At 38.0% G+C, this 118,383-nt stretch overlaps 4 protein-coding genes across 6 annotated transcripts; 2 read left to right on the forward strand and 2 right to left on the reverse strand.

Moving 5' to 3' along the window:
* Positions 1–628: 628 nt before the first annotated feature.
* LOC105436856 lies at positions 629–4,728 on the reverse strand. Of its 2 annotated transcripts, XM_030974227.1 has the most exons (5): positions 4,615–4,728; positions 3,507–3,775; positions 2,602–2,853; positions 2,081–2,210; positions 629–1,604 (listed from the first exon to the last, which is right to left on the reverse strand). In XM_030974227.1, the coding sequence occupies exons 2-5, from the start codon at positions 3,737–3,739 to the stop codon at positions 1,401–1,403; spliced, it is 819 nt and encodes a 272-aa protein (XP_030830087.1). In that variant the 5' UTR covers positions 3,740–3,775; positions 4,615–4,728; the 3' UTR covers positions 629–1,400. The 2 variants fall into 2 exon arrangements, with proteins under 2 accessions (XP_030830087.1, XP_011661170.1); XM_011662868.2 differs by lacking the exon at positions 4,615–4,728 and having other exon boundaries at positions 3,507–4,008.
* LOC115919828 (vacuolar protein-sorting-associated protein 25-like) lies at positions 4,122–9,427 on the reverse strand. The gene is made up of 6 exons (XM_030974228.1): positions 9,296–9,427; positions 8,005–8,150; positions 7,554–7,607; positions 6,687–6,775; positions 5,258–5,333; positions 4,122–4,940 (listed from the first exon to the last, which is right to left on the reverse strand). The coding sequence occupies exons 1-6, from the start codon at positions 9,343–9,345 to the stop codon at positions 4,828–4,830; spliced, it is 528 nt and encodes a 175-aa protein (XP_030830088.1). The 5' UTR covers positions 9,346–9,427; the 3' UTR covers positions 4,122–4,827.
* Positions 9,428–23,398: 13,971 nt separating this feature from the next.
* Positions 23,399–49,090, forward strand: LOC592026 (cholesterol 24-hydroxylase). Its single transcript, XM_030974994.1, has 13 exons — positions 23,399–23,739; positions 28,606–28,680; positions 29,281–29,362; positions 32,238–32,398; positions 33,031–33,169; positions 33,888–34,001; positions 37,284–37,518; positions 40,635–40,707; positions 41,258–41,342; positions 41,782–41,892; positions 45,440–45,528; positions 46,646–46,712; positions 47,145–49,090. The coding sequence occupies exons 1-13, from the start codon at positions 23,606–23,608 to the stop codon at positions 47,289–47,291; spliced, it is 1,512 nt and encodes a 503-aa protein (XP_030830854.1). The 5' UTR covers positions 23,399–23,605; the 3' UTR covers positions 47,292–49,090.
* Positions 49,091–51,398: 2,308 nt separating this feature from the next.
* Positions 51,399–96,985, forward strand: LOC588073. Of its 2 annotated transcripts, none has more exons than XM_030973726.1 (5): positions 51,399–52,111; positions 68,435–70,386; positions 71,444–71,544; positions 91,229–91,397; positions 95,975–96,985. In XM_030973726.1, exons 2-5 carry the CDS (start codon positions 68,457–68,459, stop codon positions 96,295–96,297), a joined length of 2,523 nt encoding a protein of 840 aa, XP_030829586.1. In that variant the 5' UTR covers positions 51,399–52,111; positions 68,435–68,456; the 3' UTR covers positions 96,298–96,985. The 2 variants fall into 2 exon arrangements, with proteins under 2 accessions (XP_030829586.1, XP_030829585.1); XM_030973725.1 differs by lacking the exon at positions 51,399–52,111 and adding an exon at positions 67,085–68,031.
* The last annotated feature ends 21,398 nt before the right edge of the window (positions 96,986–118,383 follow it).

Genomic DNA, 118,383 nt, shown 5'->3' on the forward strand with positions numbered 1-118,383 from the left:
GAGAGACAGGAGAGAGAGAGAGAGAGGGAGAGATGGGGGAGGGGAGAGGAGAGAGAGAGAGAGAGAGAGAGAGGGGGGGGGGGAGAGAAGAGAGAGAGAGAGAGAGAGGGAAAGATGGGGGAGGGGAGAGGAGAGAGAGAGAGAGAGAGAGAGAGATGGGGGAGGGGAGAGGAGAGAGAGATGGGGGAGGGGAGAGAGGGGGAGAGAAGAGAGACAGGAGAAAGAGAGATGGGGGGGGGGAGAGAGAGAGAAAGAGAGAGAGAGAGGGAGAGATGGGGGGAGGGGAGAGAGGAGAGAGAGAGAGAGAGGGGAGAGAAGAGAGAGAGGTGGAGGAGGGGGAGAGAAGAGAGAGAGGTGGAGGAGGGATGCTCCAGGTGATCTATGCATGTTAAAGACAAATCCAGAGACACACATTAGACAAATTTCATCCTTTTCATCTTGAGGTTTACCCCGTCATATTTTCCACTAGTATTGGAAGTAATGGCATACATTGAACCATAACTTAACATTGTGTACTGTACTGTAAATAAACTATGTGACATGAAACAAAATTTTAATGAATTTCATGATTATCTGCAACTTAATATGAACAACTACACTCGTACACAACAGACAAATATCAGCAAGATGCAATATCAATTATGCTACTTTATTTTGGGTTTCTGTGTCATATTTACTGAGCAAGTATTGAGAAAAACAGCTTTGTGCATGCACATAAATTTCCACAAATTGGAGCAACTATAATTTCTAAGTAGAGTTGCATTTTAAGAGATATTCTTTTATGGGAACAGATTGAAGAAACTGTTTTCAATGATTCAAGGTATTTTCACAAAGAAAATGTCTGTACTAAACCCCCATCACAGAATCATTTTGTCACTAACAAATTCCCTATTTTAAAAAAAAAATTATTCTCTACTTAAGCAAAAACATTGTTCTAATTGTATTCATGTAATATAAATACAAGGAACTTACATTATTCTGGAAGTTTGGTTTTCATGAGTGGCCATCAAATTTTAGCATTTCTAATATTTCAGAGAAGAATATCAAGAGCACAGAGTGTTCCAATGATGTGAAAACTGTCTCAGAGATAAGTATTTTGGCTGAGTCCAAATTCTGAAATTAAAATCACTATGTGAATACAAATCAGTCTTCCTATCATCATCTTTGAGAATTAATTTGGTGCAGTATTATTTTACAATACATATGTAGTAATTCGAACTATTAGCGCTAAATGTCCAGTCCTAATAGCTCTTGGTATTGTTCTGTAATCAGCTGCAATGATGTTGCCTTTATGGTTGACATCCAGTCGTATTGATTCACAATCCTTTTGTGCTTGGAGCTTGGTGCAGGAAAACACACCATCATTGATCTTGATAGAGGAAGGGTTCCAGGGGCTTGTACTATGACTGGGCAGTGATCTCTGCCAGTGGCTGCTGCTGCACAGTCTTTACTCCATCACTCGCATGCTTCTTGTGGATTTTAATCTTCGGTAGAGTCCAGGGGTCACAGGTCGATGCGATAGAATTCCAAGGGACGATGGGGACGTCTTCCCTGTTCTCTGATTGGATGATGGATGGGAGACTGGTCGCCATTTTTTGCCGCTCCTATATATGGCAAATTGAAAATAGAAGGGAAATGTAAACACAGATGCACTATAAAGTTGATTACCTTTATATAAGAAGACTTTTAAGACTTTTAAACAATCAACTCAAGGGCGATTTTAGTACCCTCGTGTATTTCCTCTCAAAATAGTGTTCAGATTACATGTGTAATATGAAAGAACACAATTTAATATCATTCTGGCTCTCAGCACATGACCAGAAAATTGTTCTCTTATCTTTGTCATAATTTTGTAGCAATGCTTTTCTCAAAGAAAAAAGTAATCTTACATTTGTTATCAGTGTTGTAGAAATTTGTATCAATGTTAATCACAATTTATTTTCGTAAAAGTGGAATCAAATTAATTTAAAACTTCTTCTTTTGCTTTATCTCTTCCCTTCCTGTCTCTCTATCTCTCCCTCTCATCAAGTCATCACCATGCAAAGAATATAATGTAGACACCCTTGTTTTAGCCTCTCACCTGATCACACATACGACATGGCTTCTTTGGCTCCTCAACTTGTCTCTCTGTGGGTTTAAATGAAACCATAGGCAGCGGTGTCTCCCACTGAAACACATTACCTTTCTTGGTTGGGTGAGGTTCACTCAGTCTACAAAAATGAGATGGTATAAAACAGACCATAATTCTTTGCCAGAAATCTCCTGTCTTGATCTGAACGGTGTTCTTCATATGCTCAAAGATACCAGACTCGATTTAATAGAATTCATGCCATTTTCTGGTTCCTTTTATCCTTTTATGTTATTGTATGCTCTCACCATTCACTGGCATTGGTCTCTCAAGGGACTTTATCATAGTCACAAATCTACAGAATTGACATTTGTTGATAATTCATTATTGAAGGAAAAAATATTATCTAAAGATCATAAGGGTGAGAGCAAACAGTGGCATGAACAGCCTGACATAGGTAAGTCGAACTTAAAGTAGATCTTAGTCTTTGTGAAACACTCCCCAAGTGTCATAGAACCAACAACCAATCTCACCTTCTTTTGACGAAATCTATCTCCTGGAGAGCGAAAAGTGATGGATAGAGCATTTGTGTTCTCAGCCAGATCTTCTTGTTTGCTTCATATTTTGTCCAATCCTTTCCTTTTCTCTGTGCCGTCCCCAGAGACAAGTCACGCCTCCTGCTTCCCATGGTTACACAGTGCCCCTCCTGTGTTTGGGCAGTGTATCGTGGAACCATGTTTGACCAAGTCATCTGTAATGCACCATAGCCTGTCACACCTTGCTTTCTAAACAGGATGGAAAGATGAAAAGGAAGTTTGGGAGAAAAAAGAGAGAGAAATGGAGATGTTTCTTGAGTAAGGAAGAGATGCTAGAAAGTATTAACTTTAAAATGTCTTTACAGAACTGTCTTTATCTCACTCTAACCTTTGTCTTCGAAACATGTTTTCAAACAGACTGAAATGAATTTCTACAGTAACACATAATTTTTTGATAAAGAATCTACCTGGAGATTCCCCATAGAATTGATTCTTACTCTCTCTCTCTCTCTCTAAGTGCCATATCGATTCACTTTGGCGATCATGCTGTTCCACAACCCTTGGCTCCTAGCCTTCTCTATTAGTGCCACTCCCAGTTCTTTCACTCCTCTCTCTTCCAACAATTTCTGCAGACTGTCCATCCAAGGTATCCTCCTTCTTCCCACAATTTTTCCTGTCAAAGCAAGATTCTCTAGGCTTTCTTTACGAGTAATGTGACCCATGAACTCTAAATGCCTAATCAACATCTCACGTATCATTTTCCTTTGCACTCCAGCTCCTCTAAGAACTTCCTCATTACTAACTTTGTCAGTCCAAGGAATTTTCATCGTTCTTCTTAAAAATTACATTTTGTACTATTACCGCCAATGCACACGACAGTGCACAAACTCAGTATCACTTACCCCAAGGGTGGGACCTGAGGGATGTCTCCCCGTTCTCCAATGCTTCGACCTTTGCCCTTTGACCCAAGCGAAATGTCACAGAGTATCCTCTGGTTGCTACTGCCAGGTGTTAGAGCTACTCCTGATGGAACACCCGTGATCTTCATTGGTTTCTTAGGTGCCTCTACACCAGCTCTGTAGCCACCTCGAAGACTACGAAGCGCTTCATGATGCTTTCGCTTTTCCTGGATCATAGGCAGGAGGAAGAAGTCGTGCCAGTTTTCTTTGGGCTGAGGGAAAAGGAAAGATAACACTGATATCTGACCAAGATAAAGACTAACTAAACTTAACACATCATAATCATTCATCAACAGATTGTAGGTGATGTGATTACTTCGTTTGGCAATGCAATTATGACAAATCAAAATATGAGAGAAAAGTATGTTAAAAAACTGCAGCATTCCATGTTTCTTCTCTCATGCTAAGTATTTGTCAATCCCTCTCTATTATCATCAATTGTCTTCATATCTATAGTGTGTTAAAGCATATTATATCTTGAGCTGGAGTGCAAGGGAAAGTATCAATAGATGAATTACATATCAATGGAAAGCTTATAAGCCAAAGATAACAATAAGATCAGTTATATGCTATTTTATGGTTTGTCAGAGCAATGACAGCCCTTTAAAAAAAATCTGAAGCTTTGGAAAATCAGAAGTTGTTCACCATAAAAAAAAAACATTGACCTGATGACATCGTGGAGTATGCATATTCACAATGACTTTGCATTAATTAAGCATGGCTCATGGCCTCAGCTATATAGGCGAGCCGATCGGGTGGACGTGTTATGTCGTCACCGTAACTGCGTCAAACCCATATTAACCTGTAATTTGAAGGCTTTTATTTGCTTTAGTGCAACACTGAAAGGGAAAATATTTGTTACTCCTTTATATTTGTATTCTAGGTTCATTCAGCTTTCTATGGATATAAAGTTGCATTTTCATAGGATAAGGTCTTTAAAGCAGGACTACACTACTTGTAGCTACTTGCTTCCTCTATACAGACAACCCATTGATCCTCCATGGTCCCCTTTTCTTATGTTAGTTGAGAGCTGAGTTGATGAGATAACCACCTGCCAGTGACCACGCAGAGAGGTCTAATCCCTTCTGGTCAAACCAGTGTAGATAGGCTTAAAGCAAATCATCACTTCCAGTCCATAAATGCCCACTGAGATTTTTTTCCAGCTGAGAACTAGAAGGGCATTAACTCATAAACAGTTAAATGGCATTAATGCCCTTCTAGCTATTCATGAGTGACTTCACATAGCTTTATAAGAAATCAATGTTCAGAAGAATTTAACTCCTTCATTCCCATCAAAGGCCATTAGTTCTGCCTTCCTTCCTCTTTCTAGACATTTCAATGATCTCTTCAGCAGCCAGTCTTCTAGTCCATGGAACTCTGGAAGATAAAATCAAAGGTAAATTATATTTTATTCATGCACTATAAATAGTAAATATACATATAAAACTAATAACTTAATCAAACCAAAGTCTGGTTGGTAAATTTCAAATTTCAAAAATTAAATCGAGTGAAATGTTCTAACAATCTGGGAGGGGGAGTGGGATGGGGTGTTGGATGGGGAGGGGGAGGGGAGATATGCTTGAAGACAAGATGTTATATGCTTCAGTGTAGGTCAGCATATTTCATTTCATTTCATTTCATTTTTTCCCCCATTTTTTTTAAACTCTTGTTTATTCATTCAAAGTCATACATACCTTCATTTGTGGTGTCTTCTCCCTGTGCAATCTCGTACAGTGTACATACAGTGTTGGTCATTCCACTATTGCCGGCCTGAACAAAATTGAAATAAGACAAAAATGTCTAAGATTCAATTACATGATCTGAATATTTATCAAATGGTTTTACAGAAACAATTTAAAACAACTTAAAGTAGTTCTAGCCCTTACAGCATACATGCCAACATTTGAAAATCAGAAATCTGTACACTATGTGCGCGAAGCGCACATCACGAGCGCGAAGTCCTTTTAGCCGGGGTCCAGGGCCCGCTTTAGGGCCCTGGAAGCTCTGGGTTTCCAGATGCTCTCTGGTTCAATCTGAGCCTATTTTAGGGACCATTTCCCCTAAAATTCAACCCAAGTTTGTGGGTAATTTTTGTGTCATACCAAACAAAAAAGTGATTGAAGTGAATTCCACATTTTAATTTATCCTTGGCAGAGGCAGAGCAGATAATAGACATAGATTTAATTAGCCACTCATGCAGAGTGATGCATTTAAGTCTAGTTACTTTTTAAATAATTATACATGACATAGATCTATGCATAAAATGAGACTGGCAATAATGGTATTCAACTTTCCAGACAACAGTCAACAATCCAAAATTATTGTAACTCATTGAGCTACATGTAAATGAGGTTGTCAAAATCAATGTCAGCAGAACAAGACATCTTGCCGACAATAAAAGCAGTATGCATATTCCTCCCCTTTTGTGCTTGCTCTAATAAAGGGAAATCGTTCCTTGTATTCCTGTTTGTACTTCTGAATTCGTCTTGCTGCTGTTCCTCTCATTTTGACAGATTTTCTTCCGAGACAAATCACAGATCACAAAGTATACGGTACCTCGAAAGTCGAAACACGTACTTTGCATGGGGACCCTATGCATATACGGTGCGCTAGCCGCGATAGCGAATGCATGCATGCTGATATGCGCATGCAAACGTATAGAAATTATACTTATGAGATTTGCCAGCGCAAGTATTTACGTACGGACATGTTACGTACGGAAACACATATCAGAGTGCACGTGGCGCGCAGCAACACGCTGCCACTGCACTGTACGTACATATCAGTGCACGCTGCATGCACCTTGCGCAATGCAATCCGTTCAGCACTCGATCGGATCAATGCTATGCATGGAAAGCCAAATTCCCCAAAATCGGAACGTTCTGTTTTTAGGGCTATAAAAACTTCAAAAACGGAACAGTTCCGTTAAAATCGGAACGGTTGGCATGTATGTTACAGTGCTGTAGGCAGATTCAACTGTCAATAATCTAACAATGTGTATCAACATTTCCTTCTCATATTAGCTAAGTTTTCTCCTTGAAATTCAAAATGGGATCAGGCATTGTTAAGTTTGATACCACAAAACACTGTCTTTTTGTTCATGATCAAAGATAGAATACTAACCCATTTATAAATGAGGTTTCCCCATTCTTCAGGTGTCCTCCACATTACCAGACATCTGGTCTTGGCTTTATCTGTCCATTCAATGTTTCCTGCAGGTAGAAATAGTCATATGAAATTTTAAAAAATATTGGCTTTGATTGTAAACTGCCTTTCACCACATAAAATACTCCCAAGGTGCTCAAACACTACCCTGACTATCAATTTGCATGCTCTCAGCATTCTTGGAAATTGTTCCTACCAGGTAGCCAAGACGATCCATCTCTTGTCAAGTTATTGTCATATTTTACGCATTACGAATCAATAAAGATGCTTTCAGATATGATGCAATGAACTTCCTTAAGATTTTGAAATAATGCATCAAATAAAATCCACTTTACTCCTAACAGTAAATGGCAAAAATAAATATTAAATGATATAGGTTACCTTGTGAATTACGCTGTAGTGTGTCAATTGAAGTATTTAATAAACATCTCAAAACACACCTTTTTACATTGTAATTAATTGCATTAAATTTTTTATCATATTTTTGTTTAGTTTTAATTCATTGATGTATTTGTTTTGTAAAGCACTTTGATCAGTTGATAATTTCATAAAGTGCTATAAAAGAAACAATTTAATATCATTATTATTATTAAAAACCTAGGCTCTTTTAATAACAATAATTGCCCTTACACATACCAACTAATGATACAGACAAATCAAGTGCAGGACAGTTACAAATCTCATTATAAATAAATAAATATATATATATATATATATTTACGAATCAATAATATATATATATATATACTGCACCACATGATGCTTATCTGTCATGTTTGAAATTCTGAATGTGCCTTAAGAACGTTCTATCTCATCAGTACTTACCCTTCTGCCTTAATTCTTCCAAGACTAACAATATTCCTTCTCCTGACAACTTCCCTGAAGTCAAAAGGTTAAGGAATGAAACAAACAAACAAAACAACAACAACAAAACAGCTTAGCCAGCTCAAAAATGGCTCAAAATAAACATGATACAAAGATACATTTTTCATCAGCTACCTGGTCAAGCATGGAGCCTGTTCTACCAATCTGTTCAAATAATAACAAGAACGATGATGACAATAATAATAATAATAATCATCATAATAATATCAATAATGATAATAATGATAATATTAAAGCACAGGGAAATAAAGGAAGAAAAAAAAGTAGAAATACAAACTGCACAGTGCACATAAGTTTTTTTTTTAATCTAGAAACATATACTTATTCTAAAGATCATTGAAAAGATTCAATATTTTGTTCTACAATCATTTTAAATTTTTTGAAAGGATACTGTTGAGCTTTGTATTGTTAAATAATTCACTGCTTGCTGCTTCCTTCAGATCTACTGTGTATATTCTATGGTGTTTGTGAAATGCTAAAAAGAGATCACACCAAGCTAGTAGCTGCTTTTTCCTCGTTTCCAAATTTGGTTGCAATCTGAAGAAGAAAAAAAATAGGTAATAAATTACCATAGAACAGGCATGACGGGCAGGTGTTTGAAATATTCAAATTAACAAGACTTAAAATACCCAATAAGCCAATAAGAAGGGCCCTTGTCGGCGCCAATTTAGTAAAATGAGGTTGCAATTCGCTGAGATCGGATGAACGTTCTGCGCATGCGCTGAATGTAAGCTAAAGTTCTATGTGCGCTGGCTTCCATTCACTCAATGTTATAAGATAATTGTGCGATTTTTCGCTTTATTAGTTTATTCGATACCAAAATTATGATATTCCAGTCAAACCCTCTATTTGTTACAGTTTTTTTCAGCATCCTTAAAAGGTTAAGTATTTCACTTTAAGTTTAAGTCTTACGTAACTATTTTTCAAGTTTTAACAATTCTCATTTTCGTTTTCGGTTTAAACTGGAAATTTATTATGAAATGTTCGTTGATTTTTCCATTTCATGTGTGTGCAATTTCATGTGTGCGTCAGTCATGTGTGAAGTGCGTCACCCGTTTAAAGCATGACATGTCAAAATCTCTGTGGTGTGACGTAATTAGTGACATTGCCATTGAACTTAAGTTGCGCTTAAGTTAAGAAGGCCCTCTCTCACCTAAATTAGTAGCCACTCAACCGGATCGGCCCTACAGCGCCCAATGCGCAAAGTTCTTTGTGCACTAATGCACGCACTACGTGTTAAAAGGCAGCATTTGAATACATGAATAGTCAATACACTCATAAAATTCAGATGTATCATGCCGATACGGCCTGCGGCTGATCAGCAAGTTTGACAGTGGACTCACAATTTGATTTAGAAAGTTGAACAAAATTATATTTTACTGCTATTTAGGTGTCATCAATCGTCACTAACGTACCGATTTTAAGTGAAATCAGCTTTTAATACACAGCCAGAGAGTAAAGCAGCTATGTGTGATTCAGGCTAGCTTGAATACAACCAAAATATAGGCCTAGAGTCTAGACGACACAAAGCTAAACACATGGGACCCTTAACAGTTTCACCGCCCAAATACACGAATCCTTCACCTATCTCACTATTCGTTCTTCGCACAATCTGAACCATAGAAGCATGATTAGAATTCACTACGAATTTGAGAAAGACATAATACAAGAATCAATCTTACGAGAAAAATGGTGGAAATTCATACTGCCATGGCCACTCAAAGTTCCCCATTGCGCCAAACTCAAATGCGAATCACTAGCTGATCATGTCAGTGCACCCAGGCGAGGCCGGTGTGACCGATGTGACCGGTGTGACCGCGCCGTTTGTCCTACCAGTTTCGTTTGTCCGTCGGACATAATATGCGGGTTTTCTGCTCGCACGGATCGTCCGTGACTCGCACGGATTGCTATCCGCGCAGTCTGTCCCCCCATTGTTTTACTGTATTGATAAAAGGAAGAAACTCGGCAAATCAATGTATTTAGACTCATTGTAAATCATGTGGTTGGCATTTTTTCTAGAAATTACATAATAATAACTCTCTACAATTTTTTAAAGCAAATGGGCCAGTCCTTTTGAAAGTAGAAGTGAATATTTTCTTTAAAACATTTATTCTATGAAGGCATACTCGTGATATTGGCCCCACAATTACTGTTGTAATCGATTGTACGTGGCTTCGTACTTACGGTCAGATGAGCATATTTTAATACCATATTCATGACACCGGCAGGTCACTAATTGGCGTATGGACCAAGGGGCGAAGCCCCCGAAAGCGCAGGGGTTTTAGGCATTACAATTAAGGTCAGATTAGCATCCAGGGGCCAGCCTTAGGGCCCAAGATGGGGTCCAGGGGGCAGAGCCCCCGGAAATAGCTCAGGGGTATGGGCATTTAATTACGGTTACATGAGCATACTTTCTTTTCTATTTCTTTCTATTTAATTCTCTTTAATATACTTTTTCAAAAGTGTGGGGGTGGGAGGGGGGGGGGGGGGGGGGCTTGAGCCCCCAAGCCCGCCGTTCTGCGGGACCTGACATGTCGGCCTCTGAATAGTAATTAAGCACTGCCTGACTGTAAATTGTGATATATGTCATTCTCCAACAAACGCATAAAAAGTATAATTTACTAAAAAGCGAGGAAAAATCCCGGAAAATTAGGTTATTTCAGCAACATCTGTATATCACTGGTATCAAATTAGAAAAAAAATAGAAAAATACTTACACCTATGGTGTCGAGGGGCTCTTTCTTCAGTTTTTTGTTCGGTAATAAATAAGGTTAGTTGTGTGGGTGTCACTCAGGCGCGGATATACGGGGGGCGATGGACCCGCCCCCCCCCCCCCCCCCTCTTTGAAAAATAAGAAAGGAAAGGAAAAAGTAAAGAAAGGAGGGCTAAAAACACGAGTTAGAAGTAGACCCATCAGGGCACTCACTTATCCGTATCAGGAGGAAAAATACACGGGGGCTCGGGGTGAATTAGCCCCCGAAATGCCAAAAAGAGCCCCCGAAAGTCATAAAAGTAACCCCGAAATGTTTAAAGTATTTTTTCTCTGATCCGTATATAGGAAAAGGCCCTGGGGCAGCTAGCCATACTCCGATATTTGGGTCGTTATCCGATCAGAACTAGCCCTAACTATCATTCCAGGATTTTTTTGTTTCAGAACCTAAAACAAAGTTACCCAATCCCTTTAAGTTTAAAAAAATAGACTTCATTGAACTGTAATTAGGCTTAGGAACCGGGGGGAGGGGGATTGGGGGCGCAGCCCCCCCCCCCCCAAAAAAAAAATATTGGAGGGGATCAGAGATCATTGAGCCCCCCCCCCCCCCCCCCAATATTTTTGGCGGGGCTTATAGATATCATTAATTGATGGTGGGGCTTACATATCATTGAGTCCTTAGGGGCTAAGATACAATTGAGCCCCCAATATTTTAAGTGGGGCTCAGATATCATTGAGCCGCCCCCGAGACTTATTGCGGGGCTCGGATATCATGAACCCCCCTCCTCCCCAATGATTATATTCTAGGCATGAAACTCATGTATACCTATAATCTACAGACGTACCATTCAAATATAAACATTTTATAAATATTTATTTAGGGAGGAGAGAGGGGGGCTCAGACATCGGATATCGCATATCATTGACCCAAAAAATATATTTGGTAGATCTCGGATATCATTTAACCCCCCCCCCCCCCATATGTTGGTGGGGCTCAGATATCATAAGCCCCCCCCCCCCCCCTCAAGTGTTTTTGATGGGGCTCGGATAACATCACGGAGCCCCCCTGATATTTTTGAGGGGCCCGGATATCATTGAGCCACCCCCCAAAAAAAAAAAAATTCGGCCGGGCTCGGTTATCATGAGCCCCCTCCCCAATATTTTGTTCGTGCTTATGAGTTGAGGGAAGTGTATGCCGGAGATATTGTAGCATTAACTCGGCAGCTAACAAGCCTCCAAGACGTGTGCGACGATGAGAGTAAACCTATCAAATATACATTAAAACAATCTGTGAGATTTTCAACAACAGTCCAATCTATAAGAGATCATTCTCAGAGGTGCACATCCTTCTTCTCATTTACCTTACAATCCCGGTTACAACGGCAACTTGCGAGAGAACATTCTCTGTCTTGAAAACTTCTCTGATAAGTACAATGACCCAAAGAAATCTCAACCAAAGCTTAATATTACACATAATAAATCTCGTAAAGATAAACTGAACTTGAAAACTATTGCCCAAACTTTGTTTCCAGGAACACAAGAAGACAAAACTTCTTTGGCACATTTGTCTGAGGCTGCATGAAAAGAAGAAAAGTCTGAAATTTTTCGCCGCGATGACATAGACGAGGAACAAAGAATTTATTTTCAGGTGCAAATTAAAGACAAAGAAGGATCTCAGAATTATATTTGTGGGTGGTGCCACATTTCCGTTTTTAAATATGTCCGATTATAGGCATGTGTGACAATAAAAGTTTTGTTTTTCACGTTCCTGGGGTATTATTTTTTCCAAAGGTGTTAAATGTGTGTTTTGTCATACTTAATAAAATAAACTGAATATCTTATAATTCAACGATTTCTTCAAGTAGGCCTACTTTTATTAATTTCTTCAACTGCTTAAAAGTAAGGCTACAAATGCTTTGTTGTTGTAGAGCTGTAGTGTGAACAGGCTACTTAGTAATTCACATTTATAGAGTGGTGCACATCATTATGCTTGATCATCCTCTCCTGTCTGTTTGTTTTCATTCCTCTGTTAGTCATCCTTTATTTGCTACCTATGATATTTGAATATTCATTATTTCCTTATATTATATACATGATCATGTAAATCCCTATATAATTATGCAAAATAAACCCTGGAGGTTTAAAGTTGTAAAGCCCATATGGCAGTTCACCACACGCAATCATGAAATAAAGGTGTCTTCATCGAAGTGTCTCTGTAAGTTTAGAACCACGCCCTGTACCTACCCGCTCAGGCCACTCTACATTCAGGGGCGTCGCTAAATGGGGGGGGGGGGGTGTGGGGTTGAAGTCGGTGGTATTTTTTATGTCGGTCGGCCAGCAATTTGTTCCCCTTAGAACTGTGACTTTTTATCGGACAAAGAAACATTTTTGAAAATTCAGACAATGATTTAGAGTCGGTTCAATGAATCGTCTTCTTATTCTAATAATTTAATGAAACGTCGAAGCTCCCGCGCTTCGCGCGAGAGGGGGAGAAACTGAATTCAGACAATTAGGGTTAAGAGTAGAGAACGGTATACAACAAATTGTCTTCTTTCTATAATAATTTAATGAAACGTCTAAGCCTCCGCGCTTCGTGTGAGATTGGGAAACTGAATTCAGACAAGGATTAAGAGTCGAGAACGGTACAACAAATCGTCTTTTTTTCATAATAATTTAATGGAACATCTAAGCTACTGCGCTTCGCGCGGGATGCCTTTCACCCATCCCCTCCCCCACCTAGGGAGCGCTTTGCGCACTCTTTAAGTGATTCGCTTGCTCAATACCGCCCCTCCCTGAAATAAGATCCTAGCTACGCGCCTGCATTAAAATATATAGCTATGATGCTTACTAAGTTGACGTAATAATTTGTATATTGATGTCGTCGACGACAATGACCATTTGTGCATAACAATTTAGCCTTTGGCCCCGGGTTTATAGGGTTAAATTTGTAGATATTGGAACATTTAATTTTGTCGGTAATTAATTGGTGGCTTGTTTTGTCGGGAATCGTTGACCTCTATCCCCCCCCCCCCCCCCCCCCCACTGAAAAAGGACTAGCGACGCCACTGACGACACATCAGGCCTATACTTGCGTTTTGTGAGAGGCTCAAGTATCCGGGCCAGCTATTTATAGTTGAGTAAGTTTTGAAGAAAAACAAAAACGAGTACTCGCTCTCCAATCGTATTGGTTATTGGGGAATTTCGAATGTCATCAAATATTTTTTTTTTTTTTAAATAGTAATTGTTTTGCGACTCAATTCAGGCCTGACTAAATATAAACTTTTTCGTAAGGCAACAGACAAGTAATTTAGTCATATACCTGATTAACATTTGAAGATTTCCTACACTAGTGCCTGGCCGTGCGTGTTCCATATTTAATTGTGAACACTAAGTTGCACCTGAAATTGCAACATGTGCATTATAAGCTCCAAACGCTTTCTTTCATACAAATACACCAACAAAAAATCCCCAAAGCTTGAATGCATACTATTTCACAAGATGTAATTAAACAATATGAATTATATTAATGATACACTGACATGTACATGCAAATGCATGATAATTTTTGCGCTTCTTGCTCCCAGCAAGATAGTTTCCTCCTACATTTAATTTTGTTGCTGTTATGAGTTTATGAGTTTATATATTCATATTTTTGTTATCAAACAGGAATAAATAAATGAAAATATAAATACATTTGTACAATGATAATTGTAAAATGATGATAGAAGAACCAATGAAAATCGCAACTGATCTTCCCTAATTCCTTGTCTTTTCTTCCTCTTTGTTTTCTGTCCCTTTCTCTCCTCTTTCCCTTTCACTTCTCTTACTTCTCTCTCTCTCTCTCTCTTTCTCTCTCTCTCTCTCTCTCTCTCTCTCTCATTTAAGTTTGCTGAGGGTGGCAGGGGCCCTTCGCCCCCTCCCCCCGATCCACGCGATTTTGGTGGGATTAATCGCAACTGATCTCTGCTTCTTTTCACCCTTTTCTTTTCTTCTTCCTCTTTTGTGTTTCATTTTAGTTCTCCTCTTTCCCTTTCCCTTCTTTCTCTCTTTTTTTTTTGGCGGGGAGGGGGTGGGGTGGTCGGGGAGGGGAGGGGGCAGAGACAAAGGCCTTTCTCCGCGATCCACATCTTGTTTGCAGAAAAATTGCAACTGATATTCCTTCTTTTCTTTTCCTCTTTTATTTCTTTCCCTTTCCTTCCTTCTCTCTTGTTTTGCGCGGGGGGGGGGGGGGACAACAGCATGGGCGGCAAGGCCCTTCCGGCCCCCAATCTCCTTCTTTTCGCTTTTTCTTTTCTTCTTCTTTTTCTCTTATTTCCCTTTCCCTTCTTTTCCTTCCTTCTCTCTCTCTCTTTGCTAAGGGGGGGGGGGAGGGGTATAAATCGGGACAAATTGCAACTGATCTCCTCTACCTTTCTTCTTCCTCTTTTTTCCCCCTTTCCCTTCCCTTACTTCTCTCTCTCTCTCTCACACATTTTAGTTTGCTGAGGGAGGCAGGGGCCTTTCGCCCCCTCCCCCCGATCCACACGAATTTGGTGGGATTAATCGCAACTGATCTTTGCTTCTTTTCACCCTTTTCTTTTCTTCTTCCTCTTTTGTGTTCCATTTTAGCTCTCCTCTTTCCCAACTGATATCCCTTCTTTTCTTTTCTTCTTTTGTTTCTTACCCTTTCCTTCCTTCTCTCTTGTTTTGCGGGGGGGGGGGGGTGAGGCAACAGCATGGGCGGCAAGGCCCTTCCGCCCTCCCCCCCCCCCCCGATCTCCTTCTTTTCCCCTTTTTCTTTTCTTCTTCCTTTCCTCTTCTCTCTTCTTTCCCTTTCCCTTCTTTTCCTTCCTTCTCTCTCTCTCTCTCTTTGTTTGCCAGGGGAGGGCAGGCGAAGGCCTTTCGCCCCCGATCCACACCGCGTGATGGGAAAAACCACAATTGATCTCCCGTACCTTTCTTTTCTTTCCCTTTCCCTTCTCTTCCTTTCTCTCTCTTTTAAGTATGCTGCAGAAGGGGGGGGGGGGAACAAGGGCCATTTGCCCTCCCCCCGATCCCCAACTTGTTGGCGGGAAAACTGTAACTGATATCCCCTTCTTTTCTTTCTTTCCCTTTATCTCCTCTTTTCCCTTTTTTCTTTCCCTTCTCTTCCTTCTTTCTTTCTTTTTGCTTGGGGGGGGGGGGGGCAACAACCTGGGAAGCAAAGCCCTTTCGGCGGCTCCCCGATCTCCTTCTTTCCCCTTTTCTTTTCTTCTTCCTTTCCCTTTGTCTCTTCTTTCCCTTTCCTTTATTTTTCCTTCCTTCTTTCTCTCTCTTTCTCTCTCTCTCTCTCTCTCTCTCTCTCTCTCTCTCTCTTTTGCCGAGGGGAGGGGGGAGGGGGTGGCAAAGGCCTTTCGCCCCCGATCTCCTTCTTTTCCCCCTTTTCTTTTCTTCTTCCTCTTCTTCCTTTCCCTTACTCTCCGCTTTACCTTCTCTCTCTCTCTGACTCTCTCTCTCTCTCTCTCTCTCTTCATTTTTTTGTTGGCGGTTTGGGGTCAAGACCCTCTCGCCCCGCGCCCCCCCCCCCCCCTCCCCCATGGACCCGCGCCGGGAAGACCTGTAGTGTAGTCCCTAGCTAGCTGGCAAAGCTGAATATCGGTTATCCAGTCGTTTCATTCATTAAGTATAATTATACTTGTATTAGTGGGGGCTGTTAGGGATATTTTGGTGCAGATTCTTCTAAAAGCACCAAATTTGCCCCAGAGGTAGATTATACCATACTATTACGATTTCTGCCGGACGCCAAGAAGGGCGCTCTCTGGGACTGCCATCTTGGGCAAATCCAAAATGGCCACTATCTGAGTTAAAGGTCAAGCGTAGTTCCAAAAGGAAAAGCGCTTGTATGATTATAGTTTATATATTTATAGGGTTTTGGGGGTCAGAGAATCTGATTTTGATGTTCTTTCATTGATTTGAGGTCTCCTTAGGGCTGCCTTACTCGTCATATTGGTCAAATCCAAAATGGCCGCCATCTGAGTTACAGGTCAAGTATAGTTATGAAAGGAAATGGGCTAGTATGATAAAAGTTGATGAATTCATTGGGTTTTCGGGGTCGGATAATCTGATTATGATGTTCTTTTATCCATTAGCGAGTTCGTAATTGCACACTCCGCATGCGCCAAAATCGGGAACGAACTTTTACAAAGATTACATGGACATAAAGAGAGCTGAGAGAGGAACTGTAATTTGTTTTTGTGTGCTGGCCTTTCCTTTGTGAATGATCACATCTGACACATCAGTCACCGAAAATCATTTCTGAATGTCGGAATTGGTTCTTTATGGTAAACTTTACTTGGAATCTGGTCATCGGTAAAGTATTATCGGCATTATCGTGATCCAAGTCCCCAGGGACTCGACCTTTATGTCTAGACGTTGCATAATGCAATTCTTATTGGTATTTTATTCCATCTCAGAGTGATTATAGACGTTATTTTTTAAGGATAATAAAGATAAAGCTGTCTGGGTTTTTAAATTGATATTTAAATTGCACTGCTCCTACTTCGTGCTTTGTTCACACTCTCCCTGTTCTATAAAGGGTGTTTTCTCTATTTGATCATCAACAGAAGCAAAATGCTAGGCCACGAACTTTTCGAAGCGTGACCAGATTATAAGTATGCTTAAATGGGGTATTGATGTATGTAGAAAAAACAGGATTAAGATCCCATGCAACGCTTCGAAATTTAAAAGAAGAATAAGAAAAATAAAGTTGAGATTTCACCTTTATGTCTAGACGTTGCACAATGCAATTCGTTTTGGTATTTTAATTCCATCTCAGAGTGATTATTTCTTAAATGAAGTGAAAGGACTCTTGAAAATAAAATAGCCCTTTCAGTTTCATTTCGCACCAGAAAGCACGATCACATCACTCCAGTCATCCACACCCTACATTGGCTCTTAATTCCCCAACGTATCCAATTCAAGATTCTTCTCCTCACGTTCCACATCATCCATCAACACGCACCATCATACCTGATTGAACTGATCTCACCCAAACAGACTACCGGCATGAACCTTAGATCATCATCCAGACCCCAGCTCGCACTTGGTCCTCGCACCCACAACCGCTATGGTAACAGGGCCTTCTCAGTCTGTGCCCCCACTCTTTGGAACATTCTCCCCGCCCATATCCAGGACTCACCCACCATTGACATTTTCAAAAAGAATCTAAAAACTCATCTATTCCAAAAGCAACCCAAATAACTCTAAAATAAGTTCGAATAAATATTACCATGCCTTTATTATGTCTTTTCAAATAATTACTATTACTGATATAATGTGTTAATTTCCAAGGAATTTACATGTTTTGTTAATTTCTTTAGTAATGTTAGTAATGTTTGATCTTCTTGGTAATTTGAGTAATGTCAATTTGTTAAGTTATGATAGAAATATTTGATTTTCTTGTTAATATAAGTAATGATAATTAGTTAAGTTATGTAGGTAATATTTTGTTTTCTTGGTAATTTGAGTAATGTTAATTCCATTAGTAATATCGATTTTGTTTGAAGTAATTTTGATTTGTGTACATGTACAGCGCTTTGAAACTTTTGTCACAAGCGCTATTTAAATTTGTCATATTATTATTATTATTCTTATTTCATTTTAGACATAAACTCTAATCCATCCTTTGATATTTAAACTGCACTACTCCCACTGTGTGCTTTTTCACACTCTCCCTGATCTATAAAGACTGCTTTCTTTATTTGATCATCAACAGAAGCGAAAGGCTAGGCCACGAACTTTTCGAAGCGTGACCAGATTATAAGCAGCTTAAATGGGGTATTGATGTATGTAGAAAAAACAGGATTAAGATCCCATGCAACGCTTCGAAATTTAAAAGAAGAATAAGAAAAATAAAGTTGAGATTCAACCTTTATGTCTAGACGTTGCATAATGCAATTCGTTTTGGTATTTTATTCCATCTCAGAGTGATTATAGAAGTTATTTTTTAAGGATAATAAAGATAAAGCTGTCCGGGTTTTTAAAGATAATGCGTCAAAACAAATCGAACAAGCTGTTTATTTCTTTATTCATGGTCTGTTTCTACTGTTTATCTATTTTCATTGCCAACCCTCGAAAACGAATTTAGTATGCATTTCACAGAGGAAGTTTGCATAGGAGAACTATATATATATATATATATATACAAATTATTTATTGGGCTTATTTTGCTTTCTAATGGATCCGTACAATATGGCACAGCTTTAGGGGCCTGGAAGATCCCCTACCAGGGGTTCCAGGGCGGAGCCCTAGGATGCTCTCGAGTTTATTTGACTTTCAAGAGAAAGTGTCTCTAAGATATAAAGAGAGGTTATTTCTTCAATGAAGTGAAAGGACTCATGAAAATAAAATAGCCCTTTCATTTCATTTTAGAAATAAACTCTAATCCATCCCTTGATATTTAAATTGCACTGCTCCTACTTCGTGCTTTGTTCAAACTCCCCTTGATCTATAAAGGGTGCTTTCTCTATTTGATCATCAACAGAAGCAAAATGCTAGGCCACGAACTTTTCGAAGCGTGACCAGATTCAAAGCATGCTTAAATTAAGATTAAGGATTAAGATCCCATGTAACGCTTCGAAATGTAAAGAAGAATGAGAAAACTAAAGTTGAGATTCGACCGTTATGTCTAGACGTTGCTTAATGCATTTCGTATTGGTATTATCTCCCGTCTGACAGTGATTAGAGACGTTATTTATATGGATAATAAAGATAAAGCTGTCCGGCGGGTCTTTGAACATAATGCTTCAAAACAAATCAAACAAGCTGTTTATTTCTTTATTCATGGTCTGTTTTTACTGTTTATCTTTGCCAATCCTCGAAAACGAATGTATTATGCATTTCACAGAGGAAAGTTTGCATATTGATGAAACATATGGGCGCAGGCCAAGATTTAAACCCACTCAAGTGTGAATTTGGCGCATCTTCACTCATCTTCTTCAACTAGGAAATGGACTTCATTGTAGCCTTAGGACAGGATGGTGAAATAAAATTGATAAAAGAACATCATAATCAGATTATCCGACCCCGGAAACCCCATGAATTCATCAACTTTTATCATACTGGTCCTTTTCCTTTTGAAACTACGCTTGACCTTTAACTCGGATGGCGGCCATTTTTTATTTGGCCAATATGGCCAGCATGACAGCCCCAAGGAGACCTGCAATAGTGATACAAGCAACATCAAAATCAGATTCTCTGACCCAGAAAACCCCCTTACTATATAATTTTTTTTTATCATTTTAGCTCTTTTCCTTTTGGAACTACTATTGATCTGGAACTATCAAATGGCGGCCATTTTGGATTTGACCAATATTACCAGTATGACCCGAGGAGATCTCAAATCGATGAAAGAATATCATAATCAGATTCTCTGACCCCGAAAACCCCATAAATATATAAACTTTTATCATACTAGCCCATTTTCTTTCGTAACTACACTTGACCTGTAGGTGACACGACATTTGCTCCTGCGACAATTGCTCCGGGCTTTATTTCGTCTAAGATGTAGGGTTAGGGTTACGGTTTCAATAGGGTTTTATGTTAGGTTTAGGGTTAGGTTTAGGGTAGGGTATAGTGTTGAATCCAGGGTTGAAGTTAGCCATTCGATTAGTGTATGCAATTTACAGCGGAGCAATTGTCGCCGGAGCAAATGTCATGGAATCGACCTGTAACTATCAGATGGCGGCCATTTTGGATTTGACCAATATGACCAGTATGGCAGCCCCAAGGAGATCTTAAATTGATGAAAGAATATCATAATCAGATTCTCTGACCCCCAAAACCCCATAAATATATAAACTATTATCATACAACCGCTTTTCCTTTTGGAACTACGCTTGACCTTTAACTCAGATGGCGGCCATTTTGAATTTGCCCAATATGGCATACCCAGAGGGTACCCTTCTTGGCGTCCGGAAGAAATCGTAAAAGTATGGTATAATCTACCTCTGGGCCAAATTTGGTGCTTTTAGAAGAATCTGCACCAAACAACCCCTATTTAGCCCTAACAGCCTCCACTATATTGACTATGTATATGTGTGGACTAGAGTACGGACATTCGGTGCGGCAGGCGGACTATTGGTGCGAGACCTCTTCCGCATGGATTGTCCGTCAGACATTTGAGGCGCGCACGGAATGTCCGACACGGACATTCTGCGCGAATAAAATCCGCACCGATCGTCCGCTCTCGATCGATCTCTAATAGTCGGACGATCGGTGCGGATTACATTCTACGCGGTCACACCGGCCATACGTAAATGGCAGTGACGGTAACGACGAATTAGGAGGAAGGGGTGCATACGTGAACTACAAGCGTATTGGGGATGATCATACTATCATTTTAGAGTGTGCAATCTGGGTCAGAATCCAGCATAATATATTTATAAAAAAAGAGGTTCACATAAAAGCACTCATGATAAAGCCGCGCCCGGCCCCTACAACATCATTTTGGATTTTCAGATGATGGGGCGGGTGGCAGGGGTAGGGGGCAAAGTTCGCCCCACTCTTCCCAAAAGGGCCACTTTTACTATGTAAAGAAGTGCCCCTTCCCCTTTTTAACTCGGATAAGCGCACATTTCATCAACACATGTGCCCCCTTTCCTATCTGATAAGGGCTATTTAGAAAAATGAGGCCCTTCATAAATAAAAAGTGTCCCTTTTCATCTCTGGTAAATGACCATTTTCATATATATGAAGTTAATTCGTTTCACTTCAGTGCGCTCTTCACCTCCGATAATGGCCCATATTCGAATCTGAGAGATGCTCATTTTACCTTGAAAAGTACCCCTTCCCCTCCTGATAAGTACTCTTTTCATCTATGATGGGTGCCCATTTTCACCTTTACTAACTGCCCTTTAATTTTGAATCGTGCCCCTTTTCCTTTCTATATAGGGACCTATCCCCTTTTCATAAATACCCCTTTTCACCTCTGATAAATCAATTTCTGATGGATGCCCCTTTTCCGTCGACAAATGCCCATTTCCCATACTCATAAGTGCCCTATCTCATTTCTGGTGAGTGCCTCCTTTCAGGTGTAAGAAGTGCCCAGTTTGAACCTTTGATAATTACTCTTTGTACCTTGACACATGCTCCTTTTCTTTTCTAATAAGTGTCTTTAACCCTTTCGATATGTGTCCCCTTAACCTCTCATCATCGGGGGGGGGGGGCACGTGCCCCCCTAACCTGCTCATCATTAGTCTTGCACCAAATTTAAAGCGACTAAGAGTAATTTCCCCTAAAGCTCGCTCGCTCGCTCGCATTTAGATGATACAATTATATGTCACTTTAAAACAAATGTTTTTTTAGTCTTCCGTGATGCTTATAACCCCATCATGATTTTTTTTTTCTTCCTCTTTATAAGATGTAATTTTTTTACTCTACGACCTCACAGATCTTACATTTTTTCTCGCTCGCTTTGCTCGCTCGCAAATGAATATTCAGACAATCACACTTAGCCGAAAGTGTGATGCTTAAGCAATAACTTGTATGATATATAAAGAAAAACAAATATTGAAATCGTCCCTGATAATGGGATCACAATGAAAGGGTATATACCAATGTCTAAAAAAATGTATATTTTCGCTTTGAGATTTCGCTTTGTAGGTGCCCTTTTTTGTTGGTGCTTTCCACTTTGGAAATAGCTCCTCCGCCCCTGCTTACGCATTAGCGCCAGCGTTAATTTCACGCTGGCGCGCACAGGGTGTGTGTGTGTGTGGGGGGGGGGGGGGTTCCTCTCTAGCTCTGAAGCTGATTTTTTTTTTTATACCTAGATTCGTGCGATTCGGTTAATACTTTTAGAGGGAGTCTGATGGGTGATGTGCCCCCCTCTGAAGCTGACATTTTTTTGGATTTTTGAAACTGGATTCGTGCGTTTTGGTTAACAATTTTTTGGGGAGTCTGATTTGATTTCAAAACACCTGCAGTTAATGCGTGATGGTGTTGCAGCCTCTCTTTCCCCGAAAATTTAAAAATTACCAATATGCATTTGTTATATCTTATCTCGTATATTTTTGTGACAATTAACACTTTTCACAACATACATAAGCTCAAATTTCCGCTCACTCGCTTCGCTCACTCGCCAAATTATTAAACCAGGAAATAGATATTGGGGCAAGAGGCTTCAGCCCCCACTGACGGAAATGTCAAAAAAAAATTGCGCGCGAGCATAACTTGAAAACGGGGAATGTTGATATCGGACAAGAGATGTGACGTGAGCATGTCCCCTTTCCAAAATAATTGTGCCCGTTTGTAGGTACCAATACACTATTAAAGTACAGTGCTTCTAATATGACCTTGTCAGTATTGGTAAGTTTATATAACGGTCTGCACGAATTTCGAATTTCCGGCCCCCCCCCCCCCCCCCTATTGGAAAATCCTGGATCCGCGCCTGAAGGGTGCTTTCTCTATTTGATCATCAACAGAAGCAAAATGCTAGGCCACGAACTTTTCGAAGCGTGACCAGATTTAAAGTATGCTTAAATGGGGGCATTGATGTATGTTTTTGAACTCTCTCTCTTTTCTTTACTTTTTGTTCTCTTTTCTTTTATCTTCTCCTTTTCCCCCCTTTTTTTTCCCTTCTTTTTTTCTTCCTCTTTTTTCCTTCTCAATTTTTTTGCTTCGCCAATAGGGGGGGCCGCGGCCGTTTCGGCCCACCCCTGGATCCGCCACTGATTATATGTAGTTTGCTCCTCTCTTGTGTAGTTACTTCAATGTTATCTTTCCTGTAGTTTTCCTTTTTCTTTGTGTAGTCTGCTTCTCTTTTCTATAATTTCTTCATCTGCATCTTTCTTGTAGCTTTTATTTTCTTCTGATAAACATCATTCAAGATTTAGATTCCAGGATCGAACCACATTCCAATAACTATGACTCATACTAGGCCCAAACCCCAGTCACTTACACTCTCCATAGCCACTCCCCATAATACCATGACAACCCTAACCATTGACCAATGATAAGCATGAATATGTCACCCCTCCCGACATTGGTTTTCTCCCCAAACTTTCCTGAATGTAAAGTTGGATAATGATAGGAACTTTGGTTTTAGCGATCACCCGCTGAACAAGGGTTTTGAGATAGACTAGCTACAGGCAAAGGGAGAGATAATATTGTGTATCTCGGATTCTAGAGTCGTCTACAAGAGTCATTGTGTTATGTATAAGCGCTAGCAAGAGGATTGAATAAATGCTGCTGAAACTGTAAACAAGCTCCTCGCCTCATCCTTTTATGCTCCTCGCCTACAATCACCGATCCGTACACGACAGTAGTAATGGAGGGAAATTTGATTGTATTTGGTTTATGTCTTCTTGTAACGGCATTTTCCTTCATTTTCCTGGGAATTTTCTTCTACGTTTCGTACAACCGGAACATTTACAGTCACATTCCTCATCCGAAACCTCTTCAGTAAGTCATAACGGGAATTTTATGTTAGCCTACCCGGCCCGCACCCTGGCGCGGACGGGCGGCCTTGGCCTTCGTGCGGCCGGTAGTTTAGCCTCTGCTAGCGCTAGCTCTAGCCTCCAGCCTGGCTGTGTATTAAAAGCTGTGCTATTGATTCTTAACATTTCCAAACACCACTGTACAAAACTCAACTAATTTTACTCGAAATCGGTACTTTAGTGACGATTGATGACACCTAAATAGCAGTAAAATACAACTTTTCAACTTTCCGATGTTAGGTACTGTAACAAATCAGGGTTTTAGTATTGGACGAAGGTTAAGCATTTTCTGTTGTACGAGCATGCGCTATAGCAATATGGTGCATCGTTGATTTAGCAATTACCAAACTGAAGGAAAATGAGCATAAATTACATATTTTGATCATGTTGGTGCAATTATCATGTTTCTTTTGGGGATATTACTTGTATAGTAGTGATCTAATCAGGAATAAGGGGTTATACTGAAGATTATATGTGAAGATTTTATGGGATTAGCAGAAATATTGTGTTGAAGTGTTGTTTTACTAACGAGGACATAATTGTTGTTTTACACGTTTATGTATAGGGAAATTGTTATGATGGTCAGGGTTGTGCATCTAGGGCTTTCCACTGCACTGTATCCGATACAGGCCAGCCTCACCGAGGCTGGCCTGATAGTTGGCCTGATAGTTGGCCTGGCCTAAGCCTCTAAGCTAAGTCTCACATAGTTTGCACTGTACTTGTACTGAGTTTACCCGATTGTTGAATGGATCGCAATAAAGACTTTCAACCTACACATCATGATTGGTTTGATTTCTTGGAGCAGTGAAACCAAGGGACGAGAACCTGTGACAAGTGTTGACAAGGGAAATTGATTGTTCGAAGGATGCTCAATTGATTGATGCTGTGAACGAGACGTTTAGGTGACCGATTGTAGTCGATGGACGAATGATTGTTGAGATACGTGTGAGCAGTTAATAACTCCAGCCATTAAGCTACGGGCATATATTTTGTCCAAACGGACGGAGAGCGCCTGGCCAGATACGGGGCATCCTGACAAATATTCCGTGTCAAGCCAATTAGGTGGCGAACCGTGTCCGCTACACATGGTGTCAGAAGTGGGATTGCTGATGGCGTGGAGTGGTCGAGCTGACGGAGCTGGGGGACGACGACAGTAGCACTGACGGAGCTGGGGGACGACAGGCAGTAAGTCTGACGGCGTCACAAGCTGGTAGAGCTGACGGAGCTGGGGGGCGACGAAGGGCAGTAGGTCGGACGGCGTCACAGCTGTGGTCGAGCTGAAGGAGCTTGGGGACGACGGGCAGTAAGACTGACTGCGTCACAGCTGGTCGAGCTGACGGAGCTTGGAACGACGGGAGGTAGCATTGACGGTGTTGCAGCTGGTCGAGCTGACGGAATTGCGGAACGACAATGGAGTCGTATAATGAACCAAACATGCTGCCAGACTGGTTTGACGGGGAAATTCCCATACTGGACTACTTGGAGCATTTCGAAGCATGCGCAATCATCAACAATTGGACGGAGAGGAAGGCAACGCATTATCTAGCAGCCAGTCTACGTGGGCCAGCGTTGAGGCTCCTGGGGAAGAATGGTGAGGCAGAACTGACGTACAGTGCATTGACCAGCAGGCTCAAACATCACTTCGGACCTTCAGGAAAAGCTGATGTATTCTTGGCAGAACTACGTTCCCGACGAAGGAAGCCGAACGAGACCCTTCGGGAATTGGGCCAAAGTATCAGATACATGGCAGCAATGGCTTACCAGGAGTTTGGTGCCGATGGACAGGATGAGCTGGCTCGGGGTCACTTTCTTGACGCAATAATGAATCCAGCCATCCGAGAAGGTTTGTTTCGGGCTCAGCCACATACCCTGGATGAGGCTATTGAAGCAGCTCTGAACATGGAGGCTTTTCTTCAGATGGAAGCAGAGAGGGGAGAGTTGTGGTACTCTCACCGTCACAGCCACAGCCGTGCTCTGACAGGTATCGGTCGACCTCAGCACCCTGATAGCCCTTATACATCAGAAATGGTGAAGAAGATGGAGAAGGCGCTAACTGATCTTACAGCCAGATTGGAAGCACTGACCCGCCAAGTAGGAAGTACGTCGCAGTATGGCAATACAGGGCCACACTCCCGGGGAAGACGTCAGGACGGGCCTTGTGATGATTGTGGCCAACAAGGACATTTTTCTTGGAATTGTCCTCATCCAAAGATGCTGTACGCACATGACTGTCCAGAAATGAAGGAAGCAGAGACCAGACGTTGTCACCAGTGCAATGAAGCTGGGCATTTCTTTCAGAACTGTCCTCATAATCCAGCTGGAGGCGGTGGGGTGGCGACTAAGCACCCTGAACAAGACGTTGGTGGTTCAGTTACCATTTCTGTCTCTTTCGTTTCGTTAGCCTCCTATTTGGGTAGGTAGGTAGGGTCGGCTCCTCTCTTTAGAGACAGGAGCCAACCATAGGGTCTCCTGTGCAAGCTTTGCAAACGTTGTTGCCATTTTTGGCCACTAGAATCTAGTTCTCTACTAAAGACTCTACCATATTTTAGCGGATTCGTATTATAGTAAGATATACAGTGCGTCCCAGAAAAAATGAAACCGAGAAGTATCGATGTTCTATCATAACTTAATCACAACTATAATTAATGAATGATACATATTTGGAAAGCTTAGAGTCTCCTCTTTCATGTGATGCTACTCAGATTTAAAAGCAATTTGAAGGAAGGAATCCAAAAAGACATTTGGCGGGCGGTATCTGAATTTTGAAGAAAAATTCACATTTCTAAAAAGATGAGTTTCTGCCCTTTCATATGACACCTCAATCAGGAAAAATGAGCAAGGAATGACAAAGTTCTGTTTGTTTAAAGTAGTGCTTGCATTTCCATAATTTTATTAAACGAATTCGTTTTCACTGGCTGCCCGCCGTATCAATAAACGAAATAACAAAAGACTTAACTCCGTTTCGTTGACAATCAGCCGTAGACGAGAGTCTTCATGCATGGCTGATTGTCAACGAAACGGAGTTAAGTCTTTTGTCAAATCTGCTTTTTGCAGGCACCCAGTGAAAACGAATTCGTTTGTTAAAATTATGAAAATGTAAGGGCTACTTTAAACAAACAGAACTTTGTTATTCCTCGCTCATTTTTCCTGATTGAGGTGTCATATGAAAGGGCACAAACTCAACTTTTTAGAAATGTGAATTTTTCTTCAAAATTCAGATACCGCCCGCCAAATGTCTTTTTGGATTCCTTCCTTCAAATTGCTTTTAATCACTCATGCGTGAAATATGCATCATCTGAGAAGCATCAACTGAAAGAGGAGACTCTAAGCTTTCCAAATATGTATCATTCATTAATTATGGTTGTGATTAAGTTATGATAAAACATCGATACTTCTCGGTTTCGTTTTTTCTGGGACGCACTGTATAATAAAATGCAAGACGGATATATATCGGCTCACCTTCTTTCCAAGAACCATACGGGCCTGGAATTTACTTCCCCCCAGCATCTTCGCCTTCGACGCAGTTGAAACCTTCAAAGCCAGACTCTGGGAAGCAATCCAAGGGGGTAATATAATCATAGTCCCTCCCCACAACTGCAATGTGATGGGACTCAATTCTAAAATGTTCTAGAAAGAAGCAACAAACACTCTCTCTCGAACGATAACGTTCTTATTGGTCATCTTTATATCCCTCTTGAGGATCAGGACCAGGATCAGAACAAATACAGATACAGATAAGATGCATTTATTTTTGAAAATTAGGCCTAGGCTAATATACATCGGTTCCACTTACCAGATTGACTGTATGATGCGAATATAAAATAAGTTTTTTTTTCCGGATTTTCTTCGTCGAAATAGAGCTCCGTGTTGAAATTCTTGCAGCAGTATTTTAAACTATTAAGCTCCTTTCACACCGGGCCATGCGTAGAGATGGGTAGTGTACCGACTACGCCGAGCGTACGCTGCCCTACGCTAGCCTATACGCTGAGGAACGCAAAGGGGTACGCGAGATGGACGCAAAACATTAAACATGTTTAATTTGTTGGTGTACTTTCGGCGTAGACACTAGACGCAGAAAGTATGCAAGTCTACGCAACTCTACAGTACGCCAAGCCTACGCAATAGTATGCATAATGCTACCCTACGCCAGTCCGATGAAGCAGTAGAAGCTTGCGCACACAGTAAGCAACTGTACGCAACTGTAAGCAAACCTGTACGTCAGGCATACGTAAACGTACGCAACCCTACGCTTGCAAGGCTGTCAACCCTCCCGCATTTGGAGGGAGTCTCACGCCACCACGCTTATTTTCCCGCCGCCCCAACAGCTCGTAGCGGGATATTCCTGCCACCACGCCTTCCTCCCGTTCTCCCGCCAACGATGTAAAATCTCACGGTTTATGAAAAAACCTCCCACCAAACCGTACCGTATACCAACCCCTCCCTTTGTTTAGATGTAGCAAAAATCTGACTTGGACGACGAGCGCACAAATCGTAGGCATAGAAGCCTTATGCCCAGGTATTAGCCTCCCTACTCAAGGGCTAGGTGATAAACAGACAGAAATAATTGTATGGTGTTTGGAATTCTATTATAAATAACTAAGGGTAACAACATATGAGACCTTGCCTCCCTCCCTTCCCCTTCCCCTCCCCACCCCTCCCCCACCCTCCCTCACCCTCCCCCACCCCTCCCCGGACACCACCAGCTCTTTATTCCCTATCTTGACTAGCATTTATCCCAAGACTTCTAAAGAGAAATAGAAAAGTCAAATAGAAGAAAAGAAAACAAATGAATCAATGGCATAATAGTTTCAATTATCTTATTTATGCACAGCTTCTTGCTTGGACATCTACCCCTCTTCAAAGAGGTTGCCAAAAATGGACCAGTGTCGAAAAAAATGGTTGAGTGGTAAGAAATACTCTTCTACCTTTCAATGGGGGTTTTGGATTAAGCATTGCAGTAATAATTACTACTATCACATGACTTTGCCATGGCAAACAAAGTAAATCATAAAACTGGACTACCTACATGATTATAATTGAAGCAGTGTAGAAATTATGGTTTTGTTCCTCGTTCCTATGTATTGGCAAACTGAATGGATACAAAGATTGTTTAAATTTCTCATAATTTATTTGCAATTCAATAAACTGACTGGCAGCTTTATACAGGGCTGTCAACCCTCCCGCGTTTTGGAGGGAGTCTCACGCCACCACACTCATTCTCCAGCCGTCCCAATAGCTTGTAGCGGGAGATTCCCGCTTCGATGTAGAATCTCACGGAAAAACCGCCCGCCGAACATTAAAAAAAAAAAAAAAAAACCTCCCCCGAACATTCAACAACAACAAAAAATGTCCTCTTACCCCCCAAAAAATTTGCCTCCCTCGAAGCATTTCCCCAAAGTTAACAGCCCTGTTTATATACAGGCAGTGCTATAAAGTACTAACCAGAATACCAGATTTTAAAAAAAATTGATGTGTCTCCCCTTTACTTTATATTGATAATATTTAGGAGCAAAGAACTGGGTCCAGTGTACTGTCTCCACATTGTTTTCAGAACTCTCATCATGTGTAATGACTCAACAGTTATCAAGGTAACTTCAGTTTAGAATTAATGACATTTTATGCCATTTTGTTTCTTCATTTGTTGAAGAAAAAAATATGGGAGGACTTGTAATTTTATGTGAAAGTTGTGAGGCATATATGTATACATGGACAAAATTTCTGATTGACTTATTATTGAATTAAGAGATTTTGTTTGTTTTTATTACCCATAAATAGTGCTCCGTCATTTTGCTATCAGTCTCAATTTCGAATGCATATTGATATTTGATTTATACCTCAAATAGGACAATGGTTGTGTTTGCAACTGTGGATAGAATTGTTTCTCGATTGTATAGCTTCCTGAATTTATTGTTAAAATCTTGTCATGATTTATTGAGCCATTTGCTTTACTAATCACTTCATAATATGGATGGAGAAATCCCTGAGTGTCTAAGTGTATAACTTAGTTTTGCCCCCCCCCCCCATATCCTCTAGTACTACTAGCCTTTCTGAAAAGAGAGAGGAGATATATGTATGGCAAGGTTTGAGGTTAAGTTTATACCTGATACTAAAAGATTAGAAATGTGATTTGTCAAAGTTCATGTCAGGAAGGGAAAATTCACATATTATCAGCATTTATAAACCTTCATTGTATTAGAAATTTAGACTAGAAACAAATAACACAGTCGCACATGTATTTCTGACACCAGTTATGACCAGTTTCCCAACATCGATGTACTTAATGAAGTCTGGTCATGTGATTAGATAGAAAATTGAAACCATTTGGGCAGTGGTGATTATGTAGTACTTAAGAATTGATGTATACTGTGAGGTTTTGGTCTGATCGCAATATGATATAAATTGACTCAGTATTGCTGAGAATCACATGCCCTGCACACGGAAATGTGTATTATAAGGCTGCATACACATGACATGAAAGTTTGGTCCAAACGTTAAAGCTACATTTATTTCTCATCATATTTTGAATGTGAGGGCATTTTTTAGCAAATTTCTACCAGGGTTGGCATATTTCCCTCTGCGGAGGCTTATTTCCCGGACGCCGGGAAATAAGCGGTATTTACCGGTATTTACCTCTTTTTACCGGTATTTACCACTTTTTACCGGGAAATATATTTTTCCACTCACTTGTTCATAGGGATTGTCTAATTTTTAACATAATAACGATGGTGGTGAGTATGGTTGCTCTTGTGTGTACTATTTGTGTGTGTGTGTTTGTTCGTGTGTTTGTCTATGTCTGTAATTACATGTATGTAATGCTGGAAAAAAATACAGGAAAAAGATACCAAATATACACCTAATCTAGATATGATGTTCTTCATTAAAGGGAACCAAAACCTTCATACTAAGTTACTTTTATTGTAAAGTTTAAGATATTTGAATAAAATCAGTGAAAAAATTGAACAAAATCGGGCAAGGAATAAGGAAGTTGAAGCTTTTTAAAATGACTTGTCACTAGAGGGCGATATTCAATTTGATGACATCATTTGTGGACAACTCTCCATGCCTTTTGAACATCAAATTTCACAAGTCTTTCGTTTTTTTCCTATTTATTTGTGTTCTTGATCGGATTTCATAACATGTGAAGTAGAAAATCATTTTGCATTCTATTATCTCAATCACAAGAAAGAAGAAAAAACATGAAATTTGATGTACAAAAGGCATGGAGAGTTGTCCACAAATGATGTCATCAAATTGAATATCGCCCTCTACTGACTAGTCATTTCAAAAAGCTTTAACTTCCTTATTCCTTGCCCGATTTTGTTCAAATTTTCACTGATTTTATTCAAATATCTTTAACTTTACAATAAAAGTAACTTGTATGAAGGTTTTGGTTCCCAGTTGCTAATTACCATATTCATGAATACCTATTAATTAGCATATGCACAAAATGCCATTTGTTTGGGTGTGTACAATTTTGTATGCAGTGAGGATTTTATAAATCTGTTTGTGTGTTCCTACTATGAGTATTGTGCTGCTAATTATTTCAGAACAATATTTTCAGTTACGAGGCTAAAAACAAGTAAAATTATTGATAAACAGAGAATTAAAATCATATTTCCCGCTTTTTACATATTTACCGGACGCGCATCTTATTTACCGGACGGTATTTACGGGTATTTACGGGTATTTACCGCCGGTAATTACCGCCACCGGTATTTACCGCCCAACCCTGCTTTCTACAATAATACACTTCGAAACTAACATTAAAAGAACAAGAAAGCTCACAAATTATTTGTCATGTTTTAAAGGTATTATGTCCCATCTGCAGGTCAAAAAAATAAAAAGGTTAAATTCCAATGGCATTTGAAAGACAATACTTATTTAGAACTTCCCTCAAAACGAAAGGGTTTAAAAATGGCTTTTTGTAGGAAAATAACGATTAGTTGTCGAATCAACATAAGTGATTGCAATCAAAGTAATAGTCTGATTTCCAGACCCTTGTACTGAATAGTTGAACGTTTTGTGCTGCACAAAAATTCAATCAGTTTAATTTTGGCCATTACAAGTAGTGGTTTATTGATGTGGACAAATGCTCATGTACCTGTTACAGCTCATTTTATGTTATTACCAAAGAAAAAAAGATGTCAGTCAGTCACTCAATAGTGTCTGACAGGGAAGTCTAAAAAGTAAACAGATTTCCTTGCATAATTTGAATACAAATACACTGATGTTTAAATTTCACAGATACATGTAGGACATACATGACATATTCATAATTATTGTTTTACAGAATTTGATGTTGGCTGCAGAAGGGACATATTATCTTTAACTAACCTATTTAATAACCTTCTATTTAAGCAGAAAAATGAGATGAACATTTCTTGTACAAATGGCACCTTGTGATTTGTAATTACTTTCAATCATGATACAATCTGAGTACGGTAATTATTTTCTCTTGTGAAGGAACTTCTGACACGAAGCAAATACTTGAAGTCGCCTGATAATTACCGTGGCTTGAAGTCTGTGTATGGAGCCATGACCCTAGGTAATGGTCTGCTCAGTGAGATGAATCATGAGGTCTGGATGAAGAAACGTGCTCTCTTTAATCCTGCTTTCCATCGCAAGTAAGAATCCCACATATGCTGGCCTTGCCTCATAAGACGAAAGGGGGGAGGGGGGAACAGTCATTTTATAATTTTTGCCACATTTTACTTTCTGCTTTTTTAACAAGTCTCAACCACAATTCCAACAATGCATATGAACCTGACAACTAGAAATCAAACACAGTTTAATTTCATCCATTGTTAATCAAATGAGAAGGCCTTTTTTGTTTAATTTGTCAAAAGTGAACATGTTGTCTTATGATGAATAGCAAAAGATCTTTTGATTATTGAACAGTTATCATCAATCTGTCCATGCCATTTTCCTGTAATTTGTTTTGATCTGTAGAAACATTGGCAGCATATTAATAGCAATGACTTCTTGATAAAAGGCTTTGTTCTGTCCTGTGATGAGGAATACAAAGTAAAATCATTCTTTGAACATTTTCAAACTCTTCTGTCAAGATAACAAATATGTACAATGTACACCTTCAAAATGTAATGTAAATTACATGTACAATGCAAATGGGGAGTAGAGTGCAAATAGATAAAGTTTATGAAGAAATCAATTTTAATTATATTCTAAATGCATGTTTTTTAAGTTTTTGTGCCACTACATTTTGCTAAAGAATTGATTTGTGATGCCTTTTCTGCAGATATTTAATGGGCCTGATGAATGAGTTCAATAGCTGTTCAGCTAAACTGGTCAATCATTTGATCCCGTTAAGTGATGGTCAGACGGAGGTCGTCATGTTGAAAGAATTTGAAAGGTTGACCTTGGAAATCATTGGAAAGGTCAGTGCACTAAAAGTCCTCATATTAACCTGGGGCTGTTATTTTTCATGTTATTGAGAAATATTTTTTTATGGCAATTGGCAAACTGAAATTGCATGGAATAGACTCTTTAGTGTTGGTGCTTGCACAGATGTTTTTCTTAACTGTACATTTAAACAGCCAGCTTTGTGCACAAATTAACCAATGACTTTTTCTAATTTCAGTTTGTTATGACAGTTGAAATATTTTTTGCTAACATAATAACATAATTTTCAGAATGCTATTCCTTTTTAAAAATGGCTTTAGTTTAATTTCGTTTATTCCTGCATTGTCTGGGCTTTCTTCTCAATATGATAATGTTATCTCAAAATTGCTTAATGACTTCATTTGTGGTATTATGATTACGGAAGCTACATGTATCTAAACCATTGGCTAAGCTTTCTTGGACTTCTTGATCTAGAGCATACTTTGGTGTACTTTGAATCACAGCTACTGAAAAAATCAAATGCTTTTTTTGGTCTCTTTTACACATTTTATTCATATTTTCTTTCATACTTTTAAATCTGCCTTTTATAGGGTACCTGAGTAGAAATACATGTAGTACATGACTTGTGTGAATCAACTGGGACCATTGTCCCCCCATTGCGGTTACAATGGTGATACATGTAGCTTTAAAGTACATATTTTGTGTTGTAATATGATTTTTGTATTGATTTCAAAGTATTTGTGTATTTTTTAGGTTGGATTTGGAATGGAGGATGATATCATTGGGAACCCAGATTCCCCTCTTTGCCAGCTCCTTCCAAAGGTTTTGTCTGGCGTGAATTCTGTTTACAGACGTCCACTATTAAAGGTATGTCAATCACAGACCACGTGTCATATAGGGGTCAGAATCCCAAATGATCCCACCCCCCCCCCCCCCCCCTCCATACGTTTGTTTCCTGGGATGATATTTGTAGTTGATATTTCACAATATTAGATGATGATGATAATAGTGGCTTGTTGTATAGCGCCAGTGCCAACTTCTGCTGGTTGCTCATAGCGCTTACTCTACAATATTTCACTATTTCAATCTTCTTGGTCAGTGTTATTTAGTCTTTGTTAGCATTACAGTTTTATTCAGTTTGGCCAATTATGTAAATGTAGTTGTGAGTGAAGTAAATTCATCTGCCTTCTAGAATGATGTTTCCTATATTTAGTTGAATGCCTTTCCAAATACCCTCCTATTAGGCTCACATCCAACTGTTTCTTTTAGAGTTATCTACTGCTGCAAACAGAATTAGTAAATATCTAAGTTATGATGGGGATAGGGATTCATGTATGACAATGTGATACATTAAAAATGTATCTTTACTCATTAAGGAACAAGAAATTATAGGGTGATATTTAATACAGTGTATGTGTCTCTTTTCAAGGTATTTGGATAAAACAATGGGTTAGCTGTATATTAATAATGTATGTTGCTGCTTGTAAGTGTCGGCTTGCATGGTGATGTAGACAGGGCTCAAATTAATTTTTTGTCCACGGGGGCTCTTCCCCCGAAAAAACAGCCCCCGTGAGCCTTCTCACGGGGGCTCTTTTATTACTGACGGGGGCTCTTTTTTATACAAATATCCATTGAATTGGTACCTATGATACTCCTCAATTATTTGCTATTTCATCATTATCATTTCAATCAGCATTTTCCCTCTTACAAATTTACAAGCTACATAGCTGTTACTGGCCTGTGTATATAATATATACGCATACAACACTAATCTTTATGATGTCTTTAACGTGACATATCTTCTTCTCCCCTTGCAAACGAAAAAGAAAACATGTTCATTAAAAGGGATTAAGCGACAAATAATGATTGTGATTCAAATCGATGCGAATATTTGTTTGAATAAGCACTGCTATTCACCCGAATCTTCTTTGTAAAAATAACTTTTACAAATCTCAGCCATGCTTACTGAGTTAAGACGTTCCATTCAATTTAAAATACCCATTACATAATACACTTCTCCTAATCTCAAAGTGATCTTACAGCACAGTGGCAGAATTGCATGGCTGAGATTTGTAAAAGTCGTTTTTACAAAGAAGATTCTGGTGAAAAGCATTGCTTATTCAAAAAAATCCTTGCATCAATTTGAATCACAATGATTATTTGTCGCATGGTCCTTTTATTGAATAACCTTGTTTTCTGTTTTGTTTGCAGAGGGAAAAGAAGCTATGTCACGTTAAGAAATCATAAAGATGATACCAGAACAAATGTTGATTATCAGAATGTCATTTTGGAATACCTCTATACAAATACCACATTGTCTTTAGCCCGTATCAGTATTAGTATGATCCAATATAAAGCTATTATTCTTTATTTAATTCAGTATAATGCTTTTCCTCAAAAATAGTTTTGCTATTTTTTAGGCTAAGAAATGGTTTCAAATGTACATTACATTACAGTACATTACATTACGAACCCTGAACCATTGCAAAATGATGGTGGTTCTCTCTCTCTCTTTATTTTAATCATGCATTATCAACTACATATAAAGCAGCATCCAAAAACTTAGGGTTATCTGAGATAGGTGAGGTAAGAGTTAAAAAGAAAGTCATGCTAAAATGGCGTTTCACTTCCCCCCGCCCCCTGAACAAAATAAAATAGATTAGTAGTCCTCCTCTCCAGAATCCCCTCCCCCCCCCCCCCCCCCCCCCCCCCCCGCCGTAGATCTGCCCATGTTACCATATCATTCCACGACATTTTGGTCTTCCTCTTCTCCTCAAAAGGGACTTTTAGATTTGCGTGGACGTGGACGTGGACGTGTTACGTCCTTTTAAGGCACTGGCAATCACATGTGACGTCCTTTTAAGCACTGTCAGTGCCTTAAAAGGAGGTCACACGTTGCAGTCCACGTTCTCATCGTGCAAATCTAAAAGTCCCTAATATTGATTTACTGGTCGAGGTTCATTATTTGCTAACAACGAAAAACTTCTCCAGGCCATGACCATGTTTCTGCCCTTGCCCGATCGCCTCCAGCTCCAGCAGACATGGCGCGGCAGCGTGCACACGCACCGCTACTAACGGCGCAGTAGGCCTATAACCACTGCTCACGGGGGCGAATCGCCCACCGCCCCCGTGTATTTTGAGCGCTGGATGTAGATATACAGTAGGCTTGCAGGTGCACCATGTGAGAGAGAGAGAGAAAGGGTTGAGGAGTCCTGAAAAGGACTCTGACTCAGTAATCTTTCTTGGGGGTGTGTAGTCCTGAAAAGGACTGTTTTGTTATCTTTCTTAGCTTATAGTTATAGAACAGGTTGACTATCCGTCATCAGGAGTGGAGAATAGCTGGCGTGCGTGAGCTTAAGTCACCGGGGTGCGGACGTCAGGGGAAAATAGGTAACTGTGTGGGCTTGAGTCATCGGGGGATGGACAAGGATGGTCGGCTTGTTCGTCTGACTGTCCGTCTTGGCTGGAGTCTCCGGGTTGCGGACTTCGGAGAGTTTTCAATCTATGAGTGGGATTTGTTGTCGGCGAGACGCTGTGTGTGTCCCTGACGTAGGCGGCGTTGTAGTCTGTTGTCGTCTGCTTTCGTTGTAGCAGTGAGGCTGGCGGCTGCTTTGAGGGTTCGACGGGTAGCCAACAAGCCCGCAGCCAACACCACCCCGGAAGAGGACCAACCCGCAGCTACACCACCGAAGCAAATTGTTGTTCTTCCCTATACCGGTCAAGCCTCTCACTAGATTCAACGTATCCTTCAAGCAGCAGACATCCAAGTTCGACACAGTTCCTCCAACAAACTCCATTCGATACTCCACTCCCACAAAGATAAGCATCCAAACCACAAGAAAGCTGGTGTCTACAAAATACCATGCGAAAGTGGAAAAATCTACATTGGTGAAACAGGGAGAAATCTGGAAACAAGACTCAAGGAGCACAGAACCAGCTTCAGACTCAGCGATTGGGATATTTCTCCTTAGAGCTATAAGCTAAGAAAGATAACAAAACAGTCCTTTTCAGGATTACACACCTCCAAGAAAGATTACAGAGTCTGAGTCTTTTCAGGACTCCTCAACCCTCTCTCTCTCTCCCATGGTGCACCCGCAAGCCTACTGTATGAATAATGTATGTGTTTATTAATGTATTCTTACTTTACAGTACAGCATCCTTCCCAAAGACATCAAATACAAACATGAGGTTCGAGCTGCAGCTAATGAGATCCGAGCGGTGGGTCGGCGTTGCATCTTGGCTCGTATAGATGCTCTTAGACGGGGTGACCAAGTTCCTCAAGACATTCTAACTTACATCCTCCAGGAGTCAAACAACTTGGAAGGAATCAAAGACTTTGACTTAGAAGATATGGTCGATGAGTTCGTTACCTTTTTCGGAGCTGGTAAGTTTTTTTGTGCACCATCTTGCTTTTCTTATTCTTATAATAAACTGATTTAGTGGTCAGCTGTCTGTCGCCATGCACCCTTAATCCAATTCTGATAACTCAAAACTCAAGTTCATCTTTCAGATGACGACTTTAAAGGTTGGTATCCAGACGTGGATGGGATCTGATTGACAATATACAGTATCTATAAAAACCTGATTACACATTTTACGTTTAACACACTTCCACAAATCACCGTTATAGTACTATGCCTACTAAGGATGCATCGGTACTGATTTTCCAAAAGAGATGGTTGACCGCTTTGCATATTATAGGCTATTTCTGAAGTTTATTTCCAAAGTTTATGAGGTAAATCTGCTTTTACAGTATGAAAGGTTAGCAAGGAAGTTGATATAAATGTCAGTGTGAGAAAAATTGTGTTTATGTGAAATAATTCCTACAATACATGCTATCTTAGAACAGACTGCAAATGTAATCCAACTGTTTATATTTTACTTTTTATGCTTCCGCTACAAAGGTAAGGTTCATAAGATAAGGTTCATCTTTATTGTCCATTTAACAATGGAAATTCATTGTGTTACATGGTATTGCGATACACATATATTTAACATAATACGCTCATACAAAAATCAAATGAATGAATTTTTGAGTTGACAGTAAACAAAAATAAACAATTAACAATAAATAAAAAAATATATAGTCATGCATCGAAAATAATATAAATGTATATCAAGTTAGGTGGAATGACTATAGGAGTTTACAAGTATCGATAATGTATAGCATTATTATCATTGCTTTATAGTCTTATTATTATTATGATTAATACTATTATTATTAACAATGGAAATTTGTTGTGTTGCATGGTATATACATATATATATAAATTTTACAAGTATCGAAAATGTATTGCATTATTATCATTGCTATTATAGTCTTATTATTATTATTATTATTAACAAGGGAAATTTATTGTGTTACATGGTATTGCGGTACACATTATATACATATGTATATAACATTTAACCAGTATCGATAATTTGAACTTGAACTTGAGCTTGATTATAATTGTTATTATTATAAATTTTATGATTATTATTATGATTATTATTATTGTTATTATTATTATGGTTATAATTACAATTGTAACTAACATCATTATTATATTATTATTATTATCTTTATTAATTATAATATTATTATTATGAAAAGGTATCGTTACTACGTTATTATGTTTTCGGGTTGTCCGTCCGTCCGTCCGTACGTCCCGTTCTTGTGATCGCGTTATCTCAAGAACCGATTGATTAATTCACGCCAAACTTGAATCATGTATGTATCTTGCAGAGCCAATGAACTGATTAGATTTTGGGGTCACGAGATCTAAGGTCAAAGGTCACAGGGCTCATTATGTATGCAAAAATAGCTTGTGATCGCGTTATTTCAAGAACCCATTGATGGATTCCCACCAAACTTGGATCATGTATGTAACTTGCAGAGCCAATGAACTGATTAGATTTTGAGGTCACAAGATCCAAGGTCAAAGGTCACAGGGCTCAATATGTATGCAAAAAAAGCTTGTGATCGCGTTATCTCAAGAACCCATTGATGGATTCCCGCCAAACTTGGGTCATGTATGTATCTTGCAGAGCCAATGAATTGATTAGATTTTGGGTTCATGAGGTCAAAGATTAAGGGTCAAACATGTATATGAAGCGTAGCTTTCAATCACAATATTCTGAGAACCTTTTAATGGATTGCAATCAAACTTGAATTTTAAAAATTGCTTCTGTTTTGGTTTGTAAAATTGCTCCATGGCGCAGTCCCCCTTTTTATAGAACGACAGCAAACATTCTATTTTAATATTTTAAACAATTTATTTAATTTAATTATTTACGGTATGTGTATAATCAGTCATTTGTCACCATTCATAATCCAAGTTTCTTATGTTTTATAACTGCTGTTGTGTGCAATTTATACTTATAGAGTGTGCAAATGTTATGTATTGTTCCTTTATTATGCCAGGCCCTCGGATAGCACTTTGTTGACGAAGGCGCAACCCTGCTGTAATAAAACTGAATATTGACTGAAATTAAAGAAATCAGACAGTAGATTTTAAGGGGCCTCAAAACAAGACTATAAAGTGCGACCCAGAAACAACAAAACCGAGAATTATCGATGTTTTATCATAACTTAATCACAATTATAATTAATAAATGACACATATTTGTAAAGCTTAGATCCTCTTTCATTTGATGCAACTCATATGATGCATATTTCACGCATGAGTGATTAAAAGCAATTTGAAGGAAGGAAACCAAAAAGTCATTTGGCAGGCGGTATCTGAATTTCAAAGAAAAATTCACATTTCTAGAAAGTTCTGTTTGCTTAAAGTGATGCTTGCATTTCCATAAAGTGATTACACAAATTTGTTTTCACTGGCTGCCTTCCGTAGCAACAAACGGAATTGATAAAGACTTAACTCCATTTCGTTGACGATCAGACATAGACGAAAGACTTCATGCGTGGCTGATTGTCAATGAAATGGAGTTAAGTCTTTTGTCGATCCTGCTTGTTGCTACGGCAGGCAGCCAGTGAAAACAAACTTTTTTAATTGAATCATGGAAATGAAAGCATCACTTTGAACAAACAGAACTTTGTTATTCCTTGCTCATTTTTCCTGATTGAGGTGTCATATGAAAGGGCAGAAACTGAACTTTCTAGAAATGTGAATATTTCTTCGAAATTCAGATACCGCCCGCCAAATGACTTTTTGGTTTCCTTCCTTCAAATTGCTTTTAATCACTCATGCATGAAATGTGCATCATATGAGTTGCATCAAATGAAAGAGGAGGATCTAAGCTTTAAAAATATGTGTCATTTATTAATTATAATTGAGATTAAGTTATGATAAAACATCATTAACTCTCGATTTTGTTTTTTTCTGGGTCGCACTTTATATATGAACAGAATTTGTGTAAATATAACATGACAGGGATGTTTTTGGAAGTCAGGTTGATCTCTTTGTAATTTGTAGATTGGTGTTTATATCTACCATCTATTGTTGAATGCTACAATGTTGAAAGATAATACATTTCAATGATATTTGTACCCACCAGGTCAGGAAACAACAGCCAATCTTCTCTCCTTCACTCTTCTTCATCTTGGTAGAAATCCTCAAGTCATGAAAAAGTAAGTATGGTATCTTCAAATAGATGTACCTCCCCTATAAATCTAATGGTACCATATCCTTACATACTATGTACCTCCCTTATAATTTTTTTTTATACCACAAAATTATTGTATATAAGTGCGATCAGGATTATTTTTAGGGATTGAAACAATAATGGTTCAGATTTTTTCTCCTTATCAGACCTCATGTTTTTTAATTTTTTTTGTTAATTGCAATAGCTGATGAAGTTATAAATGATGAATTTTTTGTAGGGGTATCAGAGATTTATATTGACAAATAGAATTGCTTCTTTCGGGCACCTTTGCTGTTTTATTTTCTGATCCAAGTCAAAATTACCTTTATTACAATTTTCTGATATACTACTAAACTCACGTTTAGAAACTTTTTCTGGTATTCATCAATTTGCTTAATTTACCTTCTCAGTTAACAATTATTGTGATTTTTTTTGTTCAGTAGAAATATTACTGATACCTGCTGATCCTAAAGAAATCAATTTATTAAAACTAAAGGATATTTATAAATCCTTTTGATCTTTTTATTTTTACACAGACTCCGTGATGAAATTGATACTGTATTGAAAGGGAGAAACTATGTTGAATATTCAGATGTCGGCAAGATGAAGTATCTAACCTTGGTAAGACTGTAATTCTTTTCTTTTTACATCAAGAGGTTAAACTTTTTGTTATGAACTGTAGGACTAAAGTTTCATTCACAAAAACAATGTCCGATGAAGACCCAATACTATGTTGTTGTTTTTTACAATTTAAAAAAAAGTGGTATCTTACTTATGGCAACCGTTTGTGAAGGCCTTGCTGTAGCATCAATGTTTATAATTTGTTACTGATTAAACTTCTGGATTTCCTAGTTCATAAATATACTTCTCAAACATGCATACTCAGGAGCTTTGAACCTTATTTCATATGCCTGTTACCTTACAGGGCATTTATTTACAGGATATGTATGTATGATTTTTAAGTTTCCCTTCATCTTTGAGGAAATCCATTTTTAATCTACAACGATAGAATGCTGAAAGTTCTTAGCAAATGTATATTATTGACTGTCTTCTTTTTCAGGTTTTGAAAGAGACTCTTAGAATCAACCCTCCTGTTGGTCATTTGCATAGACTTTTACCTCATGAGATGGATATATGTGGATACAAAGTACCTAAAGGCAGTGTTGTAATGGTAAGTATGTATATCCACAGTCAATGATGACGATTCACATCATTTGTATGGCGCCATATATCTGTTTTTAAAAAACTTTCAAAGGCGCGATCGAGCTCCTCCAATAAAGTTAACATTTAAATGTCTGAAGGAAGATCCGAGTCTTGAGCGAAGCTTTGAAGTGGTCCTGGTTGTCAATTTCGCAGAGAAATGATGGGAGGGAGTTCTACGGGCGAGGAGTAATAGAGGAAAATGCCCGGTCTCCATATCCCTTGGGATGAGTAATGGGCATCTGGAGAGTAAGGCTAGATCAGCGAAGTCCAGGGCGAAGGTGACGCCGCTCAATTAAAGAGGACACATACAGTATCCTGGGATCTGATAATGAATCGCCTAAGGAGCAGCAGGACCTTGAATTCAATTCTGCTCTTGACAGGAAGCCAATGCAGCTCAGCCAGGACAGGAGAGATGAGATCATGCTTCCTCAGCCCAATAGCTGCTGCATTCTGTACTGCTTGAAGTCTGTTCAAGATTGCAGAAGGAAGGCCAGCTAGAAGACTGTTACAGAAATCAAGTCTTGAGGAAATTAGTGAATGGATAAGGCTTTTTGCTGCCGTCCTCGTAAGCAATGGTCTAATAGATGCAATGTTACGAAGCTGGAAGCAAACAGTCTGACATACCTGTGAAATATGCCTGTCCATTTCCATGGACTGATCGAAGTAGAGCCAAGGTTACAGGTGCTTACCATAGGAGAGACGGACACATTGCCAACTTGGAGGTCCATGAAGCTGATCTTGTTCCTCATGTTTGCTGAAGAGATGATGAGATATTCGGTCTTGTCTTCATAGAGTTTCATGAAATTCTTCACGATCCATTGACGGATATCGGCAAGGCAGGCGGTCATCCAGGCAGCTATGGCCTTTTCATCAGTTGCCACTCTTAGATCAAACAGCTGAGTGTCATCTGCATAGAAGTGGACTAGTAGACCATGTTGACGGGCTACGGAAGTGTGCAACATGAAGATTATAGGTCCAAGGAAGGAACCCTGCAGAACACCATAGGTCAAGGAAGCTTCATCCGACACAGTTCCATTGATTTTCACAGCCTGTCATCTGCAGTGAAGATACGACCTGAACCATTCAGGGGCATCTGCATAGAAGTGGACTTGTAGACCATGTTGACGGGCTACGTAAGTGTGCAACATGAAGATTATAGGTCCAAGGAAGGAACCCTGCAGAACACCATAGGTCAAGGAAGCTTCATCCGATACAGTTCCATTGATTTTCACAGCCTGTCATCTGCAGTGAAGATACGACCTGAACCATTCAGGGGCAGCGTCATCGAGCTTGAAGTCCCGTTGCAGCCTCTGGGGAAGGACTTTGTGATCAATCGTATCGAATGCAGTAGATAAGTCCAAAAAGAATTACTATAGCTGCTTTCTTCTTGTCGACTGCCCTCAAGATGTCATAAGATATTTTCAAAGGAGCAGTCTCCACGCTGTGAAGCCCTTGTACGGAGACTGCATGGTCTCTCAAGGTGTGATGTCAGTCTTTTGGCTACTACTTTCTTCAAGGACTTTGGCGAGGAAAGGCAGGTTAGATATAGGTCGATAGCTGCTCATCTCATCACGATCTAGGGATGACTTCCTCAGTACAGGAGTAACATGAGCAAGTTGCAGTTCAACAAATTACTTATGGCCAAAGAAATTACATTCTTGTATCCATTCGCCTGCGTAGTAAAAAGCGAGACATAGGCGCCGCTTTTCCGGTGGCGGCGGCGGCCTCAACATCAAAAACCTAACTTAAGGTTAAGTTTTTGAATCTTTAATATAATTTTAGAAGTATACCAGTAAGTTTTTATGCCTCCGCTACAAAGTAGCCGGAGGCATTGTTTTCTGGTTGTCCGTACGTACGTCCCGTTCTCATGATCGCGTTATCTCAAGAACCGATTGATGGATTACCGCCAAACTTGGATCAAGCATGTATCATGCAGAGCTAATGAAGTGATTAGATTTTAGGGTCACAAGGTCAAAGGTCACAGGACTCATTATGTATGCAAAATAGCTCGCTATCGCGTTTTTTCTAGAACCGATTGATGGATTACTGCCAAACTTGAATCATGCATCTTGCAGAGCTAATGAACTGATTAGATTTTGGGGTCAAAGTTCAAATGTCACAGGGCTCATTATGTATGCAAAATAGCTTGTGATTGCGTTATCTCAAGAACCGAATTATGGATTACCGCCAAACTCAGGTCATGTATGTATCTTGCATAGCCAATGAGCTGATTAAATTTTGGAGTCACAAAGTCAAAGGTCACAGGGCTCATTATGCATGCAAAATAGCTCTCAATAGATCTCAAGAACCGATTGATGGATTCCTGCCAAACGTGGGTCCATCAATCAGTTCTAGAGATAACGTCGTGTATGTATCTTGCAGAGCCAATAAACTGATTAGATTTTGGGGTCACAAGGTCAAAGTTCAAAGGTCATAGGGCTCATTATGTAGCACAAATAGCTTGTGATCACGTTATCATGAGAACCAAAAGACAGATTACTATCAAACTCAAGACATGTATATGTATCTTGCAGAGCCAATGAACTGATTAGATTTTAGGGTCATCAGGTCAAATGTCATGGGGCTCATAAAGAATGCCTATATATAGCTTGTGAATGCATTATTAAAGATGACAGATGGATTACAATCAAACTTGAATTTTAAAAGTTGCTTCCGTTTTGGTTTGTAAAATTGCTCTATGGCGGAGGCATCATTTTTTACTGCGCGCAGTCAAAGTTCCATCTAGTTATTCAATGAAACTTAGACTAAAAGGTTATCCCCAAGTATCCCCAATCATGTGAGTAGAATTTCAGATCAACAAACTTAGACTATGTTGTGGCATCAACATCAAGACTTAACATAAGGTTACGATTTTGAATTGTTATCATAATTTTGAAAGTATACATTCCTATTCCATGAAACTTGAACATAGGGGTTATCAAGTATCACAAATCATATGATGCAAAGTCCAGGTCAAAGGCCATTTGAGGTCAGTAGACTTGGATTATGTTTTCACAACTTAATATGAGAATTAATAAATCACTTTTTATTATTTGTTCATATGCCATTAAAGTTATCAATCTTGGTACAAATTCTAGTAAATAATTTTCCTGATGATTCTTAGCCGATATTCAGTTCAAAATGCTGATTATATTCAGAGGATTTCATTTTTTTTTTTGTGGGGGGGGGGGGGCCTGCTAATGGGCCACCCTGCCTATAAATAATTTCCCAACCTCAATTTTTCATCATATCGAATTGCGTAATTCAGGCGAGACCGCCGAGAGCATTTCCCTTGTTTTAAATCTGGGATGAAAAAGAACAGAATACAAATAAATGGGACCAGCAAAATTAACTGATATAACTAGAGGTTGTCATAAGCAGTGTTCATGATAACTTCCTCTGTATTTCCTTTCTGTATTGCTTACCATAATTTTGTATTATAATGTGTAGGATTATGAAAGTAATAAAGATATGGTAGCCTATTAATCAAAGCATGTTTTACAATTTCTATTCAGGTGCCGATATATGGAATGGGTAGGAATGAGAAGCATTTCAAGAATCCAGAGAAGTTTGATCCGGAAAGATTCACAAGGGATGAAGACAGGTAGGAATAAAATCAATCATAATGTGAAAGAAAAACCTGATATGTTCAGGGATATTTATTAGTGTTAGTTGGAGAAGAAAAAAAAAACAATCAGGGAAATTTATTAATATATTTCATAACCATTTCTTTGCTTTGTTTTGATGATCTCTGACCTTCTAAAATTAAATTTAATGAAAAACATATAAATAGAATGGTACTTATATATGTGACCCGGCAACACCAAACCCCAAAACAGTCACATGGTGTGATTTTCAGTTTGGGTTAAATATATATGTATTCCTGCAGGATAGTCAAATTGTACTCTACTTACATTTTGTGAAAGAATGTACTCTTTATCTTATTTCAAAAAGGTATTTTGGCAGTGTGTTGTTGACCTATATTATGTTTGTTTGATTTTGAGTCTGTCTAGTGTTGTAATTTTCATTTCTTTACAACCCTGGCCCACTGGTCTCACTTATATCTCCTATAACTTTGAAATAGAGTAAGCTGTTGTATTGATACATAGACAAAATAGAGAACGGGATGTGCCTAACTGATCTGTTACAAGATTTAGGACAATCCATTATCCCTTTTCAGAAATTTGTATCGAGTTTTAATCCTCTTGTTGTCATCTCACACAATATGCTTTCTCCAAGTAATATTGTTTCAGAACAGACATTTTTCTCTTTTTTAGTTGGGTTAGGGAATTTGATGAATAATAAATATTTGATTTTAAAGCCGAGAATCTTGGCTTAGAATCAGACCTAAAGTATCAAAATAATTTTTTTTTAATCTGGCAACTTTTTGATGGTTTGTTGGTGCTAGGTCACATTATTGACACACACTTGAAAAATGACGTCTCAATAATCGTATTATAAACATGTTAATAAATCTCAAGTCAGACTAAAGGTAAAATTTTGATTTAAAAAAAAAATTCTGGTGATTGGAATGACCCCAACCTATGTTGTACTAATATCTTTCAAAGCCAATAGGAGGAATCTAACCGTAAATATAGTCCTAGTGCAAGAGGATAAACAAGAAAAAAACCAATTTTGTTTTCTCTCCACGAAACCTGTGGCCTTGACCAACTGTCTGTATTATTATCTTATATTATGAACTTTCTTTTTTGATCATGCAGCCCCTTATTTGCGTACATGCCATTTTCTCTGGGTGCTCGATCCTGCATTGGCCAGACGTTTGCTATGGTGAGTAAATCAGTCAAAGTAGTTCAATCTACAAGCCGGACCCCCCCCCCCCCCCCCCCCTCCCTCATGGACAATATAAATCCCATAGCAGTGAATAGTTGTAAAACATGATTTTTTTAAGGAACTTGCATATCCCATACCTCTTTTTTGCATTATGGAATTGTGAACATAACTTGACATTAAATTATCATATTATTTGCGTTTCATATGAATCATGCTTTATGAGGGCTGTCGGCTGGAAACAGTCATCAGATGAACAGAAATGTTTGATGTGTTCATAATCTATATTTGTTTTCCTCTCATCTCTTGTAATGGTATTGAATGAAAAACGAAACAAACATATTTTCAATTGTTTTTTGTATCCATCAACTAGGATATATTTTCAACCATTGATGAAGATTCCTTTTGTAATTTTGATTGTATTCCTATTAGATTGAATCCAAGGTGGTCATATGTAAGCTCATTCAGCAACTGGAATTCCAACTTGTACCCAACCAGAGCTTTGAGTTTGTAGAAGAGACGCTCACTTTCAAGCCCAAAGATGGCTGCAAAAGTTACATCACAATGAGAAACATTTGACATCACAATGAAAAACCTGTGACATCACAATAACAAAACCTGTGACATCAGGATGAGAAACCTGTGACATCACAATGATAAACCTGTGACATCACAATGATATTAGGGCACATTGTGTGAGGACAGATAATATTGTTTTATATTGGGGATTTGATGTATTATTTTTAACTACACTCGCTAATGCCTATGTCACAAATAAACCGGGCCCTGTACGATTTTCCCTATCCGGCGGCTTGCCGTGGATTTAGAGACCGTACAGGAACCTTCCGATTTACATTCTACAGCATGTGTGGTCACATATTCTGCAGTGCCCGTGAGGTGCCCGGTGAAAAATGGTAGAGTGAAATGCAAGGCACCTCGGCAGGGTGCCGGCCGGTAAGCTTACGGGCTGAATTTGTTGAATTTGTTGAATTTACCCAACAAAGTCATGGGGGGCCCGTCCGGGCACCGTCCGGAGCCCGCACGGAACCTGTGAGGTGCCCTACGGACCCTTTGCAGGCTTTCTACGGCCTAACGGTCAGATAAAAACGCTGGGAGAATTGGGAGCAGCCAACTCAGCACCACGGCGCCTGTACAGCTTTAAAAACTGTCCCGGCCCCCGTAGGAACTTTGCGGCTGGTTTTACTCGCCGTACGGGCCCCGGAGTGTATATGTGAAAGCCCCATTAGGAGCACTCTAACCACTAATCATTGTGCAGTTGTGCACATACTAACTCAAGGTACCATGATATTTGGATCACTCGGGATATGGTACCCTTTATGCACCTTAAAGGAGAAGTAATGTAGATGAAGATGCTTTTTCATGACAACACAAGTATAGTGCCAGAATAGTGCCAGAACTCAAACCTGTGGAGCGCCAGGAGGGTCAAATCTGACTCACATGAGCGCTATACAAGAACCCATTATTATTTTTATTATATGGATCTCTAGTCAAGTATCGCAAAAACTCTCCTGCAATACCTATACACAATGTAAAGGGGGGAGAGAGGGATAGTATGATACCGCAGGCCTCTTTAAGGGTTACTCTAACCCAACTATTGTGGTATAGTGAGAAAACTTGATTTTATCTTTAAGGTCATCTTAGACTAGACAGAGAGGGGCCTGTGTACTTTGCCTCATTATACGCATATTCAAAATCCACAAACTAAATAGTTCAAATTGAGAGAGTTGTAATAATACTGAATCTGGATTGCTTATGGAGATGTAGGTTATTGATGGTATGTTTTATTAAACATATCTTTGTTTAGAAATATTCAGGTTGCAGAAAGACTAAATAATTGATTTAGGCGGAAGGATATTAAGAGAGTGATTAGGCAGTTTGGGAAGAAAGTTTAGGGCATTGTTCAACCAACTCAGTGAGGAGAGGTGATTGACAATCAGAGTTTTACCGTAGAGTATCCAAAACATTTCGTAATTCGGTCGAGGTATGTTAATTGATTTTTATGCCTCCGTTACGAAGTAGCCGGAGGCATTATGTTTTCGGGTTGTCCGTCCGTCCGTCCGTACGTACGTACGTCCCATTCTCGTGATCGCGTTATCTCTATAACCGACTGATGGATTCCTACCAAACTTTGGTCATGTATGTAACGTGCAGAGCCAATGAATTGAATAGATTTTGGGGTCATGAGGTCAAAGGTCACAGGGGGTCTGTCATTATGTATGCAAAAATAGCTTGTGATTGCGTTATGTCAAGAACCGACTGATGGATTCCTACCAAACTTTGGTCATGTATGTAACTTGCAGAGCCAATGAATAGATTAGATGTTGGAGTCATGAGGTCATAGGTCAAAGGGCTCATTATGTATGCAAAAATAGCTTGTGATCACATTATCATTAGAACAGATGGATAAAGGAAAGTGAAGGGATCGCATCACTGTTTAGAGGTCATGAACACATACAGTGTGTGGCCTAGTACATAATACACAATGTACATACATGTAGATTGTGTGCATTGATGACCATGTGTCTTTTCGTTGTAGTGACTTGTAAACTATGTAAGGCAGAGTGTCTCAGGCGCGGATCAAGGATTTCTTAAGGGAGGGGGCCCAACTTTTTTTTTTTTTGCTCCCAAAAATTTGAAAATCGCACCGGCCGAAAAGTCGCTCAGTGGGGGGGGGGGGGGGTAGTGAGCACATTTTTTTTTTTTTTTTTGGTCCTGGGAAATTTAAAAATTTGCACCCACCCCTACACCCCCCCCCCCCCTTGAGTGCCAAGGGGGGCCCAACCCCCCAAAAAGGTAAAAATCACGTGTTTTAACATTTTTTTTCTCAAGGGGCCGGCCCCCCCCCCCCCTGGATCCGTCACTGGAGTGTCTTGTGTTTATTTTAATGTTGATGAGTGTATATACATATTTAAATGTACTTTTGTTATTTAGTTATGGTATTGAATACTGTAGCTGGAGTATAATGCACTGAGGGAAGTTTGGAGGGATTTGATTATAGATAGATATGTTTGGGTAAAAGTCAGTCAAGACTGTGTTGTGCTGTGTAAGAGGGGATACTCCATTGTAAACAAATAAGATGACAGCCTCCATGGGAAGGGTTTGATTGACCAGGTTTCGGATTGAGAAATAGTTCTTGTGCTTGTTGGAGGTATGACAAATTAAAGCATTTGTTTACATTTCTATATCTGTTATCTTGATTCCTTTTAATGTCAGAAGTTGAAGTAATATTGTAATTTTACTTAACGTTTGATTCATTTATTTCATTGGTTTGAGTCTTTGATTTAATTGGTTCAGTTATTCTATAATGAAGAGTGACAATTTTAGTTAAGTATAGATACAACATTATTCATCTGTGTATTGATATACTTCATGCATTTTTACGATCATAAATAGGATTTAAATTGTTATGATTAGATTATCGCATTATAATGTTTTGATAATAACAATTTGATGGTATAGTTAACTAGTTATTCATGCGTTGTATATGTAATAAACTCTGGAAAGTAGTTGGTATTTTATTCAAATTAAAACATTTCCCTTATAAGATTTTATTAATGATATACAATGCATTGTTTTTATCACAATTAAATTATTGCAATATTGTTTGGGCAAATTCAAATGATTATTGTATGAATAGATTTTATAAATGACAAAAGAAGGCAAAATAGAGCTACCAAGTGTTCCAAGCAATGTTATGTGTAAAATAATATTCCATAAATCCCTTGTGATATTCTTGTAGAAATTCATAATTTTTTTTTTTTTTGATTATGAGACAAAATAATTTTGTTTACTTTAATGTATAACATTTTGTGTGTGAATTATAATCAGGTCTTTTATTTGTGTGACCTAAGGTATGTTGATTTTTATTAAAAGTGTTTTTATTTTAGGGAGAAGCCTGTACTATTGCCCTTTTCTTGTTTTGCTTGTCAGAGAAACTTGTAGCCAAAGTGGCACACATGAAACTTTATGAATTCTAAAAAAAAAAAAAAAGGGGGGGGGGGGGGGTCCTGACCAATGAGGCACCGGAGCTTGATATGATCATTCCTAGATCTGCCAGTGTTAATTGTGCAGCTATATCAGCTGGTGTTTAAAGCCCCACTGTCCTACTTAATTGTAGCTACTTGCTCCCTCTATGTAGGAAACTTCCCCAATCGGCATCTGTTGGTCCCCCATGATCCTCTTTTTCTTATGTTAGTTGAGAGCTGAGTTAATGAGATAGCCCCCCCCCCCCAAAGTTTTGTTTTTAAAGACGGGCCCCCACCCCTGGCAACAACAAAAAGCAAAACGATAGATTTACCCTTTCCTCTTTTTTTTTGCTCAAGGGGGAGGGGTGTTGAGTTTTTTTTAATAGTGCTCACTACCCTAGATCCGCCACTGATGATGACAATAATGATGATGGTGGTGGTGATGATGGTGGTGGTGATGATGGTGGTGGTGATGATGATGATGGTGATGATGATGATGGTTACGATGATGACGATGATGATACTGCAATGATAAGGGGTGATGACGATGGTGGTGGTATGGTGATGATGATGATGATGATGATGATGACGATGATGATGCATGATGACGATGATGATAATTGTGATGATGGTTATGATGATGGATATGATGGTGATGACGGATGGTCACTGGTGATGGTGATGATGATAGTTATGACGATGATGTAGATGATGATGATGATGGTGAAGATGGTTATGACATCATGGTATCATGCAGTTTGATGATTTTTTTTCCCTCAAATTTAAGGGTTTTTGAAGTGCAGTTCTTGTGTGACTATTTTTAGGGTACCGGTACTCTTTCTCCCAGGCCAGGCGAAACTGAAAACTAATCAGTCTTTTGCCGCAGATGACGCTGTTGTCGTACGCTGAGTGCCCTGTCAGTTATTATTTTGCATAGTGGCACTCGATTCACGTATAAAACACGGTAGTCCAGCGAAATCAAAATGCGGAAGTGGATGGACATGCGCATAGTATGGGAATTTACATTGACTGCATTTTGTACACAAATGATCAGACAGAACATGACCGACAACATCCACGGTCGACCATGGACTAGATCTACATGAGAACTGTATTTGGCCAAACGGTAGCCAGATAATTATTAACGGAAGTCTATGCCTAGAATGTCTTGGGCTGACCGGCCCTGGTGTCTGAGAACCTTATTTGTCATTGATGAATTCATTTGAGCATACAAGGCGACGTCGACTGATGTTTTTGAGGAAATAATCTGCTCCAAACGAAGTCAAATCTGGGCTGGCATTGATTGGCACGTTTGTTTGGAAAGACTGGAACTGTGCTAAAAATAAATTTGTCAGTTCAGTTATTATTATGCAGCGGAACATTGATACATGATACTGAGAAGGGTAACAAGAGGTGAGATCCTTTTCTATTTGATCATGTTGATGATACGTCTCCTACATTATATTATATAGCCTAGCCCTAGACCCTAGGCCTAACGTATTATAAAGAGTCTAGATCTATCATCTAACTTAGTAGTAGTACTACGCCCTACGGTTGGCTGTCAGTGCAGTGTCAGTCTAGATCTACTGTCTATTTTAATATTTAACTCTTAATTTTTATAAAAATAAAAAATGGGTCTAGAATTAGAATCTAGATGAATAACTCAGACTAGACCTCTGGGTCTGGCTCTAGATCATATCATCATACTTAAAGCTAAACTTTAGTACTGGTAATGCGATTGCATTGTGAAAGAAAAGGTGTGAAAGGATCAGAAACAGTTGATCATGTAGCATGTAAGTATTGGTGTGCACTGCAAGGTTCTGGAGTCATCAAAATCATAATAAATTTGACCGAGTCTTGGTAAAGTAACAAACACTCACATAGAAAGCTATATATGGGACAACACACATTGTGTCGGGGATGGTACTACCTTGGTTTCCTTGTCTTTCTATGCTCATTACTCAGCCAGTATACATTTTCTTCCAAAATTGTTTGGCACATGTCATTTATTTGTAATCTTGAACATTCAGTGTAAGTTTCGTTTGATTCTGTGAGAATTAATTTTTTTTTTTTACCAGTAGGCCTACTGGAGTTTATCTTTAACTTAGATCTAGATGTAACTCCAGGACTTCAGCGGGTGCACATAGTGCATAGCCTAGGGTCTTGGAAAACATTTGGCGCTTGTTCAGAAACGTATCCAAAATTTGGATACTTTGAGATACCTAGATCTAGACCGAATAGAGGTCTAACGAACGAAAGAGACGGGAAATTCGGTCTAGGAGATACCTAGTCTAGACCAAATTTTCTGTCTCTTTCGTTCGTTAGCCTCTTATTGGGGTAGGGTCGGCCGGCTCTCTCTTTAGAGACGGAAACTGTCTACATGTAGATCTATACACATTCCCTTGATAACGCCACGGCCATTTCAGGTCGTAGCGTTTTGCCCCCAAAATCCCCCAAAATATCATTTTACCTCGTGTATATCCAAATGTAAATTAGGCCTAGGCTATAATACATCGGTTCCACTTACTAACTTGATTGAAATAATCCGTTTAATGCCTGGTCCCTTTTAAGGAAATTATGGGTCAAAATCGACATCCATGTTGAAAATCTTGCAAGCCGTGTTAAACTCTCGCTGCCGGAGTCATCTAAATCAATCTCATCCCTTCTAGTCTACCCCGAAGGCAAAAATGATTATGAGGGAAAACCTGTGATAACGCCATTACGAACGTGTAGATGGCGCACAGTTTTTCCTTCATAATCATTTTGCCTTCGGCGTAGACTAGAAGGGATGAGATTGATTTAGATGACTCCGGCAGCGAGAGTTTAACACGGCTTGCAAGATTTTCAACATGGATGTCGATTTTGACCCATAATTTCCTTAAAAGGGACCATTAAACGGATTATTTCAATCAAGTTAGTAAGTGGAACCGATGTATTAGCCTAGGCCTAATTTATATTTGGATATACACGAGGTAAAATGATATTTTGGGGGATTTTGGGGGCAAAACGCTACGACCTGAAATGGCCGTGGCGTTATCAAGGGAATGTGTATAGACGGTTTCCGTCTCTAAAGAGAGAGCCGGCCGACCCTACCCCAATAAGAGGCTAACGAACGAAAGAGACGGAAAATTCGGTCTAGGAGATACCCTACTAAAAATGTACCCAAAAATGAAGTAAATATTCATTAAATGTCCAAATTTTCTTGTTATTTTTGGAGTATTTTTCAGATAAACGTAGATATTAGTTTACACCTTTTCACAGATTTCACAGCAAACCGCTGTACAATACAAGTGCATACCGATGGTGGGTTGCGGGCGGGCGGGCCTGTGTGAAGTTATCTACCGTAATGTCTTAGATCCTCATTACGGTAAACAAAAACACAATGAGGATCATGTATATCTAATCCCACATTCTCAAACACAACAAAGATTGCAAACTACCTTTTGGTGTTCGCGCTTTGCTGAAGGAGTCTTTTACTCATACAACATGATCATTCAACATCAGTCAATATGGAAATTTATTGGTGGAACCTGTGTAAGAGCTTTGCTTACCTACCACGTGTTCCTGATGATATTGAACTGACATGTGATTTACATGACGAAAACATTGACCACAGCTGAGAATTAACGATTATGATCATGGCTGGAAACGCAAGTAATGGTCTTGTTTATGATAAAGGCTGATTTCACATTGCCAACTCGATTTTGACAACAAAAACAACAGCTGAATTCGTAGCTATTTACAGTAATCTTGCATTACACTAATTGGTGTTGTCCTAAAGTGTGTATGTGTATTATTTGCCTTTTGTCAACTTTAGAAAGTACTTGCTACTACATTTGTAAATACTACTGTACAGTAGTACTGCGTTGAAAGTACATGTTCATTGATTTTGAATATTGATTCAATTTGTGTCATTGCATAAGGGAAGGTTAGATCGAACAAGGTAATCAATATTCCCTGCGTGGAAACATTCAAAGTAACGATTATTATCAATGTTAAAATGGTAAAATACCTCCCCACTTTCACACTTGATGAGCTCTCCGAACACTGCTGACACTTGTTGCGTCACGCATGGTACCAAATTAGCATAAGCAAACAGTGTCCCATAACAATGCACACATTTTCAATGCCTCTTTCGTCATCTCCTTTTCACTAATTTTTCTTACTCGACCAGCATCATTGTATTACTGTTTGAACACATTGTATCAATTTGAATTTTGGACATGGTTTATTAATTCATTTTGATGAAAAAATGCAGCATTTAAAAAAATTAAGTAATCAGTTGTAGCTTCACTATAGATCATAAGAAAGACGCCATTGTACATTCAGCTGCACTGACACATGCTTAGCATTTCAATCGGGAACAAACATCGTCCATGATTTCTATCATTTGGCGAACTTTGCAGTTCAAAGTACATGTACATGTAGACTGATATTTTGGTGTTTTTTAAACCAATCATTTATCCTTGCCCTGAATGTTTCTAAGCAAAGGGTTATTATTATCAGCATCAGCATCGCTTCCCTTTTAAATTTGTGTGAAATATGTTCAATCAAAATCTTATTATTGAAAAATAATTCTACTGAAAATATGTTCATTAGTTTATAGGACGTCGTCTGATTACACAGGATCAGTGTCTGATGTGATGCCATCAATTCAAAACATCGCTTAATTTTCTGGCGAAGCGCTTGTATTCCAAATCCTGAGAGGTGATCTTATTTGTGTTGTCCGATATGCAGTTGACCTAAAATTTATACGACTGTCATCTGTATTATTATCTTTCTGGTATTTACTTTCTAGTGATGCATTACTGGCATACGCTGTATCTATGATTTTCTTTGATTGTCTACTGTAATTATCTTTAGGCTTACAATACATGTGAATGTTAGTAAACTAAAAATATGTGTAGGGATTTGTTATGAAATAAAACACCCATCTTCTTTCCCTATGCAATGTAATTGTCAGGAGTATGAGTACTGGCAATGTCCTGGAATCTCCAATGTCTAGCGATGTTGATCTTCTTCACTGTGTATTCAGAACCAAGTGCTTTTGGCTGCCTGATCAAACATAGAATCAGACATAAAATCAGAGTTTATTTTGGCTAGCCTGGTTTCCAGGGTGACTAATCATTTCATACCGGTATATGGTTGTAAGGTACATGTACATGTACAGTACCCCTCAAAATGTTGTTAATGTCTAAGGTGAGGTCTTACTCTTTTGGGTAAAAAAGAAGATATAGCAGTCAACTTACATCTTTAATACATTGTACAACTGTAGGTTTGCTTTGGATGAGTGCATTTAGAGAAACCAGATTTTTGTTTTGAATGGGGTTTTATTGCTTACTACATACTGGTAGTTGGGGAAAAAGGGGAGAAAGAAATTCACGTTCATCCACGATTTCCGGCGCACATGCGATCTATACCGCTCAGCACGCTAGTACAACTAGTAAACACGGAAAACCGGAAATCGTTGTGCATGATGGGATCGGAATATTTGACTCTGTACTTCTGTCTAATGAAGACGGTCGCAAACTATCCCGCTAGTTGGGATATGTAGTGGGATATTTTGCAAACTAGACCGAGATACATGTATCTTGGGATATTATCCCGACCAACTATCCAGCTAATTTGCTATTTCGGTCTAATGAAGACGCAAATTAGCTGGATAGTTTCGATCGGGATAGTTCAAATAGCTGGATATTTGGCAATCTCGAGATAGTGAAGACACGCCTAATGAGGTTTTGTACAAAGTACATCCACCACACCTACAGACTGCGTACATTTCAGAGAAGTACAAATGTGCACCGTCCGTTGCCCATCAAGTTTGAATACCATTTTTATTACCTCTTTCCATGAAATGATTGTGACAATATGATTTATATTTATACTCTTGACAACTTGATATAAAGTAAATATAAACGTCAAAGTTGTTTTTCAGATATTAGGCAGTAGATGGTAGTAAATAAGTTAAAATTAAATGATTCAAAGACTGACTTTTTTTGTTGCTGCTTCAGCTCACTTGTTCAGTTTGACCTTCAAAAACAATAAGAAACTTGGTGTTGTATTTGATTCTCGCATATATACATGTACATCTGGTTACAGTGCGTAAGGAATATTGCTAGAATCACAAGGTTTATTGACCAGTCTGCCTGTCATAATGCTGTGATTTCTTTAGTTCTATCCCGTATTGATTATTTTAATGGGCTTCTCTCTACCATTCCCTCAACTAAATTGGATCGTGTGCAACGGCTACAAAATTGGGCAGCCCGATTGATACTTCAGGTTTCTAGGGACCATCCATCTCAGCCACTCTTGAGCTCATTACACTGGCTTCCTTTGAAACAAAGAATACATTTTGGATTTGAAAATGCGCTTGTTTGTCTACAAAATACTCAGTTATAATCAAGCTCCACAATATTTAGATACCTGTTTGAATTATAGTAATATACTCCTACAATGTACATGTACATTTTGAGGCCAGTCAGTGATCCTCTCTGTCTCACATATTCAGTTACTTGCACATTAGCCAGTGATAGGATATTTACTACATTTCTGTACCTGCTTAAAAATACTGGAATGATCTACAACTTACATGTAGAATGAGAGTCTTCATCAGTTATTACCTTCAGAAAGGCCTTGAAAAAACTTCTTTTTTTTTTGCAGTTTGTAGTTGTATGATTGTTTTTCTTATTACATGTATAAGAACACATTTCCTGAATTATTAATCTGTTGTGCTTTTAAAAAGGTTTAAGAAGCACTTCATACATTATATACTCATCCATCTCTCAGGAAAACTATTGTACTTGAATTGATTGCCCTACGTACATGTAAGGCTGTGCATAACCGTGTAATGAGGTACAGTACTCGAGTACACTCCAAGGCTTACAGGCGAATACTCAGATACTCGGACGCCATGTTTGTTTGTTTTTTTAAAGTTAAAAAAAAAATTAAAAATTGCCACCCCCATACTATGGCAGCAGTATCCCAGGTCTGTCTCCGAAAACTCACGCGATTTACATCGATTTGCAGTTGAAGGCGCCGATTTAATATTAATAATAATAGTAAACAATGCTGTTTTAAAAACCAAAGATGACAGACTAATCCATTTTCCTCCCGAGTCCAAACAGGAATCTGGACATTTGGTCCCAGTTTCTGAGTGGTGAGTTGACAGTGATTGACCTAGGAAACATTTTTACCGACGATACAATGCCGGTGCTCTCCTGGGCACTGGGCATGGGTAAGCGTCGGCCTGGATTGTGCCAGGTATAGGGCGGGGGGAAAAAAATGGCGCCCGAGTATTCGAGTACGAAAAATCGTACTCGAGTAGTTTTTTGAGTTATTTAAGTACTCTTCGCAGCCTTACTACAATGTATGTGTTTGTCAGGCAAGCAAATTGCAAAATATTGAAATGGTATCCAATATGTACACTGTATTGGACTTTTTTCCCTGAAAATTTATGTAAAATATATATGCAATTGTGATTTCATGAGTGTTAATGGGCCTGCAGCATATCAGACAGTCACACAATGATTTATTTACAAACCCGAGAGCCAGCCGTATTTCACTGTAGCTACAGTATACTGTACACACATGTACTTTAAAACAATTCAGACCGCAGCAGAACATTCTCCTAATATATGAATTAATCCTCTTCATGGAGCCAACAAAATTAAAGCGTTCAATATATGAAACCTCAGTCTGCACGCATACTAAACTAATAGGGGTAAGTCCCACCTTATGTAGCAAGCTGAAAAATGAAATCATAGCAAGGTTTATACTGAAGGATTTATTGATTTAATCCTATTACTCTAACCCACTATTGATCCAGGGAAAAAATTAATATTTATTTTTCGGGGGCTACTTTTCAAGCTTGCCTGCATGAAAATAACATTCTAAAATTTGTTTTGCATTGAACTCTATGCAAATTTACATGGGCTCTTTTCTGATTTTCGGGGGCTCTTTTATGCATTTCGGGGGCTAATTCGCCCCGAGCCCCCGTGTATTTTTTTCACTGTATTGATCCTAAAGAAGCCGGTTAGCAGTTCTATAGGCTACATATTGCAAAGTGGTACTTGCTTAATTTAATTAGTATCAGTCCGAAATAAACATGTACACGTACATGTTTATTTGCAAACCATTAAAGGCCATTAAACGGGCAATGAACCACTATGAGTAAAAAATAGACCATTTTGTAATTAAATAAAATTTACGAATACCGTAATTGTATTTCAATAGTTAGAATACAAATTGCATACATTAAAAGTTGCTAGGTAGGACAAACTTGGGGCTTGTCCTACCTAGCACACAAAATCTATTATGTTTGCAATTCGTATTCTGACTATTGAAGTGCACTTACATACATGTATTCGTAACAGGTGAATGAAATAATTTGTAATGAGGCGCTTTACAAAGATTTGTGCATTAAATTTGATTACATTTTAAAAATGGCGTATCAGCCATACACCTGTATTTGCAAACCATGGATCGGACAACGAACCAAAATGAGTCCAACATTATGTGGGAACACTGAAGAGCAAAATTTCATAGAAATGATCTTTACAAAAGACTTTAAGTTTTAAATTGGATATTGAATCCGGTACATGTTCAAACATTTTTTCCCTTCAACATATAACCATAACCATATATATACAATGCCTCCCCAACCAATGAATGTATTCTTCACCCCATAATACATGTACAGTATGTAAATTGTATATCTAATTAGGCCTAAATCAAAGGTCTGAATTGATCATGTTCTCAAACTTCTCACATAATGTACATGTACATTGTTGAATATCAAATTGTAAATATATTGGCCATTGTGAATGGTCACATATATTACTACTCTAGGTGTTGTGTTCAATATTTAATGTTTTTCTTGTTTTTGTTAAAGAACATCTGTTTATATTTATTGGCATTTAGTATAAATTGCATAGTGCAGATACTGATATTGTACATGTACATGTTGGATACGTATTTCTGAAAATGTCCCTCCCCCAAACAAAGTCATTGATTCCTTACAGTGTAAAACAATACCAATGCTCTTTGGGGATTTGCTGTTTGAAATTGAGATTTCCCTGTATCTTTTTTATTTTTTCCCCACTTTTTGCAATTCACAGACCAAAGTACTCCTGTTTATCAGTTTCCTGACTGGCCACAATCATGTGCATATTAGTGTACCTTTGTGTATAAATATAGACGGCTAAATAAATCAGGAAATTAACTCTCTTTATGTAAAGGTCCAAAAATAAACCACAAAAAGTGAGTTTTGTACAGAAACCAAGCAGTTGCTTGCTTTCATCAATAACCACTGTGTCCTGTACAATTATGACTCATCATATTCCATTTCTAATTTTTTTTAAATAACATTGGAAGAATGAAGTGTTTACATATTACACATAATGTACACCTCCGTGGCATTTTGCAATGTTGACTTTTTATGACAAAAGATGAGGTGCTTCCCCTAATACCAATTCACCATGTACAGTAGGCTCAGAAATTTTCAGATTGAAAATAAGTATTTTTTTTTCTTCAAAGTGACCAATATTGTAACTAACTGTACTTTGTTTCTTTTCTTATCACTTAATACTGATAAAAGATGAGTTTAAGTAGCTTACTTCCTTATACAGTGCATGTACATGTATACTATAATAATTGCCTATCATTTCGACTATCTACATGTACATGTACATGTAAATAAAAAATTACAGAAAATTTGGAATTTTTAATTTTCTGTATAATATTATGATGAATATGTAAAATTTTTCATTTTTACATTTATGTATACATTTAATGCTTTTTAAGGACAATCCTGTATGAAGTGGGTTTCACAAAATTCAGTAAACTACACATACCGTATGTAGAGTAGAAAATTAGAAATCAAATAAAGCACTTGGGAGACTATACAAGAGAAAGGAAAACAGAAATCTAATGGGTTTAATTCGTTCATTCTCACATTTTCCCGGTCTAAATCAAGGTCACTTTGCGAAGCAACGTGCACTGAGCCAAGATCTTTATTGGATTTCCAAGGCGGGCAAATTCAAGTCTGCGTCAGCGCATTAAAAATTGATTAGAGGTGTTTTGGGGTAACCCTGTCAATCTGGTGGCCTACCAATTTAATTTGCCATTTTCCGCCCTTCTTGCCATTGGAGTTGAATGAAAGATTAATTGAGAAATCAATAGCATGAAGCACTTTGGAAGTGGTCTTCTATCTGTAGGTACCGTACTGTTCAAGTTTGGTTCTAGGGAGGCTTCGATCGCTCTACAGAATGGTGCCCTGTTCTCAAGTTTCTCATTTGAAATCATCTTTTCTAAAGAAAAGAAGTTAACCCTAGGATATTTAGGGTATCATTGGGCATGAGAACAAGAGTTAATTTGCACTTTCCTTTAGATATACATGTATTTACTGCAGCAGATGCAATCATATTATGTAGTATTGTAATTTACAGTTAATCCTACTTTGTTGTTGTGTTTGTTGTTTTTTTTTTTGGGGGGGGAGCTCAAGAGTATATGGTAGATTGAAATTCTTGTGTTATGAATTATATTTGTAAAGGAAAGTAAAGGAGATGTGTTGCATGTTCTTCAAGGGCCTCCTCATTATCTGTTTGGAGTGACTTGTAAGCCTACCCCTCTTCGCCTCCTCCTAAAAAGAAAATAAATGTGAGTATTTGTTTCTTTTTAGAGCAGGAATACTTGAAGGAGATTGAATGTTTTATTGATCTGTGGCGTAGAAGGGTAGCAAAGTTTGAACAAGAATATCGGTGTCTATTAAAATTCATGGAGATGTGGGATGGTTTATTCAAAAGGAGGTCGGTAAGCTACTTACCGATTCTCAATGATCAACGTTATGGAAAGCCTTCTCATCTCCCATTACTCCTCCAATTTTCGTCGCAGGGATAAGGTTGCCATGGGTACGTTCCCACTTTGGCACTTCACCTTTTTGAAGGGGCCGTTAACACTTAATTGGTGAAAAAACCCAATTTATTTCCGTTTATAATGGCATTTCTACATATGAAGAAGACTCATGGTTGATTAGAGAGGTGATAATGATGATGATGATTAAGATAGGACCTTGAATAAGATCCAGGCTGAGATGTCTTCATTAGTAAAAGAGCGTGAGGAAAAGGAGGGTAGGCTAAAATGAAAGAGAAATGGCTGTTTTTAGGGGTCACTCTTATACCTGTGTGATTAAGTAACCATTTTGGTTTTTACATTGTACATTATTGACAGTGTGTGTTGTCTGACTATCAGATAATACAAATGTAAGTGGTTGTTGCAGAGAGGATATGGTTAGAAAAATGTGGTGATGATAAGTCATATTTTTGTATGATCAAGGGAAAATGTATAGTTCTCAACTTCCCATTTGTATTGACAGTAGACAAAGGTAGCTTCCAGAGGTTGCCCTGAGGTTAACTTTAACAAAAACTTTGGTTTGAAATGGGGATAGCGTTGATTGACAGAAATGTTCTATTCAATTTTCAATTCATTTCAGAACATGGCAAAAGTCTACTGGTGCATTATTGGTACAGTGGATGCCAATAGTAGAATTTATTTTCACAAAAACTCATGTACAGTAAATGGAAAATGAAACAAGTCCATTAATAACAATTTAAACAAAAGGCAATTCAGAAGTCACAAAAAAACGCTTTGACTAAATTGGAGGAACAAAATTCAAAGTGAGGTAAATTTAGATGCTGAGAAATTTGAATATACATGTAAGCCTTTCAATAATTACAATGAAATATACATGTACATGTAGTTGTGTAGAATACACATGTACACATTTTGGGTGTTTTAGTTTTGGTGGTCTTAGGTGTTTTTAGTTTTAGTGGTTTAAACACATCGCTGGATATGCAACAGAGGTGGATTTGAACCTGGCAAAGCACCAAACTCCTTTGGCTAGACATAAAGTTACATTTGCCACTCTTCACCCGGGTGCGGCCATTGGGTGCCTGATACAATTAATTAAGTAAATTTTGCCAGGGCAAAACCCAAAGTAATCATCCAAAAGGCACTTTGGAAGTGAGGGAACACATTTAAATGTATATCACTTGTTCTTTGCATCGTGAAAAGGTACTTCTTATGAGTTGGTAGGGAAAAATTCTAAAATGGTATTATACATTATAAATTGATCTCTGCAATATTGTATCATTGGTTGCCAGGCAAATGGGCTAGTGGGTTTGCAGTAGCCTGGCAACCATTTGACATCCTCTTTCATTTCTTCCAATCTTGATTGTAGAAAATCTACAGTAGAGTGTATCAGTCAAATATCATTCAAAATCTGTCATTCTAGACCTGGGGGTGTTTCAGAAAGATCCTAAGTTGAACTTATCTCCGAGTTGGACTTAACAATTATGGAAAGCCATTAGCATCCTTGAAAATATTTTGTAAAAGTTATTTTAAAAGGCGTAAAATGTTGATTCAAATCATTCATATTTTCTATTATCATGAGAGATTTCATGTTCTTGATGTGGAATTTATGAAAAGTCTAAAATACTTGAATTTTTGCTTTTGAATATATTGAATATATTTCAAAATAAGGCTATAAATGGCTCTCCATAATATTTAAGTCCAACTTAGAGTTAAGTTTAACTTCAAATCTTTGTGAAACACCCCCCAGGATTGGGGTCTGATAGGGGAGATTACTCTGTCTCCTAAGTGCTGCACATCTTCATCAAGTCCAGGCCAATTATTCCAGAGTGTTTGTGTAGAATAGATTGTTCCATTTCTTCTGTTACTCTAATGGACTATTGTTAGCTGTGAATCAAGACCCTTTTCTTCCTCCAGTTTTTATTTATGGAAAGTGTTTGTGTAATATTTTTCAACTGCTTTATAACATGAAGTCGTTGTCTAAAAAACATTCTGCAACAAAAAAAGTAATACAGAGTTTATCTTTGTTGTGGATGAGCTTTCCTTTGTTTAATTTTTTATCAACAAATATTTCTTTTATGAAAGTTATATATTTATTGCACATGTATAGAGATGAGTGACAAACTGACAATATTAAACAGTTACAGTTGTGATCAAACCACATGTATTTGCTTGTGTACATGCACATCAAATCGAGTATGGGCAGATAATTAGGTAATGCATTATGCATCTGAAATGAACTTTGGAAGGTGACTATGCAAAATGATATGTACTGTATAGAACAGTAAAACAGTTTTTTGATCTACGTATTAGCGCCATCGGTCGTACAAAAACGATGCATAATATCTAGTGCATGCTCTTCGAGTCCTATTACTTAATACACACAGAGAGATCGACCTCAAATCAAGACTACTTTTTTTGCACAGTAGTAGTTGGAGCATGTGCGGGCATGAGACTGAGTCAAGTGTAATCTGACCATGCTTATTTTGCCTGTCCCATTAGTACAAATTGGTAGGTGTGAGGCGACTTGAGGCATTACGCAGGTTTTACAGGAACTAGAACGAGCCTTAGTTCGTATGTAGGCTTAGCCAAACACAAAATATTCAGTCGGTTGAGGATATGAGAGAGCTGCACTTGAAAGTGAGAAGATGTGCTGTGTCATTAAGTCATTTTAATGCCTTTATCCTTGATGGTGCTGGTGCCATTATGATTCTGGGGTTAATTGTCCAACCATTTCTAATGGGCATTCATGTCCATTTCATCCTAATGAGACACAAATCAAAATAACCATTTAAGCGCAGTACTTAATTAATGATGCACACTATGTAGGCCTACATGTATCATTAATTTGTTGAGTGCACTCTTGTTAATTGCATACTGTAGGGAAATACATGCCATAGAGATATGTGGGATACATCATACAGAATCTGCTCCCCAAATATGTTCCTTTTTATGAATATCGGTTAAAGGTAAAACAAAGTTTTGGTAAGGGGTCATTAATTTGGTTCAAATGAACATATTGGAAGCGTACATGTATGTGATTTTACAATATTCAATGATCGTTGTCGCGGTTGAAATCAAGTCTAAAGTGATGAAATCGTAAATAAATAACTCTTTATGTTGTAAAGCGCACTCTCAAAACTGATATTACTTTAGCTTTAAAAAAATGTTTCTTGACTACCAATCAAACCAATTTGCTTTTCCCGTTTGGAAATTATATCAGAACTGCATATATATATATATTCTGAGATTTTCATGGTCGCAGCTACATTTGTACCATGGGATGGCCTTGGGCGCTATTTGAAACATTTGAAACTTACCAGGAGCACCAGTAAATTGGTGATTATCCAATTACTCGAAAGCAGAAGTGTTTTACGGGCCTAATTTTCTAGTGCTTATAATACATCCACAGGGTCATCCAAGTATATCAAAATTGTAAAGAATTACTCTCCTTCCAATTTTCAATATTTCCCAAAACTTTGCAATTACCTTTAAAGGTACTATATCCCTCTTGCAGCCTACCTCAAATTCTGTAGAACTTTGCAGGAATTATGAATTTGTCATGTATGTCCTATCTGTGAAATTAAAACATTAGCAGTGTCCTAATATTCAAATTATGCACGGAAACCCGTTTACTTGCTAGACTTCACTGTCAGACACTATTGAGTGAGTGACTGGCTTTTTTCTTCTTTGGTAATAACATACATAACATGAGCTGTAAAGGGTACATGAGCATTTGTCTACATCAATAACCCACTTCTTGTGATGGCCAAAATTAAACTGATTGAATCCTTGCGCAGCATAAAACGTATGACCATTCGGTACAGGTCCGAAAATCAAGACTATTACTTATTGGCTCTATAGCTCCTAAGTCGATTTGACAACTAACAGTCGTTATTTTCCCACTTGCAGACATTTTCAAGCCCCACCATTTTTAGGGAAGTTCTAAATTAGTATTACCTTTCAAATGCCGGTGGAATTTAACCTTTTCATTTTTTGGGCCTGCAAATGGGACATAGTATCTTTTTTTTTTTCTCAAGTAGTGGTTCAAATTTGCAAAAGACCATTCAGTGAAGCAATCTCAGTTTAGGAAATTTGAAATAAAAAAAACTACAAAATGATGTGGTGTCCCCTTTTTTTATCTGAGGTGCCATAGATCTTGAAGTGATTGTAGAGCTGTGTTGATTATGTTGTTTGCCCTGGAGCCTGCTTGCAGCAGCTAGAGCATCCTTCCTTCCTTCGTTCTAAGAAGCTGAGCAAGAGACATGGTCCTTTCAGGCTTTATAAATTGGCCCGCACCTCACCGTGGCTCATTTCACGCCATCGACAGCTCCCAAACATCGCTAAGATCACGTTTGCCCACCCACACACACCTGTATACAACCCTGAATGGCGGAGCTATTGATTCGCCCCATGCGCTTGTAATTTGATTTTAGACTGGGGGGTTTGCTCCATCTACAAGTTCAGGGTGTACAAGCCAAAGCACTTTAATGCTTACGTCACAGCCACCACTCACCCCCCCCCCCCAACAACAACAACCACCATCATCACCACCATTTTAACTCAAGACCATTTCTACAGTATAGGTTTGGTTCTCCTTCGTTTTTTAAAGTGTCTATTTTTTCATCTTTATTTTCAAAGACTCGTAAAAGTAAAACTTTTTGAATCTTTAATGATAATTTTCTTGAATTAGATTAAACAGTCTACCAGCAGAAACATGTACCTTAAATTTGGGATAGCATACCAGAATCAAAGATGTGAGGAATAATAATTCATTTTCAGTCAGATTGACTTTTACATTGTGATAATTCAGTAACATATTCTGTAGGCAAAACCATGCTGTATAGGACTTACATGTATTTGGACAATATCCATGAACATATGACATTCAGATGATTTTGAGGGCAAATATTAGTATTTTTGACATATGAAAACACTTTATTTTGGGCTGATTCTTCTTATTCAGAAAACAAGGAAATGGAATTCCAAGCCACTAAATTTTGATTTAAGATATATTCTCATATTTTTAAATATTGCCATATGGACATCATCACTTCCTTGTTTCCTTTTGTCTGCTATTAATTTTCCCTTTTAGTTTTGATTCAAGTAGAAATTCTATTGAAGTGACCATTTATCAAGGCAAGTAGAGCAATAGAAACTGCTGCTATGTCTTTCGAGCTGAGTATTAGCTGTTCTCCAAGTCTTATATTATTAAAAAACATTATCAGTGTATTAAAACTGCTCCTTAAATTGCTGGAGGCTGTGTAATCCAGACAAATCTAGTATTATCAGAAAGGCTAAAGCATGCCTCAAGAAATGAATGAAGCCCAATTTTTTTGTTGAAAGAACATGGAAGTACTGTATGTACAAGATTGACTGAAGAAATGTTAATGATATAGTATGAAATGGTCACTTGAATAGTTGGCATAATATTGAAATTGCAAGGTATTTTCAGCCTTAATGTTAACGGGAAAGTCCAATCTTAGTTGGCCCAGTTGGGGGGGGGGGGGAATCTTGCAGCTGGTTTGATGTCATTATGACTTGCAGCTGATCTGGCAATACTTTTGACCGCACAATTCATACTATTCATTAAACATACCATGTGTGCCCTCAGTCATGAAGTTTTAATTCTTGAATTATTTCCCTTTTCCTGTCGCGCAAATTCTTTCAAAACTCCAGTCGGGTTGAAAGATATTTGGCAAATTTAATTCTGGAGGTTTATTGATGAGGAAAATAATATCTATAGAGGTTTTGTACACTGTACACATCAGACCGCAATGTATGACAATAATTGTAGGACAGCGCCAGTTACGCTTGATCTGTGAAGTCAGACCTTTTTCTTCTCAAGCTGTACATACTCCACATGGTATGTTCAAAAAGAATTGGACAGTTTGGGTATTTATTTTAAACAAATACCAAATAAATACAAGGAGTTTAAAGCTCCTTCGTAAATGATACTACTCCAATTGCAAAGAAAAGCAGGCTTGTGAGATTTCTATCTTCTATCAAAAATGTATAACAATGAATCTTTAACTCAAGACTAGACCATTGATGATGTGGTCGCTTCTTGTGATGGTTTCGCTTTCCTTTTCATTCTAATTTATAATAACCAATGAGCTAAGATTATTCCAGTGATGACACAGTCACATTAGTCAATGTTGTAGGTTTCCGTCAGCCCAAGCAACTTTATATCAGTACCCTAAACACTGTCGTTGTTTGCTGTTTGTTGTTTGGTAGTCTCCTAGGATTCCATGAGCATTGTTTTTGGTATAAACTAAAGAGCAGCTGTAAATTTTGCACTACCTGCATGAAATCTTGTCCATTGCGACGGAATAATCTGACAGGAGCCCAGTGTCGTGGCTTGAAAGGATCTGTGATTTGTGCGAAATTCAGTGAAAGTTGTTATTGTATTCAGATATCTTTGTAGACGCAGCTAGGATGAAATCTGGTAGCCATCGAGAAAAAAGGTAGAACAAGTGAAAGCAATGACATTAGGCTGTTGAAAAATTTGCTGTGAACTGATTTGCTTTCGGGAGGCATTGCTTTTGCACATATTTTTTCTTTGAAATTAAAATCTGTATTACAGTCTGCAGTGGGTATGAACATGATAGACACTACTCTGACATTATCATTTGTTGACAAATAATGACAGTTTTTAAAAATTTATTTAAAAAAATATATAACTGCACTATCTGTATGACATTTAGTTATTTCAAGTTATCACTTCACATGACATGTTTTGAAAAAAGTGTTGTAAGATATTGTTTTTATTTCAGTTTATCTCAAGATCTGTCCAGCTACCGATTTTATAATGCACTTTCAATCAAGCAATATATTATCAAGTTTTTCTTCTTTTCTTGTCATCTGCAGGAACTCTGGGGCTGATGTTCAGATGAGAATGCCCTCAGCTAAGCTTCCAGCTTCCAACAGTCGTGATGTTCGAGAAATATCAGGGAGAAAGGAAGCCACAGGGTTAATGGGAAGGATGAGGCGGACATTGAAACGAGGGGGCAGCAAGTCCCCGAAAGAAGATCCGGTAGGACAGGGGTTGCCAGGAGGATATCAGAAGAACCTGGTGAATGGTGTTGTGGTGAACCCATCTGTTGGGCAGGGTTTCAATGGAGACCTACAGCCATCAAGACTGGATAATGATCCAGAAAGGACCTCACTCAATGGAAGAACAAGCCATTGCATTTATCACAATGGATGTGATATTAGAAACGGGAATGGCCTGGAGAGACGCGATGCTGATATGGATCACTGCGTTGTTAAACATGGAAGGGGAAACGAACATTTGAGTGGAAGGGTTTCGCAAAATGGCGGCAGTAGTCCAATGCAGAACATGGATTCTACCATCAACCAGAGTTCTTACAATGGTGTTTCTGTCTTTGACAAGCAAGGGGCGCGTCCGAAGACAGGACTGTACCGCAAGAAGAGCAGTGCGGTTGGCAAAAACTTTGAGCTGGGAAGTGTCGTGTTGAATGTTCAGGCTAATCGCTGTGGAGAGGAAGGGAAAGGGAACAATGTAGATGTCAAGCTTAGTGTTGGAGGTCTGATGGGAGATGAAAGCGAGTCAGAATCCACTGTGCCTTTACAACGGAAGGCATCTGTCAGGAATGACATCTCAGTAAACATTGTCCCGAGTGGAGGACTGCAGTCCAACTCGGATGTGACGGTCAACTGCTCCGTGAATGTACATTGTCATTTTACAGAGATGGAGGAAGACTGTGAGGAAGTGGAGCAAAATGAAGGAGAAAGTGACGCTGACTCAAGGACAAAGCAGCAGAATAAAATCCTGTCAAGTGCTGAGTTAGAACCTCTGGTGATCCAGATGGGACACCAGCCTGACATGGAGCCTCTGAACAACCCTCGTACACCTCACATAGCTGAGGTCATGATGAAAGATAGCCTGGCAAGTTTAGATAGTGAATCTTCTGATCGACATCACAGAAGTTCATCAGATTCGCTACATAGGGAATCAAAGACACAACGTAAAGGCAACTCAGAACAGAATGGAAATGGGGACACAGACAGAGTTGTGAAAGAGAAGTTGAAAAAGGAAAAATTTGAGCATGTTGTACCCTTGCCAAAGGATAGTCAAATAGTAGATGTATTTACAACCCAGAAAGGTTCAGCATGTGATGAGAGCGATATAAGGTTTCAGTATAACCTTCCAAGATCAGTGTCCGAAGGAGCAGCTATATTAGCCAGCTACAGAAACGATGAGTCCTTCAAAGAAAATAGTATGTATGGACCAGCAATAGATCGAAGAACAAAACCCAAATCTGGTTTTGGAGACTATGCTCAGCCCGAAGGAAGTCCAGGTGATGATGATGAATCACCTCCACCTATCCCACCTCGTATGTCCATGGTGTTAGACCAGGATCCTAAGAAGGCAGAGTGGGAGACCGAACCAACTCACATGTGTTTACCTGCACTCATGAACGGTCTGTACAGCGACAACACAGGAACCAGTGCCTCAATGCGGAGCAAGTCGCTTCCGCGCCACTCCTCCCTCAATGACGTCTCCATTGACCCAAGCATCCCACGCCGTTCAAAGACGGCCCACCTTAAGAACAGAGTGTCCCAGCTCTTTAAGACTCCACGCCGCAAGTCCTGCGCATTCCCAGACAGACCCTTGCCAGATGTCCCTGGCAGCAAATCGGGAGTCCAGTCAAGGGAGAATCGAAGGAGTCAAGTCCAAAGACCTCAGTCACTCTATTGCCCTACAGATGGCAGGAACCAAATAGTACCTCCACCGCCTGCTAGACCTAGTCCCCAAAGACCATCTGCTGGTCCAAGACCGCCAAGACCGGGTCAGGGTAAGTATTTGATAAATGATAAGACAAGATAGTTCATGTTTGAACACTTGCATTCGATTCAATCACTTCTGTGCTACATAGTACAACAGTTAGCTATATCGTCCTTGTTTTCACGAAGTGACGGTAGTGAGAAAAATCGTAACGCAAAGTGAATGCAATTTTTTTTCACTACCGTCACTTCGTGAAAACAGCGACGATATTTATCCCTGTACTGTACATCATAGACCTGTGAAAGTACAACAAACAATTGGCTCATTGAAGACATGTTAATAATGAAATATAATGAGTAGCAACTAACTGTTACTCCAGTTGTAGGTTTTCTTTTATTAGTAGGTTAAAGACTGCAATACATGATCCTGTTTTAATGTTATGTATAATAGCAAGAAGTGGAAAAGAATACAGCACGTTAGCACAATTTTTTAAAATCATTAATGAGAAGTAAACAATTGTATTTTGTTAATTTTTTAAACATCGCTGAAGTGGCCCAGATGAAAACTTACAATTGATCCGTACATGAAGGCCATTGGTTAACCATTCAAATATTTGCTAGAGTTTTGAGGTAAACAATATATTGTTTTCACTCAAATGGATGATTCTCCTGGATATGTACATGTACGAGTCTTGAAAACTTGCTTGGCTTTCAACCAACAACACGTTTGTTCCTCTCCCATTGCCTGGAAATATGGTTTTACATGGAGTCATCAACATGAATCATAGAAAGCAAAATACCCAATTATTCTTGGAACAAAAAAAACTTGAGCCAGTAACCTTTCCTCAGTCATGTTGATGTAACGGAATGTTGCAGTGTAATGTCTATAACTTGATGCATCCTGTCGAAAATAGAATTTTCTCTCGTAGAATGCCCAAGGTTTTGGTTAAGGCCTTTACTTCATTTGAGATTAGTTCCTCGTTCTGTTTAGAAAAGTTCATCATTAACTCTTGTTCCACAGTTTACAAACAAAACTTACTCCAGACTTTTGGGTTTCCTCTTTGGAATCCTAAGGATCGAGCACAAGACGTTGTAGCATTTTTGTTTGCTTTGTTTGCTACGTTACAGAGAACATGGTGGTGATTGAGAGAAGAGAGGGGATCCCAACCAAAGATGAAGTTGCTAAATGCCAGGGAATGTTTGCATCAAGTTTACGAAGGATCAGTGAGGTAAGTCTTGTCTTATTTTAATTGTTATTTCATTTGTGCACTAATGTGATGTGTACTGGTTTTGCCATCAGCAAATGATATTGCTTCCTTTAATCAAAGACTATATTTGCTATGCTTTTACACTGCTAATTTGGGCTCCATTTGAATGAATAAACCTGTTGAGATATCACTAGTTAGACCCTATTCACACCAAGGAGACCGAAACCAGACCAACATCAGACCGAATGAAATAGTTTAATACCTAGACTGGCTGAGAATCGGTCGGTTTGGCGGTATGTGTGACTGAGGTATTACAGGGAACTGCCTACCCTGCTTGTTTGCAATTTTCATGAATTAATATGGGTTTCTGCCTTGTTTTTCTTCCTTCACTCATGATTGCAGTAGCTTTCAACTAGATAAAATAGATCAATGGCCTACTGGGTAACATGTATAACTGTATATCCCCAAAATTGATTTATTCTGCTTCTTTTATTAGGCTATGGCTATTTTTTTATTTATTTATTTATCAACCTATGGGATGTATTGCTCTTTTTCAAAGGGATCCAAGCCAAGATAAAACATACAATCAGAATAATCAATGTACTCATAATAATAGGCAATGAACACACACAAAATATAATTTACACAATATGAAAATAGACTAAATGTATCTACAACAACAACAACAATAACATAGATGTGGGAAAACATCTACAAAAAGGAAGAACGTGTCATTACAGTATATAAATTACACCTCTGTTTAGCTGACAACCAATTTAGTACATATATGAGAATACAATATCTAGATTGATTAATGCATGCAGTATCACAGCTGGATTTAACTCTAATCAATTCTATTTTCCATATTGTACATTGCATCATTTTTTTTAAACTCTGTTCATACCTGCATATTTCTATTAATCATAAACAAGTTAACCATGGGTAAGCACTTTAGTTGATGGTATAAGCTGCAATTAAGGAACATCAATAGAGGGATGCATCAATAATACATAGACCTGCTCTTTAACCTTATTATTGTGCGCAAAAAAATTCCAATTAGGCGGCGAGAACAGACGATTGTTGCGATTTGCCTCTTGGCATCAAGTCGAGGCTTTTAATGAGTATAATTACATCATGGGATAGGGATGGAGCAGTGGGGGAAACATGCTTAACCCTGCTTATTTGCTGAAGTGTTTACCCACTTAAATTTACATCATGTGGGACTATCACAATGGGGATTGCTTAGTTATTGGGAGGGTCTTGTGAGAGGAGTATAATATGGGCCCTTTTCATTATACTGCCGTGGAGCAGAGTGCTTATGCATCCTACATGTAACTCTAAAGTACCACCAAGTCTTTGTGGTTGATGATTCCTTGAACAATGGGGAAGTTTTAATCACTTTGTTTCAGGGAAATATTTCTAGTCTTCATTCATTACTGAAAAAGAAATAGGGTCATTGGCTTTAGTGTCTAATATGAAAACATGAAATGTGTTTGTTTTGAGGAAACTTCACATTCCAGTTACTGTACTTTTCTATAATCTGCGCATTTTTTTGCTTATTTCCCCATGATTAGCTGCCTATGACAGCTTTGGGTTTAACTGCATACACATGTATGTTCCAAGTATTCTAAATTTGTTCATTAGTTCATTTCATCTAGCGGCTCCTACAATGTACACTACATGCAATGTGGTATTTTGTTTACATACTGGTAGACCTTAGCCAGGCATTTTCATTGCTTTTTATACCGAACCTACAATGTACAGAGATGTACAGTGATTATAGTAATTTCAAAGTATCCATGCCCTATGCCTGCTCTTTGGGCGGCTCTCAACTATATTGTTACTTTTCCTGTGCACTTTGTACCCCTGTTGTAAAAGTGTACGGTATGTCCTGTATTACTACATGAAAGCATAAACTACATGTACTCTCCCAGGATGCTTCAGACACTATTGTTCACTCTGTACCTAATGCATTTATTCGTGAACTTGATGAAAGGAAATACTGCACCCATCAAAATTATGCAAACATGGTACTAGTCTGGTTGTCATACACACTATCGACTGTCGGACATGACAACTTGAGGCTTTTTCCTTTCATTTTTGTAATATTTCTCCCCCTTTCACACGCTCTCATCTTGTTTCATCTTATTCATTACCATACATTGTTAAGTAGTTTGGGCACATTCATTATTTAAAGTCGGGTGGGGTTGGGGTTGGGGTGGGTGTAGCAGTCGATTCATGCACTACAGTTCTTTGTTATTATTAGCTCTTTTACTAATGTAGAGTGGATTTTCCCTTTCGAATCTCCCTCAACTTGCCTAAGGGAGGGATTTGCCTGTTCAGAAACGACTTTGATTTTTCCCTTTTCTTTAGACATTTAAGCTTTCTAATCTTCATAAAACCTTTTCCTGTCGTGTTGTCTTCCATTCTAATGTTTCCCTTCAGAATTTAAAGGTACATGTAATTTCACTACAAAGTTCCTTGAGGGACCGAGTGGCGGATACTAGCATTGAATTACATGAGCTTATCAAATTTTAATAGTATCCTGTCATTATTGATTGGCAACCTTTTCTTGCCTCCCCAACATCTTTCATCCTCTGTGTTTGCTTGTGACTACATGCATTTCTTCATTAATCCTGCATTTTTATCAGCTCATGAAACACCATCAGTTTTCTTCCTAACATTTTTTAAATTTATATATGTAATAAATGAGACTAATGATAAGTGAAGAAAAAAATACATTGAGAAGTAGCAGTTTAGCTAATGCTAATATTTGTATCATACAAAGTGATGAAAGGAAGTTAGTGTATCATATTTTGTATACATTGTAGTTGCAGCCGACATGCGTGTACCAACAAGCTTCTTTTGATTTTGTTGACAAGAATAAAAAAATCTGTCTGGAGATATCTCTTTATGATGTTATAATTGTTCAAAGTCCATATCGGCTTGTGACCAGAAAATGTACATATCATATTATTTGGAATGATATGCATATGCCTGTACACTGTATCCCTATCCCGACAAAATTGTGTCTTTAAATTTTGATCAGAGAAAAGTCTAAATTCTTATCTAAATTACTTCCACATTGTAAACAAAAAATGTGATTCTGAGGTTAAGTGATAGTTCTGTATAGTACTTGCACGTGCATTTATAATCTAGGTGTGTAGCCCTTCACAGATTAACTTGTTTGTCTAGGTGTACAGTAAGTAAGGTACTAAACAGCGTGCCAAATCATAAAAATACTCAAAATGCTATTGTACAACTGGCAACTTGTACTACTTTTGCCTACTGGCCCATAGATGTTTTTAATAATAATAAATAATTTTAAAGTCCACTCCAAATTTTATTAAGTAAAACCGAAAATGGAAATTCTTTTTGCCCAATTGATCGTGAGCCCGGCAGCCACTGAGCAGCGCCAGATCGACGTTGCTCTATCCCTTATTGTTGAGCACCAAACGAGGTAGCAGCAACTCCCATCTTAGATTTCATATCCCTTGTTAAGTTCAGATATCCAGGGCCTGACCTTTACTTTTTTTTTAGGGAGCCAGCCGGGCTCCTCAAGCACTTTTTCAGGGAGCCCGCAGGGGTTTCAGGGAGCCCAAGTTTATCACGTTTTTTTTGTGGTCATAATAATGGTCATTTCCGCTCAATGACTGCGCGAACATTCCATTGATTATATTTCTCATGCAATCGTTACCAAACAACACAGGCACTATGTTGAAAGTGTCGACGTGACTCACTATTTTCATGAATGAAATCTTGCAAATAAAAGCTCAGTCGTAATAGCAGACGAAACGTGATTGAAATAGTCAAATACTTTTTTTTAATTTTATTAATCAAATGACGTATTACTATATGACAGCCAACCCATGGAAGGCTAAATTACTTTCAGTTTACAATAAAAACATTTTGTGAAATACATACACTGTAAGAAAAAAACACACAACAGTTTATAGTAGTACACAAACCTTGCGAAAACATATGAAAGAAATAATAAATTCATTTATTGATTGCCGTTAAGTTAGTCCAACGACATTCAAGTCAAACTTTTTTATTCCATATTTTATTCTTTTCAGTCCCTTTGACCGTTTATACACGCCGTTTTAACGATTAGCCACGAATCTCCCTAATTCGTACATAATGTTCACAAAACAACAATCAACCCCTTTTTACACAGTTTTACACACGCCTTTGAAGTTTGTAGTTCGTAAAATTATGTTCAAACAATAATCAAGTCCATCCAGGTACGCACGCTGAAGAATAAGCACTCACGATCACAAACACGAGTCGACGTAAACATACACTCAGCTCTGGCAACGCAGCGACCACGTGCGTTTGTCTTAGTGTGTACATTCTCTGAGTGCACCGACATACAATGCAGCATGTATTGCGCACTCGTTACGAGTGCGGAGATATAACGTTATCATGCATGGCATTCCTGCACTGATCTCGATGTGTTTTCTTTTGCAACTCATTATTCGCGCTGGAGTTGAGCCAAGTGTGCCTTGGAATGCCTAGCGCATATTTCATGATTTTGACTGCGGAATTTGGGTTTTTAGATGGATTAAAACATGGATTAAAGTGCTGGTAAGAAACAGCATTTTTCGTGGCTGATACTAGAAAAACTTAGGGAGCCAGCCGGGCTCCTCGAGCACTTTTTCAGGGAGCCCGCAGGGGTTTCAGGGAGCCAATGGCCACCGGGCTCCCGATAAAGTCGAGCCCTGATATCGTCCAAGACCAAAGAAGCACATTAAGTTTTTCTTGTACATGTACATTACTAGCGTATCATCCAAGTGGTTAACTGCTAAATCGAAAATACTTAAAATACAATTGTAACCAACCACTTGTGCAACATGCACCCTTATTTTTGTCAGAGAATGTGTGTCCCATGTGTGGCTTGCACATTGTCTTTTTTGAGAGCCAGAAGGGCATTAACGTTATGTAAATCCTAAGAGTAAGTGCCTTTCTGGTACTCAGCTGATGATATAGTTCACTACTTGTACATGTACATTACTAGCGTATCATCCAAGTGGTGAACTGCTAAATCGAAAATACTTAAAATACAATTGTAACCAACCACTTGTGCAACATGCACCCTTATTTTTGTCAGAGAATGTGTGTCCCATGTGTGGCTTGCACATTGTCTTTTTTGAGAGCCAGAAGGGCATTAACGTTATGTAAATCCTAAGAGTAAGTGCCTTTCTGGTACTCAGCTGATGATATAGTTCACTACTTGTACATGTACATTACTAGCGTATCATCCAAGTGGTGAACTGCTAAATCGAAAATGCTTAAAATACAATTGTAACCAACCACTTGTGCAACATGCACCCTTATTTTTGTCAGAGAATGTGTGTCCCATGTGTGGCTTGCACATTGTCTTTTTTGAGAGCCAGAAGGGCATTAACGTTATGTAAATCCTAAGAGTAAGTGCCTTTCTGGTACTCAGCTGATGATATACATGTAGTTCACTACTAACGAATGGCCTGAAGTTGTCCTTGAGTTCATCCATCGCAGCTAAGTGATGAAAGAACTTGGTTGAGATGGTTTGGGGAAGGACCTGTATGTAGAGATGAAGAGCTACTCAAACAGTGAGGGTTGAAGATGTTGTTTGGGTATACTTCACTCTGACTGTGTTTACCTACATCTCAGCAAATTATGCTAATTGGCTTGATATATTCACACCTCTACACACTCTAGATACATGTAAGCATTTGTTGTCGTCTTGTAAATAGAGGAGGACCGGTCGAGTGGAGGGTGATTAGGATGCATGGGCCAACACTTGTCTGGGTGACATTTGCTCTGGGCTTTGTTTTGTGTAAGGTACAGGGTCAGCCGGTCAGGGTTATAGTTGCAGTTAGTTTTAAGGTTGGGTTAGGGTTGACCATAATTTTTAGTTCATGGTTGAAGTTTGCAGAGGAATTCACCACGGTGCAGTTGTCATTGTAACCTGTATTGTAAGTCCATGGTTCGGCTGGAAAGTGCTAAAAGAGCTTCAGAACAAAAATATCTGAACGAAAATATCACCTTTTTTCAAGAAAAACTAAAATAAACACTAACTGCTTGTGACCAGCAACAGATAATCACTAACACAGAGTTAACACCAATTTGGCTCAGAATAGATGAAATGTATTTTCTACACTGGTGACTACTGTATGGTACATATACAGCTCACATGACCAATCAAAAAATAAAAATTTGCAAGCTCACTTCCAATGATGTCATTCGTGTTATCATGACTTCCTATGAATTGTGAATATTTTCCTCACTGCGTTAAAGAATAGAAGCCGTTAGAGACACCACAAGTTTCCCCATACCATCAGAATGGTACAGTATTTTTATAGTCTCTGGTTACCACAGCAATCATCATTTTCTCAAGTGGGGATTTCCGCTTTGTTCTTATGAGGCACTTTTCCTGAGAATGTTCAGATTTTTTGCTCATTCGTTTTGATTAGTGGGAAAACTGACATGAAAGACAGGATAAACATGTATGAGGAAATGCAATACTGTAAATCCAGAAATACATGTATATGTGTACATGTATATGTGTACATGACACTTTCCTGAATTTCTCGAGGATTCGTGAAATTAAAATGCTGTGAATTTTTTGCAATACAATGCATTGAATGCCAGTACAATGCTCTGTATATTTGTGAAAGTAAGATGACTCGTAACGGAGCATGTACGGTATATTTATTTTTTCATGGTTGGCAATTCAATTCATGCCATGAAAAAGGCCATCCGCTTCAATTTGCAAAAGTTTTAGGTCTCGAAAATATTGGGGTTTTAGTTTACAGTAGACTAGGTTGGATCATGAAAACCAATTGGGATTAGTCTTTACATGTAGATCCTTCAGTCTTTTGGGATAAAACTCATCATTTTGCTTTAAAGATAAACTTGAGGTCTGCAGGTATTGCGATTGCATTGTGAAAGAAAAGGTGTGGAATGGATCAGAAAAGTTGATCATATAGCATGTAAGTAATGGTGTGTAATGCAAGGTTCTGGAGTCATCAAAATCATCATAAATTTGGCAGAGTCTTGGTAAAGTAACAATCACTTACACAGAAAGATGTATATGGGACAACACACATGGTGTCGGGGCTAGTACTACCCTGATTTCCTTATCTTTCTATGCTCATTACTCAGCCAGTATACATTTTCTTCCAAAATTGTTTGGCACATGACATTTATTTGTAATCTTGAACATTCAGTGTAAGTTTCGTTAGATTCTGTGAGAATTCATTTTCTTTTTTTACCAGAACTCAAGTTTATCTTTAACCGTTCTTCCTAAGCTCTTTCTTCGTATCAGGACTAGGTGTTTTAAAGGAAAATTCATCTTACAAAATTAGAAAAGCAACTACCGGGTATGGAATTCAATTGATGTAGTACAGAGTAAATAGAAATACCTTTTATTATGAAATGTTGAAAATGCATGGTCCAGTGTAAAAATGCGCTACTTTCATACTTTTTTATATTTTTAACTAAATTTCCTCTTGAATACCAGGAAGGTTATTTAAATAGGCATATATGACTAAGGTTTTTTTGAGCACCTTGTGGGAGTAGACTTTCTATTACATTTCTTTTCTTCATTTTGAGAAGTAATTTGTACTTCATTCCATGGTCTTCCTCTCACTATGACGCCCCTTTTCAGTTTCTATTCTTTACATCTCAATGATACTGCTGTACATATGTTGACGTAGTTTGTTGCCCAACCTGCTAAAATTCTGTATAAAGGTGTCAGAGAGGACAGAAACTGAAAAACATATTGACAGAAAGAAAAGAAAACATTAATATTCAACAAGATGCCACTACACGTACATTGAAGATATAGAAGATGTTTTGAAAGGCCTTCATTGGATGCATACAATGCACTTGAAACAGTACCAGGTATTTGTTAAGTACACAGTATCTGTAAGGACACTGGATGGACAGACGATGTAACCAGGAAATGGAAGGGGGAATTCCCTCTTGGCATGGTTCCACTAGTTCTTATCTCAGTTCTAGAACTACTCAGACCTCACCAGGATGTTGTAATAAGTACTCCATTGATTGGTGTAGCTTCCTTTGTTCTGTGTTTAGGAGTACTACAAAAGAAATTAATGAAATTTGCTTGTTCCTGCTCATTAAGGCTTCTGGTTTTACCCATCATGCCTTTTACCAGTGTGGGAAGTATGGAATCCTTAACGTTCTAAGATAGGTTAGGTCACAGGAAGGCTGCTGATATAATCCTTGTCAGTTGTGGCACCTTGTAAAGATCAATTGTAGCTTTCTTGTATTCATGTGCCCACAATATCAGATTCTCCTGTTTGTATTCTTACCATGGTGGTTTATGTCATTTGTCTTAGGGCGTGTATATCAAGGCTTGCCACTAGATATGTACATATCGTACCCCACTATCAAACCCCACTATACGATCGTGATTTGCGGGATGTCGCGTTTATCATCCCTTCACGATTCAAAATAAAGGCCTTGTGTCTGCCCAGCTGTTTTGACCCGGGAAGCAGACAGTTTCTCGGAGGTCATCTTCACACACATGCTTGTACACAACACCTGGGGGTCCTATATGTATGTGAGGTTCAAAACAGCTTTGCGTTTATCGATCTCTCAGAAACGTGATTCTGGCTGTATGTCACATTCAAAACGCACCTTTTTGCGTCTTTAGATATGCCCATATCTAAAGACGTTTGAAAAAGGCTTTGCGTTTATCAACTTCTAAATTTGCCTGAAAGACGTTTGAGAAACCTGATTCCAGCCAAAAATTTGCTAGATAAACGCAACCTTAATCATTCATGTATGGTGTGTTGAGAAGAAAAAATAAGGTTGGCTTAGACATTTTTCAGACTGAACAATAAACAAGAATGAACCCTTTTAATATAGAATGTTGGCCTGCATGTATGTAGGTATAATTTTGTTAAAAGAAAAGAAGAGAAACCGTAAGGTATTTTCTAATAACTTTTAACAGAATATGAAGAAAATATACAGTCATGCTCATTTCCACGTTGAAGATTTTATTTTGATTTGGGGGTCTGGAGTAAGACTTTGGGAACCAATGTTTATATAGGATTCTGGTTAATGTTGAGCTCTGATGCATGACACCATGTGGTTAGTTTTTATATCTGGCATCTTTCAAGTAATGTGCACACAATAATGATGAACATTGTCAAACCTCCAGCAGTTCTATTTTTGGGGGCGGCATTAAAAAAAAAATGCATTTATTTGGAATTCCATCAGATGTAGTGTGAGTTAAATATGATGCATTGCACAAAGAATTTTCGGAAAGGCCACCTTTAATTATTTATTAATTACTCATTAAAACATGCCAGAAGCTAGTTATGATATGAAGCAATGTACTGTATGTGACCTTCAAGAGAAATTCATGTCTGTCATCTATAGCATAGCCATAGGGCCTCACTGTGCAGTACATGCTGGTATGCACTCAGACCTTTATACAGTGAAACCTAGCTGTATATGAACACTACTCAGTGTTAAAAGAATAACAATCTTCATGTTCAGGTTCTTTAAAAACACAATTAAATCAGCAATACTATAAGAGAAACTGGAATTGTGGTCTTTCTATAAACGTGGTCACTAAGGAAAGTTTCACAAGATCACAATCAGTGATTTAACGTGAATTCTGTTATTTACTTTTTATTGGATTAATTTATTATTCCCTGCTTTATTAATCAGGACTATATTACATTATGTATATAGGCTTGCAACATTGGGAACATGCATGAGTGAGGACAATATCTGTTTACATTTTGTGTTTGTCAAAGTGAAGCATGAATGAAATTATGCAAGTAACAATTTCAACATGCGCAAGAGCCATCAAGGGTAGCACAGCTACATGTATATCAACTTCTCCATACGTTGAATTTAATACAAAATGAAAATCCCAGTGGAATTGATGCCCATTATATTTTTGAATATAAGTATTATTAAGAATTCAATATTTCCAATTATGAAATTAGCTGCTTTTACTGAGTCTTTTTTTTTAATAATCTTTTCTTTTCGCACTTTATAATTGTACTATTCAAGAATGCTTAATTATTATTATTGTAATTTGTTGATAATTAATGCTGTCTCCATGTGCAGTATCTTCAGCATGATAACTTTCTGCATGTTAATTATAGCTCAAGGAAGACTGATCGCTTCTAAGCAGACAATTACATTGATGATGTTCATAATTGAATGAGCTTAATTATATGTCCTCATCCATGCATTATGAACAGACTAACACGCATAGAATATCACATTGCCCTTGACATTCAAATGTAGGGCAAATAACGAACTCATATTGGTAATATGGCAAGTCATCAACAGGTTCTATATTTATCCATAATTAATTAATACTGGTAAGGACATTTTGTTCAACAAAGAGTTTTGGTGTAATGTGAATCGTTCAAAATTTTCATTGAATTACTTTTCTTAAGTAAAATTTGATGAATTAATGAGGTTGCTAATTAAGCCCTCGCAAAATTTTGCTATACACATAAGCGCTCCCAACACAGACAGCAAAATCTATGTAAAATTTCCTTGATTTGATGGTAAATAGCGAGGTAGAAGCAGTTCTAGAAAACTTTTTTCTCCTCCTCCTCCTCCTCCTCCTCCTCCTCCTCCTCCTCCTCCTCCTCGTCCTCGTCCTCCTCCTCCTCCTCCTCGTCCTCCTCGTCCTCCTCCTCCTCCTCCTCCTCCTCCTCCTCCTCTTCATTTGAATATGAAAAAAGAGAAGGTACATATAAAAAGCAACATCTTGGTCAGGATGTATGTTCCTGTTTGCAACACATAGTGGATTTGCCATTGATATGATCCTCTGCGAGATTGGTTTGCTGTAATCTTTGGCAAAGACAGACTTGAGTTCTGCATTCTTTTTTAATAGTCAGCACTAAAAGTGTAAACTTCTCAGAAATCATGAACATTAAAATATCAGGCACATGTATCTTTTGGTATAAAAGGAGTACAATTTTGGAGTCCTTATTCACCACATTTCACTACATCTTTCTGTTTGCTACCGTAAGTGCAGTTGTAAAAACAAATATTCTATATTCTCAACTGAATTGATTCACTTGGCTTTCTAGTTATCTGATCCTTACTCTTCTGAGGTGAATATCTTACTTGAGCCTTGAGTTGAGACTGGATCAGATCAGACTGTTTCACTTTACATGTGGTCTCCAATGCCAAGCAGACTCGATCTACCAAAACATACCCAACACAAAAGGCCTGTCCTCATCAGCTCGAGATTGCATAATAGCCCGCTATTTCTGATTTGGGAAATAATCCTGAAGTTACAAATCACGTCTTCATCAGCTCAAGACATTTTGCTCAGCGTTCTCACATAGTGCGAGTCTTCGGGCTAGTGAAGACGCACTGGAAAAATAGCGGGATATTTTGCAAACTAGCCTAAGATATCTTGGGACGATTATCTCAACCAAATATCCCGCTAATTGCAACTTCAGGCTGATAAAGACGCAAATTAACTGGATAATTTGTGATTGGGATAGTTGAAATAGCGGGATATTTTGCGATCTTGAGGCCTAAAGATTCTCTCAAGACTACCAGGATGGATTTATAAACGGTTTTATTTTTCAACTGTGACATTTTGGAAGAATTTGTGCTTTATGTTCCCTGCAAGCACTTTGGGAGTTGAAGTGAAATGGCATGAAACTGATACCACTATATCTGTTGTGACATTTTGATTGATTTGAATACAATCCTGTTAATAATACTTACTGGAAAGAGTGAATCCATGGTATCTTTGCACTGGAAATTGATGATCCATTGCTGATGGTCTTGCCCAGATTTTCATGATTTTTGAAATCTTTGTTTGAAAGAAATATGTGGTTGGTCACTATAATATTCAAGCATTTGTAGTGAGACTTCTGATATGTAAGATCTAGTAGTAATGATTTAGGAACATAATGCAAATATAACAAGATCCTATGATATTTAATGGTATCCATTCATTCTGATGATACCCTGTATGAAGAAGGGGAGAACATTTCAGACTAGAATTTTCAAGACATATTTGTGAATGTTACATCCTATACAATAATGCATTTCACTCAATAATTGATTTACACAGAAATTAATACCATGAGAGAAAAATAGATTGATGTGGGATGCATTACAGTAATTAAGTCTAAAGCTGAAAGATCTATATCTCTTGATAGTTCTGTAATACAATTCTTAACCTAATTATCCAGCTACTTGCATTTTTACTTTCATCTTATAAAGTTTCATGAGCTTGTTTCAGTCTTGTACATAGCATTTAATGCTAAGTAGAGGCTTTGGTTTCTCTGACATCTTTTACCCCTTTCATTTTGAAGTCTCATTTTGGATATTACGATAAGAGCCAGAAAAGTGTTGACTGTTATAGTTAAATCATTTGTTAATACCCTTCTGGCTCTAACAAGATGTTAGCTGAAACACATTAAAGTATGGCCCGTAAAAGTACCTTAACTGAGAAAGCAACAGTTTTCTTTGTTTCTATTAAATTACCAAATGACATTTAAGTCATTTTCTTTGAAGGAAAATATGTGTACAGTAAAAAATTTAAATTAGCAATATGATAACAAAATTTAAATCACTGTTTCCATTCATTCTTGCAAGTTTTAAGCCTTAAAAAGTAAAACATTATCTATGGATATGTATTCTTTTCAGATGTATAACTTCTCTTTGTAAATTCAGCAATGGAAAAGACACCATGGTTTAAAGCAAAACAACTTTAAAGTATAAAAGGTGATAAATGAAAAAAGGAAATAAGAAGAAGATTTGTCTTGAAATGTGAATGATGTGTGTAAGATACATGTATAGCTCGATTGATTCGGTGTGAATAGGGTGTTAGCGGCCTGTAGTAGGTCCTCTTACCACTGATTTAGTGTGAATAGGGTGTTAGCTGCCTGTAGTAGGTCCTCTTACTACTGATTCAGTGTGAATAGGGTGTTAGCTGCCTGTAGTAGGTCCTCTTACCACTGATTCAGTGTGAATAGGGTGTTAGCTGCCTGAAGTAGGTCCTCTTACCACTGATTTAGTGTGAATAGGGTGTTAGCTGCCTGCATAGGTCCTCTTACCACTGATTCAGTGTGAATAGGGTGTTAGCTGCCTGTAGTACTAGTAGGTCCTCTTAACACTGATTTAGTGTGAATAGGGTGTTAGCTGCCTGTAATAGGTTCTCTTACCACTGATTCAGTGTGAATAGGGTGTTAGCTGCCTGTAGTAGGTCCTCTTACCACTGATTCAGTGTGAATAGGGTGTTAGCTGCCTGTAGTAGGTCCTCTTACCACTGATTCAGTGTGAATAGGGTGTTAGCTGCCTGTAGTAGGTCCTCTTACCACTGATTCAGTGTGAATAGGGTGTTAGCTGCCTGTAGTAGGTCCTCTTACCACTGATTCAGTGTGAATAGGGTGTTAGCTGCCTGTAGTAGGTCCTCTTACCACTGATTCGGTGTGAATAGGGTGTTAGCTGCCTGTAGTAGGTCCTCTTACCACTGATTTGGTGTGAATAGCAGCCTTTTCACACACAGCTAAAATTCTATAAACATGACTAGTATAAACGTGTTTCGAACGTGTTTAAACTAATCACGAGCCTTTCACACACAGAAATTTCGGTGCGATCGTTAATTGTTTCGTGATTAACTACTGCTCGTAAAATGCGCAGTAGTGCCATTGCGCATTGAAGGTCATGTCATGTCAATCAAAGCGCATGCTCCATCCAGTTTAAACACGTTTAAACAAGAATTTCCTTTCACACACAAAATGTCAAGCTCTCTAGATACGAACTTCGTTTCTGCAGCCTGCTTTTAGGGGCGTATGGATCGCGACTTCGTATCTATCCCAACATCGTATAAACGATGTTCACACTGGAAAATTTTGTCTATAAACATGTTTAAAATTTTACGATGATTCTAATCATCACTAGATACGAAGAATTTTAGCTGTGTGTGAAAAGGCTGTAGGGTGTTAGCTGCCTGTAGTAGGTTCTCTTACCACTGATTCTCCTTTACAAGTCTTCCTCTCCCTCTACACACCTCAAGATGAAACCATATCCCACTCCTGCCACCGATCGGCTCTCTTGGATATTGTCCTATTCTGTCCAGGGATTGTCTTGGGGTATTGACTGACCCGATAATAGCATTTGGCATCGGCTACGTCCGCACCAAGTATTCCCACCCGTGCATGTATATCTGTTTGTGGCCAGGTTTGTATCTTGGGGGATTTATCTCCATCTTTAAGAGGTAGATACGTTACATATGTTGCAAGAAATGGTCAGTTTAGGAAAGTCCGGGAAATCAGGTCAATATGACTCACCCGATCGATCGCTATTGTTTGTTCAGGGGGGACGCGATTACTCTGGCATCATCAACAGTGTCTGGATTATATGATGCTGGTGATGTAGACTGCCATTAGCAGGGTTAATTAAACTAATTGGTGCCAGACTTGATACACGGTACAAGGGTGAATATACGACTGTTCAGGGATTTGCTTTTGTACTGTCACATCTCAATTTATATCATATTTTTAACATGATTGCTCCCTCCCTTCCCCGCAGGTAATATTGATGAGCAAGTTGTCTCCTCATTGTCCTTGCTATTGGATATTGATTACATGCTCCACGTACAAAGCATGGAGTGTTCTGAGAATTGGTTTAGATAATAGCAATACCAAAGGGTAGATACACATGTACCTTTTGCTTTATTTTAGAACATGATATCCCCAAGCCAAACAAGTTGTTATCCTTTGAAGCCATAATATTCTTGACCATCGTTTAGAGAGTCAAGGCAGAGAATGCTTATTTTGATGAAAAGTCTTGAATTGATTGTTAACTAGTATCATGCTACCACAAACTGTCTTGTTCATTTTTCCTAGCCAGCCAAGATGTGGTTATATAACAAGTAAATCAACAATGCAAGTGTCAGGTTTAGGTAACCTCAGACAATCAAAGCATTCGAACACACACTTCTTTACAAAAAACAAAACAAGCAAGAAACAAGTACCAATAAAATTCTTAGACAATGCCTGTCAGTTCAAATGATAAAGTTGCCTTCTCAAGCCAGTCTGCAATGACATCTCTATACCAGCTTTCTGTAGATGGAATCAACGAAAAAAGCTGTTGGAGGTGGAAGAATTAAAATGTGCAATTTTGAGAAAGGATTTGCGCTTGTTTACAACCCCCATCATGGCACCATGGAGAGCACTTAGCTGGACTGTAAACTGCCATGTTTGTTAAAATGTATGATCACGTTTCATCAGAATTCCCCTGCAGCAATATAAACAGAAAGAGATGATGTAAATGGATCCAAGCATTCACACTCGCCCAGGGTATCAACAATCTTAAACAAGTTGAAATTTCAGTCAATGTATTATCGCTTCACAGAAATTATCCATCGTTTAGATTTAAAATTGATTTTCCATTAATTAGCATTTGTATGAGTCTTGATTTTGTCATCAGTAAGCACATAAAACTTTTAAAAATTTGTACTAGTTTGTTTTTCATAGTATAAATGAAATCCACTTGTGTTTTAAAGAGACAGTAAAGACTGTTGGGGTATGTTCACACTGAGTTATATTATATCATGTGTTGAGAGTTAGAAAGATGTTGTGCTTACTATCTTTAGCAACAAAGTTAACATGCTCCTTAGACAGTACAGTTGCCGTTAACCAAAAAATGTTTGGAATTAATGAATATGCTGAAAATAAAAAATTTGATTTATTGACGAGAACCATTCCCAGAGTTTTCAATTAATTGTTCTGCTTATCAATCTGATACTACCCGCTCCATGTGTCTTCATCTCATCACTTCACCAATGATGCCCTAGTGTGTCATAGAGATGACGTCAACTATTAGCAAGTTTTCAGATGCAGATTCAAATCTTTCTGTTTATTGGTCATACTTGGATGATGTGCTGCACTTGGGGAAAAAATGTATCGAAACAATTTTCCAAATATTCACTTCTTCATCAGCTCGAGATTGCCACATAGCCTGCTATTTCTGATTTAGGAAATAAGCTTGTAGTTACAAATCGCGTCATCATCAGCTCGAGATTACACTCAAATCTCAAGCTTGAGATATTTTGCTCAGCGTTTGCGCATAGTGTGAGTCTTCGGGCTGGTGAGGACGCACCGAACAATTAGCGGGATATTTTGCAAACTAGCCCAAGATATCTTGGGATGATTATCTCAACCAAATATCCCGCTAATTGCAACTGCGGGCTGATGAAGACGCAAATTAGCTGGATAATTTGCGATCGGGATTGTTAAAATAGCGGGTAATATTTGGCAATCTCGAGCTGATGAAGACAGGCCTTCAGAATTGTTAAAAACTTGAAATGTGTCATCTACTACTGCAACCCAATATATAATTAATCTAGTTGATGTTGATGCAGACTCCTATGGAAAAGGACAGGAGCATTTGTATCTGCTGAGAGCCAGAATGCAGTTAACTCCTAACTCCCTTCTGACTCCAGAGATCATCTGTTTGGAGCCAGAAGGGCATTGATTCATGTTCTGTAACACAGGGTTAACACCCTTTTGGCAATGAGCAGACGATACTCATGTAGAATCATGGCATACATGTGCTATCAGCTTTACAGATACTCCTAAATTCCTCCCGTGTGGACCGTTGCTGTTGCGCCCCTTGCTGATATGCCCCTTTTACTTGTTGCTCCTCGAACTCAAATACCAAAGTTGATAGGGCACAAAAAACATGCTGAAAGCGATGCTTCTGATTGATAGGCATGCATAGATATAGACACCCTTTCCATTTTGTTCAACATGATTATTGATTGTTCATCTTCCTAACAGTCAACAAGTATCATGGTTGCAAGATAATGAACTCAGTGTCGATCGTACAGATGCAAGTGTCCATGGTGCCTTTAGGTAGTCCACAAGAGCAGTTTAAGACTCAAGAATAGATTGAAGAATGATCATGTGGATAGAACTTACAGCAGATACGGCTGTGTGAAGTGCTAAAGCATGACACAGATATGAACAGTGCCTTGAACATAGTCTTGTTGAGTCCCCAGAGGTTATACACTGCAGAGGAAAACTCTGTTCAGATGTTGTTCACGACCAAAATAAGAGGAAAATACTGCTGCATAATTGGTTATGTGAGTGAACTGCAAAAGGCTTTGTTCTAAGTTAAAAAAATATGAATATATGCTCAATAATGGCTCCCACACAACATAGAGATGGGTAGGGCAGTATAAGTTATTTTGAAGTTGAAATTCCGTGAGCAGTTTCTACTGCCTTGTGTTTTTTGTGGGCTAAATCTTGTCTGAATGGGCTTCAATAGATCAAAGAACCAAAATATGAACAGGGTATATACGCAGCATGATCCGATGGGTGACCAAGCATGGCTGCGTATAGTCGTAGTGTCTGACACTGTATCCCTCCACTCTCGTTTCTATCGTTCAGCTATAAATCACTCTGACTTCCTTCCCTGGATGATGCGCTTAGCGCCCAGCATTATGGATAGAATTTAATCCTGCAGTTCAGATGCAAAAAGGCCTTAGTGGATATTAGGAACTATTCAACACCCCCCCCCCCCCCTTAATTGTTGTGTTGTGAAAATGCATTGATTGATATTCCTTTTATACATTTTGAGATATTTCAGCTACGGTATTAAATATGAACTCTATTTACATCACATTCTAAGAAATGACTTACGGTATTTGAGATTACAGTACATTGTTCAACTATTCTATACACGCTTATGATGATTTTGCTTGAATCCATGAGTAATATTTACTTTACTCTCTATCTCGATAATAGTTGGTACTTGTATGTGTACACTCATTTGTTTCCTGAAAATTTCAATAGGAATCTTTTGGTAATATTGATATTTTTCTGCGACGCTTTCCCAGTATCTGTCGTTCTGGAGTTGCATCCTTTTGTATAGTCAACTTGCATCTATGCTGATCAGTGCCTTATCAGTTCATTTAAACCCTCTGCTGGTTGAATACGCCTCAATCGATCTAGAGTGCCAGATGCATTTATTCAGTAGCTGTTTTACAAGTGCTTTATTTATTGATTGAATGGGCCAAATCTTAGAAGGAGTCAATTTGGCAAGACCACGCTGGGATTTGTCACTTTCCAGATGAGAAACGATCACTTTAGATCTCTCATCCCTTCAATAGGTCCCGTGTGGGAGGCTTTCTGGAATAGCCAATCGACTCTGTGGTGGGCTCTGCGAATAAAAATGGAGAACTGAAAAAGAGTTTGCAAACCACTGGTGTTGGTTGTCAGATATTTTTACTTCTCACTTTTTTTAAATCGTCAGGAAATCCTTGAAATGTGAAAGTATCATTTCAGTCAGCTTTGATTTGATTTAAATCGGTGCTTATGCAAATATAGCATTACCCTTTCTGGTAAATGACGCCATTGTTGTGGTAATGCTCAACACATAATTTGTGAGGATAAGATATTGAAATGACTAGTTTGAGGGAAAAGAGAATTCTCTCTCTTTGGGGAGAGATAATCCAGGGTGAATATTACAGGGAGAGCTGCAGGCTCTTTAATAAAAATTTGTTCTGTTATTTTGTCACACTCAAAGCAGATTTGTCAGATATTGCAGATTGGTCAGACAATTTACTACCTACATGTATGAAAAGGGAGATTAATGTATGGTGGTTATACAGGGCTAGAAGGGGCATACTTACATCATGTGATATTGCTTCATGTAGTTATATATCTATGTACTATCTTGGGTAGATATGGAGTTAGATTTTGCAGATGTTCTTTATTTTGCCTACCATCTTTCATTTTTACCTTATTCTTTTTTTTCTTCACTTTGTCCTTTTTCTTTCTTTCTTTCTTTCCTTCTTCCTTTTCCATTTCTCTTTATATGCCCAATATTTCTTAAAGCCATTTTATCAGTGAGTGCTCAATGTCTTATGTGATAAAAAGATTGTAAAACATGATTGCTTTTCAAATGAAATAGCATCCAGTAAATAATCTGCTAGAAAGTGAAACCGAGTGATCTTCAATCTTAATTAAAAAAGAGAGTGATAGTCAGATAGAGAATGTGAAACAGAAAAAAGAGTGAAACAATAAAAAGAGAGATGAACAGAGACAGAGAGACAGACATGAAGAGGAGACATATAGAGAGAGAGAGAAAGAGAAAGAGAGAAAGTTTGGGGTGCGTTAAATTAAGGAAGTTATAAATGAGATGTGAGAGCTAGGAATTCTAAGAAAGTGTATTATGCCCTCAAGAACATACTGTTTCTTTGGCTGTTGTGCTTTCATCAGAGCAAGTACTAATTGTTACAATTACAGGTGGCTTTTCTAGACAGGTTGTGCAACACATGTTTCTTTCTCAAGGGAGACAAACTACATGGCCACTACATACGGTGGCCTTAATTAAGAGGTGGCCTCTAAGATAGGTTTCACTGTAAATATATGCAATAATTGTTTAATTACTTTATTATGTTTTTACCATTTTTGTCTCCAATAGGAACATAAATACCATCTAAAAGTACACCTGTATGTGTTATTTAATTATCATACCCTGTTTTACAATATTTGTTTCTGATATGATTGTAAATGTTATAGAAGTGAATGTAATACATGTATGTTATTGTTTTCTCGCCATGTTTTACTATACCTCTTTCTTTCTCTGATTCATGAACACACAAGTTATCTAAATGTACACATTTATATCATTATTTAATTACCTAATAATTTTCCACCATTTCCATTGATCTTGTCAGTGTGGTTGGTACTGGGGCCCTATGAGCTGGGATGATGCTGAGATGAGACTAGAGAACACCCCAGATGGATCCTTCCTGGTGAGAGATAGCTCTGATGATCGTCATATACTCAGCTTGACCTTCAGGGTTCAAGGTAGCACGCATCATACACGCATTGAACATCATAATGGTGAGTATTAATACATCATTCAAGACAAAAATTCATATTTTTGTAGTTAGTCTGATCATTTTTCATTATTCAAAACCCTAAATATATACCAGATGAATGAGCAGAAAGAAGGAAAAAAATGTACATCCTGTGTCCACTTGTGATGTGTATTCATATATCATTATATTGATAAATGCTAGGAACTTTTATAATGAGAAAATGTATTAAAGTCCCTGAATTGGCAATAAGTTTGGAGAGTTCAAAATGACTGTTTCCATGCAAATATGTTCAGTCAAATGTTATTTGACTAGATTCTGACAATGGGAAAATTCTAATCAGATACATGACTTTGTTGTTTAAAAATAATTGTAGGTGTTGCTAATTTGAAGAAGAAAAAATGGATGATCAATTATACCTCTGTCTTCAATCAGCTCTCATTTTTATTAAACACCACCTGGAACTTGCAAGTTGGGACCACCTTTCTATAAAGTCTATTATTGGTGTCACTTTACTGGATTTACAGAAAAGATTCTCAACCCCAAAGTTCAACTTAAATATTGTAGTGAAAGACATTCTACTTTGATATTTAGAGTTTAAACCTATTAAGATTGCAGGCAATGAAGGAAACCAAAAGGTATTGCTTTTACTAGCCATGAGGTATTATTAATGCAAGATCATGAATGCCAAAGGCTTCTCCCCTTCATGGATAAGCCACAGCCTGTGTAGTGTGACCACTACTCCCTAATTGGACTCTGGAAAAAAAACCTCGAGATTTATGGAAATTGAGACCTACATTAGAAATTTGCTGATGTCATTTCAAATGATGAATTCCATCGAATCGGATCCTTGCTGAATTTAATCTAGAAAACCATATCAAATTTAGGAAAGTTCCATTCTGGCAGAGGCTGACTAATTATAAATCGTTGAATTCTGAATTTCATCAAGGTATAGTCATCAAGTCTGCCCAAAACACTAAAAATTAAATCAATAAATGTTTAAATAAATTGACAGATTGTAATGGAACATATTGGGTGAGGGGGTGTGGTTGATGGGGTTAATGTACACTAGTAGTGCTCATTTAGAGGATGTGCATACATTGTATATAGATAAAATGATTCAACATTCCTAGAATCATGTTTTATAGAGGCTGATGTTTCAAGTTATGATACATCTGTTCTGTTTGCTCATCTTTGAACAAACAAGATAGGTATCAATAATTCATGATATGGGGGGAAATTCCCAATACACAGAGTCGATGAAAAGGTAGGGACAACCGTTTCGGACCCCCCGATTGATCTGGGAGTTCAATTTTTCACCAAGCGATATGAAAAGTGTGTGAAAACACGGAAGCTTTTTGGATAATGATGATTCCATGCTAATGCACACAGGAAGTAAGCTCTTCCCCATTTATGAAGGCCTGGTGGAAATGGCTCTCGAGAGTAGTGTTTATGTCACTTCTCTTTCCGTGGCTGGCTGACGGACGATCCTACCTTGTCTCTCTGGAAATATGGAAATTGTATATAAGACCTAGAGCATTGTTCTGTATAGTTATAGGTGGTAGTCATTCCCAGGTACCTGGTGTGACACCCATAATATAATCTTGCAGACCATTTGTCAGGGTTTTTTTTCTTGGGGGGGGGGTGTCTACTCTAGTGCATTACTTTATAAGTTTATATATATTTTACATATTCTATATCATAAGAAGCATGAAGAAGAGAAAATACAAACAAAATAAACACACTTCTTGCAGAATGAGAACAGAGGCACAGATCATTGTAAATATGAAATTACAAGACTTACAACGACAGAGGTAGTGCAAAAATATAGAAAAAGAAATAAGTTCTTGGATGTTTTTGTGGACTTGTTGTAATCCCTGAGATCCTTTTAGCGTGATTTCCTCGTGGAGTTTCTCCCATTTTACTTGACAGTGGCCTTAGGATAGCTTAATAACGTCCTGTAATCTAGCTTTTATAGAGATTTTTCAGAGATGGGAGAGACTGGAAATGTCTCCCTCTTCCTGCATCTGTTTCTTAGCCTGCGGTGTGATTGCAAAGGAGAACTGACAAAAAGTCAATAAATATTCAGATATGAAAGAAATGTGAAGTGTTATTAGTTGTATGTTGCTGAAAATCCATTGTGACATTGGCACATCCAGTCCCACCCACAGCCGATTGTGTGGACAGAAATAGCAATTAAGATTAATAAAACAATTCCTTCTTGCATGCCAGAAATCTTTCAGACTTTTGAGGGGAAATGTGGCCCCCTCAGATTTTGAAAGAAAATTGAAGTTTCAAACCCATTTGGTGCGATTTGGTGCATATTTTCTAGTAAACTAAACAGCTTTAGTGTGAAATGGCCATTAATGTATCTCTTGCCATAACTGTCTGTGTATTAAAGGCACATGTACATTTAATTATGAATTCTGGTAATGACAATAATATAAAATTATCATAGAATCAAACAAAATTTGAATTCAAAGGGTTTCAGACTAAAAATAAATGATATCTAACAAGTATTTCAAGGAAGTTTTGAATGTCTGCTTTTATTTGGCTTGTCCAAACATCACAATCCAATTTATTATAAGCACTTCAGAATCTTTGAGAGTCACTGCCTCTCTCAATTAAAGTACAGTCCCACTTGCAGAACTCACTGATTAACTTTAAACTTCCACCTTGGTGCCATGCATAGCCTGTCTCTATCCTTTCTGCCTCCAAGCCATGCTTGCTATACCTGGCCTGCGTTTACAAATGTATGAGGATATTGGCAGTATGACGTCAGTAATGGTTTATCTGGTTACCCCTGATTGTCATTGAGCCTGTAACATTAGCTTTTCAATCAATGAGAGCTTGAGAGTCAGGCTACCAATACATCAAGAAATCAAGCCTTTCATGTCTCATTCATATTGATGCTCCAGTCATTTCGTTCATTTCTTGCAAAGCTTTAAACTGCAAGAGAGAAATGATGCGATATAGTATTGATGGTCATTTAGTTCATTTACTTGCAAAGCTTAAACTGCAAGAGAGAAATGAAGCGATATAGTATTGATGGTCATTTCATTCATTTTCTTGCAAAGCTTAAACTGCAAGAGAGAAATGAAGCGATATAGTATTGATGGTCATTTCATTCATTTTCTTGCAAAGCTCAAACTGCAAGAGAGAAATGATGCGATATAGTATTGATGGTCATTTAGTTCATTTACTTGCAAAGCTTAAACTGCAAGAGAGAAATGAAGCGATATAGTATTGATGGTCATTTCATTCATTTTCTTGCAAAGCTTAAACTGCAAGAGAGAAATGAAGCGATATAGTATTGATGGTCATTTCATTCATTTTCTTGCAAAGCTCAAACTGCAAGAGAGAAATGAAGCGATATGGTATTGATGTTCATTTCATTCATTTTCTTGCAAAGCTTAAACTGCAAGAGAGAAATGAATCGATATAGTATTGACAGTTATTTCATTCATTTTCTTGCAAAGCTCAAACTGCAAGAGAGAAACAAAAGGTAATGACGTTATTTCATTAATATTCTTGCAAAGCTCAAACTGCAAGAGAGAAATCAAGCAACAGTGTATATTTCATTAATTTACTACTAGAGATCAATACAAGATTGAAATCAATTATACATTCATTCTCAATCCCTTGAGGTATGTCTTTATCATAAGTAAGCCCACCAATATTCAGCCCATTCATGGCTAGAATTTTCTTTGAAGTTCGACATTGATCAGACTCTCCTCTTCAAATTGGCAACACTCGTGTTCATTTTCCCTTTTATTTCCACCTATTTCTTATAAATAACCATTAATCAGAAATTAGAGTACATGGTAAATGGATACTTGGATAAAAGGCCTAGTTTGTTTGGAAAGACAGTGATTATGGCACTCTCCAACATGTTGCTACTTTCGGGATTTTTATGCTTGTTTTGCTAATAGAAATTCCTGAAGTCAAATACCCAATAGAAGTGCAAACAGGGCTAGATTTTTTTTCCCCAATCATTATGAGGTACCGGTACATGTATATCAATGTCTCAGTATAAAATGTAATCATCAACAAGACTCGCTTGTAATATAACGCAGCTAAGTGCCCATGATGAATTTCTTACACAGGAAGATGGTATCAACCGGGAAATCACATCCTTTATTTTTAAGCAGTAGCACAATCATGTAGTAAGGAAACTACTTTTTCAGCAAAGATTATGAAGAAAAACTGGTATCACTCATGTTGTGAGAGATAAGCTGTCCGTATGTTGAACATTTTGGTTAAGAACATAAGGGTAGGATACTATGCACATGAACAGAGTTTTTCATTTCTCTTGTGATTCTTCGGTCATGTCAGGTATTGCCCTGTTATCTGTTACGTGACTTCTCTGTTATTTTCCTACAGTATAAACTTTTAGAGAGTACCGGCTTTTGCCTTTGCAATAAAGTTTCAGTCATCTCACATGACATTTACAAATGATAATGCAGTTAGTAGGACCATTGTCATCTCTACATCACATCATCTTATTGATCAAAATGCAAAATAGTTCTCTGCCACCATTCTCTCATGACTTCACATCCTCCCATATTAAACACTACTCCTCTTTATTCTCTGCTTCCCCAGGCAAATTCAGCTTCTGGTCGCAACCAACCACCCACGGTAGTTCGTCCATCGTAGAGTTCATAGAGGAAGCGATGCGGCACTCACGGAACGGCCGCTTCCTCTACTTCTTGCGCCCTCGATGGCCAGGACTCCCTCCCGTCCCTCTTCAGCTGCTCTATCCCATCTCTCGGTTCCAGAAGGCTCGCTCTCTCCAGCACATGTGCCGCTTTGTCATCCGCCGAAACGTCCGGCTCGACCACATCGATGCCCTCCCGTTGCCACGGCGACTCAAGGACTATCTGCGGGAAGGGCAGTATTATACTCCAGATGATATTAAGCCTTAAGCCAATGAGATGATGAGGAAAAGGCTAAGTATATGTATTAACATGTTTACGTCATAAATCATGTCATTTTTTACTCAATTCGATTTAATCACTATTGAACACTACAGCTAAGTAAAGCAGTAGTATGCAAAGCTTACCATTTTAATCAATAGTATAATAATGAGAAAAAGCAGTGCAAATATTCTTGTAGTTTAACTGCAAAAAGGAAAACTGAATCACCAAGTGCATAGCTCTACAAACCATTGAGATTTCTCTTCAATCATGCGTGATCAAACTAATGAGAGGTGAAGAGTTCAGGGTTCAAGCCCATTAGCTTATTTTTATTTTGTATAGATATTGCCTCAGAGGATTAGAAAACATGTTTGTTTCACAGCCAAATATGCACACACATATCTCTAAAATATATCATATTGAAGACTCTAATTATTGAGCATCATGATTGAAATACATGGTATTGAGTAGTTTGAAATTGCTTGTAACTAGGCCTGAGTCAAACCGTTTAACCGACGGTTATCCGACCGCATTCATCAAAACCGTTTAGCATTTCTCGCTCCGGTTAACCGTTATTTGCATACATTTTGGAATGTGCTAATAGCCGATGATAAAGATAATCAAAGAAACCGCAGTGTAATGTTACACCCTGGTCGCTGCGCGCCAGCTTTCTGGCAGCAAGTAATCCCCATGAATGAATTTGTAAACAATAAAACAACCAGCCCCCTTCTCTCTTTTCTCACCCTCTTTATTCCCTTCTCTCTGCAAGGTGTTCATCGCTCATGTACCTTTTCTTATTACTGCACTCTCAGCTCACAACTTTCTAAATGTTCACACATTCGATGGTCAGTTCCTCTCACATCCCTTCTCCCCCGAGTCTCTCTCTCTCTCTCTCTCTCAATATTAATATCCATCCCTTGCCGACTCGCCCCCTAAAATAATGTTCATATATAAATCAAATACAAAAATATTGATAACAATAATAATTGAAGTTTTAGAAATATCAATCAACAAAGTCTTGGATATTGTGAGTAATTTAAGTTTTTGATCATTCTTCAATTCAGCCGATTAACACAGCCACCCTTTCTATCTAGTCTCACTTGTTTTACTTCTTTACTCTCTCGTGTCCCTGCCTCGTCCATGCAGGGACATGCAGGGACATGCTAGCCCATGCATGCTCTCTCAGTCACACACACATGTACACACAAACCTCCGGCGCCCAAATACACTGTACATACACACAGATGGAGAGCTCATGCTTGTCACATGCACACATGTGGGCGTGGCTTCTTCACCTCCCACTGAACTGGGTACGGTGAAAGCACGCGCGGTCACCAACCTGTAATTTATGCTGGTATCAAACTCCACCCACATAGCTAGAGAACCTTCCTGATTGGTCACTAACTTGGATTAGCTCATTGCAGGGTGTGTCTTGGGTGTGTGTGATACACACTTCCACATAATTTCATATGGCAATGATACATGCAGGGAGCTCTCTCCCTGACCATGTGCAAACATTACATTGCAAAGGCATATATAAACACGTCACAGATCAGCTATCTTCACAGAGTAATTTTGCAAGGTTAATCATAATATCAAATTCAGATGAGGAATAATATATGTTTTATGTTGTTTATTACTGGTCTCTGTTTATCAGGATGACCCAATTTGTGCCATGGTCCGGGCTGGGAATGCTCAGCCCGACAGTCTGAAGACCAGCAGGGTTCCGAGCTACAGCACTATTACAAATACTGTATTTTCACTTTTTCAGATTATTATTAAACGGTTAAACGAAACCGCCCGTATACTTTTAACGGTTAACCGTTTAGCACAAAAACCGTAATGACTCAGGCTTACTTGTAACCAAACCTTTCATGATACAGTGTATTACTTCACTGTACCTTAACTTTAACAATTGAATATGAATACTCTATATTTTAACCTCATACAGCTCTTATAACTGGGTAATTTATTTAGGGATATTGAAATAATGTAGGTACATGTAAATAAACTCAATTCAGTTCAATTCAAGGTGGGAACTACAATTCTAATCACTGCACAAATGATGCTGTGATGGTACCAAGTAAATACCACACACATCTAAAGCAACACTGCACATGTAAATATTCAATGACATTCAGGGAAAGCAGAAAGATATTTTTATATTTATGATTTTAAAAGCTTTGTAAAGGCCAGACACAATAGATATTCTGGTCTGTTGAGTTTGAAAGGCAAATGTACTTCAGAATACTACGTTGCTTATATAATTCGGTGTTAAACAGAACCTTATTTACAACCTACAGATTGGTTAGGGATTTCAACTCAAGTATTTTTCTACTGCTAATATTTTTGTGCATCCACAGTTCCAAAACTGAATTCTGTGTATGAAAATAAGAATGAAATTATGCATCTCAGTGTGCCAATCAACTATTAGATCAGTGCCAAACAGTCTTTATCCAAGATTCTTCACTATCAATAATGATAATACAGCATGTAGTTATAAATGTTTCCTTTATATTGGTGATAAAACAAAGGCTTGGGCAACAGTTGTTTAAAGCTCTGTTTCATAAAAACCTGTTATTAATACAAAATAAAAAATGTCTATGACAAATTCGCTCCAAGCCAATCAAATGGCACAATTTCAGTAGCTTATAACAGTTATTGTATTTTGCTTTACCGGTATTTGAGAAACAGGACCCTGGGCTTTTTTTTCCATCAAGAAACTGAAGCTGCAATGCAGCGATGTCTAGCTTGATGGAGGGCTTCTCCCCTCATGCAGTCTCCATGGGCCCTGTTTACAAGTGGGAAAAAACCAGCCCTCTCTGACCCACTAACTACGCGGAGGGTTTGCTCCAACTGTTCTCACCCTTTCAAAAGGGTGTTGCCATAGTTACGTCAGAGTTTTAAATCTCACGGGAGCAAAGGTGTGTTTTTTCTTCTTCTTCCAATTCCATGATTTCTACTCAATCATAGAGCAGCACAGTTAAGAAAATGTTGGGAGTAGAGAGAAATCCTCTTCAAGAAAAAGGAAGAGAAAGTACTCCCGAAATTTAAAAATATTCTTTTGATGACATACTGGAACTACATTTTACACTTTATTTGTGATGTATCAATGGATATCTATTATCTATAGAGGATAACTGCTCTTTGCTTAATGAATTCAATACCTATCGATAACAAATCACATTACTTTAGATATATTAGGTACAGTTGTAGCTGGGAAAGTTAACATAGATTATCTAGATTAAGGGAAACGTTTTAATATTTAGGAAATATGAGAGAAAAAAAAGAAAGAAAAAAAATCCAAACCAAAGACACCATTGATTGCCTTTGCATGTATACCTCACCTGTTGTGTAAGTGCATCATTTTTCCATCTCTTTGTTCAGTTTATGAACAGAAAAACAAAATCACACCCAGCCTATACTGTGTAAACCTACCGTGTCTGCATGCATGCCACGTTGATTTAAGATTTACATTGTTTTATGAGCTTGTTACAAGTGTCAGGTTTAATTGGAGTAAAGTTTATAATTGAGATGTAAAAGGGAAATTGAAATTAATAATCACCAGACGGTGTGTCCTGTTGTGGGGGTCAATTCTCAAGTGATATAGTGAGTTATTATCACGTGCAGTCAAGGATAGATTTGATATGTTGTGTTCATAACTTTAATTTTAGAACTAGAATGTCACCAAACTTTCTGTTTCATACACACAAACGAATCAGGAAATGCTGTGGAAGGTATAAGGATTGTCACATTTGAGGGTTGACGGAAGGAACATAAACTGATGTCCTTGTCAAGGTAAGGTACATGTGTGCAGTTGAATGAAATTAATGTGGATAGCAATTAATCTGGTTAATGGAATAATTGGAGCCTTGGCCTTGGAGGACATAGATAAAACCATTCAATACCCATATGAAGACCATGATTATGGAGATATCCCACTTAATTCATGTACTTTGTTATCACTCTGCTGAGTCACTCTCTTTGGTGAACCTCATACTCATCGATCTTCAGTGCAGGCTTATAAGTGTAATGCATTAGTAAATACCCCAAAACAAAAACAAACAAACAACAAACAAACGAAGCAATCATACATAACAAAAAAAAAGGTGAAATAAACAAAAACACATACAACACTTTTGAAAAGTTAGCATATTAACATTAATGTGAATGTAGACTACAAGTATGGAGAATGGATATCGTCACTGCTTTGAAATAACAGACAATGATATATTTGTTTATTTTTTTCTCACTCCACCGTTTCCTCATTTCCATTTGAATGATACTTTGATGTTGATTTTTTCTCTTAAACCAAAAGAAAATTTCTTCTTGTCATAGCAATAAACAAAAATCTTCTATGATTTCCATGGAGTATGATAAGTAGCAGAAATAAAAAGTAGCAGAAAATGTCTTGGACGTCTTTGGAAATATATTTATGGCAGCAAGAAATTGGCCTCAATAAAGGAAAGATAAAGATTGAGTAAAATAGAACCCTGTGAATTACCTTATTAACCTTTATATTGCTGATAGGATCAACTAGTCTACAATGCCATTCTCACTTTGAAAAGGTCGTCGGTAAGAGCGTTATGTTTTGAAGTATTAAATTAGATATTGTACTTTCAATTTTTTTTTTCCAAATCAATATAACCATTGATGATGTTCATTTCTAGTTGATTACAGTAGTCTTCATGTCAGTCACAAATCTTGCAAGATTTTCCAGCAATGAAGAATATATTGATCTGGGTTGGGTCTCGTGTTTAAAGACTAGCAGCTAGCGAGTTGAACTTGGAGAAGCCTTTGATGCGGTCCTAGATTCGCTGGCTGAATGTGTTCTTTAATATCCTGCCTGCAAATTGGATTTCTTGTCGCATGGATTTATTTTGGGAGAACTGGGGAAATTGGGGTGTCTGCTCTTACCCGCCATCACCTAAAGAATCTCAGTTACTTCTCTTTCATATATATGGAGGGGTCAGTGACACAAAGACACAACTCCATTTTGGCCATTTTGAGAAAAAGTGGTTTAAAGATAGAGGTCCACTATGTTTCACTAGCCATTGACTTCATTGGGGTGTTGGGTGGAGTTAAGTCTTTGTATTTCCTGGAAAGCCCTCATTTTTCTGAACATTTTGATATCAAATACTCATTTTGGCAAAATATGGCGTTACGTCTTTGTGTCACTGAACCCTCGATATGTGTAGAGTCAGAATGATATGGTAAAGAATAAAAGTTCTGATTTTCAAGGTATAGCCATCTGTTTTGGGGTCACTCACAGCATCACCCTTTCCCTTTAGGTTAAAAGTTGAGTTGTATAGCCTGCCTACAGTAACCACTTTTTCTGTTTCCAGTAATAGCCTTTATAAGTGGGTTTGACTGTAAATATATCTTCTGAGGTATTCTGTCAGCCTTAAAAAGGTGCCACAACCTATTTTGTATAAAGAAAATATAATATTTGTGGTCTTATGTCACAATATTAACTTAAACACTTTGTTACGGTCAATGGAGGCACATGCATTTTATATTCTAGTAGTAATGGCAAACATTGTTCTTCATATACCGGTAATTAGTTTATTGAGCTTTTAATGACACACTTCAGCCTATAAAACATGCTGTAAATTTCTAATTTTTTCTTGCATTTATAACATTTCCCATTTTTTATCAATATTGTTCAACTTACATGACTTTTTATAAATATTTGTTTTTTTTACATAAAACAGGATATGATATTTCATCTTTTAAGAAAAAAAATGTCCAAAGCTAATTATCAAAAGAAGAAAATGTTATTGACTCTTGATCTAGCAAGAGGCTGTACTCTTCAACTGCATACAAATTGAATGCTGAAAGCGATGACGTTGGTGAAGTTCTCATTAATGATCAATGACTTTGCCTTTTCATTCTTCTCCAGTGTTTCCATCATCTTGTAGCTGACCTTAAAGAAGTGACCCTTTTCAGATCAAGAAAAATCATTTGAGGCTCAAAATAGAAAATTCTTATAATTGTGGGTGAATTAGCAGGTTTCCTTTCTCAATTGAAAAAGCCACAAAACCAATACCAGGTTGCTCTGTCATATTTTGGGATATATTTACAAATCTTGAGAAGGGTTACTTTTTCATTATAAAGACTATTTTTAAGAATTTGTTTTTGTTGTTGTGATCTGTTGATGTTACAGTGCATTTCACAGAACCAACCCCTCCCTGTCTTGGGGATACCATGTATTGTACCTTTAAACAGCAAGCAATTTTATGTGATCCAATTTCATCTAGAAATTCGACTGATCTCCTCAAATTCGATTTAGTGGGAACACACCTTGTGTGACGTGCAGGAAACTGGTGTGAACATTTCTATGATTTATGGAGCCATGAAAGCCTATTTTGATGAAGCTTTTGGAGCTCTCAGTCCCTCATTTCTATTTATATTCAGTCCGTGTATCTATTAAATGTATGCACAATATCAACCTTAACCTCAAGACTGCTTAGTAATACAGCAGTAAAAGAGTAAATATCCGCTAGACATGTATTTTTATGATAAATAATGAAATTGCGTTGATCCTTGACCGTATATGACGATTCACCATGCCCACATGTAAAGAAAGAAAGAAAAAAAGTTGTGTGCTCATGTTCATACAACATTATACAAAGTGACACTATTCTGTGTTTTTGGTTCTGTTTGATGTTTTATTTTTGATTTGTTTAAAGGAAAATGGGTACCGGTATTAACGCTTTCAAGTAATATTAGGATAACATTGTGAAAAAGGCTTCATATCTGAATAGGAAACCAAAAGAAAACCATAAAATTGGCCACTTTACCCAGGTAGACTATACCTGCCTACAGCATTTACCACAAAGGGCAAACTAATTCCAGAATTAAATGAGGGTTGAAATATTTCTGATTGATTTGCGGTATTTGTTCAAAGGGGGAGTGCATCATGGAAGATTAAGCACATAAAAATGATTAGAAGGTACACACTTTTTAAATAAGTTCCTTTTGGGTAAAATTTGAAGAGGCACTAGCTAGAACATAATAACAGTGCACTTTTTGTGTGCCAAAATATTCCAGCTTTAATTTTAAAAAGATGGTGACAGGTCATTTATGACCCCCTCCCCCTCCCCCCCCCCCCCCCCCCTCTCCTCCCCTCTCCCCCTCCCCCTCCTCTCCCCCTCCCCCTCCCCCCCCTCCCCCTCTCCCCCCTCCCCCTCCTCTCCCTCTCCCCCTCCCCCTCCTCTCCCTCTCCCCCTCCCCCTCCTCTCCTTCTCCCCCTCCCCCTCCTCTCCCTCTCCCCCCCCCCTCCTCTCCCTCTCCCCCTCCCTCCCCCTCCCTAATACCCTTTTCTAACTGCACTGATTTTCATCGGATGCATCTGGACGCATCCGATGAAACGGCCAGTTAGAAAGCAACAGAGGAGAAAAAGGCGATTAGATGGCCGATGAAAAGAAGAGAAATAGGCGATTAAATTCTCCTGCTCAAGAGCAGGAGAAATTCTCATTCTATCGGTGTGACACCGATGAAACGGCCAGTTAGAAAACGTTCGGGAGAAAAAGGCGATTAAAACAGCGATTAAAATGGTCATAGGTCGCAGTATACGCGCGCTTTATCGTAACCAGCTGTGTTTGTTGACTTATGGTTGAACATGCTGCATGCTAGCTAGATGGAGCGCGGGCTTAATAATTACGCAATAATTCTTCACTTCCGGCAAGGGCTCGCCACAGCGAATGAATTTCACCGGCAGTTAGAAAGCGACAGGGGGAAAACTGCGGTTTCACCTTTGTTTACATAAGGGAAATTCAATCGGTATTTTCATCGGTGTGACTTCAATAGAAGCCAGTTAGAAAGCAGTATGAGTCCGCCACTGGTTGTGACCATTCAAAGTAAGGCAATCTCTGGTAGCTAAATGTACAAGGGAGTATGATCGAGGAAGTCACACCAGAATTAGGATAATGAGTTATCCCAGGTGACTCTTAGTGAGTCATCCTGCCTGCTACAGATTTACTCCCCAAATCAGATGCTAATTTCTTACCACTCTTTGTTCTTCATGCTACTTGGCTTGGCATATGGAAGTGTTCAGATTGACCCCAATCTTGATTTTCAATCGTAAACAGACAATGGTCTTGTTGCATGGACATCTGCATATTTTCAGGATTTGTTGCTACTTGTACATGTGTACTTGCATGCAGTTTAATCTGTTAAGGTGTTCACATTAATCAGAAATGTTTTGTATTTCAATCCAGGCTTATTGTTGTGGTATGAACTATGCAAGATCATATTGTCAAAGCCCTTTCAAACATGATGTGACAAACTGCCTCAAAAAATCCCCTCAGCAAAACGTTGCATGTAAATGAACAGCAATGGCAACATTGTGTAAAAGGAAAGAAAATACCAAAAAACGTAGCTGCGCGCAACAATAGCCTGGTTGCTGATATGTGTGTTATAGGATACAGGAAGCAGAAGAGTGCCATGGTTATTTGATGTATCTCATTAAATTTTCAGCTACATTTTTTTTTAATGGTTTAGTGGCTCATGTCTGAATGGACCTCTACTCTGTGTACATTTGTATTCAAGTACCTTCTTTGCCTTGATTCAGTACCGATAGGTGATGAAATCAAAGTGCTGTATACGTTGCATCCTGATGCATTCATATTTTGTTGAGGTGGTTTGCATTGCTTATTAGATCTTACCGCGGGCTGAAATAGTGTGTGCTTGCTTACCAGTAGTTCATACCTTTGCAATAAAAGCCGAAAATTGGAGTTTAAAAATATCTTATGAGTGTGAATACCATGATGGAGGTGTTTTGATGATGTAAACACACCACTTTGAAGTATGCTTAACATGGGATTGAATCCATATAATTGCATGGTGGTTTCATGTTTGATATTGATTGTTATAGTAGTTACCAGTATCCCACCTCCCACGGTACAGGGCCCATCTGTTATAAATAGATATTATAGATATTTGTTCACCTCTGCTAATTACTAAATACATTTTCAATATAAATTTCATCAATTCACAACTGGAATGAAAGTCATAGAAAGCTATGCGAGGTTTAAAGTTTGAAACTTGATTTAGTCATGCACTTTTTGTATATCAAAGGTACCGGTAAATGCCAACTTCACAACAGAAATGATACAAATATCTAAAATGCTTATTACACAGCTGTCTACCGTTAGACGTTTCATTCACCTTGCAGTAAAGTGCATTTAGGAGCGAGGACATTCTTAATCAATATTTTCCCTCTGGGTATACATACAGGCGGAAAGAAGAGGCATTATTTATTGATTATTAAGTATTTTTAAAGCACATTGAATAGTCATGACGGGCAATTGCAACAAGATTTATACAGTATGCAATAAAGCATATTCTGACCCACCCTCCACTTGTTTGATTCTCGAGGAATTTTTAGAGAAAGGAAGAAACAAAATGTCCTCTTCAGAGCCGGCATCCTATTTTTTTATGATGAAAGAAACAAAGAAAGAAAGAAGGAAAACAAATTGAGTTATATACTTCAGAAGATATATCTTTATTCAAGCAGGTAACATTATATCCAGCCAATTGAGACTCGAGCACTCACCAATGTCCCTCTGCTTTCAGCCAAGTTCTTGAGATTACCAATTTGAAAGTAGAATATAAAACGTACAGAAACACAATATGGGCAGATGGATATGTCTTTATGCAACATAGCCTTCCTCAGTTGCAATTAGATCGCATAACGATGTTGTAAACATAAGACAAGTTCACTTGTTGAAATTCAGCAGCCTATTTATAAACATCCACCGTGATCATTACCTTGTAACATGAAACCTGCTTCCTTTCTATTCCCCTCTTCTTATCTTCATTACATATTGCAGGACTTCACGTAAATAATCAAGAGCAATATTTTTTTCAGTAGTTGGTTGTCTTCGGTCCTCGGCGGTATATCGAGGGTACCGGGGAAATCGTAGAGGGGTAGTCATTAGTTTTTAGGCCCGTGCGTTTATGCTTGTTGCCAGTGGTTATTATGCAGGGGACTTGTTCAAATAATGTAAGATGATACGAACTTGGATCGCGAGGGATCCTCAATGGAGCTTGTGCCATGGGTCAAACGTAATCAATTGCGATGATTGCTTTTGTCTTTGTTACAAGACGCTGATTCACCTCGCTCATTGCTTGGTTTTTAGCGTTGCCCACTTGTTAAAATGAGATAAAGTAGCCTCATTATTTTATAAATTGCGTAAGGACAATAAAATTCACTGATGTTCATTATGGAAAAAGGGTTTTGAGAAGTGATGGTGAAATAAAGAGACACCCCAAAATTGATTTACTTTAAGGAGTTGTTTTTATGACCCTTATGGTAAAAATGTGAAAATTGGTTATTCTAAAAAAAATTGATTTATATAGACTTTAGTACAAGAAGAAGAAGAAATGAAAATAAGGTGGAAGAGATACTTGAGATCAAATTCATATTTACCTATCTGTTTTACCCCCTTCCCCATCTTAAGAAAAAACAATTCATCTTTATGAAGTTTCTGATGATTTTCTCCTTTCTTAATCTGTTTGATCCATCAAGATTCTTGTTACAAAATTAAAAACCCCACTCTTATCTAATATGGAATTCCCTTTTAGATCTAAAACCTGCGTCATGTCATATGAATGCACTTGAGACAATATTACAAGTGGTATGTGTGACTAACATTCCCCTCTCAACCATCTAAGCACCCCATTTACATGATGTAATCCTATGAAAACTGCCAGCAATATTAAACCCTATTAATGACCCATGCACTGTATTATAATTAAGGTATGATGAGCAAGGATCTGCGTAAACTGAAGTGCGTAAATTTTAGGAGCGTATTTCCTCTTAGGCAATTTTTTTTAATCCCTTCTCAGATTCCGCTGTGGTTTTGATGTGAAATCTTTTTTTATATCAGTCTATAAAACGGTTTTTGACTTTATTCCAAAAAATAATGTCTTCTTCTTTTTTTGTGAGTACATGGAAAATGGAGATGTATATGCTTTACCTGCTTACTTGCGTGCTTTGATTCCTTGTCTATGTCGACATCGACGATCAAGACTTTCTATCTATTTCTGTTTTATTGTGACATGCTGGTTCGACTGTAGCCTTGTAGACTGATCAGAATAAAGATCTTCTTTTTTCAAAATCTGGATTATTATATTAAATCTTAAGTAGGCATCTACCAAATTCATTTGATATTTTGCAGCCTATTTAGAAAAAAACTTTAATATCCAATTTACATAAAAACTGGAATAATTCAATATCATATCTGGGATACACTAATCTCTCGAAAAAACAACTTTTTTTTGCTCAATTGATAATCATAAGATATTTTTTACAGTAGACTAGAAAGATACCTTTATCAACCAAATGTTTGCTTTATTATAAAAGGATACAGAGCATTATATATTCAGGTAATTTTTAAGTGAAAAACAGACTGAAATTGATATCTTTTACTAAAAATAAAATGCAGCAACCAAGGGAATTGAAGGAGGTTTAGTTTTTCATCTGTATACATTTGCAGCCGTAGGGAAGGATTTGCGTCACATTGCCTTGTTTTGATCAACTAAACCACTTGCAGCATCTAATTTCAAAGAAGATATTCATGCAGTGATTTGTTTTTAGGGGCAATCTCTTAAGGCTTTGATAAGTCGCATTAAATTGGCTTCTCCAATTTGTAATTATCAGACTTGCCTTAAGAATAAAGGCAGAGTAGAGAACAATAGGTACTATACAAAGAGCAAAATTATAGGCTCATTGAAATAAGTAGTGATTGTGAAGGTTTCAGATATTGCACAAAAGAAAGATTTATTGAGCAATCATTTTGCAGACTGCCCCACCTTTTTTCTTTCTGGTATGACATTTCTTTGACACTACAAAAAGCAATAAATGTTCACCCTGTGCTTAGAATAATTTCACTCTGTCAAACATCAGAGAATGAACTGAATACCTCGGAGGTATATTATTCTTGCGGTGGGTTTTTGCCCTTTTTCCTCCCATTATCATTATGATTGAAGCCTGGTTATGTCAGAATGACGTTCTGATGCATTATTTCCTCGTGATGTTTTTATTAGGTGTGGAATGCCCTAGGCGCGCTTGCTGCATGCAGCGGGGTGAAAAAAGAATTCAACCGTTCATTTATTTGCGTTTCTACTATTTGTATTTCTCCTGCCCTCTAGAAAAATCTCCATGCTCCCTAATTATTGAGGAGGATTTCACACTAACTTGAACTTCTGTTCAAGTTTACACCGTTTCATTTACTTTTATTTGTGTGTCGTCTGCTAAATCCTCATGATGATTTACACAAAGAGATTAACTGAAATAATTCAATAGGACCGTTCACACACAGAACTGCAGTGATACTTTTTTTGTTTAATGATGTTTCTTGCATGTAGACCAATTTTGCTAATTAGTGCTGTTAAGATTGAGATTCAAATTACACTAACAGTGCATTTTAAACAGTAATTAAATCGTAATCATGATTAATATTTGCTTGTTCTCCATGTTGCCTCACAAAGGTCATTGGAAGTGATACAAGTATATGAAAATAGAATTTCTGTATACCTTTTATGTAAGGAATAAAAATATGAGATTTGAATCACAGTTCAAATGTCACATTTTTGTTCAGTGTGAATGGGCTACTATGCAAGGCTCTAGTGCTTTGATGAAGGAGATGAATGGATCACGATTGCTTATCCATTGAGGAACACAATGGCTGACTGGTTTCAGTAGGGGTTCCCTTAATTTTACAAGATCTGAGGCACAAAACACATGTTGATGCCATAGTGATAGTGGTTAGAACAAGGGTCTTAAAACTACAAGGTCATAGGTTCAAAGCCAAGTTGGTGACAGCGATTGTATTGATTTTGAATATTATTAGTAAAGCCCAAATAATACGGCATATAGGCCAGAGTCCCCTTGGAATAAATAAATATACTTTCATTTATTTTGTAGTAAGATTTTATAAATCAAGCAATAGATCAACTCAAATTTTCAGAATTGAAGTAATGGCTAATAGATAGATAAATGTAGCTGTTAGAACCTTTTTATATCATAAAAATGTTGTTTTGTTGATCATCAGCTTATCCTACTTTTAATTGTAAAAGAAGAACAAGATGCACAATCTTGCATTTAAAATGAGAATGAATTTTTAAATGATTTGAATCTTGCACAAAATGATTTGAATCTTGCACAAAATGATATTTCACTGCACATACTGAATGAGAAGAGATAGAGATCATGTGTGAAGAGTATCAAAAACTATTTGGCATAAACCCAATATTTTCACTGATATAGTAAACATGTTGAATCACATCCTTCTTGTTTGCTTTGTCATTCCAATCCCTCTCTTCCCGTCCCTATTTCTGACTATTTCCTTTATTCTCCTTTCCTATTATCTTTCCATGATATCAACTTTTCATATCCAGCTGGCAGCTTCTATATTTCCCTTCTTTCTGATTGCTTACTTCTCTCTTGTGTACCTTCACTTGTCATTTTCTCTGTAGCCCCTCTCTCTACCCCCTCCCCCCCCCCATCTCTCTCTCTCTCTCTCTCTCTCTCTCTCTCTCTCCCTCCCTCCCCCTCTCTCTCTCTCTCTCCCTCCCTCTCTCAAAGTCAATGTCACATGAGGAAACTAAAAACAACACATTTTCTGAGAAATCAAATGTTGGCTCATATGTCCATATTATGTGCTGAAGGGGTGTGTGGTTTACACACCTGATACCTGCATCAAACTACGAGTATCATTCTAATGGAAGTGTCTAATCTTAAAGGAAAAAAATGTACAAAGATCATGGGAATCCCACAAGCACATGCCAAAGCCTAAAGTAATAATCCTGTGGTCTCCAAATATGAATCATAAAGGCTCTGTTCACTCATGACGAGCTAAACCACCTCAAAAACCGCCTGGCAAAACAAAAATAATTTACGTGAAATTGAATGGCAAATGGAGGTAAACGAAGCACTAATGGCTCCTCTGTCGTAACCTATCATTATGTTAGAAGAAATATCATTATGCATAGGTATTTTTTATTTTGCCACAAAGCTTGATACTGCATTAAATGGGAAGGACACTCTACTTGGAAAACCTTGGATCACTTTTGGTTACTTCATAAAGGAACAAAAGATTAACAATAATTCAAGGATAGGAATGACACTGCATACAAAACATGGTAATGTCTGTTATTCAAGCAAAATGCAATCCTTATCAGACTCCAAGTTACATTAAAGAGAAGGTTGAGTTCTGGGAAGAGGTGAAAAATAATTTATGAGCTTTACTCATTCTTATTATGCAAGTGTGGAAGAACATCAGTTAAGACATGTTCCCTGAAAAGCATGGCTCTTCAAATGCCTTCATATTCTAAATATGCACGTAACATCGTAAAAATCGGGGGGGGGGGCGGCTTTTTACGCCACGTGTTCGTGTAGTCCCATATACATCTTTCTGTGCAAGTGTTTTAACTTGGCCAAATTTCTTATCATTTTGATGATCCCAGAACCTTGCAATACACACAAATTCTTATACGCTAGATGATCAACCTTTTCTGGTCGGTTCCACACCGTTTCTTTCACAATGCAATCGCATGACCAGAACTCAACTTCATCTTTAACAGCTAGAAAATCCATATACCGTATGACAACATTACAGCATCACTCTAATGCACCATTAAACACTTACAGCTTGCAATACCTCTCCACTTTGTGATAAACATGAAGAAGAAGAAAAAAACATTACACGGTCTTTACTGTGATGTCGTCTGTTTGGAGTCAGAAGGGCATTAACTCATCTACTTGAACATTAAGATAACCGTCCTTCTTGTTCCAGATGATTATCTAGTATGAGTGGTATTAATCATGTAAGCGCTTCATCCAGTGGTTATTGAATGGTTTTCATCTATCTTTCAAAGTAGCTACAACTGCACCCAATAGGCCTATTATATGAATATTTAATTCACATCACAATACCCAATAGATAGAATTGTTTTTTTGTTGTTGAAATATCAATGTTATACACATCAGTAAAATTAATTAATCCATGAATCTAGTAGATACATATTTTGATTTTTGGTTTGATCATTGTAATCCATTATTTAACCCTTGTTATTATTATAATTAACTCATGTATTTTATGGTATACTTTCCTTGTAGATGAATTGACCCATTTTATGATTTTCATTTTTTAATAGGACATGAAATATGTTTTTTTTTTTAATGTACGGTAGTAAATTTCTCCAAAGTTACACTACTCAATTGGTGTCCTGTGAAACACAGTTCATGCATATATATATTGCTTTTAAAGAAATCAGATAATATTCTGATATGTTTGTTTTCTTATCATTTATATCTTCTAAGAAGATTTGATTTAACAAAGATTGAATGTTCAGCAAAGTGGAGCACAATGCTTTTAGTTGCAATGCTGCTTTTTCTGTGTTTTGTTAAATTCCATTTTCTAAATGCTGATTTTGTTTTTAGAATGTATGTTTAATTTGTTTTACCTTATTAGATTCACTCACTGTAAGTGATGTATATATCAAGTCTGAGAGCCAGCAAGGCTTCAAATCTGTGTGTTAATATATTAGTTAGTGCCCTTCTTACACTAAGCAGATTATAATGTGATTATGTAATGTATCTTTAATATATATTTGTCCCAGCTCATAAAAGCCCCATTCAAAACAATGCAGTAAACAGCATAAACAAACAAACAAATCAACAAGAAGTTTGTGAAAACCATCGCAAAACTTTCGCATTTAAAGAAATGGCAAAAGGTAGTGTAATGTGAATAAAAGTATTAAATACTCCCTGATCTGTGTGTATAACATACAGAAATATGAAGGGCACAACCTATCACTGTATTTTTCCAGCGGCAGTGTTTAGTAGCGGTTCACAGTCTAATCTGTTGGAGACTGTTTGATGGTACATATTTCAATGATACTCTTTTCAGTTATCTCTATGTTTTGATTGTTTCACCAAATATTTTGTATAGTATATAGATGTGTTTTATATGATTTGTTCCTCAATTTTGTAACAACAGGAATGTTGGATATGTAAGCAGAGGCTTTGTAAGGCTGAAAATATTAAAATGAGTCATAAATCTGATAAATAAGAATTCTAAATAAAATTTGGAAATAAGTTTATGCATTATTCACTATCATAAAGCAGACATGACATTGTGTATATATATACTTGATTGTCACAATACTATGTGGTTTATGGTTCTTTTATAATTTCATTTTCTATGTTTTTTTTTATTAATTACAATTTTTTTATGCAGGAAATGATAAAATGGAACTTCATACCACTGGAATGCAAATATTTTGTATTGTATGTGGTCAGTAGAATATTGCTTTTGCAACTCTATTCATCTCATATGTGTATATTCTGAAACCAAAAAAAAAATTCTTCATGTTCTCTGTGATATTTTACTGCTTTTTATTCTTTTCGCTTTAAAAGTGTGTGTTTTATGCCATGTTTAATACTTAAACATGTTTATGCCTCCAGATATTGTATACAAATATTTTTTGTTGGTAATGTTGTGATATATTTCATCAAATGTATATTTTGCTGTATGATATTGAAATCGCTAACCAGAGGTTATGTTCAAACTGTATATATAATCAGAAGATTATATGGAATGGAAGGTATATGTTGTAAGCTGCTATATATTGTAGATTTATTGTTAATTTTGATAAATGTTTTATATTATGCAAATCATCCCACAAGCACATTCAATTTTTCCTTAAAATGATTAAAGGAAATAACGACTTTGCAATATACAAAATCTTAGTAATACAAAAGAAATGCAAGTGGTATGCTTTGTTGAGAGTTTTCCTAATTTCAGCTCGTCTATGATGGGATTTCAAAAAAATTGTTAAAAATGGAAATTGGAATATATGAAACTTTTTACAATTAATACATTGTTGGAAACTGTAGAACCTTTGAAAAGTAAATAATTCATTCATTTTGTTTGTGTATATAAAGTGATGGATGCTGGTTATTTTGAAGGTTTAATTTTCTAAAGGTTCTGGATTTCTGATGGTTCGTATGCCTGTGATTGAGGTTGCTTATTAACTCATTGCCTATGGGGACCAGGTGGCTTCTGTACTAAGTCTATGGGAATGATAAAACTTGGTAGTCAGTGGGTTCAATTGTAGACATAGAAAAAGAGATTGGGAGCCTAATCCTTTTTGCATTGATGCGTCCAACTTACCATGAGCCATGTTTAAGTATATGTCTGTGGTCGCAACCAACATGAGGCAAAGTCAATATTGTAAGCATCTGTACAGCTCCTGCCAATAACACATTTGTTGTACAATCTCAACCACTGCAGTGCAGGTTACAGCATGGATCTGGTAGGCATTAGTATAAGCTAGCATAATTATGACCAGACAAAATAATCAGATCTTAATATCCCCATTAATCTACCATTGAAACACATTCTCAAGTGTCTTATATCATCCCATTCATTAGCTGTTATATCGTTGAGAGCCAGAAGTTTATTGACCCTGTATAAAATGATATTGAAGAGAACTCTCTTCAATGTTTGTCTACCTGATAATAATGTTAACCCACTCATTATGCAAACTGAATGGTTTCTGTTATACGATGTAAGGAAATGAGAGAAGTCAGGAGTCCAGGGGTTAAAATCTGCAAGAATGCTCAAGCTAGAAAGAGAAGCTCATAAATAGCTGTATGATAGATTTTTAAGTATGTATTAAGCATCGTTACGTGTATATCACCGACTGTTGCGAGATGGATGTTTTATAATGAAATTTTTATGGGAAGTTGATGTGAAGATTAAAACTTCCTCATGATTGCAATCTCATGCTGAAAATATATGTATATTTTGTGTTGTATTAGAAATGTTTTGAATGTATATCATTATATTGAATATCTGATCAAATATGGCAGAGTAATAGAAAATGAAGCAGAGAATGGTTAAAACCCTAAGAGTATAATTCACTTTCAATTGAATCTTTACACTCACTAATCTCTTTCACAAATTTTTCAGAGAAAAATCATTGGGTTTGTATTCTACCGCTCAGTTAAAACGACCTTAGGTCTAAAATCACAAGTTAAACAGGTCAACGTAGACCTCAGATCAACTTCCTACGTTTTACTTGATTTCCAGCCTTGGGTTTAATTTAGTTGAATACAACCAATGGCTACAGGGAGCTAAAGGGGCATTAATGCCAACATTATTGCCCTTCTTACTCTCATGAATACTTTGAATAGATATATAAGATGTCCACAAATGATTATTATGCATCTCCAAGATCTCGTCAGTCCTGGTTACAAGAAATAAATTACGAAATGTAGACTGAAGGAATTGATACAATACTAAAATAAGAATAGAATGCTGTAGGACTTTGTCGTGTTAAATTAGCACTTTTCTAACAGATAATATTGATTGGTTATTGGGAGTAATTAATAAAGTCAGCTTTAAGTAGCAAGGATGTGGATGGCTTCAGTCTTAGAACATGCTGCCACCTGGGAGTAAGAAAATGCCTTTTTGTTGATCAAAAGCACGGTTTGTAGAAATGGAGGAATTATTGGACGGTGTCGTCTGCTGAGAGCCACACCCTCTGGTTCTCATCAGATAGTATAATGATCTGTCATAAAGCTCCCTGGTATACCAATATGGGCTTTGTAAGCACATACTGACATAGCATATTTAGACATTTGAAAATGTGTTTTCTAATCATGACAGTTGCAATTTATATGTGCCTGGATGATCACAAACACTTAATCACACTAGATTTGGAGAATATTATGCAATCGATTTAACCCCAAATCTACTCTGCATCCATTGTAAAATGCTAACAATATACACAACTTTGTAATCAAAAGTGCTGGTTTTTTAAATTGCAGAAATTATATATCATTTTATGTAAAAATGTTGGAAAGAAATCGCAATTTCTTAAACAACCAATACCAGATTGTGTATAGTTTGCGTCATTCTTTGCTATTTTTTCTTCTATGAAATGAGAAAAGAGAAGAGGGGTATCAATGAAGGAAAGAGGAATAAAGTACATGAAGAGAGAGAGAGAGAGAGAGAGAGAGAGAGAGAGAGAGAGAGAGAGAGAGAGAGAGAGAGAGAGAGAGGGAGAAAGAGGGAGAGAGAGAGAGGAGAAAGAGAGAGATGTACATAGATGGATATCAAGAAGAAAAGAGAATGTGAGAGGCAGAAATGAGAGAGAGAGGGGAGGGGGATGGAACAGAAAAAGAGAAAGAGGATTAGATGGAGAGGAGAAAGCTTAGAATTAAAAAGGGGATGTGATAGGGGGAGGAGAGAGAGAGGTGGGGGGGGGGAGTTTTAGGGAGAGAGGGAAGCGGGTGTTGAAGGGTTTGCTCCATGGGACATTTTAGACGCTGAGAAATATAAACCCTAAATCAGGGGAGGGGTGCATGGCCATGATGGAAACAAATCCAAAGTGTTATGTTGGAAGATCAATCAAGATAGAGCAATTAATTGCAGATAATTCTCTTGAATGAAAATTGTGGCCACTTTGGTGTCATGAGCATAGAAATGTTGAAATCCATAATATATACTGGGCACGTCATTCATTCACTAAGTCAGGCGCGGATCCAGGATTTCTTAGGAGGGGGCCCAAATTTGAAAGTATGCGAGCCAAATATTGGTACGTAATGATGACCAGCAGTGGCGTAAAACGTTTGGGGGGGGGGGGAGGGAGACAACAAATCTGCATCGCCCAACTCTCGTATGCAGGCCCCGCTGATAAAAGACAGATGAGCATATTTTGGTACCTTATTCAGGACACTGGCAGGTCACTAATTGGTGTGGGTTTAAGGAGGCTGAGCCCCCTGAAACCCAGGGATTTAAAGCATTTTATAACAATCAGGATAAGCATTCAGGGGCCCGCCCTAGGCCCCCTATCGGGGGCGAGGGGGCAGAGCCCCCGGAAGCTCAAGGGTTTTAGGCATTTAATCAAGGTCAGATGAGCATATTTTAATACCTCATTTGTGACACTAGCAGGTCACTAATTGGCGTAGGGTTGAGAGGCGGAGCCCCCAAAGCTCAGTGGTTTTAGGCAATAAATTAAGGTCAGATGAGCATCGAGAGACTCGCCTTAGAGTCATTGGTTGGGTCCAGGGGGCAGAGCCCCCAGAGCTGAGGGGTTTTAGGCATTTAATTACGGTTAGATGAGCATATTTAGATACTTTATTTGTGACACTGGCAGAACATTAATTGGCGTGGGTTTCAGGGGGAAGAACCCTCAGAAGCTCAGGGTTTTTAGGCAGTTTATAACGGTCAGATGAACATATTTTGATACTATATTTGTGACACTAGCTGGCAGGTCACTTATTGGCGTGGGGTCCAGGGGCGGAGCCCCCAGAAGCTCAGTGGTTTTAGGCAATAAATTAAGGTCAGATGAGCATCGAGAGACTCGCCTTAGAGTCATTGGTTGGGTCCATGGGGCAGAGCCCCCAGAGCTGAGGGTTTTAGGCATTTAATTACGGTTAGATGAGCATATTTAGATACTTTATTTGTGACACTGGCAGAACATTAATTGGCGTGGGGTTCAGGGGAAGAACCCTCAGAAGCTCAGGGGTTTTAGGCAGTTTATAACGGTCAGATGAACATATTTTGATACTATATTTGTGACACTAGCTGGCAGGTCACTATTTGCGTGGGGTCCAGGGGCGGGGCCCCCGGAAGCTCAGGGTTTTAGGCACTGAATCAAGGTCTGATGAACATATTTTGGTACCATATTTGTGACACTAGCTGGCTGGGCCCCCGGAAGCTCAAGGTTTTAGGCATTAAATTACGGTCAGATGAATATCTAGGGCCTGCCTTATGGCACTTTGTTTGGTCCAGTGGGCAGAGCCCCCTGGAAGCCTAGGGGTCTTAGGCGTTAAATTACTGTCAGATAATCATTTTCCTGATACCTTATTAGTGACATTGGCAGGACACTAATTTGTATGGGTCCAGGGGGCGGAGCCTCCAGAAAATCAGGGTTTAGGCATTACATTACCATCAGAATAGCATCCAGGGGCCCGCCTTAGGGCCTTAGGTGGAATCCACGGGGCAGAGCTCCCGGAAGTTCAGGGTTTTGGGCATTTAATCACGCTCAGATGAGCATATTTTGATAACTCATTATTTTGTGACAAAGGCAGGTGACTATTCTTTATTTCTTTCTATTTCTCTTTAATATACTTTTTCAAAAAAGTGGGGGGGGGGGGGTTGAGGCCATCGAGCCCCGCCGTTCCGCGGGCCCTGACATGTAGGTCTCTAAATAAGCATATTTCTTGCCCGACTGTAAATTTAGGAATTTGTCATTTTCCAACAAATGCATGAAAAAATATAATTTACTAAAAAGTGGGGAAAATCTCGTAAAATTATGACATTTCAGCAAAATTTGTAAATCACCGTATCGAATTAGAAATAAACCAATTTTTAACTTTATTTGGGGGGGGGCAACCCTTACCCCCCCTCCCCCCCCCCCCCCCCCCCCCCCCCCATCAGTACGCCAGTGGCCACCCTCCCCGATCTACACCTTGTTGGCGGGAAAATCGAAACTGATCTCCCTACTACCTTCTTTCCCTTTCTCTCCTCTTTCCTTTTCCTTCCTTCTCTCTCTCTTTTAGGTTTGCTGGGGAGGCGGGGCCTTTTGGCCGCTCCCCCCCCCCCCCGATCCGCACGTTGTAGGCGAGATTAAGGATAAACTTGAGTTCTGGTAAAAAAAAGTAAATGAATTCTCGCAGAATCTAACGAAACTTACACTAAATGTTCAAGATTACAAGTAAATGTCATGTGCCAAATTATTTTGGAAGAAAATGTATACTGGCTGAGTAATGAGCATAGAAAGATAAGGAAATCAGGGTAGTACTAGCCCCAACACCATGTGTGTTGTCCCATATATACATCTTTCTGTGTAAGTGATTGTTACTTTACCAAGACTTTGCCAAATTTATGATGATTTTGATCCTTGCATTACACACCATTACTTACATGCTATATGATCAACTTTTCTGATCCATTCCACACCTTTTCTTTCACAATGCAATCGCATTACCGGAACTCAAGTTTATCTTTAATCGCAAAAAGGGCATGATCTCCCCTCCCTTCGTTTTTTTCCTTCTTCTTCCTCTTTTGT

The sequence above is a fragment of the Strongylocentrotus purpuratus genome, unplaced genomic scaffold (genome assembly GCF_000002235.5).
Source record: "Strongylocentrotus purpuratus isolate Spur 01 unplaced genomic scaffold, Spur_5.0 spur5_scaffold_7, whole genome shotgun sequence".
NCBI lineage: Eukaryota > Metazoa > Echinodermata > Echinoidea > Camarodonta > Strongylocentrotidae > Strongylocentrotus > Strongylocentrotus purpuratus.

Bases quoted from the DNA above. Each gene is read 5' to 3' on its own strand.
- LOC588073 (XM_030973725.1), top strand. From the start codon at position 68,003: ATGAAATCTGGTAGCCATCGAGAAAAAAG. The intron at 70,387-71,443 runs GTAAGTATTTGA...GCTACGTTACAG, and splicing joins ACCGCCAAGACCGGGTCAGG to AGAACATGGTGGTGATTGAG. The intron at 91,398-95,974 runs GTGAGTATTAAT...CTGCTTCCCCAG, and splicing joins ACGCATTGAACATCATAATG to GCAAATTCAGCTTCTGGTCG.
- LOC115919828 (XM_030974228.1), bottom strand. From the start codon at position 9,345: ATGGGGAACTTTGAGTGGCCATGGCAGTATGAATTTCCACCATTTTTC. The intron at 8,151-9,295 runs GTAAGATTGATT...TTTCTTCTTCAG, and splicing joins GAATTTCCACCATTTTTCTC to ATTGCAACCAAATTTGGAAA. The intron at 4,941-5,257 runs GTATGTATGACT...TTTATCTTCCAG, and splicing joins AGAAGACACCACAAATGAAG to AGTTCCATGGACTAGAAGAC.
- LOC105436856 (XM_011662868.2), bottom strand. From the start codon at position 3,946: ATGCTGCAGTTTTTTAACATACTTTTCTCTCATATTTTGATTTGTCAT. The intron at 2,854-3,506 runs GTAAGTGATACT...CATCCTGTTTAG, and splicing joins CCTCAGGTCCCACCCTTGGG to AAAGCAAGGTGTGACAGGCT. The intron at 2,211-2,601 runs GTGAGATTGGTT...TCATTTTTGTAG, and splicing joins ATAGATTTCGTCAAAAGAAG to ACTGAGTGAACCTCACCCAA.
- LOC592026 (XM_030974994.1), top strand. From the start codon at position 23,606: ATGGAGGGAAATTTGATTGTATTTGGTTTATGTCTTCTTGTAACGGCA. The intron at 40,708-41,257 runs GTAAGTATGGTA...ATTTTTACACAG, and splicing joins AATCCTCAAGTCATGAAAAA to ACTCCGTGATGAAATTGATA. The intron at 46,713-47,144 runs GTGAGTAAATCA...TATTCCTATTAG, and splicing joins TTGGCCAGACGTTTGCTATG to ATTGAATCCAAGGTGGTCAT.